The 121,896-nt window shown below is 38.1% G+C and overlaps 6 protein-coding genes and 3 long non-coding RNA genes across 12 annotated transcripts in view; 2 read left to right on the top strand and 7 right to left on the bottom strand.

The window, feature by feature from the left end:
* Window positions 1-8,041: 8,041 nt before the first annotated feature.
* Window positions 8,042-11,419, bottom strand: LOC137043658 (uncharacterized). The gene is made up of 2 exons (XR_010898553.1): window positions 11,342-11,419; window positions 8,042-8,395 (listed from the first exon to the last, which is right to left on the bottom strand). It is a non-coding gene; the product is annotated as an uncharacterized lncRNA (long non-coding RNA).
* An 815-nt stretch (window positions 11,420-12,234) lies between these two features.
* pld3 (phospholipase D family member 3) lies at window positions 12,235-22,238 on the bottom strand. Its single transcript, XM_067419697.1, has 12 exons — window positions 22,049-22,238; window positions 20,706-20,775; window positions 20,466-20,513; window positions 18,887-19,053; window positions 18,519-18,699; window positions 17,222-17,339; window positions 16,974-17,101; window positions 16,383-16,580; window positions 16,043-16,179; window positions 14,988-15,150; window positions 14,167-14,266; window positions 12,235-13,167 (listed from the first exon to the last, which is right to left on the bottom strand). The coding sequence occupies exons 2-12, from the start codon at window positions 20,730-20,732 to the stop codon at window positions 12,980-12,982; spliced, it is 1,455 nt and encodes a 484-aa protein (XP_067275798.1). The 5' UTR covers window positions 20,733-20,775; window positions 22,049-22,238; the 3' UTR covers window positions 12,235-12,979.
* Window positions 22,239-24,373: 2,135 nt separating this feature from the next.
* Window positions 24,374-29,985, top strand: LOC137043439 (uncharacterized). Its single transcript, XR_010898480.1, has 6 exons — window positions 24,374-24,442; window positions 24,895-24,988; window positions 25,788-25,819; window positions 26,301-26,419; window positions 28,761-28,842; window positions 29,700-29,985. It is a non-coding gene; the product is annotated as an uncharacterized lncRNA (long non-coding RNA).
* Window positions 24,866-29,989, bottom strand: LOC137043440 (uncharacterized). Its single transcript, XR_010898481.1, has 3 exons — window positions 29,858-29,989; window positions 28,943-29,094; window positions 24,866-24,960 (listed from the first exon to the last, which is right to left on the bottom strand). It is a non-coding gene; the product is annotated as an uncharacterized lncRNA (long non-coding RNA).
* Window positions 29,990-69,736: 39,747 nt separating this feature from the next.
* On the bottom strand, window positions 69,737-73,106 carry foxa3 (forkhead box A3). Its single transcript, XM_067419699.1, has 2 exons — window positions 72,644-73,106; window positions 69,737-71,747 (listed from the first exon to the last, which is right to left on the bottom strand). Exons 1-2 carry the CDS (start codon window positions 72,710-72,712, stop codon window positions 70,491-70,493), a joined length of 1,326 nt encoding a protein of 441 aa, XP_067275800.1. The 5' UTR covers window positions 72,713-73,106; the 3' UTR covers window positions 69,737-70,490.
* Window positions 73,107-78,609: 5,503 nt separating this feature from the next.
* irf2bp1 (interferon regulatory factor 2 binding protein 1) lies at window positions 78,610-82,527 on the bottom strand. The gene is made up of 2 exons (XM_067420250.1): window positions 80,292-82,527; window positions 78,610-79,956 (listed from the first exon to the last, which is right to left on the bottom strand). Exon 1 carries the CDS (start codon window positions 82,147-82,149, stop codon window positions 80,305-80,307), a length of 1,845 nt encoding a protein of 614 aa, XP_067276351.1. The 5' UTR covers window positions 82,150-82,527; the 3' UTR covers window positions 78,610-79,956; window positions 80,292-80,304.
* A 168-nt stretch (window positions 82,528-82,695) lies between these two features.
* slc19a3b (solute carrier family 19 member 3b) lies at window positions 82,696-89,886 on the bottom strand. Its single transcript, XM_067420251.1, has 4 exons — window positions 88,680-89,886; window positions 85,369-85,561; window positions 84,284-84,425; window positions 82,696-83,493 (listed from the first exon to the last, which is right to left on the bottom strand). Exons 1-4 carry the CDS (start codon window positions 89,551-89,553, stop codon window positions 83,329-83,331), a joined length of 1,374 nt encoding a protein of 457 aa, XP_067276352.1. The 5' UTR covers window positions 89,554-89,886; the 3' UTR covers window positions 82,696-83,328.
* Window positions 89,887-92,177: 2,291 nt separating this feature from the next.
* Window positions 92,178-105,430, top strand: daw1 (dynein assembly factor with WDR repeat domains 1). Its single transcript, XM_067420252.1, has 13 exons — window positions 92,178-92,257; window positions 92,407-92,479; window positions 92,798-92,942; window positions 94,333-94,391; window positions 94,478-94,600; window positions 94,869-94,968; window positions 96,311-96,418; window positions 97,021-97,127; window positions 97,212-97,314; window positions 101,902-102,016; window positions 104,164-104,240; window positions 104,890-105,052; window positions 105,139-105,430. Exons 1-13 carry the CDS (start codon window positions 92,218-92,220, stop codon window positions 105,171-105,173), a joined length of 1,248 nt encoding a protein of 415 aa, XP_067276353.1. The 5' UTR covers window positions 92,178-92,217; the 3' UTR covers window positions 105,174-105,430.
* An 84-nt stretch (window positions 105,431-105,514) lies between these two features.
* Window positions 105,515-121,896, bottom strand: part of sphkap (SPHK1 interactor, AKAP domain containing) — a 106,597-nt gene continuing 90,215 nt past the window's right edge. For all 4 annotated transcript variants that reach the window (XM_067420248.1, XM_067420246.1, XM_067420249.1 and 1 more), the window contains 2 exons: window positions 113,021-113,205; window positions 105,515-106,970 (listed from right to left, as the gene is read on the bottom strand). In XM_067420248.1, coding sequence (XP_067276349.1) covers window positions 106,815-106,970; window positions 113,021-113,205 — 341 coding nt within the window. In that variant the 3' untranslated portion in view covers window positions 105,515-106,814. The remainder of the gene's footprint in view (window positions 106,971-113,020; window positions 113,206-121,896) is intronic.

The raw sequence follows: 121,896 nt of genomic DNA, 5'->3' as shown, positions 1-121,896 counted from the left end.
CAATTAATCGAATTTCTAATCACGAGTATGATTATTGAATGTCATGATTACGTAATCGTTCAAAGCTACGAAAAAAAGAAGAAAATACACTTATATTATTTTGCATGCATAAGAGGTGTGTTTAGAGCAGGTTGCCTTGTAAGAGGTGAATCTCGAATGGCTACTTCTGAGTAGGGTATAGTCGAGTGTACTTCTTCCCACCGGTTTCCTTATGGTTTATAGAACAATTACTCCGAGTCACCATCTGTTGTTTTAAAGAATAGCACAATGTTGAGGCAGTGGCGGCTCCAGAGATTTTCTGTTGCAGGTGCTATGGGGATGCTTAACACTTAAGAGAAGGTGCTTTGAATTTTGCGGCATCATTATGGCATTATGGAGTCGCATTGGACCACCCTGGTTTAAATTAATACGTACACACCCGCCTTATATAGTGAACTATATATATATATATATATATATATATATATATATATATATATATATATATATATATATATATATATATATAATTAATATTAAATATAATTCTGGGCTCTCTTGAGGATGGTTGCTAATATCACCTGCAGCTCAAACCGTAACCATAGTTGCCAAGTCCGCGTGTTACGCGACTTTGGGCTTCTTTTTGGGCAAGTCGTGTTAAAAATCTTGAGTCGTGGGTTGCGTTTTTTTGGGCTTATTTTTTAAAATGTGTTTGCTTGTTAGGAAAATGACAAGCAACTTTGTTTCTTAATAGTTGCTGTTTTGTCCAGTACATTGCTGACACGGTCTTCTCACAGCTAATGGGCATTCAATGCAACGATACTGCAATTCGTCCTCATACATCCCGCCTCGCTCCTCATTGAAGAAAAATCGCGTTCAACGTGCAGCATGTGATATGTGACCATAGACTGGGACATTATAAATGCACGTAATGATAGTTCGTAGACGTAAATAGACGAATACATTTTTTGTTTTACAAACAATACAACCAGAAGACATGTACAGAGACGGAGGAAACGGAGGAGAGGCACCTAATTTACCGATTTAAAAAAAATGATAATAGATTTTTTTTATAATGTAATTCCGAAGAATCTCAATATATTTATTATTACAGGCTATGATAAAACAATAAAATAAAATGTGTGCATGTTCACCACTGCTAATGTGTGCATTAACTCCGACTATAGACCCTTTTACAGCACACGTGATCAAAGAGTTGCGCGCGCATTTTGGCAACGGAAGTGGTGTTGTTCCCTAGTGGTTCTAACGTGTGAGCAACTCCGAAAGTTTATCAAAACGGTTTCCCAGCATCAAAATGTATTCCCAGCATCTGGCTGTTGCGTTTTTGGTTGCACTAATCACTATTCCACCAATGGGCTTAAGTTTTATATAATTCTGACAGGATCACGGCCGTTTCAGAAGAACCGGCGGTACGCAGGCGATTAAATGCATTGATTGGAACGAAGACATAAAAATGCTCGCATAAAAAAAGTCATTTGTAAAACATTTACTGCACTTGAAACTTAATTATTTATAATAAACGTCCCAACATTGGCTGCCACTGGTGTGTATAATGTACCCCCAACCCCCAGATTATCATATCAATAATCACAGTACTTATCAACTTCATTTGTAATGATTTTATTAATAGTTTAATTGCAAAATAACCATCTGAGAAATGTATGCAAGCAACATAGTTGCTATTAAAGTACTAACGTTATAGCATTACAAAATTAAACTTTAAACAGAAGTGTCGACACGAATCAATAACATAAAATGTAAGGAAAATGATAAATGACAAAAGAAAATTGTATTGGACATTCTGTAACTTACATGCCCACAGACAACGTATTCATAAGCATCCAGTGATTTATATGCTTGTCTCGGGTGTACACGCTCGGTTTCTCAACTAAATACGTAACGTTATATATCCGACCACTAAGCTATATCTGGCCATCTGCTAACATCTTCTATCCACTCCACTATAGTACGCGGATCTGGTAGCCGAATACCATTTGATAAAGTCAACTTTTTAAAATAACTTTCTCGGTTTGTGTTGCTTAATCCGCTCACGTAGCTTGACATGCTGCTGATTCTCGCCACAGTTTGTTGCCAAAATGCGCGCGCATACGTTGCTACGTCATCATTGTATACAAACAGTAAAAAGGTCTATGGGTTACCATAATTAGCCTTCACATCACTTTTTCCATCTCCAAACCTCTTCTGTTCACAGCCTTTATTGCAATTTGAATAATTTCGTAATATCACATCTGTTTTTGCTTTTCAAACTCTGAAAGGTTTCAATTTAATAGCAGGCTCATTTATTGATAAATTGTTGATCATAAATTATATTGATAATAATATAGTAATATTGGGCTTGTTTTTGAAGCTGCAGTTGATTATTTATCTCGTGAGAGTTGGCAACACTGACTGACTGTAACGTTAGCATCCTCAATGAAAACCGTCGCCGCCGATTCTCTGTCTTTAAAGGGTAACTAAACCCTAGAACAACTTTTTTTAGTTAATGATCTGCAAGAATGGAGCTTTATTATTATTGTTCATTGAGTCGAGTAAATGTTTTGACAGTTGGGTTTAAAGTGTTTAAATTCTATAATATATGGTGTAAAAACGTCTTAGTGCTGCCCTCTTAAGGTTGAACGGTGGCTACTGCAGTTGAATTTTCCTATTGGACGTTATGGTACTTCGTTACGTAGGTTTGTACTTCCAACGGCTCACTATCCACGCCCCTGGCACGAGCTCACCACGCCCTGAGAAATGTTTTCCGTGATCACATGATGAGAACGGCTTCAGTCCAGTATGAGCGCTCATGTTAAATGAAGTAGAAACATTGCTAGAATTTAAACATGGCTCAGAACGTGGACGTTTAGGAAGCAAAAAACGATCCATTTTGGTGTAACGTTATTTTACTTTGCTAAAACTCGCTATCAAAAACAAGCTCAGAGGTTCGCGGGCGCCGAGCCCATTGGCCAAAGATGATCACCTGTTTGGGCCTCATGTATTTAAGACTAATATATAATTTTTAATTATTATTTAATTCCTATTTTAAAAACATGAGAGAATATTCAAACATGACTTTAAAATATGAATATAAAAAATTACAGAAATTTCTTGGGGGTGCTGGGCAGGTGCTATGACTAATATAGGGGGAGCTGCAGCACCACCTATAGCCCCCCCCCTGGCGCCGCCACTGTGTTGAGGGCGTCGAGTTAGAAACGTCTCACCAAACGGACGAGGTGCGCGTGCAGTCAGCGGAGACTTAAGGAACCAGACTAAAGTATAAACAAAGGTTAACCCAGCACAATAGGAACTGTGACTAAAGTGTATACTGACTGGTAGAATATGCTCGCGAAATAGCACCCGCCATTTTTAAAAAGCCGTGCACACAGCCCACCGGTAATATGAACGGAAAACAGCCAGAAGACCTCTCAGCCCTTATGGAGACAATCCAGAAACTTTGAGGGGAGCAAGCGAAACATGATTATGCCTATTTCTGCTCTAGTGAGATTTAAAATCAACCACTCATATAATGTCTACTTTCTTTTAATAATTCTACTTAATAATAAATGAGACAGGACTGTTTAAAAGATCGAAAGCTAATCAAGACGGAGAATGTGGGCGCTGTGTGCTCAGACTGCGTTCAGAACCGTCAAAATAAAAGTCACAACAACAAGCGTGGCTTACGTCACTTCAGAGTTCCTACTGGTAGCTAACTGGTGGTGCGAATGCAACCAGGAAAATTACCCTAGGCCTAGGGGAACATTTATGCTGCCTTCAAATGCTATCGGAAGTTTCCTACCTCCTACTTCAGAAGTCGTGATTACGGGCTTGTTGTGTTCGGGTGCTTTGTTGTCGGAAATAATGGAGGACGTCAGATTCATACTTTTGTGGGTCTTGGGAAAATGTTATTTTAACACTATAACCATTTCAGTCATTTCCCGGCCCCAGAAAATTATAGAATCACTGGCAAACATAGCAGCACAACACGAAAGCATATTTTTCACATTCACAATACAGGCATAATGTAGACACGGCTGCTTAAAGACTAAAATGGTAATAGTTTTCAGCCATACATGATCGTAGTTACTTTGACCACACCACTCTGGAATGATGGTTCTTCATACTTTTACCACACTAGGCCTACTCTGGAAATCGCATGTTCATGCGATTTTCGATGTGTTTAAAATACAAAATATGCTCCAAATGATTATTACTTTATAAAGTATTTATTCATTTTGTAAATATGTTGGCTACTACTTTAATGACAAGACAAGACAATGACATTTTTGTGGAAAAAAACTAATAAAACACCTGTCACAGGCTCACAGCAGAAATTAATCTCCCATCCGCCATTTTTAATGGTTATATACCATAATTTCGATAGCACGTGAAGGCAGCATTAGATCTCGGGGAACCACCCTGCTCCTATACATATTTTCCATACTTTTATATCTTATTTTTATATTAAAATATGGCATTCAATTGCTGCAGACAATGGTATAAAGCTATTCAAAACATGCAATGTAAACTGTGATAAGTAAGGGATAATGTAGCCTACACCCAGCCGGTTGTTATCGCAGAATAAACCCCGACAGAGTGATCAGGACCCTGACGCTAAGCAGAGGGTCTGCTCTAGGCCAGACCCTCAGTCACGCCTCAGAGACCAAATATACACTTTAGAAAACAAGAAACATAAAGCAAAATTATAACTGGAAAGAATCATTATAATAATATAGGAAAATAAATATTGATTATGGTTTTGATTATGAAGTTAATTAGGATATGTACTATGTACAGGTATATTGACGTGTCAGTGGATTTCAGAATCCCCCTTTCAATATATATATATATATATACCAATATATACACACACACACACACACACACACACACACACACACACACACACACACACACACACACACACACACACACACACACACACACACACACACACACACACACACACACACACACCGAAAGGATTATTAGGAACCCTACATGGTGGTCATAAAGGGATGAACATGGTCAGAGACAATGCTCAGGCCATGGCATTTAAACGATGCCCAACTGGCACTAAGGGGCCTAAAGTGTGCCAAGAAAACATCTCCCACACCATTACACCACCACCACTAGCCTGCACAGTGGTAACAAGGCATGATGGATCCTTGTTCTCATTCTGTTTACGCCAAATTCTGACTCTGCCATCTAACTGTCTCAACAGAAATCGAGACTCATCAGACCAGGCAACATTTTTCCAGTCTTCAACTGTCCAATTTTGGTGAGCTCGTTCAAATTGTAGCCTCTTTTTCCCATTTGTGGAGATGAGTGGTACCTGGTGGGGTCTTCTGCTGTTGTAGCTCATCCGCCTCAAGGTTGTGCGTGTTGTGGCTTCACAAATGCTTTGCTGCATACCTCGGTTGTAACGAGTGGTTATTTCAGTCAAAGTTGCTCTTCTGTCAGCTTGAATCAGTCGGCCCATTGTCCTCTGACCTCTAGCATCAACAAGGCATTTTCGCCCCAAGGACTGTTTTTCCTTTTTACACCATTCTTTGTAAACCCTAGAAATGGTTGTGCGTGAAAATCCCAGTAACTGAGCAGATTGTGAAATACTCAGACCAGCCCATTTGGCACCAACACCATGCCACGCTCAAAATTGCTTAAATCACCTTTCTTTGCCATTCTGCCATTCAGTTTGGAGTTCAGGAGATTGTCTTGACCAGGACCACACCCCTAAATGGATTGAAGCAACTGCCATGTGATTGGTTGATTAGATGATTGCATTAATGAGAAATTGAACAAGTGTTCCTAACAATCCTTTAGATGAGGGTATATATGCACATTATCAACTTCCACTAAAACAAGTTTTGGAGAGAAGCAGCTTAAATAATTTAAATTTTTCATGCATTAGCACCACAGAATCCAGGCATGTGTTTGTAAACATATTTATAATTCATGATCAGTGAATAACGTCTTAAAAATGCATGACAACAACTAAAACTACATTTTTGAAGTTCAGGCCTCTCAGTAAGACCTTTACATAAGCATAATTAATACAAAATTAAATGTAAAAAAAAACTTTATTATTCTATTGTATTGAACACAAAGCCTCCTAACTACAATACAAATACTTAATGTATAAGTACAAAACATGATCCATTTGACCAGAATATATATGGTTTAACTGCTTAAATCATAGTTGTGGCACTATTCTGTTAATCCTTTGACAGCAATCATACCATACAGGAATAAAACAGCTTCACAGGTGTATTTTCAACCACCCAGCATCATTAGTTCTGTCACAATAATTCAAAATATCTGTATCAAAGAAATACTGGGATAAAGGTGTATAGTTCATATATGAACACTCACTGACATCTACAGGGTAGCGATCTAAATAGAGTAAATAATTTTGTAACTTGATGCTTAATTAAGATTTAAATAAATTACATTGCTACACCAGTAGGTGGCGACACGTGACTATTAAAAATGTATTTGTCAATAGCTGTTTCTATCCAACTATTTTTATGCACATTTTGGGATATCCCGTCAAATGCTGAATGGAAACGCCAAGATGCGCATAAATTCTAAAAATGCACATAAAAAACGTATGCGCTCATTTCAGTTGGATACATTTTCTATCCGATACAAAAACATGTGCATAAACTATGATGGAAATGCATTTACCAAATAAATTCCTCAAAACGCATAAAAAACATTAAAAAAAAAAAATCTTTGTGCGATGCAGCAGCAAAAAAATCTTGTTGCAAAGCATTTGGAATGCTGTTTTGTTTTAAGACAAGTTTATTGTGTTTCATCTGCACGTTCTGAGACACAAATAATATATATATGACAATTATTATTTATAATTTTCTCCTGTTTCTTAGTGATTTTTAGCAGCAGTTTATCGGGAAGTGATGTTCTCTTTGACTCACCGGTTGGAAACGGTGCTTTATTATACAGTGGGTACAGAAAGTATTCAAACCCTCTTAAATTTTTCACTCTTTGTTATATTGCAGCCATTTGCTAAAATCATTTAAGTAATTTTTTTTTTCTCATTAATGTACACAGCACCCCATATTGACAGAAAAACATAGAATTGTTGACATTTTTGCAGATTTATTAAAAAAGAAAAACTAAAATATCACATGGTCCTAAGTATTCATGCTCTATGGCAGAGTGGCCTGATGGAAACCTCTCCAGTGCAAGACACATAAAAGTTTGCCTGAAAACCTGAAGGACTCCAAGAGGGTGAGAAATAAGATTCTCTGGTCTGATGAGACCAAGATAGAACTTTTTGGCCTCAATTCTAAGCAGTATGTGTGGAGAAAAATATCACCTGTCCAATACAGTCCCAACAGTGAAGCATGGAGGTGGCAGCATCATGCTGTGGGGGTGTTTTTCCATCTGTAGGGACAGGACGACTAATTACAATCAAGGGGAAAATGAATGCAGCCAAGTACAGGGATATCCTGGACGAAAATCTTCTAAAGAGTGCTTAGACTGGGCCGAAGGTTTACCTTCCAACAAGACAATGACCCTAAGCACACTGCTAAAATAACAGAGTAGGTTCACAACAACTCTGTGACTGTTCTTGAATGGCCCAGCCAGAGCACTGACTTAAACCTAATTGAGCATCTCTGGAGAGACATGAAACTGGCTATCCACCAACATTTACCATCTAACCTGACAGAACTGGAGAGAATCTGCAAGGAGGAGTGGCAGAGGATCCCCAAATCCAGGTGTAAAAAACTTGTTGCATCTTTCCAAAAAAGACTCATGGCTGTATTAGATCAAAAGGGTGCTTCTACTAGATACTGAGCAAAGGGTCTGAATACTTAGGACCATGTGATATTTCAGTATTTCTTTTTTAATAAATCTACAAAAATGTCAACAATGCTGTGTTGTTCTGTCAATATGGGGTGATGTGTGTACATTAATGAGAAAATAATAAGAAATAAGAAAATGAACTTAAATGATTTTAGCAACTGGCTGCAATATAAGGCCTAACAAAGAGTGAAAAATGTAAGGGGGACTGAATACGTTCCTTACCCACTGTATTTATTTACAAATGTTTTATGCAATATTGCAATTTTGTCCATAATTTAAATTAAATCCAGATTCATGCAGCTCTTCAGACAATGCAATAATTTATTTAACAGGACATTTATTTACAGTGGCAATGGCACAGAGAGATACAAGTGAAATGTTCTTTACAAACCCTATGCATAATAGCTGTTTTGTATTACAATATGATAAAAAGATCATTCTCTTACATTATATATCATGTTCTTCTTCAATGCACAATCAAAAGTTTATCCCAAATACATATTTCCAATAAACAACTGCTTCCATGTCTTCATAAAAGCTGACTTCCTGTCCATTCTCCGTGGGTGTCCTGAAATGAAAGATTAGAGAGGATTATGAAGGCAGACAAAATGTAACTTAACTGATTGATTCTGAATAAGAAACAAATTAAAAATAATGACAAAGTATATCTGACAACATCTGATAAAAGTGGTCAGTTTAGATTAGAATCTTATGTTGCGTCATTTTGAGGGTTTACAACCACATCACACCTCCACCCATCTTCCCATGGGTGCTACACACACCCACGCTCTCTGTAGAACACACACACACGCACGCACGCACGCACGCACGCACGCACGCACGCACGCACGCACACACACACACACACACACACACACACACACACACACACACACACACACACACACACACACTTGTGCTGTCGAGGCGCTCCCGGCGGCAGAGTTTGAGCCTATAGTAAGAAGGCGCTCTGCAGGTTTGGGGAGCTGCTCTGGATTGCTGTCTGCACCCTCGTCACCACACCGGCCCACTGACAGGACCGGATGGTAATTAAAGTGCAAGAGTCACATTCACACAGACAGAAAGATACAGTCTCCAAATCAAGTACTGCAGATGTTGAAAAGCTTGAGAACCCAACAGTTGTAGATTGATTTGTTAGCTAGCAGCATTGTGCCCTTAAGTAAATCACTTAAACTCTGGTTACTCCAAAATAGTCGTTCCTGCAGTTAAATGTACTGTTAGTCACTTTACAATAATGTGTCAGATATGAATAACGTCAGCATGAAGCACATTAAATCATAAACATGCATGTCCATAATTATACACTACCCATCAAAGTTAGTAGCTTATGTTCTCCAGGGCTGTTCATTTGATGAAAATTACAGAAAAAACTAATAAATATTATAAAAAATTACAATTTCAAACAACTTTGATGTTTGATTATGTTAACATGTAATTTATTCATGTGTCTTCAGTGTCACATGATCCTTCAGAAATATTTGTGGAAATAGTGATATTTTTTCAGGACTATAAAAAAAGAAACCTTTTGTAACATTATAAATGTCTTTACTCTCACTTTTGACCAATTTAACCCATTCTTTTAAAATAAAAGTGTTAATTTCTTAAATCGAACTGATAAATAACTGTTTTCAGTGGCGTATAAAGACCTTACATAATGTACCGTTATGTTTTTATTACCTTAGAATAAGCCATTTCTCTCTACACACACCGCGGGTCCCCTTACAGTGAAGGGATGTAACTACAGAAGTGTCAAGTTAATGGGAAAAATATTGAAAGTCTTTGATCATTTTTGAGTGAGAAGCTAACGGTCTAATCAGAATCAATGATCTATGCTAAACTATGCTAAAAGTGCTACCTCCAGACCTGGAGATTGGCTGAATGGGTTCGCAAATGGCAATCGCAAATCGCACACAACTGTTGGGGAGTTGGAAAATGAGCCTATCTTCAAAAAAAAGTGGAGTGTTCCTTTAAGACCTTATGGAGGTCCAAAAGTGTCAATGATTAAATGTAGACAGAGCCAAGAAGATCAAACCAGAGATTTTACAGACGATTTAAAGAGGAGGGTTATGTGTATAAACACAGGACATGCTTGCAGTGACCCTCAGCGTCCATGGCAGTGTCCAGTCAAAGACACACCCTGACAGACCACGTACATCAGCAGGGCTGGCTAGTGATCGCCAGAAATGTAAAACGGCTTCGGTCCAGTTACGGGCATATATTGATATATTCAGTAGCCTTATAATGACGGCCATTTATGCTTACATATTCTTAATTCTGTGCAATGCAGACTGGGAGCTCAAATAATTACATTTAGGTAGCTTTGTGAAAAAGTACAGTTCAAATAAAATTTAGTGGCCTTTTATTTGATTAATATTATATTATCTGCAGGTTGTTGTTTTTTTATTATTTGAAGTGCGCTATACATGCACATTCAATACGATTAAGTGCACTTCTTTTTCACAAGGGTACTCTGAAAAGAGTGGGATATAGAACATTAAAATAAGTTACATGTTAATTGACAATAAATATGTAAAATACATTGTTGCAATAGGGCGGTAGTTGATTGAAACGTTGTGGTTTGCTATTGGTCGATCTTACGTGAGTGACAGGCTGTCCCTCGCCAGTAAACACTTCATAGGAGTAAAGAAGAAAGATGTCTCTGCATAAAAGGGGAACTTATTCAAATTGTGATAACAATTTATTACAGATAAATCATTGTCGAGAATAATAAGTAACTGCAATATTCAATAAAAACACGAGTTGTCTTTTTTTGATTTCATGTTGACTTAAACAAGATTTATGTCTTGACTGAAGGAGCCAAATTTGTGGATTATAAACTGCCCTGCCCTCTGGTGTAAAGTTATATATACCAGACACGATTTTTAAACTCGAATTAGATGTATTTTTTTCTACCGTTAGTAAAAGAGGCAGAACTACTTCGCATTATAATAACATAACTTACTAGCAACAAAAACACGCAAAATTAATTATGCGTGTTCGTGTTGTATTATAGCTACGGAAAAACAACTTGAGTGAACACCAACAAGCGTCTAATGGTCATTCACTTCAGCGTCGGTGTAATTATTAAGGATAATTATGGTCAGTATAATAATGGTTTAATTCTCTCAAATCCCGTAATGATCAGAACAAACGCGACTTACGTTCAATTTTTATGGTGAGTGGTTGAAAAAATTAAAAATAAAATATAATAAGCAACACCTCCCAACTGCTCTCAGAATAATTGAAATGAGTCTCAACACTCATATTATATAGATGTGTATGAACTGTTGTGTAATTTATATTATTTGTCATGTTTTAAGTTTGCATTTCTTTCAAATAATTCCAACTTTCCAGTTTCTCGGTCAAATCGGCCGGGCTGGACATATGATAGTCAATTATGAATGACCTTGCAGTGCAGGCGTGGATAACCAATGATGGGATAAAACAACGATTATATAAATAATCTCTTATTGTATGTTCAGAGAACACTCACCGCCATCTTCAGCTCCTTCTTGGGCTCCACCTCCACACACAATCACATCTTTTCCAACAGTATTCCGACAAGTCCCGCCCTTGATTCATCACTCTTTGCTATGGTTGGTTAGGCTCTACTAACGACATCTTAACGGTCCAATCGTAGACAACACATAACTCATATTAGCCAATCGTATACAAGGAGGCGTGGTCTGCCGTAACACTAGAAATAACGCAGAGAACATGGACAGTGTCCATTACACATTTCCATTTATGGAAATGCAGCCAATTTTAAAAATAGATATAATAAACGATTAGAACTAGTGTTGACAAATAAATAGTCTAAGTTTCTGTAAAAAAAAACTAACATTTAAACAAATTTGTTTAAAATGTGTGCATGTCATGAAGTGCACATGAACATTACAATTACAAATGTCGACATATGAAATGACACATTTTTGAGTTATGAAGGCACAACGTTGCAGTCAGAATAATGAACATACCATAATGAACATTTTAGATTGCATATGAAGAGAAAAATACGAATAAAAAGGTGGTGTACTTCTGAATACGAATGTAAAGGTATTCATCTCACACCTGCCCTAAACTATTTGAAATAGCTTTATAAACACATTTTTTGAAAGAAGTTCATTGCATTATTCTAATTACGGTTTCCAGCAGCATCCACAATTATTTTCAGCATCAGACACAAGAATTTCATGCCCGTTTTTGAGGCCATATGCTACTACAATAACATTGCATTAATATTAATCAAATTCCACATTTAAACAAATGAGTCAAATGACTATAAATGCCTTGATTTGTATCATCACGCACTATACTTGTTTTTGTTTATTTAAAACCAGTTTACAACTTAAAACATTACACTCAAAGAAAAAGGAATCTTAAATGTGAAATGAACTGAATTTAATAAACAAACGTCTGCAGATTAACAGCCAAAAAAGTGTGAGCAATTAAAAACAAACAAAAAACAAATGGTTTTAACAAATGTTAAAAATAAGCTCACACATCCCTCATTGTTGCTCACTGTTCCTCATCTACATGAGCACGGTGGCATTTTCACTTCCAGATTTAATAGCTAATAGAAACAAATCATGTGTGATGTGGTTAAACCAGACCAGTGCTGTCGGACAATAGTAGTGACGTATCAAATTATTAAAAAATGTTTTAACTGAAGACTACTTAAGATGTATAGGACAACACACAGCAATTATGATTTCACTTTAGAAAAAAAAGCAGCTGTGAATAATATTTTGATTATTGATGATAAAATTATTCTTTCTGAGACACTACAGGTTCAACAAAGGCTAAAAATGATCAACAGGAAGGCATTTCTGTTAAGAGGTATTGCATGTCATTTAAAAATAAATTTTGTGCAAAATACATGCAAAAAGTATTTCTATTATCATCACACAAAAAATATGTCCTCTTGTTTAGTGCACTTTTATGATCTAAAAGTAGCCCATGGCAAGATGGTAATAGGAGCAGGTATTTTAGAGCCCAAAAATGGAGCATAGATCTATGCTGTACATGTCCTGAATACCTTACTCCAAATGCCATTTGCAGTGTTCGCCACTCAATGCCACTCAACAGCGCCTCCTGCAGTGTGAAGGCCACAGCACAGGCACAGCTTTGGCTAGCACCTGATTTTACTGTCAGTTGTGTGGTTGATGTCAGTGCTGTATGGAGAGTCCCAGTCTCTCTCAAACACTGCCTGTAACTGCTCCTGCACTGTAGGGGCTGTGGACTGAGCCGAAGTCTGGTTCACCACTAATGCAGAACCAGCTGTGTTCACAAAGTAGTCTCCTGACCAGTTAGAGGTACCTGGAAAGTATAAAGGCAAAAGATCAGTAAAGCAACACGAAAATATTCACTCCCACTTTATATTGAATGTGTTTAACTACATACTAACATTTAAATTAACCAATTGATACAATGCACTTAATGTGTACGTAAATGCTTTTTTTTTCATTGCACTTTATATATTAAAAAAATAATAATAAAAATACCTGCATGTAATTACAGCTGTAATTATTTTCTGTAATTACATCTATAATTGCACTGTACACCCTTCCCTTAAACCTTAAGGATTAGTTCACTTTCAAATGAAAATTACCCCATGATTTACTCAACCTAAATCCATTCCAAGGTGTATATGACTTCCTTCTGAACATAATCAGAGTTATATTAATAAATATCCTGACACTCCCAAGCTTTATAACGCCAGTGAACAGGACTCACTAGTTTGAAGCTCAAAAAGAGCATCCACCCTTTATAAATGTACTTAAATGAAATGCGTAATCGATGCGACATATCACTAGGATGTACATTACACTTTTTACATAAGTTGAATATGGAAGGCGGTCTGGCAAAAGCAAGATATTTGACTTTATAAAATTGTAAATATGGATATTTTTTCTCACACAAACCCATTGATTCACTTCAGAAGGCCTTTATTAAAGACCTGAGTCATGTGGAGTACATTTATGTAAGATGGATGCACTTTTTTGAGCTTCAAACTCGTGAGCCCTGTTCACTGCCATTATAAAGCTTGGAAGTGTCAGGATATTTATTGATATAACTCTGTGTTCATCAGAGAGAAGGAAGTCATATACAACCAGGATGGCTTGAGGTTGAGTAAATCATGGGCTAATTTTCAAACTTGACTTCACCCCAATAGTAGTAAAAGCATTTTGCAAAACAACATGAAAAACACAATAAGTATATTGTACCTACAATTCGTTTTTTGATGCAAGTAGGCTGCATAGTAACTGCAAAGTTATATATCATAAAGGAAAATGAATTAAAAAAAACTAAGCATACCTATATAAGCAACCTTATCTGTGACCATGTACTTGTTATGGTTGACTCTGGCAAAGGGAATTTTCTTCTGCAGAGGGTTGGAAGGCACAGTAAAAAGTTTCTGGAAGGGGAAAAAAAAAGTTTGTATTAGTCTATTGCAGTCATAGTCTACTGTTTTTCAAGAAATTAAAACTTTTAATGGAACTTTTGATTCCACTGACTTCCATTCATACACATGCAAACACAGAAGACAGAAAACACATGATCAAGCAAAGAAGTTCTGCTTTCACTGCGATCCAAAGTTCATGTTTGGTGCGACCAATAGAAGACTGATGAGCCACAGCATGACCTTTCAGCTGAAATAAAGGTGTCATGAACTGGCATTTAAATTTCTTTAATACTGTTGTCTGAGGTCAAGTTATGACATTTGCATGGTTTTTTACATGCAAAACCATCATAACTAATAAGTAAGAGGCTATTTTCTACACTGGTTTTGAGGCTCTCACCAAAATCTGCAGGACTGCAGTGTTTTATTATTTGAATTATGCTTTTAAAAAGACGCATATGACGCCATTTTGCGACTGTTGCAGTGTCCGTAGAAATTAGGTGTGCTCGAAGTCTAGTGTGACTGCGGCATTATTCAAAAAGAATGATTTGAATTGATCAAAAGTGACTTTTACAGTGATCAGTAAAGACTTTTACATATTATAAAAAAGGTAACACTTTATTTGGCAGTCCTGCAACTTGCATAAATGCAATGCAACACAAGTTATGGCTTCTGAAGTTACATACAGGCTACACAGCTTGTCAAACACTGAACGAGCAGTCCTGATGGCACTCACCACTTGAACTTCCAGCTGGCTCTTGTACTGTAAGGAAGCGAGCGAGCGGAGGAAAGGGAACATGATTGGTTTGGTGTGTTCCCAACAACTGATCAGCAGACGCACACGAACCTTGCGCTCATAAGCCACGCGCCGCAGCTCGGTATCAATATCTGTCCAGAACCTGCAGGAAAATCAGGGAGAGCCAGGGTTAAATCTGATGGGCATTGCAGAGGTTTACTTTGAAAGTTATGAACGTTCAACAGTCAGACAACTCCATGACTGAGACCATATCTTTAAGACTACTGGGTCCTTAATGCTTCACTCTGACTGGGAGAACTAAGATACGAAACATAGGCATTGTGGAACTAAGATACGAAACAACAATGCAAAAAAGCATTGTTGAAGGAGGTTTATCATTCACTAAAAGCTTTGAAGTGTATGTTTGTCATTTTTATTTGCTTTTTTAAAAATATTAAAAATATTAGTTTTTATGAATTTGATTTCTGTTTTAGTTATATATCCACATGGAGAACATGAAGTTGATGTGCTAAATGACATGAGCTAAATGAAAATGGGAAACTAGGTGAAATAATAACTAATAAATAACTAACTGAAAATGCTTTTCTTATTTAAGAAACTAACATTTACATAAAATTTACATAACTTTTTTAGAAAATGTCTCTCTATAGTTTGTTTCGTTATCATAATAAACCTGGTTTAAGTTGAAGTACTAAAATAAATTAAATCAAATAAACTAAACTAAAACCAAAAACATAATAAAAACTATATAGGCATATTTAAACAAACAAAAAATGTCAGTAACAACAAAATGACTAAAACGTCAACTAAAATTAAATTACAAAAACTGTAATGGTATATCAGTGATACTGGAATAACACGGTTGCAGTTTATGTGTTTTTTAGATGCAAGAAAAATGTAGAAGTTGAGCTCCCTCATGATATAAACCCTAGAATTACTAATTCAAAAAGCATAGGATATGCACAAAATGGGTGCTTTTAGGCTGGTTGGTTATGAAACAAAGAGGAAGTGGAGAATATTTCTCAGAGAAATACTTGTTGCTGGAGAACTCCATAGTGGGAAGATAGTTCATCACAGCGATGTAGACAAATTTCTGGGCATCAGCGATCACACTGAGGATAGACTGCAGGTCTGAAGTCCTGCCCTCAGCGCACAACGGAGGAGGAGAGCTCTGTGTGATAGAGAAGAACAGGTGGGTCTTTTAACTTCCTCTATCTTGACCCATTAATGCCAACCAGGAAAGTAAACAACACCAGAACAAAGAACAATACAAACCACAAAAATTCCAGTGACAGTTTTACATTCATCTTTGTCTTTGCTTTATTCCCTTTCATGGTTGAGCTGAATTTATTCAGTGTGTCAGTTCTCTCTTACTGATAGATAGACGCTGGCATCGGTCCCGTTGAGCGACAGCTGCATAGGAGTGTCCTTATTGTACAGGGTGGAGTAGTTGCTGGGCCAGTGTGCAGGAACGGTCTTGGTCTGATTCAGGTACCAATAAGCCTCAAAGATCTTCCCAAGGTCCTCAGCGAGACAGCTGCAGTCATACACAACTGCACCCAACTCCTTCACCTGAGCAGAGTGAACATATAAAATACATACAACATGTAAGATCATGAAGATGTGAAATGTGGAGTATTGGTGCTATTTCTGTAAATTCTCTAGAGACTTGTCACTTAAAAAAGGTACTAGCACAAGTGTAGTAGCCTCCTCCTGTATTCAAATGTTAATGCTTAATATTTTTGTGGAAACCATGTTTTTAGGATTCTTTGATCTGAAAAGAACAGCATTTGTTTGAAATAGAAATGTTTTGTAACATTAAATGTTTTTTACTGTCACTTTTGATCAATTTAATAGACCCTTGCTGAATAAAAATATATAATTTTTGCTGTATGAGTCATGTATGAGTAGGCAAGGAAGCAAAAATAGGCAGCAATCCAAAAACGGATCAAGAATATGACTGACCTGTGTTAGTGACCTCCAGTCCATATTAGCACTCCCTATGTAAATGTGTTTTTTATCCACGATCCAGAATTTAGTATGCAGAACACCTGTCGTCAGCTCTCGCATATTCACCATCCGCACATCAGCTCCTGTGGAAAGTAAGACGTTTATATTGTACAGTATTCTGAGGTTCCTTATAAATGTTTATGCTGATATATTTTGTTATTTTTGCATGGCTGTTAAATACCTCAATGTTTATGCTGACTTACCAGAAGCGACCAGGAAATTAATGTCGTCCAAAGGTTTTGTCTCTGACGGTTTATCGACTGCAATTCGGACAGACACTTTCCCTGAGATCTGCCCCAATTCCTGCAGGATCTGCTTACCCTAAGACCAACAGATCACTTGGGTAAGGCCGTGACTCACCAAGCCGACGTAAAAGAACTAGCGCTGATGAAAGCACCAAAAGGACTACATACGACTGTCAACTACACAGAACGTGTTCCGCATCTGCATTTAAGGAAATAACTGTCTAGATCAGCAGTTATCAATATGTATTCATCATTCAAAAAGACAAACCGAAACTAGGACTGCAGGTATACAAACCATAAACAATGCAGCACTTGCTTACCATTTTGAACATCAATCATGCTAATCACTTTCTTCATTCCAGACGGCTCATGTTGAAAACATTTGCGCATATGTATACTCAGGTGGGATGAAATAAAAATAGTTACCGTCTTTACTTATTTTCTCAAAATAACTTGTTTATCTGCTTACCCCCAGTGCAGCCGACATGTAGGTGTCTTTGTTTCTTCAGTAGATCACAAATGAATATTTTTAACAACCGATGCTGTATGCCAAGTTTTATAATAGTGTGAATAGGTAACAATTCTATGAGAGCAAAACAAACAAACAAAATAACATGCTAAGACAACGTGCACAAAAACCCTGCTGCTCCTACGACACATTGATGTATTAAGACACGAACCGATCGGTTTCTGTGAGAAACCAAACAGTATTTATGCTATTTTTTACCTCATATCCCGACGAGTCTCATCAAGTTTTCCCATCGGCTATTACTTCCGCCTGGTAAGGTCAAACTGGTGCGATCATAGATAGATGCCTCATTAGTGCCTGCGCAAATCAGTCAAATGAGGCATCTACATTATATTACTATAATCGCACTGAAACTAATCGTTTCGTGTCTTAAGACATCAATGTGTCGTCAGGAGCAGCAGGGTTTTTGTGCACGTTGTCTAAGCATGTTTTTTTGTTTGTTCGTTTTGTTCTCATACAGTTGTTACCCATTCACACCATTATATGACTGGCATACAGCAACAGTTGGAGATAAAAATCTTAATTTGGGTTCTACTGAAGAAACAAACACACCTACATGTTGGATGCACTGGGGGTGAGCAGATAGACATCTAATTTTCATTTTTGGGTGAACTAACCCTTTAGTTTTTGCATTCCTGAACACACTGCAAAAACTGGCCAACACCGGCCTTTGGCTTGGTGTATAAGAGCCTTAAGCCTATTATTTAGTAAACTTCACATCCAAACCTGATTAGCTGTGGCCTCGTGTGTGTGCGTGTCGCTATTGGTGAGAGTCCAGTAGAAGGAGGCGATGTCCAGGCTGGTCTGAGCGCTAGATATAAGGTTGAGCCAGGCCTCATATATGGACTGGTGAGTCGTAGAGGAGTTAAACACCAGGCCCTCAGGAATACTCTCCACTAAAGCAATCCTGTAGATGACACATATAAACATTAGTTGGCAAACAAAGCCACAGACTTCACTGAAAGTGCAGATGTGAAACCATGTGCTATGGTTAACCTCATTTACCAGTGGACCACTAAAACACTCCAAATACATGAAGGCAGGTGTGACCATCCAACAAATAAAATATACAGACATGATTGACACAGATCTACCTGCAGGGATCAGTACATGTTTCTCTAATCAGAAGATGCTGTCCAACCCGCTGTCCAGATGATTTTGAGGAGGAGGATGTTGCCATCGGAACAAGCAGGGTTTGGAGTGACAGGAGTATCAACAAGACTGTGGTTAAACAGGTGAGGATGATCAGACACCTGTAATACTAAACACAGACATGGGATATGTTTAAAATGCCTGGGCAATGATAGAGATATGAGGCATAATGCACTTAAATGGCTTTCATTAAATTAAACAGGACCCCAAAGTGGTTTATTCATATGATGACCATTTGTACATCATCCTGCTATTAATTTGAAGTGAAATTATTTTATCAACGTGAGAAGAAAAAACAATAGAGTGAAATATGATACAATATAACCAGTATACACAATATATCAATGAGAAATTTGTTATTGGCTAATATTAAAGATTGAATTGATCAATATCAGTTGATTTTGGACAAATATCAGCTGACATTGGATATTTTGCCCTCCTATATGCAATATATTTAATATGCATTATATATGCTCAACCAGCTTATATATTCAATCTTATATATATATATATATATATATATATATATATATATATATATATATATATATATAAATTATATATATATATATAAATAATATGCAAAATTATTATACTACAGTAAACTTCTACACTTCTGTAAGTTTTTACAAAGAATTTATCGTGCACTTGGGCCTAGTAACAAGAAAAATAACATCACTTGTCATCAGGTCATCATGCTATAATATTATCCATACACTTGCTGCATAAATATTCCAGATTTAAGCTTAGAAAATATCCATTTGGATATCTGTTTAAACATTACACAACTATTAGTTGTCAAAGTTTGGTATACATTATTTTTTGATATTTAAAATATTTTAATATGCTAATAGTCACAGACTCCCTATATTATGTATATTATATTATATTATATTATGTATTATACTCTGTTTTACACTCTCACCCTTTTATTTCTGTGTGTTTGTTAAACAATGTTATATTGATTTCATTCAACACATTTAGATTTTTTTAGTCTTTACCATCCATTGTCAAGTTTTTTTTGTTCAGATAGTATACCAGCTATAATAATAATTATATTAGCGTCCACACAAGCGGATTATATAATTATGTTTATTCTAATTGCAGTTTATGCCGTCTGTCTTTTTAAATGCTTGAGCTCTTAAAAGCAGGATTGATTCTAATTGGCCGCCAGTGTTCATTAGCTGGAAAAAAATCATTCTGAAAGTGATTATAACAATATTGTTCCTTTCTGCGGTTAGTGTTGACAGCTGTGTTGTTGGGGGAGTAAAAAAATGACTTTAGAAAAATGGTAGCTTTAATTATTATCATAATTAAATATATCATTATAGAATGATATCATAATTATCATGAATTATTAAAAAATATATATTTTTTGGTTGGGTTGACATGGATTGACCCAATAAATACCACTTATAATAAACATACATATTACACATTTTTCATACTTAAATGTTGTGACACCCAACAACAAAAAAATTGATTGACTGACCAATCAGGATAGACTGATTTGTTTGATACCTTTTGTGAGCCTTGATGTGCTTCTCTGCTTAGCTCCACGTCAACAAACTTAAGCAAAACATGAAAAACAAAAGTAATCGTAGTTAATCAAACAAATTTGCACATACATTTGTAAATTACAATCAATAGATAAAGCTTTAAAAAGTAACAATTTAAGCAGTGTGCGAAAAAAGAAAAAATCACAATCAATTTTATATAATTTAAATAAAGACATAAATAATCATGGAATGTATAATCTACCTTTTCGTATGGTATATCGGACTTCATTGCGTCTTAAGATTCACCAGCACATTAGGAGGAAATACAAATCCTAAAAAAATACAAGATGAGTCAGTCTTGCTCTGGGGAATTAGTGTTAATGTAAGCATGTAGACCGGGTTTGTGCACGTCTGTGTGTCGCCATTCATTGGTCCCTCCTGTTCCGAGCATTTCTATAGACACAAGCCTTTTGCCAGTTCATTATACAGAAAGAGCCAGACGTCAGCATTAGTGGCTACAGACTGAACAGTCTTGATGAGCACGGCAAATCTTTCACACGCAGCTGGCATTCTAGGATATCATCTGACTTAAAAGTGGAAGTGTTTTTGAAGATGTAGGGAAAATGAAGAAATGTAGATGCTGTGCAGGTTATGAGAATCATGAGCACAGGGTCACATGACTGAGGTTCCTGATAGTAACGTGATCTAGTGGTATTTTCTGTTGTAGTTTGAGTAATCTTCTTGACTGGAGGAAATGCGAGAAAAAAATTCTGTACTTTCATTTAACACTCATAGTTACACATTATTTTTGAACTGCTGTATTAAGTCTAATCAACTTTTACAGTCTGTTTAAAGGGTTAATGGTATAAACACCTACTGTATACATGACTTCTGAAGGCCCGAACATGATTAAAACTTTGCTGAAAAACCTTTTCTACATTCCTTAAGTCTTCTGATTGATAATTTTTCTAGCAAGTAAAATGACTTTTATTAATAATCATAAAACTGTCCTCCTACAGGTCGTGGTTCACGTGCCTTTTGCTGTGAAAACGTATAATTTTTATAATTTTGTATTGTTATTAACATTTTAAAATGAACATTTTTCGAAACTGCAGCAATTTAGGCTTACCTGATGATCATCCATACAATTTTTATTTATTTTGTTATGTTAAAATGTGAGTATCCTACCCAATATGTATATCCTACCCGATACAACAAGCTTTTAAGGAAAGTTTGTTTCTTTCGATCATTATTACATAAACTGCATTACATGTTTTCCTCCCACAATAAAAACTACAGAGCTAACTGTTATTGTTATACCGATCTCACTGATTTACATTATAAGCCGTCATAAGCATTTCATCTTATTTTTTGCCAACAACATCGCACCAATTTTTGCACAGTTTGGACAGTCTAAAAAAATGCCGCCTACACAGCCACAGCCACGGTCTATTTTTGCTTCCGTGCATGAATTGTAACTTACAACTAGTAAAGCACATTTGTAGATGTTGCAACTTGCATACTGAATGTGTATAGCCTCTGTCAACACGGCTGAACTTGAAGAGCTGTAATGACAAGGCATAGGAAATGAAGGACATAAGTTACCTGTGATCTAACAGCCCACAAAGCAAACCATCCCGTCTGAGGCGCAGCGGTATCTCGGCTATCAATGAGCTCTATTTACAAAGGAAAACAAGTGCTTTCTGTTGGAAAAAAACGAGGAGCAACCGGCGTAAACAATGAGTACAGTCCACTGTTTGTCGAGTACACTGTTGCCCTACTGAGCTCCTAGCGAGTTCACTGACTGTACTGAGCTCGTGTCACGTGATCACATTTTAAGTAACCTATGGGGAAAGCCATGAAAGTGACGTAGGCTGTAGAACTTCACCTCAGTTTTTATCACGACTTAAATGTTGATGAAAACTCATCAGAAACAGACAGCAGGACATTATTTTTATTTTACATTTTATTATTATTTCGCATATCGGTTTCGATTATTTTCATTGTCCTCTGACCATAGATGGGTTTTTATTTTCAAAGTTTACATTTAAAGTAGGCCTACATGAAAGCTAAAATGACTTATTACTTTAACTTTATGTTTCCAGTAGGCCTAGTAAAATCCCAATCGATGTTATTCTCTATAGACCTTATTCAGAGCAGCGCCATGACGTATGAAAGCGAGCGAGGACTTTTTGAGCAATGTTGTTGAAAGATGTTGCGGTGGGCTTTTTCTCCATTGGAAATGGGCAACAAATTTCTCTTTGGATATCCAGATAGAAATTTGTTGCCCATTCTCAATGGGAAAGTGCTCAAGCAACACCTTTCAGCAACACTGCCCGGCAACATTGCTCGAAAAGTTGCCCTGTGTATCATCATTTTAAGTGTAAGGGATAAACTTTTACCTTGCTTTCAATGGCATTTGCTGTGAAAGCTCAGTAGGAGAGCTCCTAGATCGCTTATGATTTTCCACAGCTCATATTTTCCTGGAGTTTTGCAGTGTTTCGTCAGCAGAACAATTCAAAAATACATGCAATAACAGCTAAATTGAAAAATAATAATAATAATAATTTTGATCCATACCGATCAAAATGGCGCCGCTGCGAATTAGGTCCATTCTTCAAGGCAGCGTTTTAACGAGTAGGCTACTAAACTAGTATGTTACTAAAATACATTTTAAAAACAGTGCATAGACAGATATAGCTAGAAGCTATCAAATTGTATTGTATATACTAGATAAGAATATCCGCTTAAACTCAGGGACCATTTTTTGGGATATCTTCCTGGATTTGGCCTACGCAAATTGAAAAGCTTCCCATACAAACATAGTGGTCTAAGTTCAAAATGTTGGTGTCATTTTACAGGAAACCCTTTGAAGTTACATACAGCAATGCTAAAAGTGATAAACATGTATATGTTGTCTAACTGTAATAACTCCCCCAAAAAGTAGGTGCTTTTTTATTTTATTTTATTTTTTATAAATTCATTTCTTAAAGTGTGTAACTCAGGCCCTGTGTGTTTTAGGTTCATGCAGACATTTTGGGCTGTTTCCACTAAATTCCAGAAAATAGTGGAAAAAAGAAGTTTGTCTGTGTCATGTTGTATGCAAGATTTATTCAAATGGTTCTGAAGGGATGACCCACCCCCCCCTTTACCCTGCTACCCATAGACAGTGAAAGAAACCACCACCCCTCCCCCCACCATATACAGTGCTATAAATGCAATATTCCAGTGTCATTAAATTAATTATATATGCTGGAAACAGCCCAAACTGTCTGCAGGGTGCTAGAGCACACAGGGCCAGTTAATGAATTTATAAAAATAAAATAAAAATGCGCCTACTTTTTTTTGGGGGGGGGGGGGGGGGGGTTCTGAGCTGTTATAACAGCTTAGACAACATATACTTACATGTTTATCACTTTTAGCAGTGTTTTATGTAACTTCAAAGGGTTTCCTGTAAAATGACACCAGAATTTTGAACTTAGACCACTGTATGTGTGTATGGGAGGCTTTTCAATTTGGGTAGGGCAAATCCAGGCGGAAATGGTACCAGAGAAATTTAGTGTAAATACATTACTTTGTCTAAAACAAATGCCAAAGTTATGCCATATCTCCAGAAAGCAGAGACTCTAAGCTTTCAAATGGTACCACATATGAGGTCATAGGTCCTCCAGAGACATTTAAATTGGAAATTATATGCATGGCGATGCCATTCTGGACCCTGTGTCCACAGAGTTTAAGTGGACATGTATTGCTAATGCTAATAATATGTTTTAAGTAAATGACTTACATGCATTAATGTTTTAGGAACCCCTTTCGACTTCTGGAGCATGGAAAACATCTGAGAAAAAACAGCTGCTTGAAGGTGAAGTCTGTTTATTGTGTTTTGTGGGGTTTTCTCCAGCAGAGGGAGATATAGGATTAGACATTTCACTGTAATCCAACGCAGTGCGAGGTGGATAACTGAATTTAATTTATGATGCCAAAACAAAATGTGGTGAGGTAAGAGAAGCAGACATCTGAACTGAACAAATGTTTAATTCTTTACTCATGCTAATCTCTGCAGGCAGCTCCTTTAAATAATACTTCAGACATCAGATCACATCAGACAATAGCTAGCCTACTAGGCTATATCCACATGGTGGTTTTTGAAATGGCACTCCAGAAACCTCATGTATAGCTAGAGAGTATTTAAATAATACCATATTTGATAATGCTCAGTTTTAAAGATTCAGGGCTGAATTAAATGTCAATCAATGTTAGCCTGGTAAATGTAGGCTATAGCCTATTTCTCAACATTTTTAAGTGACAAAGCTACAGTCATATAGTTGGAAAAAGTCATAGCCTATATAAAAGTATCATAAATCATAAAACGAACAAGCATGTGGTTAAGAAAAGTTTCCTTGTCTATCACAGTGTTTTAAAGTGGCTCAGACCGGTATATCTGCCCTTAGGCTGTATGGCAGTTATGGGAGAGTCAGGAACCTGTCGCCTGTCCAGGATGCAGTCAGGTGTCTATCCTTAAAAAAAAAACACACACACAAAAAGGTAAGGGGACCTCACCGTTACTACACTGACATTAACAGATGAGTTCAACGATTAGACTGCCCCTGTTCTTTTTTTGAGCAGAGTAACTCTTATAAAGAGGCAGTAAAAATATCTGTTCAGTCGTTTAACAAAAGATAATGTTGTGTTTTGTCTCAGATATTGCCTAAATATTTTAATATTTTCATGGTTCTTATAAAAAATAAAAACGCATCATATAATGGTTAATAATTATGACAAACCATCAACAACAAGAACATATGGCGAAAAATTTATGACCCACATCCTCCTATAATTGGATTTCATGGATGACATGTATATATTCTTGTGCAATTTTTCCAGGAACTAGTAACCTTTTTTTTTTCATTGATGATATGTTCGAAATTTTGTTATATTACAATATAGTTATATTCTAAATTTATGAATATTATAGCGTTTTTATTTGTAATTTGTTTTTAAATTATGAAAGCAATCGTTTGAGGCTCCTTATAAATAATTTTCCTGTAGTACCTTAATAGGTTGTTGTACTGCTATAAGTTAACCATCCGTGTCATGTCGTGTCAATAGTGTGTGTGCATTACAACAAGTTACTTCATTAGTATATTCTCCTGTAAGAAGACACTTCAACCAGAACTGGGATCATAGTCAAGTCACCAATGATACAAACAGTTTTGTTCGGCTGTCTGCATTTTGAGCTTTTTAAAGTGATTTTTAAATTCCCTGTGACCATGCCATGCCCGTTCATCCTGTGCTTTTATTAAAAATTAGACGTCATAATGCCCGTGTTCTCCTCTGTTCTCAGGTTTCCCCCCCCTGTACACATCATAAACCCAGGTTAGTTATTTCCCACCTGCCCATTTGCTTTTACCTGTTCTGAAACGAAACCTGCGTTGTAAACCTGCCTCTCATAATCCCACAAAACTTATGCAATTTCCTGGCAGATGAAAGGACACTTTAAAAACACACTTTATTGGCAAATATAGTCCCCCTCCACCCTGCCATTGGAAATCTCCTTCAAACAGCCTGTGCGCGTGTGGAGAGAGAATGAAAACAGGGCAGTATTTACTCTCTGGGTCTGTATCTCTGATAAATGTCACCTGTATTTTCGCCACAGGGTACATTCATCCACAATAGAGACTCAAATGTGTGCCGTAGGGTGAAATGAGCATGAAAAGACCGATGCACACACACGCGGTGTGGTGTAAATGTTGACTGAGAGTGATTGTAGGCATGTATTATCATATGTGTGAGCTTTGGAAAACTCTTCACCTTTGCCTGTTTGTCTTCAGGCTTCTTTTTTTCTTATTTCTGCCAGGATCAAGGAAAGGAGAGAAACCTACATCTATGAGCAGCCAAACACACGGAAGTAACCAGGACACACCTGGAGTCATAAACTGTGCCAAAGGGGCCAAGCCTTTGGAAGCACAATTCCTGGTAAATGAACAATAGTACAAAAAAGAAATAAACGCAAGTGATAAACGCAATTGTGGAAGAAAGAATGATGGGGATATGTGTGATATGGTTCACTCCTCTATCTGAAATGCTTTACTATAGTTTGGACGGCTTTTATGTTTTCTTATGTGACCTAAATAGTGTTTATGATACTGTACCAATACATGGTGCACAGTTATCATACTTTCTCATAATAATAGTTTATAAATATATGATTTTATATTATCATCTTTTGAAATGTGTAGTGAAAATAACCAACCTGAAATACTCTAAACGTAATGAAATAACCTGCACATCAGGTTGTTGCGTTGGCCACCTGCATCATCCCTGACCAGGATGCGGTTTGTAATCCTGAGGCTCGGAGCCGACCATTGTCAAAGTCACAGAGCGTGGAAAGATTCCAGACACAACCTGTACACACCCGCTGCATTTATATTACACACACAGCCACTGGCAGACCTCGCCCTTTCCAATACAGATTCATCCCGGCTTATCTTTACAGTGCGGTTCTCACGGGGGAGACGTCGGGTCTGCTTCAACCAGAGCTTGATTAGGAGAATTAATAATGATCTGTTGCTTAAGGTGAATTACAACACTACATTTTTTAGTGTTTGATTATAGGACTATACCCCTTGAAGTTTTTCTCAATGCACTATACCAATAAACCTAAGTTATACTGAACTGAAGTATAACGAAAAGACTGAACTGAATAAAACTGAATGGAACCTAAAGATATAAAGCTATGATAACTCATTACCCTTTTATGTTTCTCTCAATGCACTTCAACAGGGATTTACAAACAAGATTTCCCTCAATAGTCTCCTCAATACTGCTTATTGATAAGTTAGGCAGTTGTTGTAGCAGCAGCAGTATAGGATTAAGGGATGTAGAATATGGTCATGCAAAATAAATCATTAATATGTGCTTTATAAATACTAATAAACAGCCAATATCCTACCCACATCTAAATGGTTACACAAGATTTTAACTTAATATTTCAGTCATTTAAATAAACTTTAAAACCTAAAGTCAAGTAACCTGGTAACACTTAACATACAATTATTAGTTAATGCATATAACTAACATTAATTAGCCATACATTTGTTATAGTAGTTGTTAGTAATGTTAATAAAATATGAATTGTTAGTTCATGTTAGCACAGGTCCAATAAATAAATTAACATACACTAAGATTAATAAATGCTTACTTAATTGTTAGTTTATGTTAACTAATGCAGTTAACTAATGTTAACAAATGGAGCCTCATTGAAAAGTGTTACCAATTGAACCAACTATATACAAACCTAAATTATATATTTAACTGAATTGATTTATATTGGAGTGAACTGATGAGAACTGAATTTAGAAGAAGACCCAAACAAACCCCACCCTTACAGTTTTTCTTCTAAATTTAGTTCTTCATTCAGTTTTAGTTTTCACGTCCAGAGATTCCCCTTTCCCTTGTGTTCATGCGTGTTCTTTTGTTTTAATCTGCGTGGCGTTCTCATTGGTCTGTTTGTTTCATCTTGTTCAGGTGTTGCTCATTTCTTTCTTTTGCCTTTTTTGACGCTGTGGTCACTGCAGTGTCCATGTCAATCAAGTTTAACTTGTTTATTTTTAAATTATTCATAGTTTTGATTCACGTGACTGTTGCGGAGCAACCAGTGACATTTAAGGGGCTGATCACCCCCAATTAGGGGGTAAACCTACACCAGGCTAAAGAATCCTTATTAGTGGAACCCACCCATAAAACCAGTCTACACCTTTTTTGTTGATTCATATATACAGGCGTGTAGATGAGCCCAGAATATGAACGCAATGCGCTTTCTTTATAATGGTTTTAGATGGAAAAAACACTTAATGAGAAACCTTGTGTTGCATTTATATTTTGCGTTCATTAGCTTGCCTGTACAAAGTATGGATCGCCAATAAGATGTATATTGAATTTGGTCTTTTAAAATCACTATCTTACTAACTAAACGTACTACAAACCTGGTAAAAATGACTGGCCTGGTAAAAAGCCTTGTTTTGCTCTCCATGTGGGCATTCCTATAAGTGATGTCACGTGAAAACTATTGCTTTGTTCGTATACTTTTTGTTCCCCATTGAACCTTTCAGCGCTAAAAGAACCATTGGAAGAACACTTTATTAACCTTTTTCCACTATAAAGAACCTGTTTAAGGTTCTTTATAGAACCATTGATGCCAAAATGTATTATACAAATAATCCTACATTATATTTAAAGTGAATTCATTCTCCTCAGAATTAAGTTTAATTGTTTATACAGGTCCTCTTAACGGTATTTTCTTTGTATTTAATTGCAGGTGACCCCAGTATGGTATGAGTGGGTGAAAAAAACGAGATTCTGAACATTTTGTTCACCCGGGTAAAGGCTAGAAGATCAAGGTGAGTCACAGTGGGGAGGAGGGGATGCTGGGGTATAGGAGGATTGTTTAATGGGGGGGGGGGGTGTTGAAGGTATAGAGTGGCATAAGTAACTCATTACCCCGCCTGGTCGAACAAGGGCCGTATCCGGGAAGGGGTGGACCGGTAGGAACCGGGTTATTGATCCTATCCTCAGTGTGTGGCCCACTCACACTCCATGACACAGAGTGATAAGCCATGATTGAGCAACACAGCTATGCAGAGTTAGAAACCCTGCAGTGTGAAATTAAAATTAAGGTTGAATCGATGATCACACTTTTTAAAGTCAGATTTCAAAGGTCAGAAGTACCTGCCATTGCCATCATATGCATTATCAAACTGTTTAGTTCCAGTTGTGCTAAATACATGATCAACAAGTTTGTTTGAATTTAGGAATAATGCTAGCTGTAAAGTTAGCCTTAGCAAGACACCCCCCCCCCCAAAAAAAAAAATACTTCATTTTAAAATACTAAATACTAATGTCAGAGCAATAGCCTTGTGGTCAGTGGCACAATAGTGATCTGGGCAACCTGAGCTCTCCAGTCAGTCCCTGCCTTTCACTGATCTCTTATCTATAATAAATACATAAATAAATAAAGCTAAAATGTTCAAAATGTAATTGAAATGATCAAAATGACAGGAGTTAGGTGACTGCGATGCATGTATGTTCACTATTGGGCAACGTTGGTAAACAAATAAAAAACAATTATATAAATGTAAATATAATTATTTCTTTAAATTACAAGATTACAAATTACAAAATTATCTTAATTGTTTTGTTATGTAGTAAATATTTCGTAAAAGATGCTTGAGGTATATAATGACTAGCTGTGGCTCAGTGTGTTGCAGGCGCTGCACATCGGGCCCTAATGTGTTCCCCTCTTATCTACCTGATTGCTAAAAGGTGATGCATAATTTTTTCATTGTTAAAATACTTCTCTAATCTCCAATCCAACGGCTCTATAGTGTAAAAGGCACGTAGGAGCGGGCTGGATACCGTTATATGCTGATGAATGTAGGCTGGTCTCTTAGTAACGACAGGTCATTGATATCTCTACTCCAATCCTCTCTCTGTTTTGCGGTTGTTCTCTCTTCTCTCTTCCCCCTCTCCCCGGTCATGTCTAGTCTTATCAGCTGCTGTCCTTGGCCCCCACACCTGTAACAGAGGGCCACAACTCAGCACAAGCTACTTATTAACCAGTATTTCCTCCTGCACAACAGACACAGCTGAGTTTGGACGACACACACTCACACCAGGCCATCGGTCTGGGCCTCAGCCGTACAGAGGTCATGGGTTTTGGCTCGTGGTTAGCCAAAACAACACAATCTCATAGCAACATTTTTGTTTTGGTGAATTTGTGGATAAATCATATGAATTTTGCATGATCTCATTTGTGTGTTTTCTGCTTATATGCATATGTTTAGTGGTGGACCTTCATGCTTAACTTTTCCCACTAAAAATATAATTCCAGTACATTTTAAAATACTATTCAATCATTCTACTTCAAAATTTCTCATTTAATTTAATGTGTTAATTTTTCAGTGTACGTTTTTGTATGCATCACATCTAAATTCATACAAAATCATTCAATTCACTTTATAAAATAATTATGTCCCCTTTCGAAAGGGAACTCGCGCTGCGTCAGCTGATGCTGCGGGAACGCCTCCAGCGTGACAGGTGTCTGAACTACTATCGAATCACGGCAATCCTAATTACCGGCGACAGCCTATGATGTCATCAAGGTGCGACCAGGAAGTAAATAAGGGCGCCTAGAAAACATGACACCAGCTTCTTTGTCTTCAGGGACTGTTTTGTCTGAATGCTTGAAGTCAAAAGGTAATCCAAATGATTTTGTTTTCTGCCTGGGGTTAAGAGCATGCACAATCAAGCTCTTATGGAGTTGATTATGTGCAATGTGAGCGGTTTTTCAATCTGAGATCGCTCCGTTCTCGTCTGGCGCTATTCCTGAGGGAAGAGCGTTTTGTTTCTGAGACTAGTGATGTGGTCCCGCTCACGCCGAGGCTGAGTGAGGATGCGCGTCACGGTTCTTCGGATGGGGTCGCCGATCACCACGAGAGGGCTGTTCCCTCCGGCGATCTTGCGACTGACAAGATTAATCACATGTGCTCTTGGGGATGGCTGGTGACAAGGGAAATTAGTTTTTCAGCCATCCTGACCGTGTATGCTGAGCCGATGAATGTTATGAGTGCGCTGCATGCAGGCTGCGGCTGTCATGTGGGCGCGTTAGAGGAGAGACCGCTCGTTTAGACTGAATGATTGATTTCTCCCCGGCCATAAAACCATCGGCTCAGTTGAGCTTTCCATTCCTTCCTGATCTCCTTACTGAGATCGTGGGGGCATGGAAGAACCCATATTTGTATAGTGTATACACGGACATCATCGAGTGATAAACCCTGATGTTTGGAGGATGAGTGTATATGGGTATGTGTTCTCACCACGGATTGTCGTTAAGGTAATCTCCGATCCGGGTAGGCGGGGACACTGAGAGCTTCAGCAGGTCAGCCTGGTACTACTTTATACGTCATGTCGGTGTTACAAGTGTACTAGGAGGATCTGCTGAGGGATCTCAATCAGGGGGATGAGGAAAAATACCCTGACGCGCTGCGCAGACATGCGCCATATCAGCAATAGATGGGGCTGAGGGCCAGTGCCGCAAAAGCATGGGTGGCATTGTCTGAGGACCCTCACACTGCTGAGATCCGGGTCCCAGGCAGGCGGAAGGAGTGACGGGGTTTGAGGGCCAACATTGCCTCTCATGCTCCCCGTGGTTAAGGGCGGGGCGCAAACAGTCGGACTACCAAAGAAGAGGAATGGTGTATCACAATGTGGTTGGCGTGGATGAAATGTCCTTCCCTTGTGGGTGAGTTAAGAATTACTACTTTATAACTACTTTACTCCTCTTCTTCATCGTCTCCCCAGGTGCTTCTTACATTCGACTCGGGGTCGGGCAGTGACGATGATACTTTAGGTCCCGCCTGGCTGGTCTGTGAGAAGCGCCCCCTCATGTGCGGATATCGTCGCGCGCCAGAGGAGAGCTGGTAAGGAGGGCCCCCTTGTGAGGAAAATTTATTCTTGATGTTGTGTGAGACTTCATGCTCCCCGCAGAGGGTTTGGGGATCACGGGATCGTGGAGGACACCATAGGGCCCTGTAGTTCCCCTGTTTGGTGGCTAAAACGATTTTCTGAGATGCCATTATGTGGTCTGTTTAGAGCTAGCTTTGCTAGTAGAGAATAGGGGGTTGTGTGTCTCATTGTGTGTACAGCTGTGTGAACAGTTTTGCCTCCTCGCTGTGTGATGAAGCAGTAGTAACCGTTCATTCCTGCGGGTATGTGGCGGTGTATTAGGCAAGTGTGTTTCTCCTAGTTAAACAGGAAAGCTCTTATCCACCCCAGGGTAAAGTGGTTAGCGTTGCCCCTCGTGGAATCTCATAGACACGCAAACTACAGATTTACGTCCAGCCTCGCGGGGCTCGGACAGAGTGTTCCTGAGGTTTTCAATTCCCTGAACCTCGGGTAATATTCATGTGCAGGCTGGCCCTCTCTAGGCCGCCGCATCTGTTGGCCTAGGCTGTTGCTTCGGGATGGGGGGGCATTTCTTTCCAAAGATGGAAAGTAATTTAACACCCTGGGCCCTCTTCTTGAATATTGCAGGGCTTTTTCTATTTTGCATCCCTAGTCAGCCTCCTCATACCTTAGAGTCGTCCGGCCAAGGCCCACCCCCTTCTCTGTGTTCTGGGGTTCTTAGTAATGCAGGTTGGTGTGAAGCAGACTAAACAGTGACTTAGCCAGTGGTCGTGGGGCAGGGTTTGGCGTCCCACGCTTGCACGCGGATGGGTTAGTTTTGCTGAAACCCTGCTTTCCAGAGCTTGTTGTGGCCTCCACCTTGATGCATGAGCAGGCCTCATCTGGCTTCCCCTGAGGGGGTGCTCCAGGGCCTCAGCCACTGGGTGACAGGAAGTAGGCCTCTCCAGGCCTCCTGGAGGGCGAGCCCCTGGTTCCCAGTTCCTAAAACAGTGAGCATGGTTGCTAGCCAGGGCCTTACCAGGCCTCCCTGAGGTCGTTCCCCGGCCCCAGTGCCGGCTACGAGTAGCTGGCAAGTAGTAGGCCCATCGGGGCCTCCATGTGGGTTTTGCCGGTGGGTAGCACCATCTGTCACCAAGCCTCTAACACTGCGCTGCCATTCGGCAATAGGCCTTTACAGACCGCCCTAAGACTTGCTAAAGTGCAGGGGGCCTCAAACAGGCCTCCCTGGAGGCGAGCTCCGGGACCACAGTCACTTCTGACAGTTTGCACATCCGGCTAGCAGGTAGCAGGCCTCTCCAGGCCTTCCTGTGGGTGAGCCCCCGAGCTTGGACGCTCGGTTAGCCGGTATAATGTGCTGTCAGGTGGTAGGCCCTTCTGGGCCTCCCTGAGAAGAGATTCCCGGATCCGGTCTCGGTGACAAGCTAGCCTGGACTGTTAGCAGGCTAGCCTGGACCGCTAACAGGCTTTGCTGCCAGGTAGTAGGCCTCGCCAGGCCTCCCTTGAGGCAAGCTCCGGGACCCCAGCCATTTCTGACATATTACATACTGCACTTTAATACCCTATGCATTAACTAATGTTAATGAGCCTCATATTTAGGTGTTTAATTTTGTTAACCTCACAGACAGATTTACGCTTTTATTTGCACACTGACATGCTAACCAGCGTTGCAGGCGATCCCAACCAGAATAAAAGTGTGGGGAATATTTAAGTGAATTTACATTTTTGTTTGGGCACTGTAAATAAGGTCAGCCACTTGCAGAAGCTGTGCTTTTTTCAAAGTTTTGTTTTCATTCCGGTGAATGAGGCAAATTCTGGGTGCGAATGCTGTGATCTGTTGACATGAGAGAATGTGAATCTGGCATTATGCTGAGGGCAGTGATTGACAAATAGTTTGACCAATAGTGTGCAGGCATTGTACATAATCAACCAATAGAGTGCTGCACGGATTTAAAAATGCGTTGGTTATACACCAATCCTGACTAAATCATCCAGGTAGATACTGCACTGTGGTGTGGCAAGCAGCAGGGCGAGGGACCGCGAGAGCGGGCCGGTGACGAGTGGTAATGAGTACCAGCTGCGTGACACACCGGTCTCGTCTCGCGGCCAAGTGACGGGAGCATAAAAGGAGGAGCAAGGGTTGCGGAAGAGGAGAGAGGACCAGGCCTGGACTTTATGTTGAGTTTTGTTATGTGTGTCTGGGCAGTTGTCCGTGAGGGGCTGCCTGCGGTTTACTTTCGTTTTGTTTATTTAGTAAAAGTTGGTAAGTGTTCGCTGGTTCCCGCCTCCTTCCTTCCCATCTACGAACTCTATTACATGCACATTGGTGGTGGTTGAGGAGATTCCCCCTTCTATGTAAAGCGCTTTGAGTGCCTAGAAAAGCGCTATATAAATGTAACACATTATTATAAAACCCAATAGGATTTTACATTGGCTTTTGGATTATTGCAAAATTAAGCTCAGTGTCCAACAATTTTTGTGTGTGATTCTTACACGTTTTGTTGATTATGATACTCTTTACAGCACAACTCTATTAATTTTAAAGCCTAAATACAATGGGCAGAATTAAAAAGCTTAACTCTTAATCACCACCATTAAGCTTCCATCAACTCTTTCAGTCTTTATTTAAAAAACATTTTCACTGAAAGATTGAGTGCATGTGATGCAAGAGCGGGGTTATGAACACATCGAGCCCGTGAAAGTGTTTGGTGTAATGATGTTAAAACGTGAAAATATCTTGAGCTTGCATTTACCACAGACCTTATTCAATGCATTTAAACAAAAACCCCATCATCTTCAGGGTGATGGAAACGGAAGTGCTTAAATGCAAACTCGTTCCCAGCGTTTGGTCTACAAAAATACATAATCCAAACAGCAATGTATTTTGGCTTGTGAGACAGAGAATTATCAAAGCAATGCATTCACGTAAGTAACGTAACTGGAGAGAGCACGCCAGTATTATAACAAAGCCATATCCCAGACATTTTAGGCAATTTTAGAAATCCAAGCAAGATGCTTTTTAGTGTCTGATAAAGGCCCACGTGAATATATCACATTTTCCACATGATTTGTGTCTTAAAGGTAAAAACGCTTCATGTTAACTAATTAACCGATCTTATCAAGATGTTAAAGAAACTTTCATGCCATGTCTGATACCCAGGGTGACGTAAACTTCCTTATATTTCTTTAGTTCCTGAAGGAATGTTGCCATTGCAGAATGGATTGCTTTTGTCGGGTGGAGCTCAGACATGGTCATTACAGAAATATCCTTCATCTTACCTGCCGGAGGGTTCGTGCTCCGTCCCGGGACTTGACCAATCATTAATAAAGATGGTATGTGACTGTGTTATCAGTTGGCTTTGGGCCAGGTCTGTGAGTGGGGACTGAAAGAGTGTTATCTGTCCACAGTGGACGACACAAGCACCTCTTAACCTCTCCAACTTTCACAATAAATGCTCAAGGGAACACTTACCTGAACCAGGGGTCGCTCAATAAAATGTAGTTTACAAACCCTTATTTGCATGCTTTGCACATTGCACTTCAGAAAATATATTGAAAACGTGTCATTTTCATTAGTTCCACCTCTGCCTGTGGTGTATGTGGTGAGTCACATTTAAATGAACCAAACAATCAATAGATTATCAAGAAGAACATTCAGAGAAGAACGCCCTCTGTTTTTCTGTGATATCTGGAAACAGACACATCAAATCTACAATTTAAAGGGACAGTTCATCCAAAACTGAAAGTTCTGTCATTGTTTACTCGCCCTCATTTTGTTCCAAAGCTGTATGACTTTCTTTCTTCTGTGGGGATACAAATAAGGGGGAATTTTTCAAATGTTTTTGTCCATATAATAATAGTCTACTAATAATGTAAGTATTTGTGACTTTCAATATTTTGTAGAAGCAAGAAACAGACTTTGCACAGAAACTGTAAAATGAAATTTCAGGACTTTCAAGGACTTTTTTTTTTTTTTTCAAGGACTACAATTAGAGAATTCACTTATCAAGCAATATCTTTATTATCTTTTGAATTCTAAAAAAGGTAAATAGATGAAGCAAAATGGTACAAATTAAGTGCAGCACATGCAATGACTGTGGTAACTTTAACCATTGAATGGACACTATGATCAAGATATCGCTTCCCTTAGATAGCGATAGCGATTTTTCTCTCCCCCAGGAATATATGGTTGACCTGAAGAATGAAAGCTGTATGAAATACCATGTAAATATTTATATAAGCAATATCACACTCACAATTTGTGTGAAAAATTGATTTATTGAAAAAATGAAACACTAATTTCATATATATTGTCTTTCAATAATGTAAGCACTTTTCATGAATATGGCTGTTTTCCAGGCCTTAAATTTCAAAAAGTCAAGTACTTCAAGCACTTTAAGGACCTTGTACGAACCCTGAAGAAAGTCATGTTGGGAATGATTTGAGGATGACTCTTCGGCACCGCAGCGTTTTTAAAGTCGTTTTTTTGTCCCTTGTTTTGGGTGATGAGATGACTAAACCAAATAGAAAGAGAGGATGTTTGGTCGATGTGTATTTGTCCTGCCCCTCGTCCACTGTGATTGGACGGCTGGGTAAAAAATGGCAGTGATCAATCGACTCTGGGTGACCAGAAAATATGCAGCACTCCCATGATTGAAAGCAATAGAAAAAATGGCAGGCCATAGAAAACAAAAACACTTTGGTTAATATGAAACCCCGGTTAACAAAGCAGGTTACAATTCACATATGAGTACACTCAAAAAATGTTGGGTTGTTTCAACCATTGGGTTTCAAATTTAATGACAAAAATTAAACCAAAAATTGTGTATGTCCATATTTGACCCAGACAGAAACAACCCAACATCTTTTAGAGTATAAAATGAAGGCAAGTAAAAATATTTAAGCTCTTCAATGGCATCAGGAATTCTGTGAAATTCAGATCCTTTATCCCGCTGTAAGTCGTAAGCGTGTGTGGATCCTTAGCCAAACTCTCTGTTAGCTGAGCGCTTTTCTCTGTGGTTTCACCATACAGAAACCTGCCCTGCCACTCATCAAACACAGATCCATCACTAGGTCATGCATCGCAACTCATTCCAGCTGATCGCCCTCATCTGTGTACCACGGGGAGAAGAGAAGAACCTGATATAGACTATGAAAGAGTTAAGCACCTTACCCGTCTGGGATGCCAAAACTCAGTGAGTCTGGCGCAACATTTTACAGTCACGCTTTGTTCCTCTGGTCATGTTGCTGTCTGGAGACCTTCCTGGTTTACCTCACCCATCTGCATCATCCGGTTCTGTCCAAGGTTGATCATCGAACCTGTGTAAATAAAAAAAAGAACAAAATAGTGTTTCCGACACAATCTCATGTCAGTTCGTTTTGGCAAATTGGTGAATTCATTTGGATTTGTATATTTAGGGGTGGACCTTCAAAACTCTTGGATGCATTTTAATTGCACTTCAGATCCAGAGTTTAGTGAATCCTGATAAGTCACAGTTGTAATTTTGGCTTCACGCCATCTTTGTTTTTTAGGAGGACCGTTTAGTGTACGTGGACACACGTCTCCTGGAAATCCAGGATAATTCAACCAATCAAATGAGGACTTTGAAGCTCCTGAAGTGTTTCCAGTTTTGTGTACCATATGCATCTGACATTGTGACGTCTGAAGCTGAGACAGATGTGTGTAAGCTTTATCTGAAATTTCTGGGTGCTTATTAAACTAAAGACAGTTTTGGTTTTGTGGACTTTTAGAAAAGAAACTGTTAATACAAATTGTTCACACACTTGCTGATGCCACAAATAATTCAGTGTATATCACAGAAGCATTTTGTTTGGAGGGTCAGAAAGTCACGCAAACTCCCACTACAATGTAATTTCCATCACATCTCAAATGATGTATTTTTTAAACATCATTCTGTAATGCAAATGCCTGATGGTAAATACATTTTTAGAATAAGACATTCTCTTTAATCCTGATAGGGCTAGTTTCAGTCATTTTATTTACCCTAAATATATGAAATTAGCTCATATTTTCACATATTTTCTCAGCTTGATTAGATATTATGGGTTAGGGTTATATTATTTTACCTTTATCTGTATTTTCACTGACAAGTCGTTGTGTGAAGATGATGCCACAACTGAAAGGGAGTGAAAGTATATATATATATAAAATTATAAACCAAATATTTTAAATTGTAATAATATATCACAATATAAAAAATGCAGTATTTTGGATCAAATAAATGCAGGCTTGATGAGCAGAATAAACTTCTTTCAAAAACATTACAAATAGTAATGTGTTCAAACTTTATTAAAATGTTTAATGATAATTTAATTTTTTGAACATTTGTCATAGTTTTGAACATTTAACAATTCATTTCCAAATATTAAGATTGAAAGTCTAGTTCTGGTTTAACAAGGAAATCCATATTTAGAGGAGATTTAAAATAATAAAGGAATGAAGAAAAGTCTCCAAGAAAGGTATTTCTTTGAATTAGTTTCATAAAAATCAGCCTGTATAGTTTTTATCATTTTTTATTTCAGTTTTAGTTTGTTATTTTAGTTCATCCTGTGAAAAACTTGAATGGCAACCAATGGAAATAAAATGAGTTTTTGTTAACTAATAGCCCTGATGAGACCTTTATGTAACAAAAAGAAAAAAATATTTTTGCCATGTTAGAAGTTTTTGTCAGCGAGTCCTTCAGCTGTTACGTTCTCAACTGTCCCATCACAAAGGTGTCTGTGCTCCTGAGAGTGTATGTGTGTTTGCATTTACGTGTGCTGGATTACACGGGCTCTTTCAAGACCAGTAATGAGAAGTGAGCTTACACTTACCCGACATCCCGGTATTGGCCAGGGCAGGGCCGACTCTCACAGAGGCCTCTAGTTGATCCCATTAAAAGCAATCAGCCTACTGTTTGCACAGTGGTAAAAGCTTTAAAGCTGCCCTCCTCTCTCGCCTGCCTTCCCCCTGCTCTCGCTCCGGCCAGGTGCGGGGCCTTCGCTTCTCTAAAGCATACGGCACACAGTATATACTGTTGTATTGCTTTACACGAGGAGCCCGGAAAATAAATACATGATGTGCATTTAAATTTAAATATTTGAAAGAAATGACACTAAATCTTACGAGAATTCAAAAACACACTTTACGGAAGAAAAATTACAAATGAAAGACGCGTCGGTGTTTAAACAGAGAAATCTCCAGCTTCTAAGAGTTTCCTCTTATAAAAACACCTTCTTAATCTCACACACGTCTCATCGAAGATCCTCAATAATGTCTCAAAATGTGCTGTGACGAGTCTGCATAAAATATCCTGCTAATACCTTACAATAAAGTTCCATTAGTGCACATTTAGTTAACTATATTAGTTAACATCTAATTTCTTGCATTTATTAGTTATTGTTAATTTTGACATTTACTACTATATTATTGAAAATAAAAAAGGGTTACAGCATTTTTTAAGGTGTCCTTCAGTTAAGTACTGTGTAATATTAATTAAAAAAAAGTTGCTGCCTTAAACTTTTAAGTACAATCAACTTGGATATTTAAGTCATTTCAATTTAAAAATTAAATCAAACTTACTTAAAACAATTTGTTGAATCTGTATTAAAAATTTACATAGCTTTTGATGAACTAAAGCTATGTAAATACATGCAATAACTTATTGATCATTATATTTTTGTGAAAATTATCAAAAAATGCTGGCAGTGGCTGGCAACTTGTTATACATTTCTGTCAGGGAAAGAGATAACAGGTCAAGTGTGACCAATATCTCAATATGAACTCAATATGAAAATTTCTCATCAAATTCTTCCTGGAGCACACATCTGGGTCCCTCTGTCCTCATGAGGACCTTATATTTTAGTGAATTTCTCTGACACATACATGTCGCAGCCTGGATGTCATGTAAAGAGCACATTTAGGGCTTTTTAGAAATGAGTTTGTATTAAATAAAATAAAAACTTCGGGCAGGTTTATCACGCATTTTGGGAGACAAGTGAATAGGGAACTCAATTACACATCAATGCTCCTATTAAATATTAGATGTTATAATGAAAATGTTACCAACTATTACTCCTATTATTACACTTCTTTTTTCATTGCATGTTGCTCCAAGAACACATTAATATGCTAATTAGATACAGTGTACAATTCGATACATTGCATTGAATGGGAAAACCCATGTGCGCACATTTTACCCACATATTGCATAGTAAAAATGGTATCAATTCATTCCGTTATATCTTACATAACATAGCTGCGAATCATCTTTAAACAAAATTTGGTTAAAATCATTAAATAATGATACCTGAAATTTTTTCCTGGGTCTTAGGAGGTTAAAACTCAAAGCTTTACTGGACGTCAATTCTAATTTTAAGAGAAACATCTGAGACAAAGTTAATATTTAAATGAGGCATTACATGAGAAGGATCTACCAACAGATACTGAGCAATAACACTTTCATTTGGGATGTCCTGATTGGTTCATTGACACAATATGTGCCTGCCTCCCTTTTTATTTAATCACATACAGTCTCAGGAAAAAAAGGTACAAACGTTGTGTGCTGGGGTGGTATCCTTTCAAAAGGTGAGCATTTGTACTTTATTTACCCTTAAACGCTGCATATTAATATCTTAGAGGAACATATACTATGTTCCTATAAGGGTACAGCCAAAGGATTTTTTTTTTGTTTTGTTACCTTTTCGTGCACAGCTTTTGTACCTTTTTTCCTGAAAGCGTATTTCCACCCTCATCTTCATGGTATACATTCATATTCACTCTTGGTTATGAAAAGCCAACTTTTTTTCCACCAGCACATGTTCTGCTCCCATTATTGTCTCTGTCCTCTACATCTAATCAACCGCTCAGGTGTCAGTGAACAGAGCCACGCATCTGCCTGTTGGGTGAGTAAATAGTAGGCACAATACCTACAGCCTGACCGACCATTCCCGTTTCTCTTCTCTCTCCCTCTGTTTCCAATCCCCTGTTTTTTTGGAGTGGTCAGGCATTGTATTTACCTGAGCGATCTCCCTCCTCATCCCTTCTTCATTCCACTCTGGTGGCTTTAGTCCATGACCCCACCCTTCTGCTGATAAGACTGTAGGAAGACTTCAAGACTCACTGTTTACTCCAGTTAAGAACTCTAAAATCAACATGAAGAAAAGAAACCCGATGCTAAAACCTTGGCTCTCCATGAAATCCTGATCATAGATAATGAATATACACACAGAGCAATCTTGAGTATTTGGGTGATTCTTGTGAAGCTTGTCAAGAATGTCCAGATCATATTTCGCCACATAATCAAATGAAGGAAATAAGAAATTAAATTTGAACTCTTTCCTCACCAGCACCTGCTAAAAAGGTTGCCTGCCACCGTCAGCATCTTGATCATTTTCACAAAACGTTCATGGCCTAGAGAATATTTTGTGCACCTGAGCATAGCTTTAAACAAACAAACACAAATTTTATATTAGTTTCATGCATTCTTTTTTTATCAGCACTTGAACGTAAGTTTCATAAAAAAACATTTTGAGCAAAAAGCTGAGAAAATCTAAGCTGAAAAGCCAGACCCACATAAAGATGTTGGGTCTGGGAACACACTATTGGCAAAGCTCAATCAAGGGGCGGGATGAAGTGAAGCGGAACCATCACATCTCTGCCGTCATTATATTAAGCCCGCCCACCGACTCTATACATGATGTGATTGGCCTGACCAGTTTGTTTTTTCCAGCTCGCAAGCTAGACGACCCGTTAAACATTTGAGCGACATCCGTTGGTGACGCCCCTTTGGAAATGATTTGTCTATGAAGCTTTGCCAGACCATAACTCTACTACAACTGAGAATGGTTTGATTTTAACCAGGCTACAAATGCGAATTTTCAGGACCATTTAAATTTTAAGAATAATGTCCATGATTTTTGTGTGTGTGTGTGTTCACATAGCAAGTACCAAAACCTTTACCAGGTTTCGTACCATTACAGTATAGTGAGAACCAGTGTTGGGGAAAGTAATGATTACAATATTCAATTACTCCCTTAAAAAGGAACTAATTGAGTTACTTAGTTACTTTTTATGAAAAGTACATTGCATTGTAAAAGTACATTACTTTTGCGTTACTTTTGCTGGGCTTGTTTTTTATAACAAAAAAGTTCTAGATTTGTGCAAAGGTAAAGACCTCTTCATACCAAAATTGAAATGGTAAAAATGCGCATTCACGCATGAACATTAGAGCGGGCGCAGCTCTGCTGTGCTGCCATTCTGGATAACGCAAGAATAATAATGGAAGAATAGGACTCTAATAGGTAAAAGGTTTTAACAATAAAAACAAAAAATATAATCATTTTTGCTCATGGTTTAACTGAATCATTAAAGTTAAGCCGCAAGACATTAGTCAATAAAGTGGGATTAAATGCATACAAATATTTGTTTTATTTAACATTTAATTATTGGAGGTTTGCATAGTATTCTGATTTGATTTCTTAATTGTGCAAGTGAGATGAATAAATGCTCTCCTTTAGTCTAGAACTACAATAACTTGTTCACACAACGCCTTTTGCAGTGCACGGTTTTTCTCAACATAGGGAGTAGAGCGCTGTCAGTCAAATAAATGTGAAAAAGTAACTCTGATATTTTGTTGCAAATTTGAAAATGAATGCATTACTTTACTAGTTACTTGAAAAAGTAATTTGATTACATAACTCAAGTTACTTGTAATGCGTTACCCCCAACACTGGTGAGAACCTAATGAAAATCACTATTGGTCCAGATGTATTAGTTTCACAAAAAACACAATGGGTCACACTTTAGTTTAGGGTCCAATTCTCACTATTAAATAGCTATTAAGTATGACTTTTGCCTGAATAAACTTCTAAATTTCTGCTTATTAATAGTTAGTAAGGTAGTTGTTAACTTTAGGTATTGGGTAGGAGAAAGGATAAGCGGAATAAGGCATTAATAGGTTATTCATAAGTACTAATAAACAGCCAATATATGCATGCTAATAAGCAACTAGTTAATAGCAAGAATTGGACCCTAAACTAAAGAGTTACCGAAATATATCGACATGTTATTGTGCACTCTAAAAAATGCTGGGTTAAAAACAACCCAAGTTGGGTTGAAAATGCACCGACCCAACAATTGAGTTGTTTTAACCCAATGGTTGAGTTGTTTTAACCCAGTGGTTGAGTTGTTTTAACCCAGTGGTTGGGTTAAATGTTGCTTAAGACAACCCAATTGCTGGGTAAGAACAACTCAACCATTGGGTTAAAACAACCCAATTGTTGGGTCGGTGCATTTTCAACCCAACTTGGGTTGTTTTTAACCCAGCATTTTTTAGAGTGTGAGGTTTACTAAATTAGCGTAACAGCCAAATTATACGTTGTGACATTAGACTGACTTGAATTAATTTGTAATGCTTATAATAATGCCATATTACATGCTTAGCTCACCAAGGGTCTTGGCTAGTGCCCTAACTAGCACAGTGCAGGTCACTCTGATCCCTAAGACCCTCCACCCACATGCCATATTGAGCAAACACGAGGAACAAACAGTGGGGTGTGCCTCAGATACCCCTCTCTCTGTGTCTCTGTGTCTCTCTCACCCTCCTCCTCCCGTCTCTCCATCTCCCGAGCACTCCGCCCAGCGCCCAGGCCATTAGCAAACACTCAGAACAAAGGGGCGGATGAATAATCGGAGGGAAATGTCAACGTTTCATCATGGCCGCCCGGCTGCGGCAGTTATCCATTAACCACACAGAGAAGTGCTGTATCGGCCAAGCACCTAAAGCACTACAGTCACAGAGACAGGTGGGGACAAATGTATTTCCCTATTATAGAGGTAGACAGAAAAATAGAGACACATTTTGGAAAATGAAAAAAAGATTAGAATTCGTTAATAGCGTTCATAAACAGTGCAATCTAAACTTTGATACTTTTGATAAGCAAGGTCAGGAAAGAAAAATCACAAATGAGATCTCTTTAATTTCTCAATGGCTTATGGTGAGTGAATTGAGGCTTTCTAAAATGTCCTGCATCTCAAAAGTTTCTTCTGAGAAGAAATCACAAATCCCAGACTGAAATTATGCTCAGATTTACCCTGATATCAAACTCTGCAATCAAACCTTACAAATCTAATCTAAAATTGAACACAATGTCTCAATAAATTCCAAACGATCAAAATTTTTTCAGCTCTATAAAAGTTTTCCAGTATTGTATCATTTGTCTATTTTTATTTCTTGAAAGAGCTTTTTGAACAAGTTGATATTTAAAACAAAAAGTGCAACACTTTACAATAAGGTCCTTTTAGTTAGCATCAAAGCATTAACTAACAATGAGCAATATGATAGTTAGACTATTACAGCAGGTCCATTTAATAATGAGTTTTGATTTCTTAGTAAATGTTTAAATGAGCGTTAGCTTATAGTGATACATGCTTTAGAAGTGTATGTTGTTATTTCATGTTAACTAATGTAGAACCTAAAAGTGGAACCTCTTATTGAAATGATACAGAACTGATAAATGTAAGCTATAATGAGCCGCTTCTGACCAACCCTCATTGATGTAAATGAGGCTTCAATCTATTTATTTGCTTTCATTACATATAGGTGCACTGTACAAAAGACAGTGTGTTGAAAGCAGAAGGTTTGGGGGAGGGCGAGGCAGCAGCACACCGTTTTTTTATTATTACAAACGAAGCCGAGCTGACGACCCGGAGAGCCAGAGGCCTGCAGCCCAGGGCTGGGGAGGTAAATAAGATGTCTAATTCATGAAGCGGATGTTTTGAAGGAAACTGTCTGAGGATGTCGCTATGCAGACCTGCTCTCCGACTCTGCCCTTCCAACCTCCGTCTCTGTGCTGCCATGCCCATCCCGCTGGCGTCGCAGCATGTGTGTCAGTGTAAATGTGTGTTTGTGTGAATAAAAGTGTATGCGTATGGCCCCGAAATAATTTTTGACCCTTAAAGGGGGGGTGAAATGCTGTTTCATGCATACTGATCTTTTTACACTGTTAAAGACTTGGAATCCCATACTAAACACAGACAAAGTTTCAAAAGTTAAGGTGGACGTTTGATGGGAGTATTTCTTTGTCAAAAATACTACTTCCGGTTAGTCATAAGTTTCGGCAAGTTTTTTGCGATCATGCGTCCCCATTGACGTTAGTGGGGGCGGAATTTCCTTGTATGGGCCTTACGGACAATTCTACCGGAAGCGCGTGAGAGAGAGAGGGAGAGAGAGAGGGAGAGAGAGAGGGAGAGAGCGAAAGTAACAGGCTACGCCCATCAAAGCGGGGCTTGTAGGATGCTGGACAGGTGACAATTACACATAGCACATAATGTCACCAAAAAAGTGCGTTTTTGGTTGCCAGACCAAGACAGTCCTGCACAGATTCTCCAAAACCCCGCGTTAAGGCAACAGTGGATGTAATTTGCTTTTCCGGATCAGCAACTGAGTTGCGCGAATGTTTATATCTGTTCGCTGCATTTCGGTGCCGACTGTTTCATAAACAAGGCCCAGCTCGACGCCGCATTTTCCCAATCGCCTAATGCTGAAGGATGGAGCAGTCCCAACGTTAGAAGGGTGAGTGAGACTGCTTCAAATGTCTGTGTTTTTTTTAGTCCGCTTACTGTCTACACAAACCACGCGTAAACACACAAACACACGTGCACAACTGCACTTCCCACATGTACACCTTCAAAGACAAAAATACGACGATATAATTCAAGTATAAATATGTAAATAACACAAGCCACTAAGCATATTATATAGTTAGTGTATAACTTGTACCACATAGAGACGTCCTGCTCTAGTCGTTTTTGCTGCTGCTCCTGTTCAACTGCAGCCTCTGGGTCTGATTCCGGATCATAGATGTATGGCTGTATCTGATTAAAAGCCATATTTTTATTTTGAATAAAGTTTTTTTTCCCCGCTGTTAGGGATGACGGACTCGACTCAACACACAGCGCGCTGCTGCACACGTCATTATTTAGCTCCGCTCACACGACACGCCCCCACCCGCTCGGCTTTTTTCGGAAAGACTCGGAACAGCGCATCTTTCTTATATAATTATTAAAAAAATAAAGACTTTTCGGAGATATGCAGGATGCAATGCTACTCTATAGGTACTCAAGATTGACATGACACTGACTGAAACTGAGTGTTTCACCCCCCCTTTAAGGGGTGCATAAAAAAATGCATTTATCAATGTATTCCCTTGCGAAAATGAAGTGTGCTCTATACAAATATGCACCTGTTGTGTACTTCAAATCTTAGTAAATTTTTAAAATCTGTAGCCTACTTACAGATAATATCAATCAATTAAAAGACCACTTAAAGGGATAGTTCACCCAATAGTGAAAATTCTGTCTATATTTAGTTGTTCTTAACATGTATGAGTTTCTTTGTTCTGTAGAACACAAAATAAGATATTTAGAAGAATGTGGTCTGGTCCCCATTGACTTCTATGTATAGAAAAAAAAAATAATATTATGATGGTGGGTAAATAATGACAGAAGTAAAAAAAAATTGTGAACTATTGAGCCCGATCTCACGAAAATACGTATAAATAGTACGAGTGTGCAATCTTGTGGAATGTGTATGCCAAAATGAGTTTTGGCGTGCATATGGTACGCGGTTTTTCGCACTTTATGATACGCACTTTATGCCGTATTATACCTACAAACCCCCCACCCCACCACCATAATCCTACCCAACAGCATATACACGCCATAAAGTGCGTATCATATGCACACAAAAAACTGTGTAGCATTTGCACACCAAAACTCATTTTGGCATATCCATTCCACACTCTCAGAAAAAAAGGTACAGTGCAGTCACTGGGGCGGTACCCTAAAGTACAAAAGTAAAAAGGTACATCTTTGTACCTTACTAACCCCTAAATGGTACATATTAGTACCTTAAAAGGTACATATCATAAGAGTGTGTAGTACCTTTAAGGTACATATTAGTACCTTTTCAGTTTTGTGCCTTAAGGTATCACCCCAGTGACAGCACTGTACCTTTTTTCTGACAGAGCACGAGATTGCACACTCGTACTATTGATACGCATTACTATGAGATTGTGTTGAACTATTCCTTTTAGTGTACTTTAAGAGAGTATACTTTTATGATATTTCACACTTAAAGGGTTAGTTCACCCAAAAATTAAATTGATGTCATTAATGACTCACCCTAATGTCGTTGCACACACGTAAGACCTCCGTTCATCTTCAGAACCCAGTAAGATTATATATATATATATATATATATATATATATATATATATATATATATATATATATATATATATATATATATATATATACATATTATATTTAGTCAGGGAGCGTATATCAAAAGTAAATTGCCTTTTTCATGACAAACCATTATTTCGCTTTTGTTGTGTAAATGCACACTATGCCATTATGATGGTTTAAGCCAGTCAGTGATGCTCTATCAGTCATACTACCAAACAACTAACTGAAACTTATTTAAATACTTGAATAAAAGTTACAAAGCCCTTTACAAAGCTGCTGTCACTTTAAGGCCTAATGCACTGATAATGTACACTGATACACATCTGATATTCTCCTAACTGTTTACCTTCACTTAAGACAAAATCAATTTTGTTTATGTGAATGCTCGCCAAAATGAACATTTTGACATCCGCTTCCTTCCATTTTGCAATAAACTGATCAGTGTTCAAAAAATGCTAGAAAATCATTGAAGTTCACGTGATCCTACAAGTGTGATTCCTGAAAGGCTTTCTGAAAAAAACCCAAACACTTTTTAAAGAAGAAGAAAAATCATCCACTGACTTTCAGAGCTTCTACAGCTTCTAAGCGGCCTCTGTCCTTCATGGCCTCCTAATCATCCCCCTCTCCTGATTGGCTTAATCACTCTGTCTCCTCTCCACCAATCAGCTGGTGTGCGGTGGGCGTTCTGGCGCAATATGGCTGCCGTCTCATCATCCAAGTGGATGCCGCACATTGGTGGTGGCTGAGAAGATTCCCCCCTTCTATGTAAAGCGCTTCGAGTGCCTAGAAAAGCGCTATATAAATGTAATGAATTATTATTATTATTATTATTCTACAAATGACTTTCGACTTTGAGGACCTTGATAGAAATGTAGTGAAGTAAAAAGTACAATATTTGTCTTTGAAATGTAGTGAAGTTAAAGTTATAAGTTTCCAGAAAAAAATAATACTTGAGTAAAGTACAGATACTCAAAAAGTGTACTTAAGTACAGTACTCAAGTACATAGTTCCTGTCTACCTCTGGAAGTCTGTAGCACAGGCAGAGCGGTGACTGACTAAGGGTGCGTTCACACTTGTATTTCAGTTATTTTGGGTCATACCAAAAAACAAAACATATAGTCCTGGTCCGCTTAGCATTCACACTGGCATTTTTAACAGTGAACCAAAAGTGACCGAACCAAAGGCATAGGGAGACGGTCACAACTTGATTGGTCGGCTTTTATGACTTAGGAGCTTGCTTACTGAACATTCAAAACAATGCTGTGTGCTGATTAAACGTGATCATTTTATGCGTGTACATATGTCATTATTTTTACCAGCTGAGAACTCACAAAGAGCTCATAAACTTTCAAAACAGCACTAGGATTTCCTCCGTTGAATGCAGAAATTAAGATCTGCTGGAAAAGAGACGGCAGTTCTGTCGTCTGTACCGACTAATGGTCAACACGGGTCCTTTGATGATAAGAACCAGGTATGCTTTTTGTGCGTTTTTTTTTGTAGCATTTTCTAACATGCTCGGACCAAATATTGATGAGGCACTTACCTCCTCGTTGCTCTACATTTGCCCTCTAACGTTAACGTTACTCCTTTTGGATACACCGATCTTTCCGCGTCATCAAATCAGCTGACTATCGCATCTTGTGACATTACGTCTGGTTTTTGGTTCGTTTACATGTCTTTGATCCGTGTTGCGTTAATATATCAGTTGAACCGCACCATAGTTCGTTTGGAAGCGGACCGGATGGCAGCGTTCACATATGTTGAAATGAACCGCACTAACCGAGCAATCGCACCAGGGTTCGTTTTAATCGAACCAAACGTGACAAGTGTGAAAGCCAAAATGAGGGAGCTTGGTGAAGCCATAAGGACAGTAGTCTCAGGTGGAGACTATTAGCCGAGGGAGGGAAGAGCCAAGGTTGAGCAGAATGGTTGACGAGCCGAGGTAGAGTGAAGGGCTTGGCAGCTGGAGGCGGAGCCAGGGGATGCTCTTGCCAAGGTGGACTTGGAGACCAAACTACACAGAGTGAGATCCACACAGCAGAGTGGAGTTAGAGGAGGAGCTGAAAGAAACCAGCGGAGGTGGGGGTAAAGGACTGGCTGTGGTATTACTTGAGATGCAAAAAGACTTGCAAAAGCTGGGCTGAATTAGCGGACACACAGGAGACTTTGGGCTGGGCGGGACCAGTGATAATGCAGGAGACTATGGGGATAATCCTCTCCCAAATCCACACAAAAATACCAACCCGATCACATGTGAATGCGTATAAATAGTACAAGTGTGCAATGTCGTGGAATGTATACGGCAAAACTAATTTTGCCGTGCATACGCAACATTGTTTTTCGCTGGCATGGGATACACACTTTATGGCGTGTATATGACACGCTCTTGGGTAGGATGAGGGTGGTTGGGTGGGTGGTTCGTGCGTATAATATGCCATAAAGTGCGTATCATATGCATGCGAATCACAGCGCAGTATGTGCATGCCAAAATGAGTTTTGCTGTATACATTCCACGACATGCACCACTTACTATTAATTAGGGGTTGAACGACTTCCATTTTTTTTAAAGTCAACATTCATGTGATGAAAGTCGAGTCTACGTCGACTAGTCGCTGATGACGTCATTAATGAACAAATAACCCTGAACCTCGAGCTGAGACGCAAACACAGGTCTTCTTGTGCACAGGGTGGCTATGACACAGCGCTGCCCATAAGGTTATTAATCCTACATAACAGCTTTTGTATCAGTTCTTTTGTGTTATGGTCGTTATATTTGTCACATATTTCTGCTCGTTCTGAATAAGATACAGATACAGTAGCACAATAAAGATATGAATGCATTAGTAAGTGATTATGTGTGAATTAACTCTACCTGGCAGCATCTCCCTACTAATAGTGAAGCTGGGAGTTTTAGTTATCAAGAAATATATGCCAGAACTTTTCAGTTTCTAAGCTATTTTACTGATAAATCACAGAACAGTGTTGACAATACATTTCTGTGCCACTGAATGGTTTAGTGTGAGGAGCGAGCGATCGCCGCGTTATCAGGCTATGTGTGTGTGTGTTGCAATGCAGCGATGATTAACTTATGTGTACAATAAGCGTGCATTTTCCCGATCAATTTTGAGCATCCAGATGGTAATCAAACATGTGGAGAGCTCTTGAAGTATGCATTTATTTGTAATTTTTAACTGTTCAAAACAGAGCCTGCATCAGGTTTATCCTGTTGCACCCTCTATAGGCCAGTGACTAGTCGACGTCAAGCTTACAGTGTCAAGTCGATTAGTCGACTAGTCGGTGCAACCCCTACTATTTATACGCATTTTCATGAGATCCGACTGAGTCTTTAGTCCATAGCCCTGAACTCCACGGTCACACCCACTGGCACAGACAAAGTTGTCGGCTGGTCAGACTCTTTGTTGGACTTGTGTTTTGGGGCGATGGTTGGCTCAGTTACTCCTTCTAACATTTACATTGCAACAGGCTCTAGCTCCGTGTCTACGGTGGGCTCTGGCATACACGTGGAAGGTGTGGGAGGCAGCTGGCTCTGCTCTGGGTCTGGAGTGGAGCTGGTGAAGTCCTCCTTAGCGAGGAAGATGGAGAATGGAGAGATCCATTATTCACCAGCACCCACTCCACAAACGCGGTGAAATTCCCCCGAGGATCATATCTTTGTACACTCATTCAGGCTGGTTCTGAAAAACACACATAGGCAGCGGTCTGGAAAGTTCTAATTTGATCATTTTAACCTTTGTTTGATATAATATTTAAAGGGTTACTTCAGCGATTAGCATATGGCTTTGTATCAGTAGAAACCCTGGAGTATAATCAAATGATTGTGCTTCCCCCCCTCATATCCCCCTGAGACGAGAGATTTATGCATTTCATTTCTGGAAAAATTCCTGCTGTGACACAAGTTGACGATATTTGCGTCATCTTTGGAATGTTTGACCAAAGGCTAAAGACTACAGCCAGCAGAGGGAGCCATTCCCGCATGTTTTGAACCCGTGCGGCACATGGGGGATGGGACATCACACTCACAGCACAACAGCACAGCTGGCAGCTGCAGGCATTAATTTAAACGGATGCTAAGCAGTGTAAGTGGTTTAACTTCTCAAATTAATTTCTATTAAAGTTAAGCTTCCAAAGGCATGAACTGAAAACGTGCCAGATTGAACAAGAGTTGTGAATGTATGCCGCGGGTGTGATCGCGATTACCTCAGCTCTCATCAGGAGAGCTCATCAGCTCATTTATGACGTTACATGTAATCTGACTCCTAATCTGAGTTAGTGCTGTGAGACTCACGCGGCAACTCGATCGTTATATTGAACAGTCACGTTCAGTATTTATTTGTAACGTCTGTTCTCTAACTCAAATCGCTTTGGGAATGGCCTCACAGAGCAGCGAAGCATTCTGGGAATTGTAGTCTTTCATCCCCATGAGACAAAAATACATTTTCTGTCTTTTCTCAGTCTAGAAGACACCAAATTCAAAAATAACTTCACATTTTTACTACATTGATGACCCAGTTTAAATACAGATTCATCTTCCCAGCGCTGAAGTACCCCTTTAAAGTTAACATATTTTAAATATATAAGTTCATAAATTGTTTTAAATTGACTAAATTAATACATTACTATCACAAGTGTTTAATTAAATAGGTTTTTAGATTCATGACATCCAAGTTTCAATAGAAATGAAAGTATATTTTAAATTATGTTTTAGTCATAAATGCTGTGCATGTGCCAGTAAACATATTTCAGAGAAAATAGAATGAAACATAAAGATAAGCAAGTCCTAATTTAAGTGGATCAAAAAGGCAATCTTAAGCACAACTCATTTTTCATATAACTTTTAACTATAATAAATGTCAATTTTATTGTAAATAACATGCAATTAAGTGTCTGGCATTTGCATAAGTAATTGCAAGTAAATGCTTTTTTAAAGTATGCTAAAGTGAATTTCTTTTTCACAATGATTAGATCAGACACGCACATTTATTTTAAAAACATTTTTTTCCCTGTCAAAAGGAAGATTATTCAGAGACTTTTTGGATTGTGTTCAGAGTTAATGTGATGAAATACACCTGTGCAGATTCTGACAATCAGACATTTTAACTGTGGCTTATGTGTTTAAATACTTCTTACGGCCACAGTACAGGCTATGTGGAGACGCCAGCATGGGCGAAATATATTTCTGTCCTATTCATCATCTGTTAAAATGAATGGCAAGAACGCAGCTTGGCATAGGTGGCTGTTCTTTTTCCGGCTCCAGGCAGGTAAGAATACTTCCTCTAGGTGAGATGCTGGAAAGTTAGCGTCAGGACGGCTGAAGTATGAAGGCCCGGAGCCGAGCCTGCTAAACTTAACTGACCCACACAGGTTCAACCGACACATTAAAACGCTATTTATCCTTTCCTATTTGTTCACCTATTTATGTTGCCGAATGGGAAAGGATTTTTTTTCAGTGTGGAATGTCTGTATGACAGAGATAGAAAGAGAGAGAGAGAGAGAGAGAGAGAGAGAGAGAGAGAGAGAGAGAGAGAGAGAGAGAGAGAGAGAGAGAGAGAGAGAGAGAGAGAGAGAGAGAGAGAGAGAGAGTGGGGAGAGAGAACAGTAAATGAGTTGGTGTTATTTATTTAGTTTGGAGCAGTGAAAAATCACCCGCCGTATCACTAATTCCGTCTCCCCCCGGCCACCGGACGAATGAAAGCACTTTGAGGGCCAAACAGACCAGAGCAGTGTGTGCCACACTACAGTGGACATACACCATCCAGCTGCTCTCACACACTCTCACACACTCCCTCTCTGTCTCTCGCACAAATACTCACACGCAAACTCACACTCAGGCAGAGGTGTCAACCACACCGCACCCATTCAATGGAAGGAAAACGGTGTTGTTTGTACTTTTATGATTTAAAAACACTGATTATATGATCACTTTCATATAAGATTTATATGAATAAACAATAAAAATCATTATTAGGGTGGCCAAAATAAATTCAAGCTATTATTCAAAAGTAAAAACCCTTAAGTTATTTGTTGAAAAATGTTCTCTTTTTGTTTTAAATATGTACATAATTGTATATAAATGGACAAAGATTGTCATAAATATATTATTATAACTATTTAAATTATGAATGTGTGTGTGTGTGCGTGTGTGTTATTGTTAAATTGTATTTGTTGAAAATGTTTATATTTTTTGTAAAAATATATGTACATAATTGTATATGTGCACAACAATTGACACATATATTCATATAAATATTTAAACATAATACATTAAATATATATTTATATAAATATATTAATTTAAAATGTTTTGTAAAAATATATGCACATAATATGTGCATAAAAATTGTATATAAATATTTAACTGATTAATGTATATATATATAATGCATTGTATGGCTGACTTTGAATTAACAAAATTATAGGAGCACCTCTAATTGTATGAAAAAACTGTGAATATATATATATATTCTATATATATATATATATATATATATATATATATATATATATAGAGAGAGAGAGAGAGAGAGAGAGAGAGAGACAGAAGAAGGCTAAAAGGTTGAGTGAAGTTTAAGCAGCCATGAGTCATGAATGAGCACACATTGTTAGCTCAGTGAAAATCCTCGCAAGTTCTTGGAAAAAAAAGTCCTGCGTGACACCAGGATGCAAGACAGAGCAGAAAAAAGAGCAGGGAAGAACACAGCTGTGCTTCTGCTCACACTGCAGCTCCAGTGTTAATCTTCAGCACAAACGACCCCGCACAACACATCTGCATCTGCGATCTGATGCCCAGACTCATCGACGACATCTGAAGACTTTCCATATTTCCTCTCCCACCTTTGCTATTTTTCATCTTATACCTTTCTCTGTTTATCATCTTTTTTTGGCCTTCACCTTTCCTTCATTTGAATAAAGTACACAGCTCGTTTACGGGAACTACCATGGAAAACCATCACTCCTGGCCCCTGTTTTCCGCTTTCATACTCGCCACTTTTTTCCAAATGGTTTTTGCGAGCCCCGCCGTTTAGAAGCCTTTTTAATTTTACTCTACACAACTACCCGCACCTAAGAAATGGACAGCGGTGAAGAAGGAGGCTAAATATAAACCTGTAAAAGGTAGCTTTGTGAAGGTGGGCGCTGGAGAGAGTGAGAGCTAGAGAAATTCTCCCTGCGGCCTAACTGCTAGGAAGGAGCCAGGGGCCGAATTTTTTGCCCTCAATGAAAGAAGCGATTGTCCGGGGCCCTGCAGAGCCAGGAAAGTTACCCCAGTGGTCTGGTCCTATCTGGCAGGAATGCAAAAGAGAGAAAGAGAGGGGGACAGACAGACTCGCATTCGTTTGGTCAGATACCTTCAACCCTTCAGGAAAAAAGCAGCTTTTGAGGTGTTTATAAATATCACATGTGAAGCGCGCAGCGGGCCGACTTAAAATGAGCATGTTGGGAATGTTCAAAAAAGACTCTCAACTTGTTTGTTTAGACAGTGGCCGGTAGGAGAGGAACAGGGGAAGAGTGGAGGGGAGAGAACAGGTATTTTAGGAGCAGACTTCATTGAGAAGAAGGCCCCATTGATGATGATGGTGAGGAGGGGATGCTCTTAGGAGAACATGTTAAATTCACAGGAAGCCACGTCGAGCTCAACACTGCCCTGCTGTTTGTCCGCCACGGAAATCCACCAATCTCTGCGCCGCACTACTGCCATTTCAAAACCCTTGTGAAAAAAAGTGCACTTAATTGTAGAGACTACACTTTCATGACTATGTTTGTTACACAGAGGGACTTTGTAGTAATGTCAAATGAAAACATTTACTTTAAATCATTGTTTTAATAATCTTTTTTCTTGCTTTAAAGAAGCACACAAATTAAAGCACATGATGATTATATTTTTAACTGTAGTGTTATTTTATATTACATTTAAAGTCAGTTTATTTTAAAATTTACTAAATTGCAACTTCATCATTACAGAGGTGTAATTACAAATTTATATAAATACATGACATACAAGTTTCAATAGAAATTACAATAAATTATTTTTTAGTCGACAATAAATCCTTGTCAGTATAAACTTCATCCATACTTATTTTAAGTAATAATGAAATAAAGATGTACTTGAAAATTAGCCCATTATTTACTCACCCTCACTTTAGTCATCCTAGGTGTATATGACTTTCTTCTTTCAGATGAATACACTCAGAGATATAATAAAAATATCCTGGCTCTTACAACCTTTATAATGGCAGTAAATGGCATTTTGGGGCTTCACATTTTTGGGGGCTGCCATTATAATGCATGGAAAAGACGGAATATTTTTTTTTATATAACTGATGGCATTCATCTGAAAAAAGAATATCATATACACCTAGGACGACTTGAGGGTGAGAAAATTACATTTTCATTCTATCTCTTTAAGTCTTACTTAAGTCAGGGTTGCTGAAAGTCAAGTTTTTCAGGGGGCGGGGGGGGGGGGGGGGCAGCTATTGCGCTGAGAGGCGTCTGAAATCTGTGATGTGCTTAAACGTGAAAAAAACACGTTATCCTAAATAACCCATGGAGATCAATCAGATTTAGCCTTACATTTATGATGCAGAATCAGATCTAGAGGTTGAAATTGAACAGGAGAAGCAGCAACGACAACTACAGCAGGGCGTCTCAATGGTGTGTACTGTAACGCAGTGTAAGTAACTGTAACTTACTTAGCGGCTTGTCACGTGCAAGTTTTACAGAGTTTGTGTGTGTTTACTCGTAGTTCATAAGGACATCATTTGATTGACGGACTATGTGATTTAATGCTAGCAGTAGCAAGCGGGACGGTTTTGCACGTGTTTACATAGAAAAACAATGGAACAGTAGAGCATTTGAATGAACGAGTCGATAGCTACAACACAAAGACATTTGAAGTTTTACTCACCGCCTGCTTCAAACACACGACCGTGAACATTAATCGCTGGAACCGCTCCATCTTTCAGCATTAGACGAGCTACCAATCCGGAGTTAAACTGCACCTTGTTTATAAACCGTCGTCGCCGAAATGCAGGGAACAAACAAAAACACTTTCACAACTCCGTTGCTGCTCCGGAGAAACTAACTCCATCCACTGTCCCATTAACGCTGGGTTCTTTGGGAAGCAGTGCTGGGTTATCTTGCCCTGACAATCAAAATATCTTTGGTGACATTGTTGGTTTTGTGAAGTCCTGGGGCAGCCGGCTTCCCTAAAGCGTTTGCTCTCCCGGTACGGCCCGTACGAGGACATTTCGCCCTATCTAACGTCAGATAGACCCATACTCTAAAAAAACTTGCCGAAAAACTTATGAGAAACCGGAAGGAGTATTTTTGGCACAGAAATACTCCATCAAACCTCCAATATTTTTTTACACTTTGTCCAAGTTAGCATGGGAATCCAAGTCTGTGACAAAAAAAACCCAGTATGCATGAAACAGCATTCCCCCCCCCCCCCCCCAAAGTCAAATTCAAGCTTTTAAGACCTTTTGTAAGACCTAAAGAAAGAAAATGAATACTGTATAGGAGTGTGCAATAGTGACAATCTGATATTTTGCTGAGTGTGCACACTCTAAAAAATGCTGGGTTAAAAACAACCCAAGTTGGGTTGAAAATGGACAAACCCAGAATTTGGGTTGGTTGAACCCAGTGAATACACCAATTCAAACAACCCAATTTCTAAGTTAGTCCATTTTAAATTTTCTGTTGGGTTGTTTTTAACCCAGCATTTTTTAGAGCGCATGTTTTTGTGCCGGTCTCATGTTTAGGCCTATTGTGGACAGCTGACTCGTGAAGACATTCATATTATTCATATTCTATGCGGTTCACAGCAGTGACAGAAATATATATTTTTTATTAAGGGGCACTTTTGTAACCTTAAATTGATTTCCAGGGGCATTTTACCTATATAAGGTATATATGGGGATTTTCTAAACTACTGGATGTATGCATCACCTTTTATATAAAATGAAATTCAATTAGAATAATAACAAAGTATAGGGCTGAAGGTTTAATATAATCCATTATCCACAAATTTGCCAAAATGTAAAATAGAATTGCATAAGATTGTGTTAGTGTGTGTTTGACTTCAAATAGGGTGTGTGATTGATTCAGCCCATGCTATCCAAATCTCATTCCAGTCAGAGAAGGGGACCAAAAGATATCTCTTTTGACCTGACCCAAAAATACCCTAGCAACAACCCAGAGGAGCCTAGCAACCACAAGGCAACATGTTAACTACCAGTCAGAACATCACCGCAATGATCTGGCAACCCCGCCACAACATGATAGCAAAGTTATGGTTAATTTTGCACAGGTAAGCACGATTTAGATTTGACCATCTTGTTAAAAGTTTTTTCATGTGCATTAAGACACAGTGTACGTCTGTGTATGACACTCACAGAAACAGCGACAGCTCCAGTGGCAATGAGCTCTGCAGGACATTACCTCTATTCATCCCTCGCTCTCTCTCGCTCTTTTCCCCTCCACTCCAGCCACGGCTGTTTATGGACCCCAGCAGCCTAAAAACAGATAAATGGAAAAAAGGAGGGAGGAGAGGAAAAAAGGTAAAACTCTGTTCTGTCCTGGACGAGCAGCTTCAGTAGAGGTTCTGGAGAAACCTCCACCCTAAAACACTGACAGGTATAGAGGTTAGACCATATTGAATTTAACAGGGATAGCGACGAGGCTGTGAGGGAGAGTTCACCCAAATATGAAAATTCTGTCATTAATCCCTCACCCTTATGTCGTTCCAAACTCGTTTCAGAAAACAGATGAAGATCTTTATGATGAAATCTGAGAGCTTTCTGTCCCTCCACTGACGTCCAAATATTTTGAAAAGAATCAATCGCTTTATATGATGAACAGATTGAATTTAGGACCTTATTTACATTTAAACATTGATGAATGAACATAAACAGAAGCTCAACCGAACATGACAACAAACCCCATTAGTTCTTCTTACGTTAACGCTTCAACAAGAACCAATGAGGTTCATTCTTGTGTTATGCAGCACATTTGAGTTCTTGCTGAAGCAATTCAGCAAGTTCTCATTGGTTCTCGCTCCCGTTTACCACAGCTGATGTGTGAGTTGATGAATGTTTAAATAAACGCATAAAATCTGTTCATCATACAAATGCATACTAAACTGCTCGATTCATATGGATTAGTTTTATGATCTCTTTATTAACTTTTTGAAGTGTCAAAGTGGTAGATACGTAGCTGTCAGTGGAGGGACAGAAAGCTCTCAGATTTCATTAAAAAGATCTTCATTTGTGTTCTGAAGATGAACAAAAGTCTTACGGGTTTGGAATGAGGGTGAGGAATTAATGACAGAATTTTCATTTTTGGGTGAACTATTCCTTTAAATGTCACACACAGGTCCTAGATCACAATATTTTCATAACTCACAAATTTCAAAACATTTGTAGTTTTAGTCCCTTTTGCCCATTCCACGACCCAACATTGGAGAATGGATGGATGGATAGAAAGATGCATAGACAGATCTCATTTGCATTAACATTTGCTTTACCTGTGCGGACACATTTTTTTTTCTAGTGTATTTTTGCTCTTTTTATATTAGTGTTCTTATATGACTTTCAGAGTTGAAAGAACTTTGGTAACACCTTTTAATAAACGCCCAAAAGTTAATGCATTAACATATATGCATTTGAGCATTTGCATTAACATATATGCATATGCATCAGAACCATTGCATGATATTAAAAGATAAACATTTTGATTTAATATATATATTTATTTATATTTAATATAAAATGGATTGGTTGCACTTTATTTTACAGTATGTTTACTTCCTTATCTGAGAAAGTACTGGGCAATATAAGGTAACTACATGGGTTAAGGTTAGGTTCAGGTTCAGGGTTAGTACCTAGTTATTACCCAGTTACTATAATAAGAACATGTACATGGGGAACATAACTGTAAGATAAAGTGTTCCCAATGTATTAGTAAACGCTGAAATTGTTAAGAATAATAAATGCTTTACATTGCTAGTTCATGTTTTGATGTACTGTTCATTAAATATGATATTTTAAATGTTGCGATGCAGAATATCACATAAGTCACGAGACAAATGCTGTCTCAGAGAATTATCTTTTGCAGTTTCTGGTGAGCATAAAGAAACTGTGTCTGATTTTTAATTTTTTTTATTTAGCTACATATACATTGTACTGGTAAAAAGATATATTTATGCGAGTGGAATGTACAGATGTGTGTGAGAGCAGACATGAGAGAATGTGTAAGTGCATGAGGAAGGGAAGTATTTGACGCATTCCAGTGCTACGGCTAGTGAATGATGTGATTCTCTCTTTCTCACACGCGGGTGTTGTTTTTAGACCCTTGCGCTGCTATAAGGAGAGGAGGGTGCTGGTGGACCATTAATTTGGCCCAGCTGGATTCCTGTCATTGCTAATTGGTGCAAACGAGGGGAACCTTAGATTGGCAGGGCACGAAAAAACAAACCCCCCCAGTAACGGGACCGTGGCAAGGGCTGGGAAGCTGGAGGGGGGCTGAGAACTTGGCGACACTTCAGATACTTTCACTTAAATCCACCATGCAGAGATGTTTATCTGACCATCTTCAGTGAGGTGTCGTGCATTGCTGCGCTTTAAAATATAATTGTCAAGAGCTACAGTTGTGGCCACAGGCAAAAAGCCTTTCGATTGAACGCATCACTTAGTTAGCTGAGAAAAGCTGGTACACTACAAATATAGCGATGTTTCTTCACAGTCCTCCCCCCGGGCGATGTATGCAAATGAGACACTGTTTTCAAAGAAGTTTACTTAAATGAAGAAATACAGGAGTTGGCTTTACAAAGTAAGCACTTTATACTATTGTAGCGAGCTAATAAAATATATCAAGATTAAGATATTATGATTTGACAAGGAAGGATATGAAAGACTTGAATTTTGTGACAACATATCAGTGGCAAAATACTGTTTAGAATAATAACAGATATTTAATCGTGTGTGTGTGTATGTGGCCGGGCCTGAAACTATTTCCTACACAGCCAGGCTACCCTTACAAAAAATAAGTCTACTTCTTAAGTATATTATATGCTTAAGTAAAGTGCAAGTATATTTTTAAGTATACTAATATCACTGTACTAGAAGTATGTACTGTTTCAATACTACTTGGGACTAAATTGGCCCACTATTTGGTTCATAAAAGTAAACTTTTAAGTATACTTTATGTTGTAAACTTTACGTTTTTTGTTTGTACTTAGGCATTATACTTACACTCACCTAAAGGATTATTAGGAACACCATGCTAATACTGTGTTTAACCCCCTTTCGCCTTCAGAACTGCCTTAATTAGACATGGCATTGATTCAGCAAGGTGCTGAAAGCATTCTTTAGAAATGTTGGCCCATATTGATAGGAGAGCATCTTGCAGTTGATATTTGTGGGATGTTCATCCAGGGCACGAAGCTCCCGCTCCACCACATCCCAAAGATGCTCTATTGGGTTGAGATCTGGTGACTGTGGAGGCCATTTTAGTACAGTGAATTTACTGACAAAACTGTCATTGTCATGTTCAAGAAACCAATTTGAAATGATTTGAGGTTTGTGACATGGTGCATTATCCTGCCGGAAGTAGCCATCAGAGGATGGGTACATGGAGGTCATAAAGGGATGGACATGGTCAGAAACAATGCTCAGGTTATGATGCCCAACGATGCCGTAACATTGAAACAATGCCCAATTGGCACTAAGGGACCTAAAGTGTGCCAAGAAAACATCCCCCACACCATTACACCACCATCACTAGCCTGCACAGTGGTAAGAAGGGATGATGGATCCTTGTTCTCATTCTGTTTACGCCAAATTCAGACTCTACCGGACCAGGCAACATTTTTCCAGTCTTCAACTGTCCAATTTTGGTGAGCTCGTTCAAATTGTAGCCTCTTTTTCCTATTTGTAGTGGAGATGAGTGGTACCCGACGGGGTCTTCTGCTGTTTTAGCTCATTCGCCTCAAGGTTGTGTGTGTTGTGGCTTTACAAATGCTTTGCTGAATACCTCGGTTGTAACGAGTGGTTATTTCAGTCAAAGTTGCTCTTCTATCAGCTTGAATCAGTCGGCCCATTCTCCTCTGACCCTTTAGCATCAACAAGGCATTTTCTCCCACAGGACTGCCACATACTGGATGTTTTTTCTCTTTTCAAACCATTATTTGTAAACCCTAGAAATGGTTGTGCATAAAAATCCCAGTAACTGAGCAGATTGTGAAATACTCAGACTGGCCCGTCTGGCACCAACAACCATGCCACGCTCAAAATTGCTTAAATCACCTTTCTTTCCCATTCTGACATTTAGTTTGGAGTTCAGGAGATTGTCTTGACCAGGACCACACCCCTAAATGCTTTGAAGCAACTGCCATGTGATTGGTTGATTAGATGATTGCATTAATGAAAAATTGAACAGGTGTTCCTAACAATCCTTTAGGTGAATGTATATGCTCTCAGTAAACTACTAGTTTAATAGTTTCATACTTGTATAGTTGTCTTTAAGTAAACATAACATACTAAGAGTTTGCTTTTGCTTACACAAAAATTCAAATACTCAAAATTAGGAAAATCTGTTTTTGGTTACACTTTATTTTAAGGTCATTATTACAGTGTAATTATATATTTAAGTACTGATTAATATTTAGTAACTACATGTACTTACTATAGGACAAGGGTAGGATTAGGGTTTGGTTACGTTGCATGTAATTATGCATGCTTACATATGGTAAGTACATGTAACATGTAAAATAAAGTATTACCTAGTTTTCTTTATAAATAAATAATTTCAAACAATATAAGTTTATAAGACAATATGTAAAGCTATGTATGTATGTAAAAAAAAATATAGGCTACTAAAATCAAAAGATTAAGTAAACTTAGAATGTTATTTATAATTTTAAGTATCTCAATCAAAAGACTCAGTACATGTATAGGCCAAATATACTTCTGTCAGCACAAGTTAAGTATACTTAAGTGCAATTTTAAGTATATTTCTAAGAAGTACATAAAAAGTACACTGAAAGTATACTTTCTTATTTTAGTTTAAAAGAAACTTGGATAAACTTCTTTTCATTAGGATATCGTTCTGCTGTCTCTTTATTTAATTTCTAAACTGATTTTGTCAAAATAATTGAGAAATTCATCCAAATTACACAGGTAACACATAACCAGAAGTTTATCCGCATGAAACGGTGAAAATTGTGAGAGCTTTACAGCTCAATTAAAAAATAGCAATAGCACTTATACATACTAAAAAGCAAACAACAAAATAATAATAATTACCTTCGCAATTCCTCAACACAGCTTAGTTTAGTATATATTATATAGTTTGCTAAGTGAAACCTAAAGGTATTGTTGCTGCTTATTAAACAGATTTACAGTTCTATTGAGAAATGCATGATAAATCATTGATTGATTCATTGACATGCAAGAATGAGTATTCATGGTCTGGATGAGGTCATACATGAGGGGGCGGAGCCTGTGACTGACTGTGACCAATGATTGTAATGTTTGTGTGGACACAGTGTGTGAGCAAGGAAGAGGGGGCGTGTTTTGCTTCAGCAGAGAATTCAACAATATATCTGCACCTGCTTGTTATCTACTATATTTTTATGCTTGTGTTATGACCGACATTCATTTGTCTGAGTCTTCTGGTCAAACTCCACTTAACATTTTTAGTTTAGTCCTACTAACCAACATACTAGACACTATCACTGAGCAATTTTTATTACTTTTGGAGGTATGTAAGATGTTAAAACCTGGCTAGTGGCAACTTTTTTGAAAATATATTTAGTAAAATGCAGTAGTATGATGAAAATTAGTAGCAATCCTAATATAGGGATTCAGTAGGTGCAGACAAATGAGACATTTTGAACTAGTCAACGGTTTTTGTAAAGGCCTTAATCAATTCAGCCAGTTATTTGATCTCAAAAGTGTCTTCAGAGGTCAAAGGTGAGGTTTGAAGGTTTGTATGTGTGTTTGAAGACACTATGGGAATGAACTCAACAGGAATGTCTGTGCACATCTGGGGTCCATGTGGACACAAGGGGACAGATCAGGAAGAAAGTGTCAGTCTTGACTAGACCAAAAGACAACACAGCCTGACTTGACAACCACTATCATGGCCTCATAAATCACCAAAGCACTAACACACACACTCACACATATACACACTAACATCGCATTCTCTTCGGGACTTTTGACCATATAAACCTCTTTTCTCCAACACAAAAGAGTAACTTTAACAAAGTTTGGTCCGTTTTACCACAAGAAAGGCGCACACACACACAAACACACACACACGCGCGCGCGCACACCTATTCGCTTAGAATAAACCAAGTAGGCCTATAATTCATTACTATTATGCTTTTTTTTTTTTTGAACTTAAGTACTGTTGAATACTTGTTAAATATTAGGCTATGTATTTATTTTAATTTCATTTAGACCATCTAAGTACACTTTGCAGGTCATTAAAGCTGATATGGATTTTTGTTTGGTTAAAAATTAACTAAATGCTATTTTGAGCCAGTAGCCTACATAAAGAAAAGCCCAGTGCTCAAATTTCACTTCTTGCCTTATGCTGATAATCTGATATGTTTTTGTTTTGAACGGTCGGGTCGTATTGAGCGGGAAATCGTATGCTTATAAATCAACATGTGATATTGAATTGAACAGATGACATATTTTTCAGAAATTATTTTTTGTAAAAATGTTCTTACTGTCCAGATCTGCTTGGATATGGTATTCTGGTAACCATGGAGATACAAATGTGAATTGCCGAAGCATAACTGACATACAGTCTCAGCAAATGACATGTAACTTGTATGTATCAACAGATGGCGATAGAGAGTTTACCGGTATTTGTGGAGCTGCACAAAGTTTTTACTTGCAGCTTTAAATCTTTGTTTTGATCTTTCTAACACCTCTATAAGCAATTTTGACCAAAATAATAATTTTATTAATGCATTCAAACATTTAATTTAAACTTTGTTAGTAAAAAACTGTGAACTGTCATTCTTTTGTCATAAATAAGGTAAAATTTCAAATTAATCAATTTCAGGACAGGTTTCAGTTTAGGGCCTAAGTACTGATGTGAACAAACAGCTGGTTTCTTTAACAAGTGTGTGCATCTTAATACTTTCATGAAAAAAGAAAAAAATACTTTTATATACTGAAAGCACATTTAAATGTGGATACTTTTTGTAAATACATTTCTATGTACTTTTACAAAGAAAATTGACATTGTAAGAGAATATTTCAATAAAGCTATGTGAAAGATTTGGAGCATTTATGTAGGCTATAGATTGGTCTAATGTGTGTGTTCAAGGTAGAATGAGCTGACTCCAATGACAGACTGCATTTGACTGCGTCTATGAGGCCTATACAGTGACGAGAACACCAGGTTTCTGTTTTGTTGACACAGTGATCAAGCCCAGATCAATCTGCCTCTGAAAGGAAAATTTAATCATGCTGTCCGGCTGTCGTTGTCTCTGTCTGGCCTAATCAGCAGCCATTTTACCTTCACCCACAGCATGCCATAGAGCAAAGTCCAGCTCTTTATCTGCCTCTAACCTGCACACTATGAATGCTCTCTGTGACACACGCTCGCTCGCTCGCTCACTCTCGCTCTCTCTCTCTCTCTCTTTCCCGCTCTTGTTTATGTTCTTTTGCTGGCTCAGTTTCTTCACCGAAACCTGTTGTAGACAGCCAGCCAATGGAGTGACAGTAACTTGTGCTGGAAATAGTTTCTGGATTGTTTTAAGTAAAAATACACTGGAAATATTGTAGTGCTTTGGGGTGAATGAATAGACATCGAGGGCGCATGCAATACATCAATACTGTTTTTTCAATGACTGCTTGTAAAAGTTTTACATTTGGTCCCACCCACCTTGATTATTTGGTTTGATGCTTGATTAGATGTCCTGTAAATATATAAATGACAACAGTTCACTCAAAACCACACCGTTTACTAGTCACTCATACTAATAAAGTCACTTTCCATTTCAGAGAGAGAAAAAAACATGTTACTGATATGCAAATGCTTCAAATGAATGTCACTCTGACAGACTTTTAATGACAAATATGCAAATGAATCATCTATCACCATAAATGACTCAAACGTCAGCAGTCATAAAAAGAAAAAGAAATAAAAAGTCTTAATCCATCCGCCTCAGGGCACACCTTAAAAAAACCTGACACCTAAGCAATGGCCTGTGGCATAACAGGGTGGCGTTCAGTGAGGCCCATGCGAGCACGTCTTTAAAGAACACCCGCAAAAGTCAACAAAACACACCCCTCCTACAGGATACAGTTAAGGATGCTGTGCTCGTCATTTGCATAGCACATCTTCTGGGACAGCCAAGTGCGTATTTTAGGTAGCCTTTTCCTTATTTCGCGCTTTACCCTCTTAACCGTTATGCACAGTCTAAGATAGAGATCGAGATAATCAAGACACGTGGCAAGACTGAGGAAGCTAAAGAGATGAAAGTGATTTTATACATGAATATCTCTTATCAGTCTGCTGTCCTATCAGCACAATATGGCTCATAACAGCCAGGATTAATACTGCAAGAGCGGAAGTTATTACTCACCTTCACGCTGTCCGGTAAAAGGCCAACGTCACAAGTGTGATGTTTTTCCATCGGCTGTGTAGCACCTGTCACACTTTAGGAACACGGTCGGGTGGTTTAGTGAATGACTCTATTAGGCCTGACATGATTATTAATATTCCCTGTGGGGAAAAAGTGCACTTAATTGTATTAAATGTACACTTGTAGTGCACTTAAAATCATAACACTTACTTGCAGATAGTATACACTTTATTTTAAGGTGACATAGTTACACGTTACATGTACTTACTGTAGTAATAACAACAGTAACTTGTTACACATTACATACTTAGGCCTACTATAGTAATAACAGTAAATTATGCATAATTATGCATAATTACATGCAACTAAACTCAATCCTAACCCTATAGTAAGAAGTTAATCAATATTAATCAATACTTAAATACAGTGACACCTTAAAATAAAGTATAACCGTAATAACAAGCATAATTACAAGTACCTACCCAAACACAGTAACACTTTATTTTACAGTGTCCTTATGTTACATGTAGTAATAACAGTAAATTATGCACAATTGCATGCAACTAACCCTCAACCAAACCCTAACCCTAAGTACATATTGTTCATTAATATTACTCAGCACTTAAATATATATTTACACTGTAACAATGACACCTTAAAATAAAGTGTAACCCCAAACACTAACCGTAACTCTATAGTAAGTTCATGTAGTTAATTAACATTACTCAGTACTTATGTGAGTACAACTGTGTCACCTTAAAATAAAGGCTTCTTAAAGAGAGTACACTTCCATTACTATTTGCACTTTGTAATTATATTTCAAGTTTTACTCAAAAGTACATTTTAAATCATTATGTCCTATTAATAATGTTTTGTCTTGCGTTAAAAAGAGCTCTTATTTAGTCCATATTTGATGTTTTTACAAAGTACTTGATATTGTGTGCTATTCAATATTGCATTAAATGTTAATATATTTTTTAATGTTTTAGTAACACTTTAGTTTAGGGTCCAATTCTCACTATTAACTACTTGCTTATTAGCATGCGTACTAGGAAACTGTCTGTTTATAAGTTCTTACGAAGCACATATTAATGCCTTATTCTACATCCCTTAATCCTACCCAATGCCTACATTCAGTAATATGCCGAGTTTATTGGGGCAAAAGTCATAGTTAATAGTTATTTAATACTGAGAATTGGACTCTAAAAGTGTAAGCAAAGTTTCAAAACGCAAACTGGTCAGTGTGTACTTATACATGTATGGCATACAAGTTTCAATAGATATGCCTGAGTATATTTTAGTTTACCATAAATGCTGGTCAGTACATTTGACAGTACACTTTAAAAGACACTATAAATCATTTTGAAATTACATATAAAGACACACTTAAGTCCTACTTAAGTGGGTTAAAAAGCAGTGTGCATTTAATTAGTTGATTTAATTTAATTGGATTGTTCATTTACTTCGCACTTAAGGGTGTTCTTATTTCATACTCTTTTTAAAAGTGTGCTGAAGTGCCCTTCTTTTCCAAAAGTCTCAACATCCCAGTGTTGTTTAGGACCCTACTGACTTTAATTGCATGGACAATAAAAGTTCTTCAAAATATCTTCTTTTTTTTGCAGAAGAAAGTCATACAGGTCTGGAACAACAGCAGAGTGTGTATTTTTTTTGTGTGAGCAATTCCTTTAAGATTACAATAATCAAAGTTCTTAATTAGGTCACAAAGGAAAAAGTACATTGAAGTTTAGTCATGATGGGAGGGGCTCTCTGTTATACTTGTCCCTAATTTGCCATTGTGTCACTGTGGAAACCATATCAGTGGCGTATTGGCGTATCTTATCAGGCTGGTGCCCCAGCAGCAAGGTCCCTTTGTGTTTCTCATGAAGAAATAGCTACTATATAGATTCCCACTAGGAGACCCGGGGCAGAGTCTACTTTACATTCCCTCTTTTTTCTCAAGCCATGTCTATCTATCATCCTTCCCTCGCTTTTGCATGTGATCCGCTCTGCCTTTGAAAAAGCTCTACAGAGTGACGTGACGGGAGAGAATGGTTTCACGGCTCTCTGTGATAAAGCAAAAAAACACTGAGCTGAGCCGCGTGGCTTGAGAGGACGAAGAGAGACGGGGTGGGGTATTTCACACCAAAATAAGAAAGGACACAATAAAACACATTTAAAATGATTATGAAAACTTGAGGTATAGATGATTCATTATTGCCGGATGCTCTTGGGACAGTAAAACATGATAGGGCTATTATCCTGGCAGATGGAATATGGTTATTATATTGCATGCTCATTTTACAGGTTCTTCAAAATGTCACTCTTCAGATTGTAATGGTTTTATTTAGACGTACAGTGCAGGGAACAACAAATGCTTTTGTTTTTCTGTGTTTTTTAACATGATACAAAATATTATTAGCATAAGAATTTGACAGCAGAACTAAATGTAGTTTATAAGTTTATGTCAAACCTGATAATCATGTTAGTTGATCTCAAATGTTAAAATAAAGGCACTTATTGCTTCAAAAACGGGACCAGTACACTTAACTCTGAACCTTATCTACCCCTAAAAGGTGTATGTTAGTGCATTAGTGTAGACATATGTACTTGTAAAGAACTATAATGAACCTTTAAAGAGGTAAATAAGATACATGGTTACACTTTATTTGGTAGCAATTTGTTTTAAAGTGTCATTGTTACATACTGTAGTAATAACTATAAATGATGCACAATTGCATCCAACTAACCCTAAACAAAACCAAACTAAACCCTAACCCCATAGTTTACTCAGTACTAAATGTATAATTACACTGTAACAATGATACCTTAAAATATAGTGCAAATCTTTATTTCAAGGTGAGGTAGTTACATTGTACTTACTCACAGAAGTACTGAGTAATATTACTGCACTTCATGTACTTACAATAGAGTTACGGTAAGGATTGGGGTTTGATTTAGGGTTAGTTACTTCAGATATGTAACTCTGTCACCTTAAAATAAAGTGTTATCTGATTTTATTTTTCTGGCAGTGTTCTGCTCGTCCTTGATTAGATGCATTATAATAATTCAAGACATCATACAAATGACAACAATGTTAAAACTGCACTGTTCACCTCTAAGACTCATAAATGCATAATATTTTTATTTTTATTTTACTTTAATAAATATTAAAACATTTTCAATAGTGTTACATTTGTATTCTAGGAATATGTATGTTTTAAATAACTCCAAAGCATATGTGAAAAGTTTTTTTTAATAAGAAGAGAACATAACAAACATTAAGAACATACCATGAAACGATCAACCAAATAAAGCAAAATATATATATATATATATTAAGACACTTATCTTCTAAGCCCAACGGCCAAAAAGCTGGGTTTAAATAAAACTAAACAGTACAAGAACATCAATTCTGACCTGCTTTCTTACAATATTCCAAAAGACTTGCAAGAAATGTATGACATGATGGCTTGAGACAAAGTTTTTATTATTAAAATGCTTTAAAATCTCTGAAGGAGATTTTTAAATGACAAGATCTTACAAAAATACATCATGGCAATGTCATTATAGGGTCTGTATAGTTTTCTGATTAAAAGGTAGTTACAAAGCATTTTTTTGTAACAAAACAATGCCACCCCTCCCCAACAGTGATGAACAGAGAGGTCACTAGTGCAAAGTATTGTATGGAAATGGCCCTTAGTGCATTGTCTGCTGATCTAAGTAAGAGCCGAAGCTGAGCTGAGCACGCTGGAACAGTGAAAGGTCCTTGACATCTTTTTTGTGAGCGTTATTGCCAGTATTTCTAAAAAGGGAAGTCTAGAAAACAAATAGCTGGATTTACCACAGTTCAATCCATCTTTGTCAAACTTTTATCTCATATATATATATATATATATATATATATATATATATATATATATATATATATATATATATATATATATATATATATATATATATAACATTTCAGAATATACAAAATGACTTCATGGCCAAGTGTAAAAAAATTACTTCTTCAGCTTCTCTAATGGACAAGCATAATGATACACACTCTCCTTTCATGCGCACTGTATGTAGTGCACTTCATATGAACACGCGTTATGCTGTAACACAAAACAGGAGAGTTTCCCTGTAACACAGTAACACCTGCTCATAGCAGTAACCTGAACCTGAACGCTTCCGCAATCACGCTCACGTCCTCTTATTGTCACATTGTTTACGTAACTTTACGACACAAAATCATACAAGATATATTAAATTCTTCCCTTCATAAATAAATGCCTAACTCCTGCTCCCCCCAAAAAACAAAAAACAAAAAAACAAAACATTATATACACATGGCATTATTTGTATACATCTTGTGTGGTACATCCGAAACCAAAATGTTTAGTTCCTGGATATATGTTAATTAAATTAGTTTCTGTAAAATAGCATTGGAACTCGTCCCTTGGTTCTGGTGAAAGCATTTTTCACTCCTAAAAATGAAGGTTTTTTTTACTGGCATCTATGGTTCCATAAAGAACCTTCAACATCCTTCGAACTCTTTCAAAGGTTCTTTTAAGAACTGTTTCCTGAAAGGCTCTTTGAGGAACCAAAGTGTCTTTTGAAACCTTTATTTTTAAGAGTGCAGGAAACATATTGATGGCAAAGCTCTTGAGTTGAAGATGTCCTGCCATTAAGAGTCTGTAGAGTTCAGATGGCTGGTGAGCACATTAGGACGCATTGAGGACAGACCTGCTGTAGAGGGTCTGGTAATACGCACCAGAGTCAATGGCGGACGGACCAGCGCTGTCATAGATCTGTTTGGCGGCCATGGGAGAAGATGTGGTGTAGCTGTTGTAAGCCATCACCTGGTCCTGGTACGACTTGAGGTCCATCTTCTGCTCGTTGGACATGAGATTGGTGATGGAGAAGGGATGGTTGAAATTGTAGTGTGGGTCCATGGACTTCAGGGGGTCGTTCTGCAGGTCCAGGTGTTGCATCGGGCTGGCCAACAGGTGAGGGCTGCTGCCCATGCCCTGAGAGTGCAGGTGCGAGCCGGACGGGGGCATGGAGGAGGACACCGAGGACGGTATTGGCACTGGCGAGCTGTGTGAAAGGTTTGGTGCTTGAGACGGGCAGTCCAGCTGTACCAGGCTCCTCTGCTGCTCCTCTGAGGCTGATCCGCCATGGGAGCTGTCGGAATGGGCAGAGTCGGCACCTTCGGAGCCGGTGGTGGGACTGTGCTCCTCCTGCATGCCCTCGCCACTGTGGCCGCCCTTGGCGCCGCCGCCGCCCTCCTGGGACTTCGACGAGCTCTTCTTCCCAGATTTTTCCTCGATCTTGAAGCGCTTCTGCCGACGCAGGTAGCAACCGTTCTCGAACATGTTCCCGGAATTGGGATGCAGCGCCCAGTAGGAGCCCTTGCCAGGCTTGTCGGGCGAACGCGCTACTTTGACGAAGCAATCATTGAAGGACAGAGAGTGGCGAATGGAGTTCTGCCAGCGCTGCTGGTTCTCGCGATAATACGGGAACAGATCCATGATCCACTGGTAGATTTCATTGAGGGTTAGCATCTTACTGTTGGACTGCTGGATCGCCATCGTGATGAGAGATATGTAGGAGTACGGTGGCTTGGCGTGGGTCAGAGAGCGACGGTAGGGCTTTGGCATCTCCTTAGTCCGGTTAAGAGAGGTAGGAGAGGGGTAACTGATCTGGGATATAGGCTGGCCCATGCTTTGGTAATGCGAGAGGGGGCCCAGTGAGGAACCAGAAGAGCCCAGCTGGGTCAGAGAACTGGGGTTCAGAGAGGAGCCTACAGGGGACAGGCTCATGTGGTTAGGGCCTCCACCCATGCTGGTCAATGGGCTGCTGTTGAGACCCGTGCTGGGATAGCCCATATTCATGCTGGATGTGGAACAGGCCGAGTTCAGATTTATGTAGCTGTTCAAGCTGCTCACTGAGTTCATGGCGCTCGGAGAGGAATACATCTGAAAGAAAATAAAACAGGACATCAATGTTTTGCCTTCATGTTGTCATCAACAATGTAGTACTATAAAAGAAAATGTAACCGTGCACACACACACACACACACATACACACACAATTAGAAAACATTTCACCTCTGGCTTCTATTGCATAAAGTTATAATGTAACCTAACTTTATTATATTCTAAGTTTCTGTTATTACACGATTTGCATAAAGTGTAAAGTGTAATTTAAATTGTTTATAATTAATATTTATTTATTTTTCATTTTACAACACAAAACGAATTTTCAGTTTCCCTGTCGATTCAGCTTATTTAAAACGCTGCAACAATCTTAGAATGAGAGAATTAAATACAAAGAAATACCACAATAAAACAAATAAATAATAAGAATTACTAATTTTGACGCAGTGTTCGTGGTCAAAGTTTTGTTAAGTTTGAATATATGCGCAAATGTAGAATGGAGAAGGCTATACATTGTGAAATGAATGCTGCTTTATGAATAAACAATTATCTCTTATTTTCAAGCCTATTGGTTGCTCTGGCATGTAAAACGAAAGCACGCGAATGTAACAAAGTTAAAATCGAAATCTAATCGAAAGCTAAATGTCGACTCTTAAAAAATAATATAGGCTAATGTATTATATTAATAAAATAATAGTAACATGCGACCATTACATCACTATAGATAATTGTATTTTCCTATTTAAATTTAACATTTTATTTCGTATCTATCTATCTATCTATCTATCTATCTATCTATCTATCTATCTATCTATCTATCTATCTATCTATCTATCTATCTATCTGTGTAATATCTATCATATTCTTGCATGAAAATGTATGTTTTATTAACTAGGCTTTATAAAAACAAATATTGAAGACTTTACAGAACTTACCTCGCTTGCCTCGTAGAAAGCATTCCATTCCGGAATTTCATGTGATTCCATCTTCACGGAGCTCAACATCCCAAAATAAAGTTGCAACTCGTAAGAAAGTGACCGGAGACTAACCGTGTATTAAAATGCCCTTTTTTAAAAATAGTTATTTGTTTTCTCAGCGGTTTTGATAAAGAAAAAAAAGGAAAAAAAAGTCCCACAAGACGACAAACGATGTAATTCCACGTAATATTACAGCATGAACTGCAATAAAAAGTTTGATTAAGTTATACTCTTCTGTTGTCTTCAGTCCCGTGGATCAATCAGTTGGTTTCTCATGATTGGGTAACTTAGTTCACTCAGTTGTTTTGTGTGGAAGGACCCGTAAACATGTTGAAGTAATCCTGAGAAAGGCCAGCGCGAAGCTGTCGTGGAGGCTGTGTCGGGTCTCTGTGGGGAGTAACTGTAGAAAAGCCTCACCTCAGGCTTTAAACACGCGCAGGTGAAGGAGGGACCGCCCAACAGGCCCCGGGACTCAGGAAGACGTCCCTAAAGGTCTCTCTTGCCCCCTGCTGTTCTGTATATTGGTCTGCCGACACGGCCATCTCGATTGTCATCCCAGACAACTTCAGGCCTAGGATGAAAATGAATGGAAAATAAATGTTTTCTGGGCCTCTGCAACTCACAGAAGGATGGACTATAAATAAATAAATAAATTATGTATAGATAGATAGATAGATAGATAGATAGATAGATAGATAGATAGATAGATAGATAGATAGATAGATAGATAGATAGATGGATGGATGGATGGATGGATGGATGGATGGATGGATGGATGGATGGATGGATGGAAATCCTGATAGATAGATAGATAGATAGATAGATAGATAGATAGATAGATAGATAGATAGATAGATAGATAGATAGATAGATAGATAGATAGATAGATAGATAGATAGATAGATAGATAGATAGATAGATAGACAGACAGACAGACAGACAGACAGATAGATAGATAGATAGATAGATAGATAGATAGATAGATAGATAGATAGATAGATAGATAGATAGATAGATAGATAGATAGATAGATAGATAGATAGATAGATAGATAGATAGATAGATAGATAGATAGATAGATAGATAGAGTGATGTGTTCATAAGCTCATCGGGGTTTAACCTCATCACGGCGGGGTTCCACGTCACTAATCTGAGGTGCCAGTTTTAAAAGTTGTTAAATCCCCTCGGCTATCACTTTCACGCGCTCACAGTCAGCGAAGGACGGCGATTCATTCTCGAGATTTAAAAAGATGAATTAATGCAATCTTTGACATGCGCAGTGAGTTCGTTTAGTAAAGAAACAGCAAAACACAAGAGAATCAAAATACACTGGTTTTATGATTAAATAAGCAAATGTATATGCCCTTTCTGAAATGTTTCGTTTTAATCACAGTCCACAGTATTGTTTTTACTTATCCTATATAGCCTAATTCATCTATTTTATTTTTATTTGCGAGTTTAGTCTTCATTTTCCAAGAGAAAAGCAGATTTCAATTTTGAAGTATTTCCAAAAAAATTCACCGTGACCATCTGTGAACTTTTCCTGGCTTGAAATGACCCGTGAGGACGCGACTGTGGTGTAGTGCTGTGTGAATACACATCTGTTGTTCGGCGCAGACAGGAACATCACAATGTCAATGCATTTCCTAATGGCTAATGAATGGAGATGTAATTGATCAACTGGCGGGGGGGGCGACAGGATTAGGAGAGACCTAACCCCCAAAATGCAATTTATGAGATGTTCCCACAACAGTTGTCTATGTCCATCTAAAAGAGTTATTAGCTATAATTAGAATTATTCACACAATTTCCTTCTTGATTGGCCAGTTGCTCTTAATTTAATAGTTCGCATCAAATCAGATGGGATTTTTCTCTGAGAAATGTTCCTCTGGCCTAATTCTGCATGTGGGTGTACATGTACATGACCAGGAATAAAAAATAAAAAGTCTTAAAAACTCGCAGACTTCTATCTAGTGTTTGGCACGCTTTTCTTCCCCAGTAATCCCTGCAGTGTCTTGAGATGGTGTATTGGCGAACACACATCTGAACATCCTCCTGCTGTCTCTGCGCTTCTCATGCAATGCAGCGGCGCATCGTTCATTAACACCTCTATAATTGGATAACAATAGTCTTAATGGGTGACGCTAATGGAGGAAGCAGAATATTAGAAATGTGTCTTAAGGCTTTTGAGGAGCCAAACAGCAGTGAGTCATTAATGATAGTCAAATTGGTTAAAAATACGAAGAACTCATAGAAGCCTTCAGGTAACAAGCAGACTTCAGCCAGGAAGTTTTCACCCTAAAATCTATTAGAATAATAATAATTAAAAAAACATCTTTCAATATCAATATATGTAGGCTTATTTAAGCTTAGCGTACGTAATATTATCCTATCTGCAAAAAATAGGGCACAATGTTCTAAATAAACACGAAGGAATTTTTTCGTTTTTTTTTATTTTTTACAGGTGTTTTACTTGTATTTTTAATTACACATTGCATTAGTTTGTGTTTTAAGGGTCAACGGAAATTTCCGTAAAATTACTGGATAATACTGGCATAAAATTACCAGTCCACTTTCCGTTTTTTTTTTTTTTTTTTTACATTGTAGCTTGGTTTGTAGCGGTTTACTCTTTTGATTGTGTAACTTATTCATTAGTCTTATAAACATTGTTTGAAAATATTGTTTTATAAATAAAACAGATGTTCCAAATCCTGATTTTGTGATTTTGTGAAGTCCACTGGAGTAAATTTACAAATCTACAGTTAAAGGTTTATTTCCAGTACAAATGAATAGACCTAAATAGGAACATAGTATGACGTTAAGTTCACTTAATTAAAACTGACAAGTACACATGCAGTAGTTTACTTCAAAGTATAGCCTACTTTCATAAACTAAAAAAAGTAGCTATAGGCTATAGCCTTCTTATGTTCACTTGTAGCCTATAGGCTAACGAAAAATGTAGTTAAATTAAATCCTTAAAAAGTATAGCTAACACTAAATCTTGGCCAATTTAGTCCCAATTAGTTCTGAAATACATGTATAATACAACTACATAACGTTAACTTAAAAATATATATTTGAACTTTACTTAATATAGGTCTACTTAATAAAACTTGATAGGCTACTTATTTTTATTTTTGTAAGGGCAATGGTTTGGTCAATCATTTTGCTGCATATTCTATTCAGTTCTCTTTTATTCGATAGAAAATGAGAGTCTGTAGAATTACACAGAAGGTTTTACACGTTGTGAAATGCACGAAGGTTAGAACGTTAACAAAACAACAACAACAACAACAACAACAACAACAACAACAACAACAACAACATGGTTTAACATGTTAGTAGATCCTAGTGTTCATGTCACTGACTGAACACAAAATGCTTTTTGCTTCCCTTTTCTTATCATCTAAATCAAGTGTTAAACCAGATTCAGGACTCGTTGTGTTGCAGTGTGATGATAGAATATTTCCATCTGCTGGACCAAGTGTAGCATTACAGCGGAACCCACGAGACTTCAGTGTTCATTTAGAATCATTGAGATATTACAGTTTTTATTTTTATATTTTACCTTTTCATTTTTTTGTTTTTAATATTTATTATGTCAATATAGTTTATTATACTGTTTTATTTTATATTTTTATACACATCAAGATAAATTATGAAAATTAAATGAGATGTTTCCTTTTATTTTCCATTTTGTTGTAGTTGTAATATTTAATTTTTTTCTGAACATAAACATTTCAAGTAACAAAAACATGTGGTTACACTATTTTACATTTACATTGTTACATGTACTTACCATAATAACAGTAATTTTTACATGCATAATTACATGCAACGAACCCTCAACCAACCCTATTTCTACCCTAACCCTAAGGACACGATCAGGCATAACATTATGACCGGCCGGTGAAGTGAATAACTGATCGTCTCTTCATCACAGCACCTGTGAGTGGGTGGGAAATATTAGGCAGCAAGTGAACATTTTGCCCTCAAAGTTAATGTAGAAGCAAGAAAAATTGGCAAGCGCAAGGATTTGAGTGAGTTTGATAAGGGCCAGATTGTGATGGCTAGAAAACTGGATCAGAGCATCTCCAAAACTGCAGCTCTTTTGGGGTGTTCCCGGTCTGCACTGGTCAGTATCTATCAAAAGTGCTCAAAGGAAGGAACAGTGGTAGCTAAACCGGAGACAGGGTCACGAGCGGCCAAGGCTCACTGATGCACGTGGAAAGCGAAGGCTAGCCCATGTGGTGCGATCAAACAGATGAGCAATTGTAGCTTAAATTATTTAATAAGTTAATGCTGGTTCTGATAGAAAGGGGTTAGAATACACAGTGCATCACAGTTTGTTGCGTATGGGGCTACATAGCCACAGACCAGTCAGGGTGCCCAAGCTGACCCCTGTCCACTGCTAAAAGTGCCAACAGTGGACACGTGAGTATCAGAACTGGATAACGGAGCAATGGAAGAAGGTGGCCTGGTCTGATGAATCACATTTTCTTTTACATCCCGTGGATGGCCGGGTGTGTGTGCGTCGCTTACCTGGGGAACACATGGCACCAGGATGCATTATGGGAAGAAGGCAATTGGAAGGCAAATGGAAGCAGTGTGACGCTCTGGGCAATGTTCTGCTGGAAAACCTTGGGTCCTGCTACTTTAACATGTACCACCTACCTAAGCATTTTTGCAGACCATGTACAGTCATTCATGAAGATGGTATTCCCTGGTGCCTGTGGCCTCTTTCAGCAGGGTAATGCGTCCTGCCACAAGACAAAAATGGTTCAGAAATAGTTTGAGTAACACAACAATGAGTTTGAGGTGTTGACTTGGCCTCCAAATTCCCCAGATCTCAATCCAATCGAGCATCTGTGGGATGAGCTGAACAAACAAGTCCGAACCATGGAGGCCCACCTCACAACTTACAGGACATAAATGATCTGCAGCTAACATCTTGGTGCCGTATACCACAGGACACCTTCAGTGCCTCAACGGGTCAGGGGTGCGTTTCCCAAAACCATAATTGCTAACCTGTTAGCAACTTGGTTGGCAATGGTAAACTGCATTGCAACCAACAAAGTTGCTAACTTAGTTAGCTATTGTTTTGGGAAACGCACTCCAGGGCTGTTTTGGCAGCAAAAGTGGGAACAACACAATATTAAGATATGCCTGACTGGTGTATTACTCAGTACTTAAATATATAATTACACTGTAGCAGACCTTAAAATAAAGTGTAACCAAATGTTTTGTTTTAGTTTGAGTAAATACTGACCCAACAAGTAAACTGACAATTACCTGGATATTGCAGTGGGTCAGAGATTTGATGACATTCAAAGTGACCTGGTTTAAATGCCCATCACGCATGTCCAAAAATGCTGTAAATAGATCTAAATTGTGACATATGAATTCATGTCCTTTCTCCACACAAACACAGCAGATAAGCAGAGACTGTAAGAAAGCAAACATGTTCTAACCTTGAACAGTTTCTGAATCTCCAGTAGGTATAAAAACAACCGTTCAAAATGATCCATTCAAAGTCCACCTTTTATTGGGTCAAACAGTTTCCACATCTCAGTTTAGTTTTCCAAGTTAGCTACTCTGTAAAAATGTTTGCCAGTTAACAGAAAACTGTAATTCAAGTGTTATTGAAGTAAAAAAAAAAAAAATCTTTTATCACAGGAAAACCTGACTTACATTGGGTTGCACCTGTGGACGTCATTTGAAGGGTCAAATCAGTTTTAGAAACTGAACAATATTCATGACAAAAATCATTCAGCTGAAATGCCACTGCAAGACATAGAAAAATGTTTAAACATATTTTCCACCTATAAAAACACTAATCTCCAAGCAATTTCTGAGTCAAAGTTCAGTATTATCTGCAGAAGTCTGCCAACATTCATATTCTTAAAAAACCAACAGCCTCAGAGTTTGTGAAAAGTCAATCTTTTAATTTAAATACAATTTAAGCTGTAACATAAAAGCCGATTAAACAGAGGTCTTACAGAACAGTACTTTGTGCATTTATATATTTAGTCATATATTTTCAATGTCATAAAACGAGACTGAAGACATGTCAAAACAAAATGGAGAACCAGACAGACATTGGCCAAAACATATCTGGAAGAGTCCAAATACGTTTGGGGCCACGTTTATCGGACTACCTGTCTAATATACGGTGGCTCTTTCAAATCTTTTAATCCCTTACATTAAAACAATTGTCATAAAGTATGTCTTTTACATGTAAAAACGGAAAGAAAAAAACATATACTTGTAAAAAAAACAGAGTGGCTCTGTTGTCAAAACTAGTCATTGTCTCCAAGCATTTAAAAGCCAATGGGTTACAATAGAAAATATAGCGATCTGCTTACTCGTAATAAAAATCTATCGTGTTTACCCATAGGTTTCAACAGACATTCCCAATGTAAAACATTCCCCATTTCTGTCCTCGTAATCTGACAAAAGCCACAAAAATATATGTTATAGCATCATATGATACGACAATATTCAGCATGTCTATCTTTGGTTTTCTATTCATTCAAAGACTTAGTGGTACATAAAGCAACATAGTATCAAATCTAGAGATTGCACATCTATAACCATTGAAAGGGATAATTCTCGTAACAATCTACACGGAGTAAAAAACATAAAGATATCTATTATACATGCTATATCAAGAAGCGATTTAAAGGAAGGGCTTTTAGCACTTAGTAATATTCCTGGACTATTTAACAGTTTTATGCAGCATATACAACAGCAAAAACAAGAGAGGGCCTGAAGTCGGTGCAGTTCTGTGATTGTGAAGGAAGTCACCTTCCTGCTGTACAATCTGCATCTGTCTGGTGGTTTGTAGCACAATCTGTGAATTCACTGTTCACCCCACTGGATTTTTGAAATGTGTTTCTTCTCATAGTAAATACCACACGGAGCGTGAACCTGGTTTTGCTTTGCAGGACTGGAAGTTCTTAGAGCGCTGCAGAAGAACTGGCAGGGGCCAACAAATCTAAGAGTCTGAAATAAGTGCTGGAGGGTTTAATACACGGGCATCTCTGAAGAGAAAAATGGCTGTGTTCTCCTTCGTGTTGGCCGAAGGAGAGACGTTATGGGAAGGAAAAGGAGGGATGGGGGGAGGGCAACGGAGGGCAAGAGGGGGCCTGGGTAGATGGAGGAAGAGGATCTGCACACCAGCAGTCGTCTCTCCAGCGCTGTGGGTCAAACGATCACAGCGGCCATCTTTAGGGCTCAGGATCGCAGCTCCCTCAGAGTGAGGTGTAGTTCTGGAAGAGAGGCAATAATATCATGTTAACATACATATTTCACATTTATACAGTAGAATGTAATGTTTTCAAAATCAAGGCTACGTTAATTTGATCAAAAATACAGTAATATGATGGTATTTTATTACAAATAAAACATTTTAAAATGTAATTTATTACTCATCTTCAGTGTCACATGATCCTTCAGAAATCATTTCAATATGCTGTTTTGCTGCTCAAGCAACATTTATTACTACTGAAAACTGATTATTTTTTATCTTTGATGAATAGAAAGTTTATTTGAAATCTTTTGTAACATTATAAACGATTTTGATTAACTATGCATGTTATCTAACCTGCTGCTGGCCGTTAGGGGTCTCTTTCTTTCTTCACCTTCACATCACCTGCCAGGATTGTGGAGATCTCGCCTTGCATGAAGGCCCAGGGCACGTTGGAGCCCACGAGGGGGCACTTCTCCCCGCTGGGGCAGTACACCTCACTTCCTGAGCCCTGTCTGCGGATGAAGTCTCGGGTGCAAGGGAAGCAGAACTTGTGCCCAGGCACCGATGGACACTGGACAAAGTGTGTGTCCTCCAGGCGCTCGTGGCAGATGGTGCAGCAGAGAGGGGCACCACCGCCCCCAGCTCCTCCTGAGCTTTCGGCACCCATTACAGCACCCTGGTCAGCGAGTGGCACGGTGACGGTTGTGGTCGGCCCTCCCGAACTACTGCCAGCCGACGGTTCTCCATTGCGTGATGCCAGCCGCCGCTGACCACCGATAGGTGAAGGACTGGTGCTGTTCTGCCGGCCTGTATTTGCAGAGTGGCTTCCGCTGCCCCCTGGAGCATCTTTCGGGGTGGCCGTGCCGACGTTGTCAGCCACACTCATGAGTGCAGTGATGGGCGAAGGGTCGCTACTGTGGGCCTCTGGAGGCGGTCCTGCGCTGGCTAGCGATGTAGCGGGCATGTGGCCAGGAATGCCAGGGTACACGCCAAGAGACCAGTGTTGGCGCATTTCCTCCGAGGTCATCCTCTCGGTGCCTTCCGGCTCGGGCGAGGCTTTCCGTCTGCGTACTCTAGGCTGCGCGGGACGGCCGATGTGGCAGAGCGCGGTGGGCAGCATGGAGCAGCTGGCATCCAAGTATGGCTGCGGGAGGGTGTCTGGGGCCGGCGCGTCTTTGAACGCCCGCACGGCGTCGCTGAGAAGCTCTGACAGGAGACGCCAGTCGCCGGTGCCGTGCCTTTTCTCATACTCCACATATTTGTAGCCTGAGTTAATGACCTTGCCAGTGTCTTTCTGCGAGTCGCAGAACATTTGCTTGACTAGAGCCAACACGCTGGCGAACACGTTACCAGACCCACATGGGTACTCGACGAAAACCTTCAGCTCAAACTCAACCATCAGTTTGGCGTCGAAGGCGAACACCCTCCCCACCAGGCCGTGGTCCTTCTTAAAGCGGACATTGAACGGGGTGCAGGCAGAGAGGGTGTGCAGGGCCTCACGCATGTGTTTGGGGCGTCCCGCCCAGTCGTCCGCACGGTTTCTCACGCTTTCGGAGAGCTCAGCAAGCGCTTCGGCATTCCTCTGCTTGTCCTTGAGCTCTTTTTCAAACTCAGGGCTCATGAAAGATGCCACACCCACATTCATCCCCATGCCCAGGGCCTGTCTTTTACTTATCTCGTTTAACATGGGAGCAGAAATGGTCAAGGGGGCGCCACCGGCTCGGGCATTCAGACCAGGCATAGCAGTCAGCAGACCATGAGGGGCACCGACAAGCCCCTGAGCCATTAAATTGGGTGGCACAGTCCCCACCAAAGTCCTCCTGGCAGTAGGGCTCTGCCTACTAACCTCAGGCGGACCTCCATCTTCCAGTCTAGGCAGCCCGTTGGGCAGCCTGCTGGTCCCGTACTCTCCCCTTCCACGTTCATATCGCTCGGAGGGCGGTCTGCCGGCCTCCATAGGACCCTCCTTACCAGCGGGACCGTGTTTACCGACGGGCTGCGGACCCGGAGATCTGCCGTCCTGCATCACGTGTGTTCGCTTGAGCTGCCGCGCCGTGTCGATGAGCAACTCTATTCTGTCCGCGCCCTCGTAGTTCACACAGCCTCTGCACACGGCCTCGCTGAAGTCCCAAATCATGGCCCAAGGCATCTTTGGCAGGTCGCAAAGGTAGCACCATTGCCGCCTGGAAGACGCCTGCGAGGAAGAGGACATATTTGATAGGCCCTCGCGATCTTGCGTTCTCAAATCCACCCTGGATCTCTTTCACAGTCCGCCTCCGAGCGTTTGGGATCGACTATTTCCTTGTTACGGATGACTATATACAACTCCGTCGGATTTTGTGTCATTCAGAATCGAGGTGTTTGATGTTTCTGCCAAGTCGTCTGGGCCGCAGAGTTTCTCCTGGAAGACGTTCCGAAAGTTACGCAACTCTGAGCCGCTGAATTGTGGGAAGTGTAGTTTTGTAGAGCTGCACGCGCGCTTCACTCTTAGTGCTTACGCTTTCTTTTTTGAGAAATTCCTTTATTTTTTGTTTTTTATTAGAAAAGTCCCCAGATATTTATTGAAGAGAGGCATAAGTCATCACATAATATTTTAATGTAAGACTCATGATATATTTCTAATAACTTTAATTTAATTGTATTTATTTAAAAAAAGAATTTATTTATCGTATAATTATTTTCTCGCATATATATATATATATATATATATATATATATATATATATATATATATATATATATATATATATATATATATATATATAATTTTTTTAGATTTATCTCGAACTATAATCACATGCTGTATAACTTGTTTTATTTGGGTCATGAAAACACAATTGTAATGACCATTGCTTAGTCAAATAAAACGTAACCACGCTAGGAATAAGGATGTGAATAGTGCAATATGTTCTTGCAAAAAAGTTAATCGACTGCAATTCCCAGTTTACAAATGGTTAACGTCACTTCCGCTATTCCCAATAACGTCTTTCAAAAACTTCCGGTGTTAAATTACAGAAATGACGTACCATGTTGCTGTAGTAAGCGCTAATCTTCTGTTTAATTCGGTTTATTAAAGACGTTTGATATTTATTTCTAAAGCATAACGTTACCTTGTTTGAAACGCGTTTTTGTTGCATGAAACAAGTTTATTTTATTTGCATACATTTTTATTTAAAATTATTTACTTTTAAATTATAACCAGGAAATAACATGAAAATACACTTTTAGAATAAATAATTATATACAACACAACCACTTGCACTATAGTTTTAGTGAAGGCTAATAACAACAATAAAAAAAAATACAAAACATATTTTTTCTTTCCTTGTGTTTGTAGTAATAATGTTGAATGCTCCTTTATTTTGTGGTGGCTGCGTGGATCAGTATCCTGTTAGCCACTCGTGTGTGATTGGGATTTGTCCTCCAGGATGCCAGAAGGTGGCTGCTCTGTGTTGGTTTCTGCTGCAGATTTGCAGTAATGATTAAAAACTGTGTACAGGCCTTGCACAAGGAAGAGCACAGAGATGGTGCTGTAGTAACCTCCATATACGAGAAACTGTAAAGATTAAAATACAGGTTTATACAAACATTCATGGATTTTCTTTTACTCTTTAACCCCATAAAGCTTAAAATTTTCATATTTTATACATTAATTTCTAAATGATCAGCTTTGCTGAAAAACCTGTTGCATACAATCTCCTACAAGCCGTCTGTTGTGTAATTGATAGTTTATACTTCTCTAGCAAGTAAAAGGCCTTTTATTATAATTGTAAAAACTCTCCAGGTCGGAGTTTACATGTTTTTGCTGTGAATTTTTTATTTATTTTTATAAAGAAAACATTAGAAAAACTTGTGTATTACAAGTAATATTTCAAGATAAACACTTACTGGACTGAAGCAACTTTGGTTTACAAAGCATTTATTGCTGTACGTTGTGATTATCCAATATGGTACCTCAGGCTTTTGAGGAATGCTTAGGCTATTTCTTCAACTCAACATTATTGCATTGCTTATGTGTATAACAATATGTTTATAACAATAAAACAGAGCATTGATCATAAAACTAGGCATCTAAAATATCCTAATAAGACATTATTGTGACATATTTAGATGTGTTAGGGTTAATTGACATTCTTGATACAAAACATAAAACATGCTAACTTCATGATTTTCTATATATTAGCAATACAATTATTTACCATATTATATTTGTCTACACACACACACACACACACACACACACACACACACACACACACACACACACACACACACACACACACACACACAGGCCTATATATATTTAACACAGGGTTAAATTTCACTAAGGTGCAGTGAGAGCTGACCTGTGTTGTAATGTCCAGTCCCAGGGCTGAATTGTCCACTACAATAGCAGTAAGAATAGTTTGAAGTGTAAGGGCAACAAAAGTGTTAATGCCAAAAGTTAGAGCATAACATTCCACGGAGAGGTTAACCGCGATCTGAAACCTTCCAGCAAAAGGAGAAAAAAAAAGACACACGTTAGTTAGTCAAGGAGAAAACACACTCTAAACAAACAACAACCACAAAAAACATAAGTTCAGATGCTGCCTTAAATTTAATTGTCTATATAATTCATTTAAACGTAAAAACAAATATTTAATTTACTTTCACCATCTTTTTTAATTTACTTTTTTCCCTTTAGTAGCTATGCATTAGGCATCATTTGAAAGCTCAAAAACTCAAAATTCCTCCCGTGAAAACATTTAGAAATCGGACATTGCTTTATCATGGAAAGGTTACTTTAACTCCTTTTAGCGAGCTCCTTCCCCATGTTTAATATTACCAACATTTATTTTAACTATTTTATTATCAAAATTTTATTTTTCTAATCCTGAAAAAACACACATCGTCAAAAAAGGTCTGAGACTCATATTCCATATTTGGCGACTGTTTTGTGATAGAAGTGATACTGTGACAGAAAATTATTAATTTGTTATAGAAGCACGAAGGTAGTCGGTCTGAGAGAAGAGGATACAGAGGATAGGAATAGATAGAGGCGGATGATTCGCTGTGGCGACTCCTGAAGGGAACAGCCGAAAGAAGACGAAGAAGATAGGAGCACGCATCAATTCAAAAATCAATGGAATGTGGGTGACACCCAGTGGCAGTTTTTAATATTACATACTCATAACCAAAATCCTATATGAAGTTAAATTTTTGTGTTATCAAAATCAAATTTGGAACACAACTTGGTTAGACATATGGCTTTGTTCATATAAATAATCAACATTTAATTATTTTGTTATATATAACAAAACAATTAAATGTCTATTCTAAAATTACCTGTCTGTACACACACACACACACACACACACACACACACACACACACACACACACACACACACACACACACACACACACACACACACGTGTAATGACTAACTTACATTGTGATTGTGATGAGGAACATGTACGAGGCTTTGAAGATGGCGTAGCCTGCGTAGCACAGCCAGATATTATTAGTGAGGCCCATGAGAAAGACACACCCTGCACCTATGGCAGAGAACACCCCCAGAGAGAGCTCGCCCCACACACCCCACTGGACTCTGATATAACCCACAGAGAACGCCGCGGCTGCACCTGAAAGCAACAATCACAACAAGGGAGAAGTCAAATCTGGACACAAAGAAGAGGCATGACAAAAAGCAACAATTAAATCAGAGAAATGCATTTAGACTCATTTTTATTCTGTATGGTGCTCGGTACTCATTTATGTTGCCTCTGTTTGAATGTTCTTGTCAAGGCATCAAAACTGGGAGACATTCTTTTCTGCTGCAATTAAAGTGACTACTAACCAAACCCCTACTGTTGTAATTGCTTAAATTATCTTCCTCACACATACTGGGCTGCTGAATTCATATGCAATCTGCATAACAATGAAGCGTCAGAAGGCTTCTGCTCAACGCACATGATGATTTGACGTATGGTTTGCGGATAAAGCAGGATTGGTATACAGTTTGCACATGGTTTCCCATGTGGGGTTTGAGGAAACTCGTGAGGTGATAAAAAGGTAATATTTTAATCGAATATAACAAATAATGTCAATAAATGTAGCTTTAGATTACATTTAAATCAAATCAAAGGCTGTGATTTAAAGTTGTTTTATAAGCACTTTTTGTCATGGTTGAAACTCTCTTCACATTCTTATAGCATTATTATTTATTTATTTTATTTTTTACAGTGCCTTGCGAAAGTATTCGGCCCCCTTGAACTTTGCGACCTGTTGCCACATTTCAGGCTTGAAACATAATGATATGAAACTGCAATTTTTTTTGTGAAGAATCAACAACAAGTGGGACACAATCATAAAGTGGAATGAAATTTATTGGATATTTCAAACCTTTTTAACAAATAAAAAACTGAAAAATTGGGCGTGCAAAATTATTCGGCCCCCTTAAGTTAATACTTTGTAGCGCCACCTTTTGCTGCGATTACAGCTGTAAGTCTCTTGGGGTGTGTCTCTATCAGTTTTGCACATCGAGAGACTGACATTTTTGCCCATTCGTCCTTGCAGAACAGCTTGAGCTCAGTGAGGTTGGATGGAGAGCGTTTGTGAACAGCAGTTTTCAGTTCTTTCCACAGATTCTCGATTGGATTCAGGTCTGGACTTTGACTTGGCCATTCTAACACCTGGATATGTTTATTTTTGAACCATTGTAGATTTTGCTTTATGTTTTGGATCATTGTCTTGTTGGAAGACAAATCTCCGTCCCAGTCTCAGGTCTTTTGCAGACTCCATCAGGTTTTCTTCCAGAATGATCCTGTATTTGGCTCCATCCATCTTCCCATCAATTTTAACCATCTTCCCTGTCCCTGCTGAAGAAAAGCAAGCCCAAACCATGATGCTGCCGCCACCATGTTTGACAGTGGGGATGGTGTGTTCAGGGTGATGAGCTGTGTTGCTTTTACGCCAAACATAACGTTTTGCATTGTTGCCAAAAAGTTCAATTTTCGGTTCATGTTTGCTGTGTCTCCCAGGTGGCAAACTTTAAACGACACTTTTTATGGATATCTTTAAGAATTGGCTTTCTTCTTGCCACTCTTCCAGAAAGGCCAGATTTGTGCAGTATACGACTGATTGTTGTCCTTTGGACAGAGTCTCCCACCTCAGCTGTAGATCTCTGCAGTTCATCCAGAGTGATCATGGGCCTCTTGGCTGCATCTCTGATCAGTCTTCTCCTTCTATGAGCTGAAAGTTTAGAGGGACGGCCAGGTCTTGGTAGATTTGCAGTGGTCTGATACTCAACTTTCAATATTATCGCTTGCACAGTGCTCCTTGGGATGTTTAAAGCTTGGGAAATCTTTTTGTATCCAAATCCGGCTTTAAACTTCTCCACAACAGTATCTCGGACCTGCCTGGTGTGTTCCTTGTTCTTCATGATGCTCTCTGCGCTTTAAACGGACCTCTGAGACTATCACAGTGTAGGTGCATTTATACGGAGACTTGATTACACACAGGTGGATTCTGTTTATCATCATTAGTCATTTAGGTCTACGTTGGATAATTCAGAGATCCTCACTGAACTTCTGGAGAGAGTTTGCTGCACTGAAAGTAAAGGGGTCGAATAATTTTGCACGCCCAATTTTTCAGTTTTTCCATTTGTTAAAAAAGTTTGAAATATCCAATAAATTTAATTCCACTTCATGATTGTGTCCCACTTGGTGTTGATTCTTCGCAATAAAATACAGTTTTATATCTTTATGTTTGAAGCCTGAAATGTGGCAAAAAGTCACAAAGTTCAAGGGGGCCGAATACTTTCGCAAGGCACTGTTTCTTCTGTGGAAGTCTCGGGTCCAAAAAATCTTCGTCCAACCATTGCATTCAGTCCTAATTTAATACATAAATATTAGTATTGTACTTTGCAGTGTAAAGTAAAATTATTATTTGGTTGATAATTATCAAATATTCTGGACAACATTTATATAATCATTTTAATTCAAGTTAAAACAATATAATAATAATTATCATCATCCGATACATGTAGCCATAATGTATTAATAATTAAAAAAGAAACGCATACTACCAAAGTTAGTACGATTTTTAAAATCTATTTTATATCTTATTTGATGAGTTTTAGTAGCAGAAAATATGGGCAAGCGTAAGGATTTGAGCGAGTTGACAAGGGCCAAATTGTGATGGCCAGCTGACTGGGTCAGAGCATCTCCAAAACTGCAGCTCTTGTGGGCTGTTCCTGGTCTGCAGTGGTCAGTATCTATCAAAAGTGCTCCAAGGAAGGAACAGTGGAGAACCGGGCGGCCAAGGCTCATTGATGCACGTTTGGAGCGAAGGCTGGCCTGTGTAGTTCGATCAAACAAACAGACGAGCTATTGTAGCTCAAAATGCTCGAGAGGTTAATGCTGGTTCTGACAGAAAAGTGTCAGAATACACAGGGCATCACAGTTTGTTGCATGTCATAATACAAAAGGTAGTAAAATATTTGATCTGTTTTATATCTTTTTTGATGATTGACCAACAGAGAACTATGACCTTGCAAATGAGTCATTCAATTATTTAAAATATTAACTTAATCGCATGGAGTACTTTTTATAAATAATGTACAGATTTTGGGAACCTATGTGCTAGGCCTATTCTGATATCATTCACTTTAAAGATAATGGCTTTATTATATTTTTGATAGTGTTAATGGTAAATCAAATCTGATCAGATACACTCGATACATTCCACGAAATGCCTCACCTACAAGTGTGCAGACGGCCTCCACTCCCCCATTATACACAGAGGCTGTACTGGAGGGCTCAATATGGTCCCACATCAGCTGGACATAGTTGAAGACCTGTCCATATCCAGCTGTGGCCAGAGCCCACCAGAGGGACCACTGCACCAGACTTCGGGAAGAGTACGTTTCTTTGAGACTCTTCCACATTTGTATTCCGGAAGTTTTAATAATGTTTCCCCAAGCACAGCATCTTCCTGTAGCCTCCTCTGCTAGATCCACTCCTGCCCCGGACGCACCCGCAACCTCATTCAGTGTCTCCGTAGACACGTCCACCTTCTTCTTAAAAAACACTCCATGTCGAGGCATCGGCAGGACCAAAGAAACACAGAAAGCCACTGCCATCAGACCCAGAGTAATAGTGTTTATATGGAAGTAGCTTGTGTCAGCTAATGATATTAACAGCTGGCCTAATGTGGCTCCACAGGTATAGCCGGTCAGCATGGCACTGCGAACGTACCCTGTGGCTCGTTGGTAGCGTTCAGGAGGTATGACGCTGTAGATATATGAAAAATAGGCCACTTCGGTGGAGGTGACCATTGCAAAATTGAACTGTAGGTAGGTCAGAGCGGCCAAGCTGTTGGCGAAGCACAGAACTATATAATTTGTGACAAGAAAAAAGCCTTGAGCAACAATTAAAGGTTTGTATCTAAGCAAATCTGTCAGTAGGAAGACTGGGCAGAGCACGGCCAGATAGGAGTACGTCCAAATGGGGAAAAGGTAGTTTGTTACCTGGATGAGAGGAAAGAAGATTTTTTTGTAAACCACGTAGGCGTAACAGACATTATTAAAAGACTGATAAGGCACGTGTAGCTGCCATTGTAGGCTAGGGATCATGGGAGAATGTCAATGCAGTTGATTTTAAATAGATGATTATTGTGATTATTACACCATATGTTACAAAATCTAACATTCATTCTTTATCAGTTATATTGTAATAGGAGTACTAAATGTTTAGAGAAATTGTACCGTGTGTTTGTTTCACACTGTTCACTGTGAAAAAAAGAAAAAAAAGGATACTGTCCTGGCAGAAAATACCAGTAGCCTACCTTTTCCATTAAGTTTACAGACATTTCCTTCAACCCTAAAACACAACGCAATGCGTAATTCGAAATGTGGGTGAAATGCGGAAAATTCCTTCACATTAACACGATACGGCAGGCCCTTTTGTTGCTATTTCTCTGAGCCATTAAACAATCTCTACGCCACATACAAATGTAAAAAATCCATCCTCACCACTTCCTCTGAGATGTTTTTGGGTCCCACTAAGTAAGGCGTAAGGAAAGGCTCTGCCGGTCTGCAGTTGGCAAAGAAGCCATAAAGGGAGAGTAAAACCGTGGGGAAGACCCAGTCTGACCTCTTCATTTTCCTCCAGAAATTCATTCTTATGTTCCTGTCTATGTTTTCACTAACACAAGATTATGTCTCCCCTTTAGGTCTAAGCACTGTTGGTTTGGTGCTGGTGTTTTTGCTGTAAAGTCGAGTCTCTGATTTCCACGAAATGATCCTGTGCAATGTTGGGAACTGAACATATTTATGATGGAGACTTTGATCTGTGTGCGCCCTAATTGTTGGTGCGTGTGTGTGTGTGTGTGTGTTGACAAAACAAAAGCTTTGATGACTTAACATTTTAATAATTTAACCATAATAGACAATTCAATTAAATTTGATTCAATATGTTTATTTGTTTAGCACTTTTTTTTTTTTTTAACAAAGGCCTAGTCCACATTTTGTTTCAAAGTAGCAAATGCATAAACAAATAATAAAATAAACTCCAGGTTTATGACTAGGGTTTAGTAGCTCAGGAATATTCAGGAAAATTCACTGGCAAATTTAGTAATCTGCAGTGTGTTAATAATTATGGAGGCTAATATTTTCAGAAGGCTAGGCCTATCGTAAATGAGTGGGAAAACGTAAAAAAAACAAACAAACAAAATAAAAACACAATCTCCTGAGAAAAACATAACTATTTTATGAGCTGGCAAAATTGTATGCATTTGTATGATGCGATTAGAGCAGAAACAATCAATTCAATTTTTACATAAACAAATAGCCTAGCCGGTAAACTGTTTTTAAGGACCTTTTGCATTTATTTTGTAATTAGAGATGTGGATTTTATTTCAATACGCCCTATGTATATAATTAGGTTGTTGACTTGAAATAGCATTTTTTTAAATCTTGTCACACAAGACTAAAAAAAATATATAATTAGTAGGTTACTGTCATCATTTAAAATGCAATAAATGTTTAAACATGGTTAAAGCTGCACTATGTAACTTTTCCGTCCTCTAGAGGGCGCCTATTCAAAACAAAGGTGTAGCAAAATGAGCTACAAAGCTTTGCTTTGATGAAGCAAAGTTTGAGCTCAGAATCTTGGGACACGTGGTCTTCAACTCAGAGCCATTGGAAAATAATTGGGATGGGACTCAGGCAGAAATCATGTTAATGGATGTGATTATTAATGTTACTGTATGAAGCAGAGCAGGACCGAGTGTTAAGGAGCTGAGCGATGCGCTGGAGCGATTGTTAATAAGATTTGTTGTACAATGTTAATAGTAAAGCGTTTCTGCCGGAAACCAAGGGTAATGCAGATATGATGCAATTGACAGGTTGGAAACATTTGTTGATAACAACCTGTTGATATAACAACTGTAAATAAAATAATATACATTTTGAGCTATATCTCAAAATTGTCCTATGGTGTGACTGTCTCAAGCATAGTTCAATAACTTTAATAAATTAACAAGAAAAGCATACAAATCTTTAATAAATACCTACCTAAATAACTAATAATTTTCCAAGTGCCGTAAATGACAATCTTTTTTTCCCCCATCCATTTCTAAAAGCATAGGGACATTTTGTCCTCCAGTGTGACATCATATCCTGATTTTAAATCAGGCAAGTTTAATTAGGTGAGGACCTCATTTTACTGAAAGCCCATGACAAGCGCACAACTGCACGTGGTAAGTTTTTTTTTTTTTTTTTTTTTTATCTCAGAATTGTTCAAATAGTAACTTTTTTGGAACCACTATAAAAGCGTTAATTTATGTTGTCCTTTAATGCGACACTATATTCTTTATTCTTTCCTGTCACATAGGACACATTTCAGTAAAAATATTGAAAAAAATGAAAGCATTAAAAAATGTTAGTGAACCATTATATTTTCTCAAAATCATACTGCACTACATAATGTTTTTTTTCCTTCAAAAGTGGTGTTTTACGAAAAGGCCTTTTACTCTTTATTTGTCATCTACCTAGTTCTTTATCTTTGTGTTATTTTGTTGTTTATTATATTTATTTATTTGTACTAGTTTTTTTTTTTTACAGATTTTATTATTATTATTGTTATTTTGTATTTAATTGTTGTGTTATTTGTTACTAAATAATGCAAAAATAAATAATTAAATAAAATACCTGCTGCGCATACGCAGTACGCAGCAAATGACTAGTCACCTTAGTAACGGTTTGTTGACACCTGACCTGACCGTCTTCAGTGGCGCGATGAGGCTGAAACGGCTACACATACGATACTACCCACCGGGTAATATACACTTTTAAAGTTTTATATTGAATACAATTCACGTCAAACTCTTTTGTAGAGTACTAAAGGAACTCTACTTTGACTCAGGAAACGGGTTGGTTGAAAAGTTCGCATTTATAAAAAAGAAAGCTTGTTTTGTTGCTGTGCAGGAATATTCCTGGACTATGAGAAAGGGGGGAAGCTAAAAACGAAATCCATCGACCTGTTAAACTTGACTCCAGAGTAAGTGTGATTATCAAACTAGTTGTGATAGAACAGTGGCAGTTTCCAATTTTTAACATTCGTAGATAATGTTAATTTAAACAAACAAAAAAAAGTTTTAGTTAGGCTTATCTGTTAATATTTATTTAATTTATCTGAGCTACCATGTATTTTTTATTATTGTATATTTGTAACTGTTATTATTGTTTACTAATGTCAACAAAAATGAATAAGTATAACAAACCAACATTAACTAGTGAGCCCTATAATTGTAAAGTGTTACCAGTATAAATGACAAACTATTCATCTGATTAACAAGAGTCAACGTTCCTCCTCTAGGACCGATGTGAATGAGTTGCTGTCAGACATTCGAGCAGCCGAGCCTCTCATCACCTCATCCTGTGTTGAGCAGGTGAAAGTCCTGATCTGCAAACTACAGGAGAAAGTCGGCCAAAAGGATGAACGCAAGTTCTACCTTTTCAGGGTACAAATAAATACTGACCAGTCCTACTCAAAAATATTTGGGTCGTGCATATTTTATCTACTTTAGATATTGTGATTCCAGGCCTGGCTCCAGCTTTGAGATGTAGGGTGGGCCGAGTGATGTTCCTGGTGGGCCAGAGGTGTTCCATTAAAGGGATAGTTCACCCCAAAATGAAAATTACCCCATGATTTACTCACGAGTCAAGTAGTCTCAGTATTAGTCCTGTCAAATGTGCTTTTTAGTTTTTATTATATTCAATGAATATAAATGTTGTGATTAATCTTTCTTTAATTAATTAAAGGGATAGTTTACCCAAAAATGAAACTTCTGTCATTAATTACCCTCATGTTGTTCCAAACCCATAGGATCTTCTGTTCTTTGGTACACAAATGAAGATCTTTTCGATGAAATCGGAGAGCTTTCTGACCCTTCACTGACAGCTAAGTGTAACTGATACTTTGACTGTTTAGTCCAATCTTTTTTAAGAGACTCGATCACTTTATATGACGAACAGATTTCATTAAAAAAAATAAAAGCCTAAATTAAATCTGTTCATCATATAAAATGATCGACACTCTCCATAAAATTGGGACTAAACCGCTCAACTCATATGGATTAGTTTTACAATCTCTTTATGAATTTCAGCAGAGGGACAGAAAGCTCTCAGATTTCATCAAAAAGATCTTGAGGTGAGGGTGAGGAATTAATAAAATATTTTTTGGGTGAACTATCCTTTTAATATTCAAAATGAATCCCAAATGTCAACTATTACTATTATATATTTATAGAAATTTCCGTTCTTTCATATCAGTGAGGGATTAAAATGGTTCAAAGAACAGATTATTATATATTTTTTGCAAAATGTCATAAAAAATGGAACAAACTTGGTATTATAATTTTTGATGACTTTTAATTAAATTACATTTCAATTATTTAACCGGTTATCTAGCCTTATCCAGCTTATCTGATCGTTATCATTATCTGATTGCACGAAAAAATGATCAGCATGAAATGAACAGGCTGTTAACAGTTTTCCAGCTTGTGATCTGATTTCATGACTTAAACATTGCACCAATTCTGTGATAGGTTGTTATTTGGTGTTGGGCCTTTGGTGCGTTTGTTCCATTATGCGTATATATGCAAAGTTAGCAAATTTAATGCATTTGAATGATTTTCTAAAGACATCTGCTCTGATTAAGACATCTTATATTGATATTACCCACAAGGGGGCAGTAGAGGGAATCCTGCTGTTTTTGTACATCAAAGGCATAGTAATTATGTTTGCAAATTACACAGTCAAGCTTATGTATCTGAAATGAATTAATGTGGTTAAGTGCCCCCCCCCCCCCCCCCCCCCCCAAGCATTCGTCTTCTCTGTTTTCGTCTACAGGCACTTCAGGCTCACATCTTGCCCCTGACGAATGTAGCCTTCAATAAATCAGGATCGAGGTGAGTTTATCAGCTGTGCTCACATGCCTGCTCCCCCTCCCTCCCTCTAATTTTGCCTCTCTCCCTTACTTTCCGCCTGTTTGCAGTTTTATAACCGGAAGCTATGACAGGACTTGTAAAATATGGGACACCGCATCCGGAGAGGAGCTGCACACTTTGGAGGGTCACAGGAACGTAGTGTATGCCATCGCCTTCAACAACCCTTATGGGTAACAGCACCACTCCTGCACATTTGATCACTTATCGTTCAGAATGACTTACTCTTGATCTATTTTTTATCTGTGAAGTGGAGAAATATATATATATATATCTGTCAGCTCTCTGTCTCTCTGCAGGGTCAGGGCACTGCATGGTAACTGGTGTTGTTTTTACAAAAGGACCATTTGTCACTTTGAGTCATAACAGGAGCTCTTGTCCTCTCTCTCTCTCTCTCTCTCTCTCTCTCTCTCTCTCTCTCTCTCTCTCTCTCTCTCTCAGAGACAAGGTTGCCACAGGCTCTTTTGACAAGACCTGCAAATTGTGGAGTGCTGAAACGGGAATGTGTTTCTACACATTTAGAGGGCACACAGCAGAAATCGTACGTCTGCATTCTCACTTCCCACTGCCTAAAACCCAACATCACTGTTCTCTTTCTGCATTCTAGACTCAGCTGTTTGAAAAACATTTAATCCAAAAATGATAATTCTGTCATAATTTACTCACCCTTGTGTTCCAAACATTTCTTTCTTCCTGAGAAAATGTCCTGGCATTATATGTGATTTCATTGACATTAAACCTACCGTGACATGTCTTGATATATTTCAAAATATGTGAACTTAAATGAGATTTAAACCATTTAATTGTCAGACTGTTTCTCAAACTAATTCTTTGGAAGAATATAGGAATATAGTGTTATCATATCAGTAGATTTTATATTGTTTTGCTGAATGTTGGTAACCAAGCAGGTTCCCTTTGACTTTCATTGTCAGTTGAAAGTCAGTGCGAACCAAAACTGTTTACTGACCAACATTCTTTAAAAAATTCCATAGAAGAAAGAAAGTCATACAGGTTTGGAATGACATGAGAGTACATTTAAAGTAGGACATGACACCTAACACAACTTTAGGGGGCCTAAACTGGGTTCCAAAAGACAACAGTGTAAATAGAAAGTTATGAGACTACAAAGTTCCTTGCACACTGAGCCCGAAATTTTTGGATGCGTTTTTTTTGTATTTGTCATTCTAAAAATTTGTCACGCATGAAAACCTTGCACACTTAGTCTGATGCGTATTAATAAATCTGTTGCAACACAATTCCCAGAACATCACTGCAGTGTTTAACTGCCTGATTGACACAACGCGAGGTTGTGTTTATTTTTTTAATGTACGAAAAATTCGGAAGAGAAGTGTGCCAGGACCTTAAAAGTGGACCAAAATAAGATCCAATCCACTTTCAAGGTCAAGGATAGTGTGAATGCAAAGAGTGTGTTTAGTTTCTATGTTTTAAAAGGGATAGTTAACTCAAAAATGAAAATTCTGTCATTAATTACTTACCCTCATGTCGTACTAAACACTTAAGACTTTTGTTCATCTTTGGTTCTCAAATTTAAGCTTTCTGTCCCTCCATTGACAGCTACACAGCTACCAGTTTGATGCTTCAAAAATTCCATAAAGAGATCGTAAAACTAATCCATATGAATTCAGAGGTTTAGTTACAATCTTAATTTGTGCTCTGAAGATGAACGAAAGTCTTACCACAACTGAACAAAAATGTAATACTAGACAACATATCTAGCCACCTAGGATGGGCACCAATTTAAATATGTTGAACAAACTGTGTCAAGGGGTTTCACGAGGATGCCAAACATGGAAGAACCCTGTGTATGTATATTGTGGAATTAAAAACACTGTCTTTAATTTTCTTCGTGTGTCTGCTATTAGGTGTGCCTGGCCTTTAACCCTCAGAGTACCCTAGTTGCTACGGGCAGCATGGACACCACGGCTAAATTATGGGATGTTGAGAGCGGGGAGGAGGTGTCCACACTGGCAGTATGTATTATCCTCTGGTTTTTTTGTATTGTTGTTCATCTTACAAGCCGCCGCCTATCCTCCTTCATCATCCCCCTTTATCTGCTCTACTCCTAAGGGATTTTTAATGATTTCTCTTTAATTCACAGTAATCTCCAGTAATCAGTAAAAACGTACCCATGCGTATGTTTATTACTTAATTTGTCATCAAATCTTTCATTATGGGCATTTATGGAATACTTCAAGCATTCCACATTGTTTAGTCGAACAGCAGCGTAGCGTGCAAACGGAATGCAAACAGATGCGTCACGCAACATGGTCTGAGCCGAAGCTGTACAGAAACGTGTGGACGGAGGGAGAGGGATGAGATGGAGCGTTTGGAGGTCTTTTCCTCGCCGCAGCACATGGCAGAGCAGTGTGACTGAGCGTTGTGTGTGTGTGCTGCGTAATTACCCCTCTTAACTCTCCAATTATTTCTCTATGAATCTAAATTATGAATAGCTCCGTGAGTTCTTACCGATGAATTGGGAAAATGAATATGATATTTCTTTGCTGAAGTGAAAAGGGTTGCCTTTCTATTCCTCTCTTCACTGACAGCATTTCTCTATTAAACACTTTCTCAGGGTCACTTCGCAGAGATCATCTCTCTCTCCTTCAACACAACGGGCAATCGGTTGGTCACAGGGTCGTTTGACCACACCGCCATTCTGTGGGACGTTCCGTCTGGCAGGTCAGTGTGTATACCACAGTTAATGTTTAATGCTTTTACTTTTAGACAGCCTAATGGGCTTTTTATTGTGTCTGTCTCTCCCAGGAAAGTTCATGTTCTCACAGGTCACCGTGGAGAGATCAGTTGTGTTCAGTTCAACTGGGACAGTTCCCTCATCGCCACGGCCTCTCTGGATAAAACGTGCAAGGTTTCTGTTTCTCTTCACTCTAAGTCTCGTAAAAAAGCCTCTTAAATTTTTCCCCAGAGGCTAGTTTATAATAATTTTGCATCCAAATGTACAGTATTGTTCAAAATAATAGCAGTACAATGTGACTAACCAGAATAATCAAGGTTTTTAGTATATTTTTTATTGCTACGTGGCAAACAAGTTACCAGTAGGTTCAGTAGATTGTCAGAAAACAAACAAGACCCAGCATTCATGATATGCACGCTCTTAAGGCTGTGCAATTGGGCAATTAGTTGAAAGGGGTGTGTTCAAAAAAATAGCAGTGTCTACCTTTGACTGTACCAACTCAAAACTATTTTGTACAAACATTTTTTTTTCTGGGATTTAGCAATCCTGTGAATCACTAAACTAATATTTAGTTGTATGACCACAGTTTTTTAAAACTGCTTGACATCTGTGTGGCATGGAGTCAACCAACTTGTGGCACCTCTCAGCTGTTATTCCACTCCGTGATTCTTTAACAACATTCCACAATTCATTCACATTTCTTGGTTTTGCTTCAGAAACAGCATTTTTGATATCACCCCACAAGTTCTCAATTGGATTAAGGTCTGGAGATTGGGCTGGCCACTCCATAACATTAATTTTGTTGGTTTGGAACCAAGACTTTGCCCGTTTACTAGTGTGTTTTGGGTCATTGTCTTGTTGAAACAACCATTTCAAGGGCATGTCCTCTTCAGCATAGGGCAACATGACCTCTTCAAGTATTTTAACATATGCAAACTGATCCATGATCCCTGGTATGCGATAAATAGGCCCAACACCATAGTAGGAGAAACATGCCCATATCATGATGCTTGCACCTCCATGCTTCACTGTCTTCACTGTGTACTGTGGCTTGAATTCAGAGTTTGGGGGTCGTCTCACAAACTGCCTGTGGCCCTTGGACCCAAAAAGAACAATTTTACTCTCATCAGTCCACAAAATGTTCCTCCATTTCTCTTTAGGCCAGTTGATGTGTTCTTTGGCAAATTGTAACCTCTTCTGCACATGCCTTTTTTTTAACAGAGGGACTTTGCGGGGGATTCTTGAAAATAGATTAGCTTCACACAGACGTCTTCTAACTGTCACAGTACTTACAGGTAACTCCAGACTGTCTTTGATCATCTTGGAGGTGATCATTGGCTGAGCCTTTGCCATTCTGGTTATTCTTCTATCCATTTTGATGGTTGTCTTCTGTTTTCTTCCACGTCTCTCTGGTTTTGCTCTCCATTTTAAGGCATTGGAGATCATTTTAGCTGAACAGCCTATCATTTTTTATACCTCTTTATAGGTTTTCCCCTCTCTAATCAACTTTTTAATCAAAGTACGCTGTTCTTCTGAACAATGTCTTGAACGACCCATTTTCCTCAGCTTTCAAATGCATGTTCAACAAGTGTTGGCTTCATCCTTAAATAGGGGCCACCTGATTCACACCTGTTTCTTCACAAAATTGATGACCTCAGTGATTGAATGCCACACTGCTATTTTTTTGAACACACCCCTTTCAACTAATTCAACTAATTGCCCAATTGCACAGCCTTAAGAGCGTGCATATCATGAATGCTGGGTCTCATTTGTTTTCTGAGAATCTACTGAAACTACTGGTAACTTGTTTGCCACGTAGCAATAAAAAAATATACTAAAAACCTTGATTATTCTGGTTAGTCACATTGTACTGCTATTATTTTGAACAATACTGTAGTTCTTACTTTACCAACGTTAACAGTTGCATCCAAAGCAGCTTGATAGCAAGATGCTGAATCAAATTACTTTGATTGGTATTACATGATATTTATGTTCCATGGTTTCTGACGTTGAATACACAACAATTCTAAACGAGATGTTGTCAAAAATGGCCTTTTTGAGCTTTGAGTTTCTGAAACTATGTTTACATGGTACACAACCAAAGCTGTTATTTCAAAAGATGAAGAAAATTCAGTTTTTCATGATGTGACCCCATTTTCTTACGTTGCATTCACTTTCATCAGTCTGAGTAACTCTCCATCTGATTGTCTGTCTATTCCTAGAAGTGTGAGGGCTCTTAATTATTTAGCAGTCTGATGTTTCTGAAAAACAGCGAGATAAAGTCCTCCTCATTTATAAGTGCCAGTTCATTTGGTGTCTGTGGTTAAAGGGGACCTATTATGCCCCTTTTTAAAGTCTTGATTTTGTTTTTGGCCTCTACTAAACATAGATTTTCATACTCTTTTCACATATTTGACATTATTGCAGCACCTCTCTTCCCAGTCTGTCAGTAACACTCTGGACTGTGGTTCACAAAAGCATTGTAAGCCTAAAGCCTAGTTCACACTGCCCGATTTTAGTCCCGATTTTGACTCGCCGACAGGTTTTGCGAAATCGCCAACAAATGCCCGAAATCATAAGCAAATCGGTGCTTGTGCACGCGAGTGACAATCACGCAGTGTGAATGATCAAAGGCGAGATCAGAGAGAATCGCAGACGAGTCACTGACACCCGCGAGATATTTGGCATGCTAAATATCTGGACCTGTTGGCGATTCTAACTCCTGCTGTGTGAAATGAGTTCTGACTGAAAATTACATCGGCGAAGACCGACAGCCAATGAGAGAGTGAGATACAGGGCAGCGGGAGGTTCAGAGAGGAGACAGAATTGTAGTATTTTAATAGATATATTTACAATTCTATCAAACAGAAACAAAGCCCAAACATTATGTGCACATCCAGCCGCAGCACACTACAAAATTATGTATTTACCTCAAACTCTCTTTGCAGAACACAATCCTGGCTAGCTCTGTCTCTCCAGCAATTTCCTCCACCATAATCTTTTTTCTTTTTTTCCACAAATCAGCGCACAGACAATTTGGAGCAAACTTTGTGCAGTTTATCACTTTTAATAACAATTCCAAGCCTCGCTCGAGAACTCCGGTCTGACGCACGTGTGATCTCGCGTTTACTTGTCACATCTATTTTTTTACGGTCTATGGTCACATCGCACGTGTGTTTGGTTGGGAATGTTGGGAAATGTAGTTTGCGCTCCGGAGAGAGAGAGAGAGAGAGAGAGAGAGAGAGAGAGAGAGTTGTCGGCGATTCTTCGCAGTGTGAACACAGCAGTTACTGAATGATACCCCAGATAGTCATGCAGTGTGAAAAGAAAAGAGCAGTGACCCGACGAGTTTGAAAATCGTGCAGTCTGAACTAGGCTTAAAGGGTTACTTCAGCGATTAGCATATGGCTTTGTATCAGTAGAAACCCTGGAGTATATTCAAATTATTGTGCTTTCCCCCCTCATATCTCCCTGAGACAAGAGATTTATGCATTTTATTTCTGGAAAAATTCCTCCTATGATGCAAATTGACGATTTTTGCATCATAGGAGGAATGTTTGCCCAGAGGCTAAAGACTACAGCCAGCAGAGGGAGCCATTTCTGCATGTTTTGAATCCGCGCATGGGGGATGGAGATCACACTCAGCTGGCAGGGACAGCTCAGCTTGCAGCTACAGGATCATTTAAACGGAGCTATAGTGAGCAATGTCTTTTAACTTCTCAAATTAATTTCTATGAAAGTTAAGCTTGCAAAGGCATGAACTGAAACGCGCCAGACTGAACTCGCGTTGTGAATGTATGCCGCGAGTGTAGTCGTGATTACCTCAGCTCTCATCACTCGTGCAGTTCGTGCTCAGTGCTGTGAGACTCGCGCGGTGACTCACTCATTATATTGAACGGACACGTTCAGTTTTTAATTGTAGTGTCTTCTCTCTTCTCTAAATCAGTCACAGTAATGACGTTGGTGGCGTTGGGAATGGCCTCACAGGGCAGCGAAGCATTCTGGGAATTGTAGTCTTTTATCCCCATGGGACAAAAATACATTTTCTGTCTTTTCTCAGTCTAGAAGACACCAAATTCAAAAATAATTTCACATTTCTACTGCATTGATGACCCAGTTTAAATACAGATTCATCTTCCCAGCGCTGAAGTACCCCTTTAAGTAGACCGTTTAGTTCCTGTCGCAATGAAGCCCCTCCCCGAAAAGCAAAATGCGTTCTGATTGGTCAGCTGGATCTGTGTGCTATGATTAGTTAGCCACTTCAAGTGTATTTTGGAAATGTCCCGCTCCTCCCATAACTGCAAATTTCAACACACTACTAAAACAACTAGCCCCACTCTTTTATTTGCATATGCCTTGGGTGAGAATTATTAAAATGAGGAATATTGTGATGTTTTCATTCTTACAGGTAAACTGAAGACTAAGACTAAGGGAGGTATTCAGGGAGTTCAGAGATGTGCACACTAATATAGATAACTCCCTTTGGAGTGGACTGTCCCTTGCTTAAACAGCAACATTACACATTAAAGAAAGTTAAACTGCAACTATAAAGCATAATAGGAACCTTTAAGAGAATTACATTGACAGGAACACACACTTTGCCCTTTACAGTACTTACACTTGAGAAGTGAGCAGGACAAAGCAATATCACCTTTCTACTGGAATTCACACAAACGAATATAGTGTGTTTGTGAGGCTATTTTGTCCATCATGTGTTTGAGTGTGTGTGTTATTTAACAGGTTCTGTGTGTGTGTGTGCAGGTGTGGGATGCAGACAACGGTCAGTGTTTGGCTACTCTCATAGGTCATAATGATGAGGTGTTGGATGTGTGTTTTAACTACACCGGTCAACTGATCGCTACGGCCTCTGCTGATGGTGAGACATCTCCATCTCCATCTCCACACATCACGGCCTGATTCAGTCTCACAAAACCCGTCTAGAAATATGTGAAAAATATATACGTGACACTAAAATGAAAAGAAATAAAAAGTACTCTTTTTTTCTTGGAATGTGTGTACAAAACATTTTAATGGGCCCATATATGTGTATTTTCTTGTAAGAGTAAGATTTGTCACTGAGATATCTGTAGTACCCCTGATCTAGCATACCCTATAATTTGTGATGTGACCATTATTAAAAAGGCTCTTTGTATAGAGGTTGATACAAATGTATGCAGATAATTTGACCTATTCATATATATATATATATATATATATTATATATATATATATATATATATATATATATATATATATATATATATATATATATATATATATATATATATATATATATCTTTATCATAGCTATCAAAATCCAGTGTTCGGCATTTTGCCTACATGAGTTTTTGTTGTAGATGTCTAAAAAAAAAAAAAAAAAAAAAAAAATATTGTTGTGTATTGTGCTAATTAATTGAGATTTTTTACCTTTTAACGAAACATTCCATGTCCACAATTATTCATCCCCTTTCTCAATAATCAATGGCAAAGCCAGACGGTTTTTATAATTGGTAATGGGAGTTTTTTGCACATTTCCACTGGGATTTTGGACCACTCCCCATTTTCATAGATTTCCAGTTCCTTGAGGTTGGAAGGCTTCCTTGCCATCACTCTGGTCTTCAGTTCTCTCCACAAATTCTCAACTGGATTCCGGTCTGGACTCCAAAATGTTGGTATTGTTCTCTGCCAACCATTTCTTGACTACTTTTGCTGTGTGTTTTGGATTGTTATCTTGTTGGAAGGTCCACTATGTGAGGACATATTCCAAGGCCAATTTTTTTCTGCAGACTGTCTGATGTTTTGCTCCAGAATCTTGATGTAGTTGTTTTTTTATCATGATGCCAAATACATTTACAAGGCTGCCTGGTCCATTGGCTGAAAAACACCCAAAGCTTTATGCTCCCACCACCATGCTTGACCGACGGGATGGTGTTTTTGAGGTTGAATGCTACTTTCTTTCTTTTTTTGTCCAAACAACTACATTTTTGTCTTATCAGACCACAGAAAGCTTCTTATTGTCCAGGTGAGCTCTTGCAAAGGCTAGGCGAGCTTTTCTGTGCCTGTTTTGAAGAAGTGCAGTCCTCCTTGGTCAGTGTCCATGGAGGCCAGCATTGTGCAGTGCCCACTGGAGTGTCTACATTGAAGTGTTGGTACCAGCATTACTCAGATGATCCAGGATGGCTTTGCAGATGATTCTTGGATTCATCTTAGCCTCCCACACTATCAGTCTTGCATGTGCAGGGGTCACTTTGGGCTTTTACATTTTGGTGAAACTCCTTGATAGTAATGCTTTATAGTAATGCTTTGCACAGTGGCCACTAGTACTTGAAAATATTTAGAAATAACTTTGTAACCTTTCCCTTTATGAGCATCCACATTGCGCAACTGGAGGTCCTTAATAAGCTCCTTGTATTTAACCATGACTTTCAATTTACCAGAAACTGACTAGCAAACAGTTGTATCAACTGTTCTGAATATGTAGTTTATCGACCACTTCTATTATAAATTATAATGCTCTAGAATACGCTAGAGTTTAGAATGGTATAGAATATTTTATTACCTGAGATTTTTGTGATAAGATCTGGATATATGAATAATTTTGGATGTAAAATGTTTTGAGTCAAAATGTAAAAAAGTAAAACAATAATATAAAAGCTAATATTTTTCATTATTTTCTCTAACACAGACTTTGCCTACTTTCTGTTGTCATTGTCCAGTCAGAAGTTGCCCATTCACCAAATAAAAAATCACTTTAACTCAAAATTTGGCCTGGGTATGAATCATTTTGAGCACAGCTGTATATATATATATGTATAGATTAGCTTTGCTCTCATTTCAGGTGACAGCAGACATACTGAAATATGATTAGGAGTATTCATTTTACAGTTCTTAACCTATAAGTCAACTTAAAGTTCAAATGGAAGTAGCGCCTCATGACAGATCTTTTCTTCCTTATTGTGATGTACATCCAAGTGTAACGGATTATTGATGGGATTTTGTGACTGCTGTGGTCTTTGTGTTCAGGTTCATCAAGAGTGTTCAGCGCAGGAACGTTCCAGTGTTTATGTCAATTAGAGGGCCATAAAGGAGAGATATCAAAGGTAAGAAATCACACGATCTCCATCCTCACCCTGTCACTCCAGCTTCGGACTCAATAATCTTCTCTGCTGTCCTCTTATCTCTTTCTTCATCTGCTAAGGCTCGCATTTCCTTTCATTCCTGTCATTTCCTGTCTAGGTCCCTTCCTGTTTACATCCACCTGTTCTGCCTTCTTGCCTTCATCCAGCATCCTGCCCGTCGTTCGTCCTTTTCTCAGCAGTCAGCATATTCATGCGGCCACTTTCTTTATTATTGCTCTCTTCATCTGTATAGTCTTCTTTTCCTAGGCCTATCCCTAAACAATCTTGCCATAATATCCGCGCTCCTTTCTTTTCCATCCCCCTCCCGACCGTCATCATCATCGCCAGAATATTTCCATTTCCTGTGTAAAGGTGATAACTCAAGTACGCACATACACACTTGGTTCTTCAGCGCTATAATAAAACGGCTGTCATATCAACACAGGTCAGATTGAGTTCAGCTGTCTTTCTCTCCGACTGACACTTTCTTCCTTCTCCTGTTTTTCTCCTGCACGCTGAAATAGGATGTTCTCACATGCAAAACAAAGTAATTGTTTCATGATGGAATATGATAAAGATTATCATAACAAAAGGCAGAGATATAATTGACTTATTTTTTCCCTCGCCGTAGGTGTGTTTTAATCCTCAGGGGAGCCGCATCTTGACGGCGAGCGTGGATAAGACGGCTCGCGTGTGGTGCGTGAACACCGGAGTGTGTTTGCAGGTGCTGGAAGGACATTCTGATGAGATCTTCTCCTGCGCTTTCAACTACGAGGGAGACACCATCATTACAGGCAATTACACACACCTGCATACCACTCATGCATACGCAAAAGTAATCGTACGTCAGTAATTTCAAGCCTTGTCAATCTTTCCACAGGCAGTAAAGACAACACCTGCAGGATCTGGCACTGAGAGAGCGGGCTGAACGCTGATCTTACTGTATTCCTACACCTCTCTGGATTTAAGATATTGTGTGTCATCTTGTCACACTGCCGTAGTATTTCTATTCAAGGAGAACGTGTAGTGTGTAGAGGATATTTTTGCTGTTTTATTTTTCACCCTCTCTCAAAGACCATTCCGGTTTAGTTAAACTTTTTTTGTGGTATGCTACGGAGCTATATTCTATTTAACCTGGAAGATCTTCTCTTTACCATGCAAGTCTATTCTTGAGTGAACAGCTTATTGAATGTATATGTATGGACTTTGTTCACATACGTGTGGCTCTTTTCAAATAAAGACTGTTGACGTCAAACTCATCCTACACAATTTTAATTTTGAAAAGATAAATACATTCAGGTATACCGTGACAGACTGGATACAGTTGTGTGCCTTCAACGCTGATATTAAAACACATTACTATTGTTACTATGCGAAGAAAACCATAATGCCACCAGATTTCACATTTACACGTCAACTTTTACGTGACAAAACTGTACTTGTACTTTAAATATACTCTTTTATGTTCACACTTTTATATCCAAACGTTTACAGTAGTCTGCTGAGACTTTTGGAGCTGTATTCCTGTGTCTGCATATCTTTGCAATCGTAAAACCGAAAACTTAAATTTCCATTTGCAGCCCAAAAGTACAATAGCTCACAATCTAGACTATTTACATCTAGCCAAAATAAAATCTCTTAAATAACAGTAGTCACACAAAACTAAACGTAGAATTTAGTCTCAGAGGTACAATAAAAGGACCGAAAAAGTTTGCCACTGTAAACTTAAAACAACAAAGTGTGTTTGGAATGGGATCTCACTATATTTCACTTTAAATACAAACATTTAAATGTCTTTAAATGCCTACGCCAGAGTTCGCACGTCCATACTCTTGATAAAAAGTCACGTTGTGCATTTGAAACGGGTTTGTCGTACAGTAAAAATCTGCAAGCTACAAAATGTCAAGGCTGATTGGTTGGATTAAACCATGTTCCTCTAACCAGTGTTGACTGGTAACTGGTGGATCTAACTTTGCGTGCGACAGGAACATGCTTAATTTAAAGGGAAAAATTCTCAAATCACAATCTATGCGATATGCGAATGTGCCTCTCTAGCACGTATTTATGGACAAGGCATTTCTTCCTACAGTATATCCCATAATTCCTGTTATCTAGCAAGGACAAATACAAGTGTGACAGTGATGGAGGTATCGGAATAAAAATTTGTCTCGGCTGTAAGCTGTGGATCTGTGTCATCAAATGTGGGATGTGCTGGTGATTAGAGTTATGTTCGGTACTAAGGAAGTCTCATGCTAAGAATTGTGGGATTGAGAGCCATGTATGCATGTGGGCAAACTTTGCTAAACTAAGCGTTTCACAGCTGAGCTCTAGAAAAATTTGCTGATGTACAGTCAAAGGGATGTAAAGGGAAAGGTACAGTGGTTGTGGATTGGATCTAAGAGGTATATTATTATAGTTTGGTGGTGGTGAGGGTGTATTGGTGGCTCAAATGGGATGTTTGTTGGCGTTTTCACACCGGCTCCAGACTATATACGTGTGCTAGCACAGGACGGATATGTGGCGTCTCAAGCTCCTGATCTGTATATGGGTGGCGCTCTAGCGTTTGGTCTTCAATATCCAGTCGAACAGGCTGGGCACTGGTCGTCCTCTCTGCTCCAGGTCCTGGTGGAGCTGACAGAACTGAGCCACAGCGCTGAACAAGTCACCAACACGCCAAGACTTCTGACCTGCCAACTGCACCACTCTGTGGAACTGAGAAACAAACACACGCTGTTCAGTTCTTCATGCAGACGAGACTGCTGAGCCATGATGATTTTATCAGCAGTCAGTGCGGTTAGGGGCCATTCACACAGAACGCGTTTTTGCATTCCACCGCACTATCTTTCCATAGTTTTTTCTATGTTAACAGGCTAGATGGATGTGCTTGACTGCACTGGTGACTTGCATCTTTTGCTGCATCGCGTGCATGAACCAGAGTAATAAAAACATGCCACTCAAGTTGAAAGAACTTTAAAAAATGGCCTTTTTAACAGCAAAAACGCGTTCTTGTGTGAACCGGCCCTTATACCAACAATATTTTTTTATAGAATTTTAAAATGTACTTATCAGTTTTGTTATTCAACAAACAGTAACATACATCACACAATTGCCAAAGGCTAGCAGGGGCCTGTACCATGATGGTAGTTTAACAAACTCAGGGTTACAGGATTAGTTTTGAGTTGACAAAACCAAACCAATCTCTTCAGGCTTTGTTGGTCCCATGATGCTGATCATCAGCTTTCTCTGTCAACTCAGGCTTTGGTCCTGAGTTCAGGAGTTTAGCTGTGACATCAGCAGTGAATAGCCAATCACACGCTCTGACATCAGTAGTGAACAGCCAATCACACGCTGTGGATCAGTGAAACAGATTTGTTTCTCTCTTCTGCAGAATATTACATGATTGAAAAAATTAAGAATTTAAACAAATTTACACAGCAAGAAGAAAAGAGCTGTCTATAAAAGATGACAATTAAAAGAAAAATATATGTCAACGCTAATAAAAGTTATGAATTTAGTTTAGTTGATATAAAGAGGAAGCTTATTTTTTAATACCTTTGTTTATTGATTTTAAAGCTTATTTATATGACTTTATAAAGGCTATTTATATAAATTTTTAACAAAGTGCCTATTAATGATTGATTAACTAAAATGATAAATGTGTAATTGATTAAGGGTATAATAGTTACATAAATGATATCTAAATCATTCAAAATTATTATTATTATAAATAATCATTGTTAAAAGCCAGAAACTTAAGTATTTTAAAACCATTTGCTATGTAGTGACCTTTAATTTGGAGAGGAAGAAGGGGGAGTGACTTTATTGCATCAGAGGTGTGTCACTTTGCTCACAGCCTATTGGTCCAATTTCAGTTTGAGCAGGTTTGCCGTGTGTAAGTTACTCATGGCGATGAACACAGCTAAAAGCCAAACCACTTTAATGGTACCTAAAACCCAGGATTGGCACAAACTAAGCTTAAACATATCTGGCTAGCCAGCTAAACCGGCTTCATGGTACAGGCCCCAGAAGAAATAAAAAAAAAGAAGTAAATATAGCTGCAGGAGGCGATGTCAGACCCAAACCTGGTGGCTTCAGTGCAACTGTGCACGACAGGCAATATGCATTTAAACCGTGATCATGTAAAATGACTATTTTAAAATGATTTGGATGTCATTAATTTAATCGGTCGCCATGGCAACACTGTTTGAGATATCCAATATCGATTCGAATTTTAGCACCTTTAATATATTGTCATCAGGTTGAGAAAGTTAGGTGTGAATAATTTAAAAGTTTTCCGGCTCGATGAGAAGAATATATGTCCTGAGTTTGGTGACTATAGGTAAACTGTCAAACTGACGTTATCTGAGAAGGAACACCATTCCAGACCGGATGTAACTTTTTCAGATATTGATTAAAGATTAACAAGACAAAAACATGTTTTTTCGTTTTATTAACTTGCACGATTAATTGTTGACCCTAAGACCTGAATTGTGTAATCACAAAGTAATTTTTGATTTCATGAGGACTTTAAAGTTTGATGTGTTGCCATGTTAACAGTATTGAAGATATCAACAATTGCTTACCAGATCTACATCTGCTGTGTTTTGACAATATACTGATTAATTTGGAAGCAAATTGGGTAATGAGTGATTTCAAAGCCTTTTGAAAGTGACACACTTCCTGCTACCAGTTGCTGTTAACGGTGACCCACAATAGTCACATCCATGTGATCAGCCTCCTACAACGAACACACAGCTGAAGTTTCATAAAAATCAGTAAATATACAGAAGTTACAACACACTTCCTGTTTCCCTTTTCTCGCCATAAAGTAGTTTATTAGTTTAACGCCACAGCCAAACCGTTCGAAATATCAAAAATCGGCTCACAATTTAAAGGGATATTTCACTAAAAAATGAAAATTCTGTCATCATTTAGTCACCCCCCAGTTTTTCCAAACAACTGTATGAGTTTTTTTTTTGTTCTGCTGAACACAAAATAAGATATTTTGAATAATGTTTGTAACAAAGCAGATAGAGCAACCACTGACTACCACAGTCATAATAAATACTATAGTAGTCAATGGTTGCTCGATCTGCTTTGTTTCAGCAGAACAAAGAAACACATATGGGTTTGGAACAATTTGAGGGTGAGTAAAAGATGACAGAATCTTCATTTTTGGGCGAACTATCCCTTAAACATCCTCAGTGTATTGACTTCATGCTGACCGAGTTTGGTGGTAATCGGAAGAATAGTCTAGGAGGAGTATATCAAATTCCAGAGCATGCGTTTTTCAAACAACCCATAGTAACCGACTTCCTGTTGGGTGGGCGTATAACTTTGGTGGCATGTAGTGGACCAAAACCATATTAGGTCATGATGTTTTGGCTCATCAGTGTATAAACGTATGAGCAAAACTATATATATGATAGTGGAATTATCCACAATCTATGCAAAAACAATTGGTTTCAAAAGTGCACCAATAACGTAATCCCATTCTTATACTTGGGTTGCTATATAATGATGACAATGGTTTTATTTTTTTATTAAATTCTTGTATATATGTGCTAGTATGAATGATAAATAAAACATAAAATAGCATCAACTCCACTGGCTTCTACCCTTTCAAAATTCACATTTGAGGTAAGGCTCTGTAATTTGAGTGATGTTAGCTACACAAATTGAAAACTGCTATTCTAAAAACCCATTCGAAATTCCAGAGGGTTCTGAGGAGCAGAGTCTGGACTGCTCTATACCCCTGAAGCCTCGCTGAAGGGCACAACTATGATGGTTTGTGGCTCGTCTCTGTGCAGGGCTCAAATCAAATGCTAGTGTTCTACACTGACTCCATACACACGTCATCCTGTATTCTCAAAAAAACAGTACGTGAAACGGTATGCAATGCGCAGTGTTAAAATGCTTTGAATTTGTAATATGCAACATCGTAGTCACATAAACTGATTGCATTCAAGCTGCATGTTTTCATTGGTAATGTGAGAATATTAACTCCTGAATGATCGATACTACAATGTAAAAAATTATTTAGGAAAAAAGTTACCTGGTTGCCTTAACATTTTGAGTTCATTGAAATAATTTTGAGTTAATACAACGAACAATTTTTGAGATTCTACAACTTTTATTAAAATATTATTAAAAGATTTTGTAAGCATTTTGGGTAATTTTGTGTGTTTTTATTTCTGATAACGCAGTGAAACATGCCAAATAGTGCTATTTTCATGATTTATCAAATTTTTTTTAATGTGGTTTAGATAACAATAATATTTTGAGTTTCTATTTATTAAACAAATTTCCTTCATTGTATCAACTCAAATTTTTGATTTCAATAAACTCAACATTTTAAGGCAACCAGGTTACTTACTTTTTTAAGTTAAACGAACAAAAAACAAAAAAATTTTGACAGTGTAGCTGGCAGGATCTGAGAAAAGTTTTATTTATAGATAAAAAATTATCCAATGATTTTCTGGTTTAAAAGAGTTAAAAAGCCTTTACTCAATCCATGGCTTACTACACTGTAAAAAAATGTTTGGTTTAAGTAACCTGGTTGCCTTAAAATATTGAGTTTATTGAAATTAAAAAATTGAGTTGATACAATGAAGGAAATTGGTTTAAAAAATAGAAACTTAAAATATTATTGTATCTGAACCACATAAAAAATTTGATAAATCATAAAAAATAGCACAATTTGGCGGTGTCATCACAAATAAAACACACACGATTACCCAATATATTTACAAAATCTTTTAATAATATTTAAATAAAGGTTGTCGATTCTCAAAAATGTTCATTGTATTAACTAAAATTTTAAATTTCAATGAACTCTAAATTTTAAGGCAACCAGGGGCCTGTACTATGAAGCTGGTTTAGCTGGCTAGCCTGATTTGTTTAAGCTTAGTTTGTGCCAATCCTGGGTTTTAGGTACCATTAAAGTGGTTTGGCTTTTAGCTGTGTTCATCGCCATAGTAACTTATGCTCCACGGCTAACCTGCTCCAGGGCAGGTTATGTTCTGGATTAGAGATCTCAAACTGAAATTGGGCCAATCAGCTGTGAGTAAAGTGACACACCTCTGATGCAGTAAAGCCACTCCCCCTGTTTCTGCTCCAAATTAAAGGTCATTACATAGCAAATGGTTTTTAAAGACTACAGCGTCTTGCTTTTAACAATGCTTATTTATAATAATATTAATTTTGAATGATTTAGTTATAATTTATGTAATTATTATACCTTAAATCAATTACACATTTATCATTTTAGTTAATCAATCATTAATAGGCACTTTGTTAAAATTAATACATAAGTCATATAAATAACATCACCTGCATAAAGTCATATGGACAAAGTTTTAAAATCAATAAATAAAAATAGCCTATAAAAAAAAGATGCTCACTGAGCTTAAATGTTTAATTTTCTCTATATCAACTAAACTAACTTCATAACTTTTACTTGCATTGACGTATACAATTTTTTCTTAAAGTTGTCCTCTTTCATAAACAGCTTTTCTTCTTGCTGTGTATTTTTTTTATTTTTTATTCTTAATATTTTTCAATCATGCAATATTCTGCAGAAGAGAGAAATTAATCTCACTGATTGTCTCGCGAGAAGTGAATCTCAGTTCCACAGCGTGTGATTGGCTGTTCACTGCTGATGTCACAGCTAAACTCCTGAAGTCAGGATCAAAGCCTGAGTTGACAAAGAAAGCTGATGATCAGCATCATGGGACCAACAAAGCCTTAATACAATGGTTTGGTTTTGTCAACTCGAAACTAATCCTTTAACCCTGAGTTTGTTAAACTACCATCATGGTACAGGCCCCAGGTAACTTATTATTTTAAATATTTGTTTACAGTGTATAGAAACATTTTAAAAAACAAAGGCTTTTTAAACATTTTTGAACCAGAAGAAGTGCCTTGGATCGATCTTTCTATAAATACAAGTTTGAAACCCAACCAAAGAGCACCCTCTGGGATTACTTAACAAACGTCCTTCCAGCACGCAGCGCTCAAGATGTTTCCATTGGACTGAAAATGATTTTATGATCAATAATTATGTGTTTATATTGCTTTAACTCAACAAAATAAAGTAATGAAGTGTTTTTATGTTATACAAGATTCAACTCAAGATTAAATTTTTTAAGTCAGTTTAATGTCATTTAAGTTTCAATGACTTAAACATTCAAGTTGACTGTACTTCATATATTGCAGCAACTTTTTATTTATTTTTTTTAATTTTTTTTACAGTGTGGAATAGGGCAGTTGTGGCCTAATGGTAGGGAAGTCGGACTTGTAGCCCGAAGGTTGCGGGTTCAAGTCTCAGGTCTGTGGGGGAGTGGAAAACCAGCACCCGCTTCCACCCTAAATACCACGACTGAAGTGAGACCCTTGAGCAAGGCACCGAACCGCCAACGGCTCCCCGGGCGCCGCAGCAATATGACTGCCCACTGCTCTGGGTGTGTGTTCACTAATGTGTGTGTGTGTGAACTTGAATGGGTTTAATGCCGAGCACAAATTCCAAGTATGGGTCACCAAGAATGAAAGAGTTTAAAATGGATTTAAAAAGTGTAAAATGTAAGTTCAAAGTATTAACTCTTATTGCTAGCTGGAAGTATAATCAAATGAGCTAAACATAGGTAGACTGTAGTGTTTTATGAATGACTGCAGAAATCTGTGGAGTAATGCAAGCGCAAATTCCACCCAGACCTGGTTAGTTATTCTAACAAACCGTTGAACCCGACCTATATTTGCCTCACCTTAGCGAGATTGTGCTCCTGAGTCTTTCTGAAGTAGAGAGCCGGCACGCCGAGCTCAGACGCAGCAATCCACTGAAGCGCCGCCCTCAGCTCTCCGTCCACACACTCAGGTCCCAAGTCAAAGTTCAGCACCAGAAGCTCCCTCTGACAGCTGCTGCCGGCGGTGGACAAACCCGATGTGACTTCTGCCAGACAAAACGAGACCAGTTACTTTAAAACACTTCTGTGCACGGTACTCTGAATGAGATTTCTATAGAACTAATGTTTAGGGTTGGCTATAGTTGACATTTTCATGATTCTGATTCTGCTTATCGTTTCCTAATTTTGATTCCAATAACATAAAAATTAAAAACTTAGATATCATTCACATTTATTCTAAGTCTTACTGCAAAACATTTCACTGTAGCTGAATACCATGAACAAAAAACCAACACACCAAAGAACACACATCAGCAAAAACAACTAGCACAACTAATACAAATCTCAAGCATTATTAAAGTCAGGTAAACACTCAGCAATTAAAACATAACAAATAAACAAATTAGCAAATTGCACACAGATACGACTGGAATAAACAGTTTTTCAAGATTTTTTAGGTACACATTTTCTCTTGGTCTTTTGTTGTTTGATTAACGTTATTATAGAGACGGCAGCAGGAATATTAGGCTGCTGTCACTTTAAGAGCTTCATGGATATAATATACTATTATGCGTTTTCTTTGTCAACTGTCAACATTTACATAAGACGTAACTGACTGTGTTTACTAGGATATTTAGATTTTTTTGTTGTTGTGTGTATTAGTGCAAAAAGATGTAGAAGAGACCTCAGTTCAGTATCGCACAATATACAGTACGAGAGGTTTTAGATGTGTGCGCAGGACAGAAAACAGCATGCGAGTCTTCTTGTGCTTGAATGGTTTAAACCACATTAAACTGCCCCCTGCTAGCGGGAAGCTTGGTGCTCTTTTTATCGCCTTTTTCATATCACACATTTTAGTAGTCATCATAAGGTATTATTCGACAGCTTATGAACTCAAAATTCATCCATAATTAAAAAAAAAAAACATTTTGAAATTGGACATTGTATTACCGTACCATCGTACACTCTAAAAAAATTCTGAGTAAAAAACAACCCAATGTTGGGTCAAATATGGACTAACCCAGCACTTGGGTTGTTTTAACCCAGCTTTGGGTTGTCTTAAGCAAATATTTAACCCAACTGCAGGATTAAAACAACCCAATCGCTGGGTTAAAACAACCCAATTGCTGGGTTAGTCCATATTTGACCCAACATTGGGTTAAAACAACCCAGCATTTTTAATACATATAATACAGTGTATTATAGGTTGTTGGAAAGGCGTTATGCTATTGCTAAGGTGTTTTGAGTGGTTGCTAGGTGGTGTGATATTCAGGTCTTCATCAACAGACGGTGCAGTTATAACATCATTCTTAAATCATAGTTACTGGAAATCTGTTAAAGTCGCCAGAAATCAAAACAGACAATCCTTAAATTAATAACAAGCCAGCGACATCTCTTCTCTGATGATGTGTTTAAAGGTGTGAGGGCGGGGCAATCTGTCACTCACTTGAGATCCACCAATAGCAAACCACAACCATCCAATGATTCAATCGATCCTGGACCAAATCAAGCCCCGCCCTATTTATTCTTACTTCACTCGGATATACGTCACAATGGGAAGAAAAAGACTATCACAACTTCCATTTCATGCAGACTTTACAAGGCAGGTTGCTAAAAAGTTGCTACGTAACTAAAGTTGTATTCATTTTATGTCTTTATTTTTTTTTAATATATTGGCTAATATGAGTAGGGGTGAGCAGAGCACAAACTAACGTGAGGTTAGTTGTAACACATAAAGAAACTTTCTGTAATAATTGCCATATCAACATTATTTAGAGAACAAAATTGTACCAAAATTAAAAAATCTTTGGAAGATATTACTAATTTTTTTTGGAACCATAGCAAAAGAACATTTCTTAAGTTAATTTTTCATCTCTGTTTTTTGTGTTTATTTAAAATGAGACAAATCTGATATTATTTTAATCTTATATCTGTTATTTAACAGTTGAGATCGTTCTTTAATGCTGATCTAACAGCAGGAGACACAAGCCGGGTTTAAATCCTAGTTGTGCTGGTGGAGCATGTTATTATTATTATATTTTGAACTATGCTGTATAGCTGTGTTTGGTTGTGTTTGTTGTCAAAATAAATACTCTGAACCCCAAGTGGATTTACACAAACTGAGAAAAAAAACTCTACTGGCCTCAACAGTTTCAAAATTCATGTTTGTAATTTATGCAGTAGGTATATAAGATATTTTTTCCTGTTTTATCATCTGTTATTAGCCATCTGTTCATTCAACAGGTAAAAAGGTCTTTTGCAAGACATGCATTGATAATCATTCATCTTGTTCATGATATGATCCATTACACACTGCTGCAATTTATATAGAAATGCCCAGCATTGTTTTGGATGTTCAGTAAGTTTTGTCAGCTCAGCACAGATTATTGGGACATATAGCAGGACAGAGTGTTGTGGAGGCTGCTGGAGCGATTGAAATACGACGAACTCAACACACGCGTCTCATAAACATCAGGAATTTTATATTGCCACAGTCGCAGGCGCCATTTCCACTTTTCCGCTCATGAGTTTGAGGTAACACAGCTCTGTTTATCATATCAGATACATTTAAGTGTGTTTAAAAAGATGTTATGACGTTACTCTGTGCGTTCGCTCAGCGGCTGCTGTGACACTTGTTCACATTGCTAAGAGTAAAGCATTTCTGCCAAATAAAACCCGAAACCGAGGGTAACTCAGATATGATGCAATTGACAGGCGACTCCCTCAGACGTCCCGGCTCCTTGGTTAAAATAGCAATTTTCTCACAATTTACAAATAGTTGAAAACATTTGGGATCTTGTAAGTACTCACTTAAACAAATATATAACACTGGCCTAGTGGTTTTGGATATTTTACTGAAAAAAATGACATAGCACACCTTAATTTCTTTTTACATCCAGACCAAAAGAACAAAGAAAAAGTGTGAACACCATCAAATTCACATTAAAAAAGTCAAATGCCAACATTCATAGGCGCACGACCCAATGCGAGTCGAGGCCGGTACTTTAAGAGCTTCTGTTCTGCAGGAATGTGGATCAGCGCGAATGATAAAGAGCTCATGGGAAATAAAGAGAGAGGGGGCTTAAATATCCAGGCAACCCACCGCCTCACCGCTAAACCCTTCTGTTCTTCAGGAAAGTTGGGCTAATCTCTTCTCCTGCCCACTTTTTAGTTATATTCAAATGTAACTTTTCTTTTAGTTTTTATCTTGTTTCTTAAAAAGCAATTCAAGCTGTTCTTTCTTTGCCTCAGTAATATTCATTTCCGCTTGACATCTCTATTCTCCTCCTCAGTGCTCCAAAAACGTAAAGATCTGTTCCAAAATTAATCTGTCTTCTGTTTTCTTGCTTTATCACATATCTTCCCATTTTAACACCCTCTCCTCATTCCTTCTTCTCTCTCCCAGCAGGATGATGCTTTGCCTGTCAGCTCTTGTGTCTGTGTGCCTGAACGTCTCTTTTGTTCTCCTGCATGTGAATGAGTCATTTGTGAGGCGTGAGTTTGTGCTGGCAATACAAAAGTCTCTTTAGCTTTCTCTCTCTCTCACACTCACTCATTCAAGAACGTCTGTCCATCTGCCAAAGACTTGAAGCACAGAGCGATGCGAGGCAGAGGGCAGCGACGCCGCTGCAGTAAGCCTGACTGTACGCTAATGCAGGACATACTGCAGCTGAAGATGTTACTCAGATAGAAGAAGTCAAAGATTAAAGGCCACTGAAAACAACAGCACAGAAAAAAAAAAGACATAAAGGTCACGAGAAGACTCAAAGTGAACACAATAGGGATGTATATACAGAGCCAAATTTTTGTTGCTTGCAGTTTCAAAATTTATATTGAGAAAAGACTTTAAGACGTGTATGTGTGCGGTAGGTTTAATTTCTGGATTGCCAAATCCTGAGCACTTAAAGAGGGAGGACCAAAAAAGAAATAAACAATAGGCTCATAAAAACAAAATAACAAATATAAGTGCATTTAAAAAAAATGTATCCTGTATTTATTTTTAAATATTTATTTATTTATTTATTCTTTTTTTATTCTATGAAGTATTAATGATTTCATTTATTTGTCTATGTATTTATTCCCACATATTTATTTACAGATTTATACATGTATTTATTTTTAAATTGTGTAAATTATTGAGGCGGTCCTTGTGTAGATCCAGTGCATCATTGGTTAAGAGCATACACACAAAAAAATTATAAGTTGGATTTACTTATTTTTTTTTTTATGTCAACAGGTTCCATGTAATTGGGTTATGTTGAATTGAAATAACATTGTTTATTTAGGTAAACTTATTTTTTTTTTTTTACGCAAAGTTAATTCAATTCTTAATTTTGTCCAAAACTATTAAGTTTAATTACTCTGAGATGAATATAAAAAAACAAAGCAAATAATAATGTTTAATTGATTATTTTTACTTAGTGAAATGCTTTTTTATTTATTTTATTTTTTACAACATTTACAAAACCTTTTACATTACAAGACTGTACTGGCTAGAAGGTTTTGTTACAACATAACATGCCCAAATTAGTTGTTTTTTATTATTAAAACAACTTTAATTGGTATGTACAGGTCCTGACCCCAAGCTCATGCTCTACACTTCACCACAATGGTAACGTCCAAAAACACTAACATAACACACACTTTTAAATACCAACATAACAAAACATTAAAAAGTCTCTCCATTTTCTCAAAATCGCACTTTATTTAAACATTTACTCTCCAAATTTTGCCCATTTGCAAAGCATGATGGGAAGCGAAAGTCCTGTTTGATTGAGTTACTTGATTTAAACATGTTATTTCAAAATAAAAACATCAAGTTATGTCAAAGAGTTATGTTTTAAGTCAGTTTAACCTGAATCAGTTACATTTGAACCAGGAACCTCATATAACGGTGTTAAATCAAAATTAATTGCTTAAATAAAGTGAACAGCATCAAGTTCATTTTTTTTTTAGTGTAGACTGTAAAAAAAATGGACGTAGTGTCCGTGACGTCACCCATAGGATTCTGCTAAGCCGTTCTGAAGCTCAAAGTAGGGGCGAGCTGGGCGTCGCCATCTTGTGAGCGAGTCATCGTGTGTCACTCCCGGATAACAGAAAATGGGCAAAAAGGCGGGATGTGGGCAGAGCTGAGGTGACACAATGATGGATAAATGGCTATCCACCTGTCACTCAAAGTAACCACGCCCTTAATTATGCAGAACTTTAAGACTTTATATAACGTAAACGAATGAGTTATAAAAAAATATTCACCCCCCTCACAGCTGTCACGAAGGTCAAAATTAGCCGTATAGGCCAAAACCACAATTTGTACCAGGCTGTAAACATGTTTTTTTTTTATTATTTTTTTTTTACAGTTTTACAGTTTACATTACTTCTGTATTGGCTTCAAGAGAGATCACGGGAGGTTGCCGCTTGGTTAAAAGACTAACTAAGACTCTGTTTACACCTGGCATTAAGATGCATTTTGATTGATCAGATCACAAGTAGGTAAGAGAGCCACATTCCCGTTTACACCTGGTGTTTTAATCCGTCTCTCTTTTGACAACTTTTGACCACTTCCTGATTTCCTGATTTCTTTGAGGGGAGGGTCTATGTGCAGATAAATGTAAGTGTTTTTTTCAGATCTTTCGATCGAATGAATAAAATAAGCTTGAACAATTTACATATGAAAGCAAAAGGAGATGATGGAAAACATACGGAGAACATCAGCCGTAGAGCCACAAGACCATGCATAACGCCGTGAGTGTGTGTTAGAAATCAGGATTGTAGACAGAGCATAGTGCTTGGTACATTTTTGTCTTCAAACCAAACTTGGGTCTTTAGCTGACAAAGTTTAAATCCCGTCTGGCTAGAGCCAATGCACTTCCCATAGCGTTTGTGCATTAGGTCAGTAGTTGGAGACCATCTGTTGTGGCTGTGATACTTTCGGCTACATGACACACTATGAAAGCAAGCCAGTCAAATGCATTTTCAGCTATCTCTGGAAGTGGACAAGCTCAAAATGTTTTAGACTGTTTAAACCTGTATTTAGCTTTGTCCACTTGTGATTCAGTCAACCAAATTGCATCTTAATAGGTGAAAACAGGGCGAAAGTGATCGAGATTAGAGTTTGATATGAGGTGTGACAGATCAGCTGAAGAGTTGTAAGCTATTTTCGGTTATTCACACTATTCAAATCAAATTATTTATAGCGACCACAGTTTTCCAGAAACAGAAACCACAATCCAGCTACTTGTATGATCGTTGCTCACGGCATCGTCCGCAAGACCAGAACTATCGACATCGTCAGATTCAAGGTTGATAACACCCTGTGGACGACAGTAGAACTGTAGACTAATGCCTATATATATTTTGTAATCACAGAGAGAAAATCTTGACTTTTCCCAACCAGCTAATGGCTTCTATGAAGAATGGAACAATTCAGGCCTGCGTTTCCCAAAGGCATCAGAAGCCAAAGTAGATTGTAGAGACCTTTAGTGCAAATTGAGTTTGTTGTGAAATAAAGGGGTGATATCAGTGGCTGAGATGTTTACTTACTTTTTAAAGCTACACTGTGTGATATTTTCCCCCATCTAGTGGTAAAAAGTTATATGACCATCCAGTGAATCCTAGTTTCTGTTCCTCTCAATTCTGATTTAGTTTTAACTCCTACGGTGGCCGATTTAGTCCAAGATACATGGCGATCCCCCTCTTCACATTCGACACGGTGCCATCGAGCTTTAAAACGCGAAAGGTGAAGCTTGAATTAATGGGTATGTCCCTCTTTGGCTAATGTACTTTCAAGATGAAGGGGCAACATGGCGACCGGTGTCATGACAAATCCTATCCGCCTGTGAAATCGTGTCCGCTGGTAGCGGTTTTAAATGCCTGATCAAAAGTTGTTATACATGGTTCTGGACAAGCAATTGTTTAAAAATAAACTATGAGTTCATTGCCATACTAAGTACACACATACACACGCAATACATTTATTTGAAATATGTAATTGATTGATATAATGGGAGCAAAAACATGTTCTGAATTATTTCGACTGATAAACTAAGTGCCAATACAAAATCATGACATAGTAATGTACCTATAATGTAAATAAAAAAAATAAAAAAAACCCAGCAATATACAGAACAGGTGCACAAAATAAATAGATTATATACGAGATATGCTTGTATATATCTTATATACTTATATAAGCACTTATAGCTTCAGTTATATGGTACTAGTATATGAAATATAGGATTTGTAAGACATTAAAGATTTATCTTTAGACTCTTTATTCTCAATTACCATCCCCTAAACCACAGCGCACACTTTAGGGGTCTGTTAAAAGTCAATGGGCTCAGGGGAGGTAAGAGACGCAGCGTCCCGCTGTAACTTCACCTGCTGGACATTGTTACTTTTAAAAATTAATGACATACATTTCTTACTATCACATTTTGTAATATTTGCATTGTTATATTTTTGTAATATGGATTATTTTTTTGAGGGGGCATTGAGGAAACGCCCCTTGCTCAAGATGCTTTTGGAAGTCAAGATTTTCTCTGTGATTACAAAATAAACACAGGCATTAGACTATAGGGGTGCTTTCACATCTCTAGTTCGGTTCATTTGGTCCGAACCAAGGGCAAACAATTATACATTGTGGCATTTTTCAGCTTTTTTGGTTCCTTTTCACACCACACTGATTGCTTTGGTCCGAACCAGTTGAAACAAACCAAAATGCAGGCACGTGACAACATCCACATCACTTATTGGCCATTGCGTATTTCCTAAACTGCTTTTCGATTGGTCAGAATTTACATGTGGGAAAATTCTAACAGAAGAGGAAAAGCCAGCAAACTACATAAACAATGGAGAGACGACTGTGCGGGCTGGTTTTGTCCCTGGCCATAATCTAGTACATTGTGTATATTTACCACAGTATGCAAATACCTTTCTATAATGAAGAGCGGATGCGACTTGAAAACAGCGTTCGAATGCACTGCAAACGGCGAGCGCGCATCGCTCGTCACTTCGTGCAGAGGCGTGCATTAGGCTAATTAATCTTAACTCTGACATGCTAATCTTCTGAAAATATTGCCAATGATTTATCAGGTAATAATTTCATGCACATAATGTCAGCGGCAGCTGATTTAGTTAAAAAATGATCAGTACTTTTGCAGTTGGTTCTGTTCAAGGTCGGATCACATTCTCACCACAAACAAACCGCTCCAGAGTTCGTTTGAAAGCGTACCGAGACCAGCTCTTCAAGGAGGTCTCGGTACGCTTGTTTGGTCCGCTTTTGGTGCACCCGAGTGCGATTGCTGCTTTCACACCTGACCAAACAAACCGCACCAAAGAGGGAAACAAACTCTCTCTATATAACCTGACCACGGTTAGATAATCGAGCCAAGGCGTTTTGTAAATTACGGTTTTATTTAAATGAAACATGCAATTTTTGCAATAGCAGTATGTTTCAGCACTTTTAGCGTCAATCCCACTCACACCGCCCCCTCAGATTTTTGAGCTAAAAGTTTTTTGAGCTTAAAGTTTTTTATTAAGTACATTCAATAACTTCCAAAATCCAGTTATAGAGACGAACCTGTCTATCATTTGAATGAAGAACAAATAAAGTTGAAAAAGTATCTCATCTGTGTGAGTCTCTGGTGCCCCCTCAAAAATGTCCAATTTCCTCATTCACAGAGAAATAGCATAAAGCTCACTCTCGAGAAGAATATGTAACATTTATATAAACGATCAGA

The sequence above is a fragment of the Pseudorasbora parva genome, chromosome 16, assembly GCF_024679245.1.
Source record: "Pseudorasbora parva isolate DD20220531a chromosome 16, ASM2467924v1, whole genome shotgun sequence".
Classification (NCBI taxonomy): Eukaryota; Metazoa; Chordata; class Actinopteri; order Cypriniformes; family Gobionidae; genus Pseudorasbora; species Pseudorasbora parva.
The sequence above is the reverse complement of the archived record's forward strand: the minus strand, read 5'-3'. Positions and strand labels throughout refer to the sequence as shown.

Excerpts from the sequence above, each read along its gene's own strand:
- pld3 (XM_067419697.1), bottom strand. The coding sequence starts at position 20,732 with ATGAAGTCCGATATACCATACGAAAAG. Across the intron at positions 16,581-16,973 it reads ACTGGAGGTCACTAACACAG|GTGAAGGAGTTGGGTGCAGT; the intron begins GTCAGTCATATT and ends CACTCTGCTCAG. Across the intron at positions 13,168-14,166 it reads AGATAAGGTTGCTTATATAG|GTACCTCTAACTGGTCAGGA; the intron begins GTATGCTTAGTT and ends TATACTTTCCAG.
- foxa3 (XM_067419699.1), bottom strand. The coding sequence starts at position 72,712 with ATGTTGAGCTCCGTGAAGATGGAATCACATGAAATTCCGGAATGGAAT. Across the intron at positions 71,748-72,643 it reads CTTTCTACGAGGCAAGCGAG|ATGTATTCCTCTCCGAGCGC; the intron begins GTAAGTTCTGTA and ends ATTTTCTTTCAG.
- irf2bp1 (XM_067420250.1), bottom strand. The coding sequence starts at position 82,149 with ATGTCCTCTTCCTCGCAGGCGTCTTCCAGGCGGCAATGGTGCTACCTT.
- slc19a3b (XM_067420251.1), bottom strand. The coding sequence starts at position 89,553 with ATGATCCCTAGCCTACAATGGCAGCTACACGTGCCTTATCAGTCTTTT. Across the intron at positions 85,562-88,679 it reads GGCCGTCTGCACACTTGTAG|GTGCAGCCGCGGCGTTCTCT; the intron begins GTGAGGCATTTC and ends TGTTGCTTTCAG. Across the intron at positions 84,426-85,368 it reads TTCCTCATCACAATCACAAT|GTTTCAGATCGCGGTTAACC; the intron begins GTAAGTTAGTCA and ends TTTTGCTGGAAG.
- daw1 (XM_067420252.1), top strand. The coding sequence starts at position 92,218 with ATGAGGCTGAAACGGCTACACATACGATACTACCCACCGG. Across the intron at positions 92,258-92,406 it reads CATACGATACTACCCACCGG|GAATATTCCTGGACTATGAG; the intron begins GTAATATACACT and ends GTTGCTGTGCAG. Across the intron at positions 97,128-97,211 it reads TGGGACGTTCCGTCTGGCAG|GAAAGTTCATGTTCTCACAG; the intron begins GTCAGTGTGTAT and ends TGTCTCTCCCAG.